The sequence below is a fragment of the Macrotis lagotis genome, chromosome X (assembly GCF_037893015.1).
Source record: "Macrotis lagotis isolate mMagLag1 chromosome X, bilby.v1.9.chrom.fasta, whole genome shotgun sequence".
Classification (NCBI taxonomy): domain Eukaryota; kingdom Metazoa; phylum Chordata; class Mammalia; order Peramelemorphia; family Peramelidae; genus Macrotis; species Macrotis lagotis.
Genome location: NC_133666.1, coordinates 424,127,176 through 424,271,354, shown reverse-complemented (window position 1 = coordinate 424,271,354; position 144,179 = coordinate 424,127,176). Strand labels below are relative to the sequence as shown.

Here is a 144,179-nt window from a genome sequence, read left to right as displayed (position 1 = left end):
GAGCATGCTCCTTACTTAAGTGAGTTTAGGTAAATAAGTCTTAAGTTCACCTCTTATGAGATAATTCAATATAGTAAAAATCTTATTGATTTGAAATACAAGATTTGACCCAACTTAATAAGTTAAAAACCATAGATTATTGAAAAGAAGTATACTTTTTTCAAATATCACAAATATTATAGACTATAAAATAAGTGAATGCCAATAAGTTATATTTGTTCTAAAAAGTTAAACATAGGTCTCTATTATATAATAGTGATTACTACTTGCAATTATATATCACTTAAAGTCATGCAAAAAATTTGCTTGTAAAGCAACACTGGAGAGAAAGCTGGGTTTTAGCAAATCACTTCCTTCTTTTATTGCTCCTGGGCAACTTTCTAAAACCTGTAAGTTGCAGAGACAGTACTGATCTACAATTGGAAAGGAAGTTCCTCTCTTGGGACTGCCTTAATACTGATAAAATGATAGATCCAATTAAAACAAAATACTGAATGACCCAGGTATAACATTATAATACTGTATATTATCCCCATTTTTCATGTGAAGAAATGGAAGCTCTGAAAATTAAATAAATTCCTTGCCCAACATAACACAAGTCAATTAATATCTAAGGTAAGTACATAAATCACTATACTAGCTCTTCTCAGCGGTAGTTCTAAGGACACATTTCAAACTTTTTACATAATAATAAATAATAATAATAAAAAGTCTCCCAGTGGATTCAGAATGGAGAGGTTGGATGTGACTAGAAAGAGCTTCACTAAAGAATTTTTAAAAATTGTTACTGATTTCTCAGGCATAGGGTGAACATTAGCAGAGTAATAGCCATAAAATGCTTTAGAGTCCTTGGTGTAATGCTACCTGCCTGAAATCCATCTTCCTCTGCTTAGTTTAATGAAATGCCTGACTGAAAGGCTAGTATTGTCATACATTTTATATGGTGTATTCATCCAACAAACATTCATTAAGAGAAGGTATGAATTATATCAAAATAATATGCATATTATTAAAGTATGCATAATATGCATAAATAAGCATAGCTAGGGGATGGAGAACTGGTCTTGGAGGCACAATGTTCAAATACAGTCTTTGATTGCCTTTGACTGTGACACCTGGAAAGTCAATTCATTGTTCTAGGCAAATGTTTCAATCTATATGTTTCAGAGAAGATACTAAAAAGCATTGATAGAGAGGGTTTCTGCTTTATTCCATACAACAATGAAATCAGAGGCCTATTCCCCTTTCTTTGTACATAAAATATACTAAATATTGTAAGGGGAAAAAATAATAAAACTCTTGTCTTTGTCCTTGAGCTTGAAGTTTGGTTGGGAAAATGAAAAGTATAAATATATATATATATATATATATATATATATATATATATATATATACACACACACACACACACACACACACACACACACATACATACATATAGGGATGCATTTATGTGCATGTATACATATATTTGGATTGTTTCAGTCATGTTCAATTTTCTGTGACCCTATTTGGGGTTTCCTTAGCAAAGATAATGGAGTAATTTGCTACTTCCTTTTCCTGCTCATTTTACAGATGAGGAACTGAGGCAGAGTGAAATGACTTACTTAGGGTCACACAGCTGGTAAGTGTCTTAGGCAGGATTTGAACTTAGCACTCCATCCACTGTACCACCTAGCTATACCATATAACTATATATTACAAAGTAGTATGTGATAAATGTTATAAGGTGATTCAGAGGTCATGTGGTTTAGGGCAAAGGTATCAAAAGAGGCAGTCATTTCACAATATTCCCTATCCTAGTCAGAACTAAATTATAATGTAATTGGGAAATGTTTCAAAATAAATAAAGACACAACAAAATAAAGATAATATTAATATGTACCTTTAATTGGACCACTGCTCTAATACTTCTAGAGTCACTTTAGGCAAATTGCTTAATCTCTCTAGGTCATTTTTTTTTTGTCTGTAAAATGACAATATGCATTACTTACCTCTGGGATAGTTCTGAGGAAAGCACTTGTAGTTAAATTTTTTTTTTATTGGCTTACAGTATTTGTTTAAGCTGAAGTTCTTTAGTGAAGGTTTGAGAAAGGTAGGATTTCTGTGATGGGAAGCACATTTTAAAAGCAACATTCAATAATCTGGAATGCATATAGAGGAGGGCAAATAACAAGATGAGGGGCCTGGAAGCCATATCATACATGAATTCATTGAAAGAATTGGAGGAAATTTAGTTTAGAGAAGAAACATATCTTCAAATATAGAAGAGGAATTCTCCTTGACTGAGCATTTAGCAAAATTCTTTGCACATAGTAAATTCTTCATTCATTCACTTTGTTTTGCTTGAGTTCAGAAAGCAGATGTAAAAGCATTTGGTGGAAATTGCATGGAGACAGAATTTTGCTTAATGTAAGGAAAATCTAATACATGGAATCCTCATTATCTAAATATTCATTTTCCAAGTCTCTGAAGTTAGAAGGTTGCATTTGTGATTGTGGCATTGGTACTCCCTCTTCTAGGACAGATTGGCTCATGTTCTGTAACTTACAGTCTTAGGGAGTTGCTTAGGACACTGTTGTTTCCCTACCAAGAGGGTGAAAAGGGAAGAAAAAAAGTTATCTTATTATGAAAATAATTCATTAATGAATTTACTCCTTATAAAATTTATTCCCATTCAAATAGCTCTCTTAGCCTAATACAAGCATATAACTTCCCTCATCTTTATCACCTTTGTTGGAAGCTGCTTCAGAAGAGAATGATTTGAATATCAAAAGAGTAAGAGATTGATGGATGACTTTAAGTGATATATAATTGCAAGAGATGCATGATTTTAAGTGATATATAATTGCAAATAGTAATCACTATTATATGGTTGAGACAAGTTGCAGAAGTGAAATGTAAAGTGTAATGTAAAGTGACACTAGAACACTAATGCATTGTTGATGGAGCTGTGAACAGATCCAACCTTTCTGGAGAGCAATTTGTAATTATGCCCAAGGGCAATAAAACTGTGCATACCTTTTGATCCAGCAATACTGCTACTTGTCTATACCCTGAAGAGATCATGAAAAAGGGTAAAAAAAAAAACCCATGTACAAAAATATTTATAGCAGCTCTATTTGTAGTGGCAAAAAATTGGAAATCAAAGAGATGTCCATCAACTAGGGAATGGCTGAACAAATTGTGGTATATATATATATGTGATTGAATACTATTGTTCTATTAGAAACCAAGAGAAATGAAATTTCAGAGAAGCCTGAAAAAACTTGCTTGGATTGATGCTGAATGAGATGAGCAGAATCAGAACATTGTTACACCCTACCAACAACATAGGGTGCTGATCAACCTTGATGGACTTGCTCACTCTATCAGTGCAATAGTCAGGGACAATTTTAGGGGATCTGTGATGGAGAATACCATCTGTATCCAGAGAATAACTGTGAAGTTAACAAGAACTAAATATTATTATCTTCAATTTTTTAAAAATAGTCATCTTTATGTATTACATAATTTTGCTTTTTCTCTAATAATTTTTTTCTTCCTTAAGAATATGTTTTTTTTTCTCTCAATGCTTTATTTTCTCTCTCAACACTTTCTTTTTTTTCTCTGAACACCTTCAATTTTGATATATGCATATCATGGAAACAAACAAAAAAGTTGCAGAGGTGAAATGTAAAGTGAAAGCTATATGCTGCTATCATTTTATTTTGTCAGAAAAAATATATCCCCACCAAATCAACATCTGATTCATTCTTTGCTCTGATAACCAGTTCATGGTTGCAGTTATAGTCTAACTGTTGTTAAATATAAGATAAAATATACAAATTTTTATTTCTCCTAATGGAGGGGGGGAGGTAATGTAACTGAATGAATCACTAATAAGTGGAAGAGTTTGTTCAAGGTTGGAACTACACTAATTAAATTATATGTTTCCATCAGAGTGGGGACACATTTCTAAATCTTACTCAACTGAAAGAAGTGACAGCAGTATTCCTTCAGGGAATATGACACTTGAAATATTCCTAGATTGTGGCCCCACCTAGAGGATACAAGGGGTGGTGGCTTCTTTGGAAATGCCGTTGTTGGAGATGATCTCTGTTACCAGTTTCTAATAAAGTATTCCTGGGAAGAAATGGAATAATTTGCTAGAACCTCAACAATTGGAATATCATTCCTTAGGTAAAGGATCTGAACTCCACTAGAGGGTCACTTTAGTTAAGAAAGGAGTTAAGAAGGGTGAAACCTTCCACATCTGAATAGGAGATGGAGTAAAGCTAATGAACTGGAAGGAACAATGATAAAGAAAACTAAAGCAAACTAACTATAAGCTCCTCTAAGCCAGTCTTGGACTATACAAGAAGCCTTTTAGAAGGCTTCAGAGCAGAGATGAGCTAGGGTAAGAGGAAGGTAGAGGCAGCCTGGACAAGCAAGCACCCAGTGCAAGGAAGCACTCATCATAAGACTGAGGGCCTGAAGCACAGCAGAAGATAGGGTCCAATTAGGTCACTCAACTGACAGGAGAAATTTCTGAAAGCTAGGACACCGACATCACAGCATGCAGAGCCAGATCAGGACCCTGGAAACTTTTGCCCAACCAAGCACCTGCAGCCTAGGCTCAGAAGGACATACCAATGCCCTGGCAATCAATACCCGAATCTCAGTAGGAAAAATGACCTGGGAATCAAGTTACCAGTAAAATTGAGAACATATGGTTGGGACCTAGGTGGATGGTGAGAGGAGTTGGGACAAGAGGTGGAGCCAACACTGGATTGAAGTCTATGAAAGAAGGATACAGGGATGAGATTGAGTCAAACCACAGGCAAACTGAACCTAAACCCAGGTATTCCTCCAGAAGGTCTAGCCTTAACTACTATATTCAGGATGAAGCAGAGCTTCTGTACATCATCCAAGAGTAAAAGATAGAAATTGATCTAAGCACAAAATCCTCACTCAGCAAATGAGGCTAATATGATTAAACAGAAGAAAATGCCAAGAAATACTATTGATTGGGAAAAAAAAAAGCAAACCCAGAAGAAAAGAGTCATTCTGTAACAAAAACACCTGGAATAAATAAATCAAAAGATGCAAAATGTAAGGTTAAATGAAATACAAAGTAGAATGGAAAGAAGGAAAATTAACAGCTTTGAATATAAAGTCACCAAATGAGGCAAAATCCTTGATCCAGCAATACCATTATTTGACTTTTAGTTCAAAAGGATCAAAGGGGGGTGGCTAGGTGGCGCAGTGGATAGAGCACTGGCTTTAGAGTCAGGAGTACCTGGGTTCAAATCTGGCCTCAGACACCTAATAATTACCTAGCTGTGTGGCCTTGGGCAAGCCACCTAACCCCATTGCCTTGAAAAAAAAAATCTAAAAAAAATAATAAAAAATAAAATAAAAAAGGATCAAAGAATGAGGGAAAGGATCAATATATATGAAAATATTTAAAGCAGTTCCATTTGTTGTAGCAGATAAGATGAATCTTAGAAATGCCTATCAATTGGGAATGGGTAGGGAAAATTATGTAAATGAATGTATTGAAATATTATAATGGTGTAAGAAATTAAGAAAAGCATAGTTTTAGAGAAGCTTGGATAGATTTGTATGAATTAGTGCAGAATGAAGTGAGCAGATCCATAACAATTTCTACTACACACACACACACACACACACACACACACACACACACACACACACACAGAGAGAGAGAGAGAGATAACTTAGGTTTAGATTTAAGAGCTCTAATAAATGCAATGATCAGTCTTGATGACAGTTGCATGATAAACATTTTTAACATAGAGATGATGGACTCAATGTATAAAATAAAATGTACATTTTCACATTTTTAATGCGGGAATTTGTTTTCCTTGATTTATGAGTTTTCCTTTCCTTTTTTAAATGGGGGTTAGAGGGGCTAATTTCACAGGTGCTTTCTAAATAAGAAAAGAAAGAAAAGAGAATCATTGAAGTAATTTTAAACTCATAGAAGGGGAAAGAGAGGCGAGAATAATGCACAAATGAGTAGCACAATTTTGAAAGCTACATTTTGAATTTATTGTATACATAGGTAAAACCATTGTTTCATAGTTTCATGTAAAATCCTCCTTTCTCTTCTATTTTGAACATGAAAAAAAAATTTTGGTAAATTCAAAATATTTAAAAACATGATTTAAAAAGAAAAGGGAAGAGTGTGTATCTCTGTAGAGGCATTTGTTTCTTTGGGTGTAATTGAACTACCCAGAGGTGGCTAAATTGAACAAAAAGTACAGCTCCTTGATTTGGTACCTTCCTGAATTACTATACTGTTTGATTATATGCTGAAATTACCTGCAGTATCAGGACTGAAAATGATCCAAACTGCAAATTCACACAGTCTGCAAATTTCACGTAAAGGTCTTTGGAGAGCTGGGCCACTGCTATCTTTATCTTTATACTTCTGGATCATTGAACATTCATATTCCCATAGAAAGAGAGAAATTTATGTGGACCAAGAAGCTTAGGAAATAAACTAAGCTAAAGAACCTAGGGATGAAGCATCTGAAAAATAGGGGTCATTCTGGACAACAGGGTCACTATATTGAGAAAATGAGCCTGGGTAGCAAATCTTCCCCAAGGAATTGATAGTTGCAGTGGGAATACTATACTGATTATAGAATTTTGGACTAGTAAATATTCCAATATTTTTGTAATTGCTTTGTTTTAAACTTTTTTAATTTAACTTTTTTACATTCCTGTTTATTCTCTTCCCATTAGGTTTTGTTTTTTTAATTTCTTTTTGGGATATCTTTTTTCTTAAGCTGTCTCTTCTGATTAAGGAACAAGTTGCTCTTTTTCTTTGAGGCAGCTAGGTGGCGCAGTGGATGGAGCACTAAACCTAGAGTCAGGAAGCCCTATTTTCAAATCAGTCTTCAGATACTTAATAGTTGTGACCATAGACAAAGCACTAATCTGTCTGCCTCAGTTTCCTCAATCTTAAAATAAATACTAATAACCCCTAACTATCAGCATTGTTTAATGAGGTATTATTTGTAAAGTGCTTAGTATAGTGCCTAACACTTAGTAGGCACTTAATATAGTTTAGTTCCTTCCTTCAATATCATCTTACTATGGTGAGTAGAACTCATTTATGGGTTGATTAGACCATATACATTATAAGAATGCCTATGCATACATGGTGGGAGTTTTGTTGACTTGAATATACACATGACAGGAGAATCTCCATCCAAATCCTTTTGCATTATCTTCTGCAATTTTGAGCATATACAGGAAAAATAACTCAGCACTCTTTAGGGAAAGCAATCTTAAATTTTTTTTATATAATCTCTCTGCTTAGTCTGAGCACATCCATCACCTCCACCATTATGTGGACAGAAAGGAACATGCCTCTTCTTTTGTGGGACCTATCTCTCAAGTGTTTGTAGGGTTTTTTTTAGAGATACATGTCATTTATGACTTGAGTAGTTTCACAAAAGTAGATTTTTATTGATCTGTTTTTCTTTTTATTGCTAAAATGTCCTGATGTTTACAGGCTTTAATGAAGTAGACTCAATTTGAAGATTTGAACTCCTTGACTTGCATGATATGTGGGGTTTTTTCCTGAATCAAGTGAGAGCACCATCTCTAATGATCACTTGGGTTTCATGGGAAGAGGGAGGAAAGAATCTCTCCATTACAGTTTTAAGTTATTTTATTTTCATCCATTTGTACATGCATATTTTCAAGTTACAAAATGCCCCTCCACCCTTCTTCCCACCCCTGTCCCCTTAGTAGGGAACAGTCAAGTTAGTATTTTACGTACATATTTTGTTAAACATATTTATAAATTAGTAATTTTTGGCATGAGGAGTTAGGATTAAAGGAAAGAGATACATAAAAGATATGTTTTATAAAGTGTTCATCAGATTCAGTAGGGGTGTTTTTTTCTGTGTGTTTTGTTTTGTTTTTCCTTCCTCTGGTTGGGGATAATATAGTCCAGTTGTCCAAACTCTCTGGACTGTTGAAAGGAGTTGAGTCCATCAAGGTTGTTTATCTCATAATGTTGCTGATGTGTACATTGTTCTCTTGACTCTACTCCCTTTGCTCAGCATCAGATCCCATAATTCATTCCATGCTTCTCTAGAGGCCAATCATTTATGGTTTCTTATAGAATAATATTTCTTATAGAATAATAATCCAAGGATTTCATGTACCATAACATGTTTAGCCATTCCCCAATTGGTGGATATCCCTTCAATTTCCGATTCTTTGCCACTACAAGAAGAGCTGCTATGAATATTTTGGAACATGTAAGACTTTTCCCATTTCTTACAATTTTTTCTGGATATAGTCCTAGAATTGGAATTGCTAGATCAACAGGTATGAACAATTTTAATGCTCTTTAGGCATAGTTCTATATTGCTCTTCAGAAAGGTTGGATCTGTTCACAACTCCACCAGCAATTCATCAATATTCCAATCCTCCTACAACCTCTCCAACATTGATCATCTCCCCTTTTTTCTCAATTGGGCTAATCTAATAGGTGTGAAAATGATACCTCATTGTTGTTTTAATGTTCATTTATCTAATCAAAAGTGATTTGGAGCATTTTTCATGTGATTATATATGTAGGTTTAATTTCCTTATTTGAAAACTGTCTGTTCATATCTTTTGACCATTTATCAATTGGGGAATGACTTGTGACATTATAAATTTGATGCAATTCTCTAATATTTTAGAAATGAGACCTTTATCAAAGCTCCTGGTTGTAGAGATTGTTTCCCAGCCTTCTGCTTTTCTTCTAATTTTGGCAGCAATGATTAGTGCAAAACCTTTTAAATTTAATGTAGTCAAAATCATTCATTTTGCAGTTCATAGGGTGCTCTAATTCTTGTTTGGTCATAAATTTATCCCTTTTCCATAGATCAGATAGAGTATTTTTTGGTTCATTAATTTATCTATGATATCACTCTTTTTGTCTTTATCCTGTACCCATTTTGACCCTATTTTGGTATAGGATGTGAGATGTGGATCTATACCTAGTTTTTGCCTTTCTATTTTCCAATTTTCCCAACAATTTTTGTCAAATAGTGAGTTCTTATCTCAGAGACTGATGTCTTTGGGTTTGTCAAATAGTAGATTGCTATAGTCATTTACTGTATTTTCTTCTGAACCTAATGCACTGATCTATTATTCTATTTCTTAACCAGTACTACGCAGTTTTGATGACTGCCACTTTATAGTATAGTTTTAGATGTGGTAGAGCTAGGCCACCTTCCTTTGCATATTTTCCCCTTGCTATTCTTGCTCTTTTGTTACTCCAGATGAATTTTGTTACATTTTTTTTTCTAGCTCAGTAAAGTATTTATTTTGTAGTTTGATTGGTATGGCACTGAATAAGAAATTTAATTTGGGTAGAATTGTCATTTTTATTATATTAGCTCAATCTAAACATGAACATTTGACATTGTTCCAATTATTTAGATCTGACTTTATTTGGGTGAGGAGAGCTTTATAAATGTGTTGTACAGTTTCTGAGTTTGTCTTGGGAGGTAGATTCCTAAGTATTTAATGTTGTCTTACAATTATTTTAAATGGAATTTCTCTGTCTCTTATTCTTAGGCTTTATTGTTCATATGTAGAAATATTGATGATTTATGTGGGTTTATTTTATAACCTGCTCCATTGCTGAATTTGTTAATTGTTTTAAGGAGTTTTTAAGTTGACATTCTCAGGTTCTCTAAGTATACCATCATATCACCTGCAAAGAGTGAAAGTTTTGCTTCCTCATTGCCAATTCTGATTCCTTCAATTTCTTTTCCTTCTCTTATTGCCATTGCTATAGTAGCATTTCCAATATTATATTGAGTAGTAATGGTGATAATGGGCATCCTTGTTTCACTGCTGAATTTATTGGAAATGCTCTGAGTTTATTCCCATTAATGGTTTTTAGATGGATACTGTTTATTTTAAGGAAAACTCCATTTATCCCTAAACTTTCCACTGTTTTTAATAGGAATGGATGCTGTATTTTATCAAAGGCTTTTTCAGCATCTATTGAGCTAACCAAAATCTGTTGGTTTTACTATTGATATGTTTAATTATGTTGAGTATTTTCCTAATGTTGAACTATCCTGGCCTGCCTGATATAAATCCAACCTGATCATGTTGCATTATCCCGATAATAACTTTCTGTAGTCTCATTGCTAAAATTTTATTTAAGATTTTTGCATCAATATTCATTAGGGAGATTGGTCTGTAATTTTGTCAGTTTTGCTTCTTCCTGGTTTAGGTATCAACACCATGTTGGTGTCATAAAAGGAGTTTGGCAGAACTCCTTCCTCTCCTATTTTTAAAAATAGTTTATGTAGAATAGGAATTAATTATTCCTTAAATGTTTGGTAGAATTCACTTGAAAATCCATCTGGACCTGGAGACTTTTTCATAGGGAGTTAATTGATGATTTCTTTAATTTCTTTTTCTGAAATGAGGTAATTTAAGTAATTTATTTCCTCTTCTGTTAATCTGAGCAGTTTGTATTTTTTTAAATATTCATTCATTTCACTCAAGTTGTCTAATTTATTGGTGTATAGTTTGGGAAAGTAGCTCCAAATTATCTAATTTCCTTCTCATTGGTAGTTAGTACACACTTTTCATTTTTGATTTATCTTTTTTTTAAAAAAATCAGATTAACCAGAGGTTTGTCTATTTTATTGGCTTTTTCATAAAACCAACTCTTAGTTTTACTTATGAAGTCAATGGTTTTCTTGCTTTCTATTTTATTAATCTATCCCTTGATTTTTAGAATTTCTCATTTGGTATTTAATTGAGGCTGTTTAATTTGTTCTTTTTTCTAGCTTTTTTAGTTTCATATCCAATTCATTGATCTCCTCTTTCTCTATTTTATTCATACAGGCATTTAGAGATATAAAGTTTCCCCTCAAAAATTGCCTTTGCTGCATCCCATAAATTTTGGTATGATGTCTCATTATTATCTTTTTCTTGGATATAATTATTGATTATTTCTATTATTTGCTGTTTGATCTACCCATTATTTAAGACAATGTTATTTAATTTCCAATTAGTTCTTGGTTTATCTTTCCTTGACCCTTTTTTACATGTAATTTTTACTGCATCATGGTCTGAAAAACGTGTGTTATTTCTGCCTTCCAGCATTTGATTTTAAGGGGGGGGGTTTTTGTGCCCTAGTACGTGGTAAGTTTTGGTGAAGGTGTCACTTACTGCTGAGAAAAAGGTATATTCTTTTCTATCCCCTTTAAGTTTTCTCCAAAGGTCTATCAAAAGGGGTGGCTAGGTGGCATAGTGGATATAGCACTGGCCTTGGAGTCAGAAGTACCTGGGTTCAAATCTGGTCTCAGACAATAATTACCTAGCTGTGTGGCCTTGGGCAAGCCACTTAACCCCATTTGCCTTGCAAAAACCTAAAAAAACAATAATAGAAAAAAAAAAACCCAAAGGTCTATCATATCTAAGTTTTCTAAGATTTCATTCACCTTCTTAACTTCCTTCTTGTTTATTTTGTTGTTAGATTTATCTAGTTCTGAGACAGGAATATTGAGGTCTCCCATTATTAAAGTTTTGCTGTCTATGTCTCCTTGTAATTCACTCAGCTTTCCCTCAAGGAATCTGGATGCTATACCACTAGGTGCATTCATGTTTAGTAATGATAAAACTTCATTACCAATGGTACCTTTTAAGAAGATGTAGTTTCCTTCCTTATTCCTTTTAATGGGATTGATTTTTGCTTTTACTTTGTCTGAGATTAGGATCACTACCCCAGATTTTTTTACTTATGCTGAGGCATAACATATTTTTCTTCAACCTTTTTGCTTCAAATAAAGAAACATATTGTAGGATTCTGGTTTTTATTCCATTCTGCTATCTGCTTCTGTTTTATGGGACAGTTCATGCCATTCATATTTACAGTTAGGATTACCAATTCTGTATTTCCCTCCATTGCTATCTTTCTCCACTTATATTTATTATGTCTTTCCTTTTCTCTTATTCCTCCTCACCAAAATTTTACTACCTTTCCCTTCTGGCTTTTCTTTTGGTAATTTAACTTTCAGTTTATTTTTACTTATACATTTCCTTCCCTTTTATCAATCCCTTCTTCCTTTTTCTTTTCCATTCCCTGCCCTCCCCTTCCCTGTAGATTAAGTTAGATTTTTAAACCCAAATGGGAATGTATCTTATTCCTCACTAGGCTAAATCTATTGAATAGAATTTACTCAGTATTCACATTCTCCCTTGTTTCCCTCTAAAATTATAAATCTTTGCGCCTCTTCCCTTGGTACTATTATTAATCAGCTACCATCAAACACAATTCGATTATTAGATTGCTTGATAAGCTCCTATTGTTATCAAGATATCACAGATTGTTTACTTGATTACTTGATTAGCAGCATTGACTCAAATTGCATCAAATTGTAATCACTTTTTACCTTACCCCCTTTCCAAGTATCTTTCAAGTATATAATCCTCTACAAGAGTCAAAGTATAATCCAAAACCATATCACTTTTTGAACTATTTGTGCCCCCCCAGGCCCATTTTCTTTTTTTTTAATTTAATGGGTTTTTTTAATTCTCATTTTGTACAAATGTTTTTTTACATTAATAAAATACCCCTCCCCTCATGAATATAGATAGACTTGCTTGGGAGAAAAAGTAAAGGGAAGAGAAAAAAATTAAAATTAAAAAAAATTGTAGTAATAATTGTAGGTATGGCCAGGTGGCGCAATGGAAGAAGCACCAGCCCTGGAGCCACGAGCACCCGAGTCCATATCCAGCCTCGTAAACCCAATAATCACCCAGCCATGTGACATGCAAGCCACCCAATCCCCACTGCCTTGCAAAAACCAAAAAGAAGAAAGAAAAAAAAAGACCCCAAATAAAATAAAATAGTAATAATAGTAGGGGTGGCTGGGTGGCAGACAGAGCATTGGCCCTTGAGCCAGGAGTACCTGGGTCCGAATCCGGCCTCAGACACCCAAAGATCATTCTGCTATGTGGCTCCAGGCAGGCCATCCAGCCCCACTTGCCCTGCACCTTCCCCAAATAATAATAACAAAAAATGTGATTCAGTCTTTGTTCCAACACCATCAACTCTGTTGTGCATGGATCACATTCTTTATGATAAGTCCATCACAAAAGTTACTTCCATATTTTTCCAACATTGCCATTGCTGATTGCAACTCCCTCCTTTCTTATTTCTCCACTATCGTGTATTATATTTTCTCTCTCCTTTCACTCTGACTCTGCTGTAGGGTTGTTGACTGGCTCAGCAGACAGATCCCTGGTCCTGGGGCCAAGAAGCCCTGAGCCCCCATACCACCCCTTAGGCCCAGAATCCACCTGGCCCTATGGTCCTGGGCAGGCCATCCAATCCCAGCCCCTTGCAAGAAGTTAAAAAGAAAATGTGTTATATCTGAACACTGTCCCCCCATGGTTCATCCTCTCCTCCTTTATTCACATCCCCACCCCTTCCCCCTGCTCCCCCCTCCTTCTTACTCCAGATGTCTATACCCCATTGAGTATATTTGCTGTTTCCTCTCCTAGCCATCTCTGATGAGAGCAAAGGTTCCCTCATTCCCCCTTGCCTCTCCGCTTCCATATCATTACAATAGCTCATTGTAATAAAAAAAATCTTATTATGTGAAATATCTTGGACTATTCTCCCTCTCCTTTTTCTTTCTCTCTTTTCATTTCCCATTTTTCTCTATTGACTCCATTTTTACACCATATTTTATCTTCAAATTCAGCTTTCTCCTGTGTTCCCTCTACCTGCTCTATTAACTGAGATGGTTCATATGAATATTATCAGTATCATTTTTCTATACATGCAGTTCATCCTCATTAAGTCCCTCATATTTCCCCCCTCTCCTCCAATCTCCATGCTTCACCTGAGTCCTGTATCTGAAGATCAAACCTTCTGTTCAGCTCTGGCCATTCCAAAAGGAACCTTTGAAATTCCCCTGGTTCATTGAAAGTCCATCTTTTTCCCTGGAAGAGGACATTCAGCCTTGCTGGGTAGTTCATTCTTGGCTGCATTCTAAGCTCTTTTGCCTTCCGGTATATTGTATTCTAAGCCCTACGAGCTTCCAATGTAGTTGCTGCTAAGTCCTGTGTGATCCTGACTGCAGCTCCACGATATTTGAACTGTGTCCTTCTGGCTGCTTGTAATATTTTCTCTTTGACTTGGGAGTTCTGGAACTTGGCTATAATATTCCTAGGGGTTGGTTTTTTGGGATCTCTTTCTCGGGGGAATCGGTGGATTCTCCCCATTTCTATTTTGCCCTCTGCTTCTAGAATATCAGGGCAATTTTCCTGTAGTAATTCTTTGAAAATGATGTCAAGGCTCTTTTCCTGATCATGACTTTCAGGTATTCCAATAATTTTCAAATTATCTTTCCTATGTCTGTTTTCCATATCAGTTGTTTTTTCAGTGAGATATTTCACATTTTCTTCTAATTTTTCATTTTTTTGGTTTTGAAGTATTGATTCCTGATTTCTGGTAAATTCATCAATCTCCCTGAATTCTATTCTTTGTCTGAAGGATTTACTCCTCAGAGAGTTTTATCTCTTTTTCCATCTGACCAATTTTGCTTTTTAAAGCATTCTTCTCCTCAAGAATTTTTTGAACTGTTTTATCCATTTGACCTAAGCTGTTTTTTGGCATGCCATTTTCTTCAGCATTTTTTTGGATTTCCTTGACTAAGCTGCTGACTTCATTTTCATGTTTTTCCTGCATCTCTCTCCTTTCTTTTCCCAGTTTTTCTTCCAACTCCCTCATTTGATTTTCAAAGTCTTTTTTGAGCTCTATCATAGCCTGAGCCCAATTTCTGTTTTTCTTGGAGTCTTTAGATGCAGGAGCTTATGCTTCCTCATCTTCAGACTGAGTATTTTGATACTTCTTGGGCTCATTTGCAAAATATTTCTCAATGGTCTTCCTCTTATTTCTTTGCTTGTTCATTTTCCCAGCCTAAGCCTGTTTTTTGGGGGTGCTTCCTGAGCTTTTGGGACACTCCCACAAGGGTCTCAGTGTGTGAGGCTCTGTCCTCCCTCCTGGTCTGTGAATGACCATAAGCGCCCCCCTCTGCCACTGGGCCAAGGTGGGGGGCCCTGTTGTTCTATTGGGGGGCCTAGACTGGGATCAGGATCTGAATGTTGTCAGAGCCCCAGAGTCCTGTTCTGGAGGCAGAGAACAGAGCTCCGCAGTCTCTCTCTCTTCACTCCCCTCCTTCAGCTCAATGGACTCATGCTCCGTGGGCTCCTGCTTACCAGCTCCGCCTGCTTCCGTTTCTGGATCTGGGCTGCCCAAAGACCAAGCTGCTGGCTGTGTGCCCTGAGGGCTGGGCTCCACATCCTTGCTCTGGCAGAAGTCCCCCGCTGTTCCCCCACTTTGTGCCGGTGCTCCCCAGGGTGCAGCTCAGGAGACTCCCCTGCTGCTGTGAGCCTCGGCTCCCAGCGCCCTGGGGCTGCCTCTGGGAGGCTGAAGTTCTTTGGCTCTGGTGGACCACCCCTCTGGCAGGCCACCCCTCTGACCCCAGGGAGCAGAGCCTTTCTGCTCTTTTCCAGGTTACCTTGAGTAGGAGAACTGCCTCACTGTGTCCCTTTGTGGGTTCTGTCTCTCAGAAGTTTAGTTAGAGTCCTTAGTTTATGAGTTTTTATCAGAGAGCTCCTAAGACTCGATCCCTTCATGTCACCATCTTGGCTCCGCCCCCCCCAGGCCGATTTTCTTTCACACTTTACCTCCCCTTCCCATCCAGGTCCTTAACTCCCTGTTAAATGAAGCACTGGATGATGATCTAATTAACTGTAAGTATTTTGAAGATCTCTAAATACTATGAGGCTCCACAGGTCTCTCTTTACAAATGATTGTAAGTAACAGAGCTATTGTTTCAGATCCTAGCAGCTTATGATGCCCTCATTAGACAAGGTGTTTAGCACCTTATGATTAAAGTAACTCATAGTATAATAAGACACTTAAGTTGAAATTAACACTCCTGCTTTTTTTTTTCTTTTTCCAAGGCTTTTTGTCTCAAACATAGTGATATGATCTTGGGCCTCTTCAAATGAGAGACAAGACCTAATTTTACCCCTATCCTTTAGGTTCATTCTCTTCAATTATATTCTACCTTCTAATTTTCTTTAGCAAAATAAAGATCTAAAGAATTAGAATTGCTAAATCTTCCCTTTTAGGGACCAATATTTGTTTAAAAACAATTTTGTTTTTTCAGTTCCTTTTTTCATTTATGTAACTCTTTAGTCATGCATTTGGTGGTTGAATTCTCTGGTCTTTTTGTCAGGAAGTTCTGGAAGTCCTGTATTTTATTGAGGTTCATCTTTTTCCTTTTGCAGGGTTGTATATTCTGGATTGTAATCCCAGGATTTTAGCTCTCCAAATTATGTTATTCCAGTTCTTCCAATCCTTCAATGTTGAGGCTGATAGGTCCTATGTTAGTCTGATTGTGTGCCCTTTGTATTTTAATTGTTTTCTTTTTGCTGTTTGCAATATTCTCTCTTTTATTTGAGGGTTCTGGAATCTGGCTAGTACAGCCCTTGTAGCTTTTATCCTGGGGTCTCTTTCTGGAGGGATTCTGTGGATTCTTTCAATTGTTATATTGTTATCTTGTTCTAGTAGGTTGGGGCAGTTTTCCCTTATAATTTCCTGCATGATGTTTTCCAGGTTCTTCTGCTGGTCCAGGCTTTCTAGTAGTCCAATGATTTGTAGATTGTCTTTTCTGGCTCTGTTTTCCAGGTCATTCATTTTCCCTAGGAAGTATGTTACATTTTCTTCAATTTTTTCAGCCTTTTTAATTGGTTTGATGGAATCTTATAGTCTTGTAGATTTATTAGTTTCTAACTGTTCAATTCTAATTTTTAGGATTTTATTTTCTTCAATTATCTTCTGTGTTTCCTTTTCCAGTTGATATTTTTTACTTTTAATGAATTTGATTTCTTTGGTCAACTTGTCACAATTTTCCTCTATGACTTTCATTTCTTTTTTCCATTTTTTCTTCCTCTCTTCTTTGGTTTTTAAATTAGTTTTTAAGCTCTTCGATGAGCTATTGTATTTGAGTCCAATTTATAGACTGTTTTGATACTTCTGTGAGTAATTTTTTGCTGCTTTCTTCTTTAGATATGGCATTGCTGTCATCTTTATCTATTAAGGATTTTTTCTATTGTGAGTGTTTTTTTAGCTTTTTTTTTGTTCATTTTTGTTGATGTAGTTCTGTTCCTGGGATATATGGAGTAGAGACCCAAGCTTTTATTTTGCTGGGACTGGGGTCTGATCCCTGGCTCATTGTTGGCAAAGATTTTGCCTATGCAGTCCAGACCTTGCCTTTGAAGAGGTTTATTTGCTCCTTTATGTCCAGATTCTGACTTAACAGAGGATTGTTCCCAACCCAGTCCTGTCTTTTTCCCCGGTGCTCTCAGGGTTCAGACTTTGGGGTTCGAGTCCTCTCTGCTGGCTTGCTATTTAGCTGCCGGGACCTCTGTTATCATTGAATATTGAGCTGTGGTAAGTGAAACATAGAGAAAATGCCCTTCTCTTTTAGTGGGAACATAAACTAAATAAACAAGGAAGACATTGCACATTTTCTTTTTATTTGGAATATTGATTTGGTTTAATGATAACAGAGGTCCCGGCAGCTAAATCCTGAAACAGTCCTGAAATAGGTAGAATAATAATAGCTCATATTAACATTGGTTTTAAAATATACAAAATGTTTTACTCAAAATTATGCAATGAAAAATAGTATAAGGAAGATGAAAACTTGTAGAGATAGCACACTATTTCTCCTCCTCTTCCTCCTATTAGGAAATATTAAAGTCAGAATTTGAACACAGGTTCCACCTCTGAAACTAGTGCTCCTTTCATTATGCCAGATTCTTATAAATATATCTTTATTTTTAGTGTGAAGCATACAAAATTCCATGCTCAGTTTTTTTTAGGTTAAATGAAATATAAAACATGGATGAAAATATGATGCTTTTGACATATATATGCATATGTATATTATCCTAAATTAGATTTTTCAACTCTCAAAACTGTTCAAAGGATATGTGCATGTATATAATTTTATATATTATATGTTCATAAATGTATTATGTATGTATGTATATATATATGTATAGTTATTGGGGGAGGGTTCTCATTAGGAATCTTACAAAATGTTTCCCTTTCTAATAAAACTTCAGTGTTCATGATTAAGATTTGATTTGGAATCTTTAAGACATTTCAACTTTATTGAAGGTTCTGTATCTCAAAAATAGGATATGTCCAAATATGGTATAAGCATGTCTTATAAAGATATTTAAATTGAGGTTATTAGGTCTTATTTTGAGATGTTATTCAAGTGTAATGGATTTGAGTATATTTCTGATAATAAACCTTGCTAAAAGTTAAAAATTCACTGATAGATGGATGGATAGGTAGATAGTAGGTAGAGAATTAGGTAGGTAGGAAGGTGAGTGGGTAGGTAGGGCAGGTACTTACTATGTCCTAGGGACAGCTGGAGATAAAAATACAAGACAGCAAAAATAATCTCAATGCTTATACATTCTAATGAAGGGGAGACAACATCTAAAAAAATAAAAGAGTGAGAAAGGGTGGAAGAGAAGTTAATGCTGTCTTCAGAGGAGGAAGGTTTTGGATAGTGATTCCAGGCATGAGGGAGGTGAAGCACTTCTAAGGTCCATTCTAAAAAATGGTCATTTGGGAGAGAGAATCACCAATTGGGAGAGGAAGACTTCAGGGTGAAAGGGTCTCCAGGTAACATTGAGTAAACAGAGCAAGAATAATAATATCAATATTCAGTAATTCAATGGATATTTAATGAATGCCTGCTATAAGCAGCACTGAAAGGAGTAAAGAAAAGTACAAAATAAAGTCATTATTCTATTTTCTTTTGCTTTCAGTTACCTCATTTAATGTTTATTGTTTTATCATTGTTTCATCTAGGATTCAAATCTGTACATCATTCTCATCATTCTCTTCCCAATTCCTTTATGGCTGAAGTTCACAAAGAGGTATCTCAGCTCAAAATCTAGTAATAATGCAAATAAACAATTAACAAAGCAAGCATTTATTAGTGATGAATATATATCAGGTTAGATCCCTGGGATACAAAAACATAAATGAAAGTCTCTGACCTCTCTACTCAGAGGTATTAGTACATTCTATCATATGAGAAATACATGTAGAATATAAACTGTTGAAAACAGTGTCATTTACATTTAAAACATAAGCAGCTGGAATTTAAGGAGAAAATCCTGCTTGAGATGACACTAAGATAGCTAGAGATGTATAATGATGTTAGGTTCTAAGTTCCCCTAAGTGACAATTGTGCTCCTGAATTGTCACAATCTGACAAGTGCTTAAAATGCAATGAAATAAAACTAAAAAGAAAAGAAACAAGAATGAGCATATTGCCTGAGGGAAGATTCTTACAGGGAACTGGAAATGTCTTTATATATTTTAGGTTTTAATTAGGAGTTATCTTTATTAAGCTTTAAACATTTCTGTCCTTTTTTTTTAAGGTTTTTTTTTTTTTGCAAGGCAAATGGGGTTAAGTGGATTGTCCAAGGCCACACAGCTAGGTAATTATTAAGTGTCTGAGGCTGGATTTGAACTCAGGTACTCCCTGACTCCAGGGCCAGTGCTCTATCCACTGCATCACCTAGCCACCCCGTCCTTATTCTTGTAACAACATTCATAATAACTGCTAGATGTTAGCACTAATTAGTAGAAGTGAATGGATTTCTGATTAAAATGCTGTGAACTGCCAATGTTGTTCTTTTAGGAATAAGGTTATAGACTGATAGCTGGGAAAGGAAATTTGCCCTGCCCTGGACACAGTGTTCAGATTTCTTTTTGAATTGAAAAAAAAATAAGGTCTTTAGTTGATAGAAAATACCTTGTGAGAGAAATGTATTGAATGAACATACAAATCTTGATCAGACAAGAAGGTGAGGGGGGACTAAAGAATTATACAAGATGAATTGGAGAGATCTTTAAGCTCATCTACCCCAACTCCCCTCATTTTTTAAATAAGAAACTAACACTTGGGAAAATTTTATATATATATATATACGTATATATATATGTACATATATATACGTATATATATATATATATATTAACACTGTGGACAAATTCATAATTCAAAGTGGCACAGATTAGCAAAGGATCTGTTTTACTTATGTACATCTCACAAATTTTTGTTTATTTTTATAGTCATAGAAATTGTGACTTCATGCTAACTCCATTTAAGTCTTCCCAAAAAGGAAATAAGCAAAGTGCTCAATGTATAAGATAAATCAGGTATGAGATAGGTATTTTATTACTACACACAAAAGAAATGTTGACCATGAAAGAACTACAATATGCATTGACAGAATAACTTAAAAACAGTATTCAATAAGCTAATTTATAACTGCTATTATAATCTGTTGGAAGGTTGAAATACTTCATCAGAATACAGAAAAATTTGTAGGACTGATGATTAGCTATTTTACATACTATCTCGGTTCTGTATTATTTCACTCAATATCCATATCTTCTGACATGCCAAGGCAGGGGTTTGGTCTCCATTTATAAGTACCTATCTTGAAGAAACTCCTCTTGCCATCAGTCAATTCACTCAATGGACCTAGGATTTCTGTATCTCTCAAGCTCAGAAGTTCTCCCTCAAACCTTGACACATCCACCTTGAACTAATGTTCATTTTCCTACCCTAACTCTAACCCTTACTCTACCTGCCATGAGTGAGGATTCACCATGATCCTGTGGTAAGGAAGGGCAAATCATGAAATTACATGATGTTAATTATAGGGTTGAAGGAAGAGAGTCTGTGGAGAACTGTTTTTCTTCTTAACTCATGTAGCACCTTTCCTCCATGCTGTTGTGAAAGGAGTAGGGAAGACCAGGGGATCACTCAGAGTATTCTGCATCATAGCAAAGTGATAAGTCTTTTCAACACTGAGTCACCACCACATGGCCTGAAGCATCCAAGTTTGTCATTATCAAAAGATCCAAGTACTGAGACACCATGTCTTTGCTATCCATGGAAATTTCCAGAACTGAGTACATGCACTTTGAGATGCCCCTTTGGGGTCAATTCATACTCCACTACAAATATAAGTAGAAGTATTATCCATTCTCTATTGCTATAGTCCACTAATTTTAAAAGGAAATTTGTTTTCTTAAAATGGAATGGTATCCTACTTTTCTAGTCTTAATCTTCAAAGAACAGAAAACACCTGATTGATAAACCAAAGAATAACTTTCTAATCCCAGAACAAAGAAGAGCAGAAGAAAACTCCAGACTTATTCCCTTATGCCACTTAATAGTCTACAATTTTTGATCAACATTAGTAAGTCTTATAATAGCCTTGAGAAACATGTGAGCAAGGTCCACTTTACTGTGAGAAAAATGAAGAATGAATGATTTAATTTATCCAAATTCACTGAAGTTCACAAAGGCAAAATCAGAATACATAAGGTAGGACTTGTAGCCTCTCTTTGAATCATGTTTTCTTTAGGGTATTTATTGCATTCCTCTTTATCAAACAAGAAATATTGGAGCTTTGTGTTTTTTTCCCAAGCAACCCAAAGTTTGTCTTTTAAAATAAATTGTTTTTTAAACTATTATGGCCAATCACTCCATTTATTTTTATTTGAAAAAGGTGGGGGGGATTGAGATAGATGACGATATATCCAAAGGCAAAGTCTAGGCATTAGTGAAGCCCCCAAAGTCATCTCTGATGTGACCAGGGTTTTCTCTTTGCCCTACAATAGGGGTTCATTTAATTTTCCCTAAAAGGCAACAAAGCTATCCCCCCAAGCCTTGATTGGTCCAAGGATCAAAGTTTAAATTTCAAATCCCTTGCCACAGCTTCCTTACAGCCTCTGGACATTTTTGATCTGGCTTTTTGTTCACCTTAAGGAATTAAAAAAAGATCCATCATATTTGGAGCACTTAAGACTTGGCAGAGGTCTCAAGATCACTGAAGTCACTATACCTGCTGACCATATTTTTTTTGATATAGAGGAAAGGTCTTGTCTGCTCAAACTAAGAGCCTTCAAATCCTTGTTGACTATCCTATCCATTTGATGACAAAGTAAACCTATTATTAACTGTTGAATCATCTATGAGGGCCTTATATGGTACCTTCATTGAACTGAGGTACCAGCCTGAGTCAGACCTACCTCTAACAAATCCCTAGTTATCACCAAAGTAATTGAATAACTAAAATATTATAATCTCGGTCCAAAAGCCCTTCTCCAATGCCTCACTGAGATGTGTAGATAACATTGGTTGTAAAACAGTGTGCTTCCCCAAGCTCAGACTCCCTGGATTCCTATAAGATTCAACCAACACATCTTTTCCAGAAGACCTTTTCTGGTCATATCACTTCTCCACCACCCCTCCCCTACACAGTCTGTAACATATTCTGCCACAAGTGTCATCACCTTTAAAAGAACCTCCCAATTACTATACTTTTATTTTGCATTTTCTGATTTACACAAGTCTCCCCTATTAGAGTGTAAGCTTTTTGAAGGTAAGGATTGCTTTTGCTTTCTTTTTGTACCTGCAGTGCCTAGAAGCAGTTTGTGGGTCAGATATTCAGGAACATATGAACTCCAGTCCAACCCAAGACATATACTATCTGTGTGACCTTGAACAAGTCACTTAACCTGCTTGCCTCAGTTTCCTCTGTAAAATGGAGATAGTAAGAGCACCTAATTTGCAAGACTGTAGTGAGGATCCAATGTGATAATATTTGTGAAAAGTCCTTTCACTGTGCCTGGCACCCAGATCTATAAGTGCTTATTCCCTTCTCAACACCTTTAGTGCTGGCACACAGTAGGTATGCTATAAATGCTTATTCTTTTCTCCTTCTTAGTTTAGTGCTGGCATACAGTAGGTACTCAATAATTGCTTGTTCCCTTCTCCTTCCCCTTAGTATAGTGTCTGGTGCTTAGTAAAATGTCTGGTGCTTAGTAAATCCTTAAATGTTTGTTGGTTAATTGGTAGATTTCAACCAATGTATTATGGGTCTGTTGTCCAAGAACCAGTCAAGCTCAGTGAAGAGGAGTTCATTACTGGAAAGTGAGGCAGCAAATCATTAATTTTGTTTTAGCAGTGAAAACTCACCATGCTCTGGAGGGGTTTGCACTGATGGAGAGCATAAACATACCCAAATGAAATCATGAATTTTTAAAAAATGTATTAGTAAGCATATTATAATTAGGAAGACCTCAACATTTCTGAAGCACCTATTGATTACAAACAATTTTGCTTAGAAAAGTAGAAAATTGAGCTTCCAGTTCAATAGGTTGGACAACACAGAGACAAAATGTAAGATGTGATGACCCTATCAGTCATAACTTGATTTAATGACACCAACTTCCTCATCTGGTGTCTACTCAGAGTTGGTGGAGTACAGCCTGGATAAACTCCGAGGCAAATTTGCTCCAACTCCCTCTCTCAGACATGAATAAGGTCTCTAAGAGCTTGTCCAGACGTAGTTCTCCATCAGAGTCCTAGGGAGACGTCTGAGGAATCAAGGGTGATTCTTTTTTTTTTTTTTGGTAAGGCAATGGGGTTAAGTGGCTTGCCCAAGGCCACACAGCTAGGTAATTATTAAGTGTCTGAGACCAGATTTGAACCAGGTACTCTTGACTCCAGGGCCAGTGCTTTATCCACTGGCACCTAGCTGCCCCTAGGGTGATTCTTTATTGCCATTCCCCTATCACCTTAAATAAAATTCCCTGGCCTTCCTCTTCCCATTAAGTACCTTTTAGTAAGGAGATATTTTTCAAGTTGGTATACTAAATTGATGTTAACACTTCCATCCCCTAAGCCTGTAACACATTCTCCCACAAGTCCAAGTCCAAGAGAAAGTGGATTCAAGCTTAGAGAATACATGAGGCAAAGAGGCAACTCCCCCCTCTTATTACTGGAAATCATTCCCCACTATTTGAGGGATACTCAGGAAACTCCCTTTAAGTATGATGAATCTGTGTCCAGCTGTCCTTGGCTTCAGATGTATACTCTGCTTTCCTTTGAGGCTAGAATTCCATTTAGGACAACAATGGAAAGGTGTGAGTTCCAGCATCTTCCAGACCCTTTGAAATTGGAGGCCTGGCTAAGGTAAAAACTGAGGCCTCTCCCTTCCCCAATCCCTCCTCATGATTCCTTCTCAAGGGCTAGAATAACATGTTTGCTCCAATTTCTGGAATTCCTCCCATTCCAGCTAACTTTCTGCTACCTCAAAATGGGATCTAGAGGGCGTAATAAAATTTTCCAATAGGAACAGATCTTGACTAATTTCATCAAATTGTTTTTCAAAGACTTTTCATAATCTTAAAATCTTTTGGACTGGTTGACTATGGTAATGTTAACACCTAGTGAAAGGATTGGAGATAAAATGGGTTGGGGGCGGGGTTTACCCTTCTTTTACACAAGGGATGAGGTACATAACATATTTCTCCAAAAATAAATCCTAGCATGATTTTTCAGGATGCTTGTAATATAAGTCCTACCCCCAAAATAAGCCCCAGTTAAGATCATCATCCAGATGGATGCATTTAGTATATCTACTGCAGCATACAGTGGATGTAATGAATTATAAAATAATATTAATATAGTTAAATATAAATAAATAATATTATTGATATTAATAGTTAAAATAAATTCTAATATAAATTATAATTAAGAATTTGTAAATACCCAAGAAGGTACCTTTGGAAAAGAGGTAAATGCCTTTGGAAACAGATGAACTCAAAACTTATTGCCAAATGATGAATCAGAGTATAGGAACAATGCATAAATAATATGTACACTTGATAATGAATGGACACAGTTGTGTTTAATATGAAAATTCATAATTTAATATATCAGTGTGTTTTAACTTAATGCACTTGTGTGAAAAAAAGAAATGTTTTACAAGTTTTGGTGCCTTCAATTTTTCATTGCTTTTGTGTGGACCATCATTCTTGACTGTCATTTTTCTTGCCATTCCTATCTTCAATTTACACTTGATTTAATGGTATATTTAAAGGGAATTTTGATCTCCAGCCAACATGAATGCAAAAAAGAAAGAACTATTCCATAAACTACAAGAAAAGAATCTTATGGTTTTCTGCAAAGAGAAGTATCTCCAAATGGTTTGAAATGGTGAGCAGAGTAGGATGACTCTGTCAACTGGTGGATGAGAGAAATGCTAAGAAGCACAAGTGTAAATCAGATCAGCAACCGTTATTTCCTGAGCTGGGAGACATCATCTATGAATGAAAGACAGAAGAACAAAAGCTTTGGCTTTTCACCAGGGGTAATTTTCAAGCATGTGTCCTTGCAAAGGTACCACAGTTAGAAATATCCCCAGAAAAATTCAAAGCATCACAATACTGGCTGGATGGCTTCCTTCAGTGATATGAACTGTCTCTAAGAAGGTCAACAACACTGTTCAAGCTAGAAGATACTGAAGTTATTAAATGTGCCTTGAATTCAAGTCCTTTACTGATGGCATCAACTTTTTCTAAATTCCAACTTTCCAAGACATTTGCTATGAATGAAACTATAGTATTTTGGGCCAAAAGATCTCAAATGACAATTGATCAGAGGGGTGTTACCTGTAGTCTAACAATTACCTGTTACCTGTATTCTAACAATTCATCTGGATGGAAAGAAAGTCCCACCTCTAACCATCACTAAAGGCAAAAAGATTGAATGTGTTTCAGGATTTTATGTTCTTTAAACTGAAAAAGCCTGGTGCACAGTCATAAGAAAGTGGGTCCAGGGGGCAGCTAGGTTGCTCAGTGGATAGAGCAGAGGCCCTGGAGTCAGGAGGACCTGAGTTCAAATCCAGCCTCAGACACTTAATAATTAGCTGTGTGACCTTGGGCAAGTCACTTAACCCCATTGCCTTAATAAAAATTTAAAAAAATGAAAAAATAAAAGAAAGTGGGTCCATTTAAGGCTGCTATTTACTTTTTGAGGTGGTCAGAGAGGTCTGCTAGTCTGGGATTCAGCTGGCACCATGCTAAAGACATGAAGAATATCCTTGGAGAAAGGATAGCTCAAATAATGATTCCACAGAGAATGATGACATATCTCCAGGTTCTTAATATTTCAATAAACAAGCCATTCAAGTCATTGATTTGTGCACGGAAAACAATGACTACAGTGAAAATAGAATGGAGAGAAATCAGCTTGGAAACTGTGAAACCTAATCTGAAGAGGTTGTGACTTGGGTGAAGAATTCATGGGATAAAATCACTGACAGTTGTATTGCCAAAGTACTATGAAGAGGCTATTTGGACAAGGAGAGATCATTTAAAGACATCCCTGTTGCTGGACATGAGAGATTGGGACCAGGAAATGGAAATGGAGTTGCAAGAAATTCGGGCCAGAATTCAGGGTTTGGAGAATTATGATGATATTCCAGAAGATGACATGACTGTATTTGAATAAATGTAGATTTTTTTACATGAATAAATGATGATTTTTTTACATAAATAAATTAATGTATATTGTTGTAAATGTTAGAAAGGGACTTTTGAATGTGAAAAGGAGAAGAGCATGGCAACAGTTTTGGCAGCTAGTGACTTTCTCCCTTTGAGTACCCTTGATAAGACTAAGGTTGCTAGGCAGTTCTTATCCTATTTCTTCCTTCCCCCCATCACATTTGCCCAGGATGGAAGAGATAGAGGCATGATTAAAGTATGAATCTTAAACACCAATCAAGAAATGGAGATACACAAGCCTAAAGTTAAATCATGCCTTATACCAAGCCATCTTTGAAAGTCAGCAGAAGAGAGCTCCAATCTTCAGTAAGAAATATACAAAAGCTGATTTTTTTTTTGCAAGGCAATGGATTTAAGTGGTTTGTCCAAGGCCACACAATTAGGTAATTATTAAGTGTCTGAGGTCAGATTTGAACTCAGGTACTCTTGACTCCAGGGCCGGCGCTCTATCCACTGTGCCACCTAGGCATCCCTAAAAGCTGATTTAATATGGATAATTCTATGTATCTGAAAAATTTTGCCAAATGGTGCTCCAGCACTTGCAACTCAGCATTATAGTCCTCAGAAATTTGAACTGTTTTTAGGCTATCCATTCATCTTCCCTCTTCTGATGCAGAGTGATGTTCTAAAAGAGATCTCAAGGTACTGCCACTGTGTTACATCAAAACCTTGTCACCTGTCACTACATCCTTGAATACATCAACTGCACTGAGGAAGGGTGGTGATAAAATTCTCCCTCTCTTCCTTACTCCCATACATTCTATCCCCAGTAAATCAACTGTCAAATTTTATGTTACACAGCTCATGAAGAGTCTAGAACATGACATTTTTTTTGACAAAGTTACAAACCTACCATAATTGGTGGCCTCAGAGGTTACACTCACTTCCAAAGCTGAGATTATACAATTTTGACAAGACATCATTAGAAAAAAAAGTCAAGTATTACCATATATCTTGATAATTGCAAAGTCCTGGCCCAGCTAAAAGGCAACAAAGTAAATAAAAGGGCTTTACCCTACAAGGGATCCCTATGATCTCCCGGACATCCTCCACAGGTATTAGGACTTGGGGTTAAACTCCTTTATCTTCAGATGGGAAGCTGACAGGACCTGGTCTTCACATACCCATGGTATAGAGGCAGTTGATGGAAAGGTACTTTGTAGCTCTGTGATCCTGGGCAAGTCACTTAACCCTTTTTTGTCTCAGTTTCTTTAAATGAAAGATGTAAAATAATACCTCGAAGTATTGTTGTAAGAATCCGAGATATTTGTAAGAGCACTTGACACAATGCGTGGCCCATAGTGTTGTCTAAAAATACTTATTCTCTCCTCCATTCTCCCCATGGTAAGAGGGTAAGAGAGAAAATCTGAAACAAAGAGAAATAAATTCCCATGGTTAGGGATTTTTAAGCAGACCACTTGTTGGGGATGCTATGGAAGAGAGTCATGATTGGGCTAAAATAGAATTAAAGACATGAGATAAAATTATTTCTATTCATAGGTTCAGTCAATAAGAGTTTTTTAAAGATTTAATTCAATTTCATTTTTATCTTTAAATTATCACCCTCTTTATGTCTCTCTTCCATTCACTGAAAGGTAAAAAAAAATTAAAACTATTTCCTATATATGCATATATATTGAGAGAGATGTACAAAACAGATTTCCACATTAACCACATTCCAAGAAAAAAAAAAGCACAGAAAAAAGAAATACAAGAAAATATGCTTCAATCTGTACTGAGTCCATTAGTTCTCTATATGCCTGTGGATAGCATGTAGCAATAAGAGTCCTTTGGAACTATAAGACTATTATATTTTTCAGAGCTGATAACCTTTACAATATTACCGTTATTTTGTAAAATGTTCTCCTGGTTCTGTTGGCTTCATTTTCTATCAGTTCATACTAATCTTGCAGGTTTTTCTGAAATCATCCCCTTCTTCATTGCTTATAGTAAAATAATATTCTATCACATTCATATACTATAACTTATTCAGCCATTCCTTAAGATGGACATTTTCTCTGTTTCCAATTCTTTGCTACCCCCAAAAGAGCTGCTATAAATGATGCTTATCTTTCATTCTTGTAGAAGACCATGACTTCAGGGGGAGATGATGTTATGATAAGCACATGAATTATATTTGAGTGAGGGGGTGCTGTGCCAAATCACCATTCTCAATATCCTCTCCAGAGTCATCTGGGTTCAGTGATCAGATATGAACCAGGATGACTGGAGATGGCTCTGGATGGGAGACAATCAGGGTTAAAAACTTGTCCAAGTACACAACTAGTAAGTGGCAAGTGCTGAGTCTGGATTCAAACTCCCATCCTCCTGATTCCAAAGTGAGAGTGGACTTGCTGTTTGCTAGCTCTGTGACCTTGGGCAAGTCACATAACCCTGATTGCTTGGCATTCAGCACCATCTCTAATTGTCTTGTCTATATATGCTCACTGTACTCAGATGATTCTGGAGGAGAAAGTAAGGTTGGTGATTGGTGACTGAACAGCATCCCCCTCACTCAAATCCAATTCATGTGCTTGTCATGGCATCACCACCTGAAGTCATAGTCTTCTACAAATATTTTTGTACAGATGGGACTTATCCTCTTTGATATCTTTGGAGGTCTAGCTCTGGGAGCTGTATCAAGGTCAAAGGGATATTCATTTTAATAGTTTTTGAATAGTTCTAAATTGTTTTCCAGAATGGTTAAAGTAATTCACAGCTCCACCAATAGTATGTTATTATACCTATTTCCTGACCTCCCCTCCAACATTTGTCATTTTCAATTTTTTGTCATCTTAGTCAATTTAATGGGTATGAGGTGGGATTTTATATTTATTTTAAACTTTTCATATGACCACTAATAGCTTTGATTCCTTCTCTGAAATGATCTATTCATATGTGTTGACTTACTCTTGAAAATTTCATTCAGTTCCCTATACTTTAGAAATGAGACCTTTATCAGAGAAACTTGCTGAAAAGATTTTTTAAAACAGTTTTCTAATTTTAACTACAATGGTTTTGCTTGTGCAAACTTTTTAAATCTTATATAATCAAAATTATCTATTTTTTTCCTTTGAACCTATCTTTTGTTTGGTCATGAACTCTTATACTAACAATAGATTTGACAGGATATTTTGTCCATGCACCATTATTTGCAGATTATATCACTCCTTATATCTAAATTATATATCCATTTTGATCTTATCTTGGTATATGGTTTGAGATGTGTGTCTATTCCTGTTTCTGCCAAACAAATTTACAGTTTTTTCCAGTAGTTTTTATTAAATAGTGAGTTCTTGTCCCAATAGCTGGGATCCTTGCATTTATCAGACATTAAATCACTGTGCTCATTTGCTTCCATATAATTTAACATCAGTGTTGAGCCAAGTGATTAAGATCTCTTCTAGATAGAAAAATTTATGACTCTCTATATATGCATACATACAAGTCCATATATATATATATATACACAAAACATGCAAATGAATATAGAGATTTGTAAGTTTGACATCAATTCCAATGAGAAAAGTTCAATTTTTAGGAGCTAGTGTAGTAAGTGAACCAAGATCAAAATAACTGAGATGAGAAAGGACACTGTAATTTAAGTTTTTATAAAAATACGAACCTATTGGGACAATATTTTTTCCTAGACTCTAGAAAATTTAAACAAAATAAAAACCCTTAGTTCCTTCAGTGTCCAATCACAGATCCTTCCTAATTCAGTTTCCTCTTTTCTCCTATAAAAGCTAATAAAAAAACCCCAAAAAACAAAAAACAAAAAAAAGCTAATCTCAGATTCAGGAAGACCTGTATTCAAGTACTACTGCTTTTGACACATAATAGATGTGTGACCATGAATGAATAATTTAACCTCTCAATGTTTTAAGAAATTCTCTAACAGTAGATATCTTAGATGAGTGCTAATATGCATCATCATTAGAGGGAGATTCCACACTAGGAATCATGATTCTGGACCTCTTACCTTCCTGCAACAACAACAAAATCTAAGTAATTTCTAAAGGACATATGACTTCATCCTAGGAAATAATGTGTTTTTCCACCAGTAAGTACATGTTAATTTAATTATTATTCTATATAAGTCAGGGGGAGGGGAGAGGGCAGAGAATATTACAATCTAAGGAAAAAAAGACATATGGAAAGTGAAAAAAGCCACCTAACATCATATGACATATATTGACTATTACATGAACTCTTCAAACAACAAGAGGATGAATACATAGGGTTTATTTTTGGAAAAGCAAATTTGGGAAATTAGCAGTGCTTTAAGATCATATCAGAGGGGTGGCTAGGTGCACAGTGGATAGAGTACTGGCCTTGGAGTCAGGAGTACCTGAGTTCAAATCCAGCCTCAGACACTTAATAATTACCTAGCCATGTAGCCTTGGGCAAGCCACTTAACCCCACTGCCTTGCAAAATCTAAAAAAAATCATATCAGAGTTCAAGAATTGACTTCTGGAATTATCAATTTCTTTGCCTAGAAAAGATGGTTAAAAAAGGCATTTGTCTGAAATCTTATAGATCTAAATAAGAGGGTTTTCAAGTGAGAAATGGGAAAGAGAAAGTCTAGGGCAGCTAGGTGGCACTGGCCCTGGAGTCAGGAGCACCTGAGTTCAAATCTGGCCTTAGACACTTATTACCTAGCTATGTGGCCTTGGGCAAGCCACTTAACCCCATTGTCCTGCAAAATCCTAAAAAAAAAAATGAAAGAGAAAGTCACCCAAATATAGACCTTATGCCAGAAACTAAAATATCACTGACATAGGAAGAGATTACATCAAGAAATGCAAGGGCCCTGAAGAGATCATGGAAAAAAGTAAAAACATCACTTGTCCAAAAATATTCATAGCAGTTCTGTTTGTGGTAGCAAAGAATTGGAAATTGAATCAATGTTCATCAATTGGAGAATGGCTGAACAAATTCTGATATATGTACATTATGGAACACTATTGTTCTTTAGAAACCAGGAGGAATGGGAATTCAGAGAAACCTGGAAGGATTTGTATGAACTGATGCTGAGAGAGCTGAGCAGAACCAGAAGAACATTGTACACCATAACAGCAACATGGGGGTGATGTTCAACCTTGATGAACTTGCTCATTCCATCAGTGCAACAATCAGGGACAATTTTAGGGTATTTGCAATGGACAATACCATCTGTATCTAGGGAAAGAATTGTGGAGTTTAAACAAAGACCAGAGACTATTACCTTTAAATAAAAAAAAGTTATCTTATTGTATAATTTTGCTAGCTCTTATATTTTATTTTTTCCTTAAGAATATGATTTCTCTCTCAACACATTCAATTTTGATCAATGTATAGCATGGAAACAATGTACAGACTATCAGACTGCCTTCTGTGGGGGGTGGGGGGAGGAAGGTGAGATTGGAGGAACATTGTAATATTAAAAATAATTTAAAAAAAAGAAATGCAGTGGGGGGGGGTTAAAGAAAGGGTTAGCTATAACTGCATGGCCTTAGATGTCTAAAAACAAATACACAAAGGATAACAGCAAAGTAAAGTAGGAGTCTGACCCCTTATATATAACTATAAATGGGTGAGATTAGTCTCATAGATGGAATATGACTCTGGAAGGGTACATTTGTTTAAAAAGAAACAGACCAGGTAAAAGCAGTTGTGGGAAGGAGCAGAAGGCAATGTCATAAGATGTCTTCTTATGAGGGAATCCAGATACATATAAATAGAAGCACAATGTAGAGCATCTGAATGAAGATCAACAAAGACAGAAATGAGGTTATTAAGCAAAGTATAAATGAGAGGTTATTAAGTATGATAAAAATTAAGCATAGTGTAAATGAGAGGTAATTTCAAAGGGAACACACTGGGATGGGGAGGGGGCAGAGAAAAGCATATTAAGGAAGGTAAAATTTGAGATAAGTCTTGAAAGAAACCAGGGAAGCCAAGAAGCAGAGATGAGGAAGGAGAGCATTCCAGGTATGAGAGCAGCCAGTGAAAAGACACACTGTCAAGAGATTGATTGTTGTATGTGAAGAAAAGCAAAAAGACCAGTGCTGAAGGATCACATGGTACTTGGAGAGAAATAAAGTATAAGAAGACTAGAAAGGTAGAAATTCCAGGGCCAAGTAGTAAGGGACTTTAAAAGCCAAAGAATTTCATATATGATTCTAGAAGTAATAAGAAAGCTACAGTTTATTGAAAAGGAGTAAATCCTAAATTGTAGGAAGATAGCTTTAGTAACTCATTAGAAGATGGCTAGGAGTGGGGAAAGACTTGAGCTAGAAGACTACTGCAGTAGTATCAATTGGAGTGATGAAAGCCTACACTAGGGCAGCAGCTCTGTGAATAGACAAAAGGAGACTAGCAGATGTGAAGTAGAAATGACATAATTTTGCAGAAAATTGGATGTGTGAGCAATCAAACATAGCACTAAGGTTTTGAGTCTGAGTAACTGGGAAGATGGTGGCAACCTCAATAATAATTGGGAAATTAGGAAGACTTTCTTTTTTTGGCCAGGGAAATGATTTCTGTTTAGAACATGTTGAGTTTGAGATGCCTATTAGATATCTAGTATGACATGCCTAGTAGGCAATTGGTGATTTGAGACTGGAGATCAGGAAAGAGATTAGGGATGGATAAACAGATCTGAGAATAATCTGCATAGAGATAAGAAACTCATGGGAATTTATGACTTCACCATATAATAGCCCTACTTTAAAAGGAGACAAAAAAGTCCAAGGAGAGAGCCTAGTTGGAAACACTAAGTTTGTGAAGATGACACACAGAGAAAGAGAGATGTCATGAAAATCTAGAAACTATTCAGAAGAAAAGAATTATCAACAATGTCAGAAAATGCAGAAGAGAAAGGTGAAAAGACCATTTTATTTATTTATTTATTTATTCAGCTAGGTAATTATTAAGTGTCTGAGACCAGATTTGAACCCAGGTACTCCTGACTCCAGGGCCAGTGCTTTATCCACTACGTCACCTAGCCGCCCCCCCCCCCCCGACTATTCCATTTAATAAAAAATCTTTGGTAAGCCTTGGTACACAGACTTGATAAAATAATGATGGGGAACTTCCGCTAGTTTCTCTCTCTCCTTCCTTTCTCTTCTTTACCTCCTCTTCTCTCTCCTTCTGTCTCTTCCTTCACTTCTCTTCCCCCTCCCTTCTCTCCCTATCTATTCCTCTCTCCCTTTCAAAAGTAGAGCCCCCCTCATAAATACATGACTTGCCTTAATAATTTTATTTTGGGGCGGCTAGGTGGCACAGTGGATAAAGCACCGGCCCTGGAGTCAGGAGTACCTGGGTTCAAATCCGGTCTCAGACACTTAATAATTATCTAGCTGTGTGGCCTTGGGCAAGCCACTTAACCCCATTTGCTTTGCAAAATCCTTAAAAAAAACTTCATTTTCCAAAAAGTAGAAAAATAAACAAGGGAAATATAGTCTAAATAAAAGTCTTACCAACTAGGAGAAACAGTTTGCTAGAGTTGAAATGAAGGAAATTTTGAGAGAAAGTGAACATTCCACTTAAAATTTGAGTTAAAAGAAAAAAGAGCAGTGTGTAGTGTATCACAAATTTTAGATTCTAGGAGAACATATTTTAAAACTTTCAGAGAAAAGTTAATTAGGATCCCATGGCCTAAATTTTTGATGATGCAAAAAGAAACAGTTTTGATGAGCACAAGAGGGAATGACTAAAAACATGATGTGGAAGCATAGAGACTCATCATCATACTGAGATTGCTGGAAGCAAGGACTGATAATGGTAAATGAATGTGTTGCATGGTCCAACAAGAAGTTTTAGGAATGCTAAAACTCAGACTGAAGTAAACTGCCAAGGGAAACTGAGGAAAATGAGAAAAAAGTGTTTTAAGTTTACTGATGAATATTGTTTTTAACCAGTTATTTCTTGATCTTATTCCCATCCTTCCACTCTAATCTTCTATTATATCCTTTCTTGTAAACAAATAGTTAAACAAAACAGACCTACTTAGATATTGCATTTGATAATGAATGCAATATGCCACAGTTATCCCTTCTCTACTCAGGAGGAAGTATATTTCATGAGCTGTTTTTAGAAAATAAGATTGAACATTATGATTAATCAGTACTTAAGTATCTTTCAACACTGTTGTCATCTCTATTATTGCAGTCATTGTGTATATATTATTCTGATTCTGTTTTTACTGGGTAAGGCTATATACAACTTTCTTCCCATCTATCAGTAACTCTTGGATGTCATATTTCATTTCTCCTGAGAAATTAAAGGGAACTTCCTTTAATTATTTGTCAACCAGTTCTGAATCATCTTCAAAAAAGCATTCATTTTTCCTTGTTGCAATTAGTGGCTAATGCAAATTGATATAATTGATTTGTGCATGAGGATATTTTGTGATTCCAGAGACTGGTAACAGAATGAAGAGGAAATGCCTGTTGTGTTGAGATTTTTGTGTTGAAGAGTTGAGATCTTGGATAGGAATTGAATGAAGTCAACACATTATTAAGAGATGAAAACTGCTTTAATGAGCTTAGCTTTTTAAATCAAGTCCTTGGAGTTAAATTGTAAACATCTACAAGGTGATTCAAGAACTAAGACTGTGCAATGACTAGCATTAAGTATACAATGATTTATTTCTGCTGCAGTTGAAAGACTATTCTGTTCAAAGTGTAGACTGATCTTCTTTCTATTGGAGAGATTAAAAGAATGCCTCTTTACAGTCCAGGTTGCTAGAAATATAAAGGTCTCCTAAAGGAAGCATTCAAGGTATCAGTGGGAGAGAAAAAAAGGTATTGGGGTGGGGGAATATGAGAAAGAGGAGGAAGGGAGCCATGCCTATTATCAGAATGATGAAGCATAGAAAAGGGTTCTATCAAAGAGAAAGGGAAGTTAAAGCAAAGCTGGACAATTAGATTTCACAGACAAATTTAAAGCTCTACCTGAATAGGAGAAAAGTAGATTTATTTGTATGTATTTGAAGAATGTATTTGCCAGGTTTCTTGAAAATATAATGAAAAGTTTTAAACTAAAAAGAATCAAGACAAGGGAAAGGCTACTCAAGTATAATAAGGCATTTTAACCATAGGGCAAGGGTATTTAACATTTTTTGTCTCAAGGACCTCATTACTAGTCTAGTAACTATATATATATACATATATATATATATATATATATATATATATAGTAATACACATAAAAGGAAATACAGGGGATTATAAAGGAAATTAGCTATGTTGAAATACAGTTATGAGAATATTTTTAAAAAGCATTCCCCGTCCCAGGTGAGGAATCCCTAACATGGAGAATAGCCACCAAGAAGGAAAATAAATAGTTGTTGAGATTGATTGGTTGGCTGTTGATCTTTGTTCTTGAAGAGGATCAAAATGACATCACTATTTTGAGTCAGGCTATGTCTAACTATGGCTGATCAAAGTAATACAACTCTACTATATGAACAATTGGAATGGAGATGTCTCTGAATTTGCACATCTCATGTTTGTTTTGAAGTACGAAAATTCTGCTTTGGTCAAACACTATAGCACCTTCTTTGAAACAGGTACCCTGTGCTGGGTGATCCTATGCTGGAGTCCTCCTTGGACTTCCATGTGAATGTTTTCCTTGTGTGAGTTGTCTGTAAAATAATCTTGTAAACCAATGCATTTTTGGCCACAATGTGGCCAGATCAGAGTTTGAATGGCTAGCAGTTCAGTTTGAGAAAGGATCTTAGTGTTTGGTACTTTATCTTGCCAGGTGATCTTCAGAATTTTTCTAGGACAATTCAAATGGAAGTGATTCAGTATGGTGCTGTTCCAAGGGCAGCTAGGTGGCACAGTGGCCTTGGAGTCAGGAGGATGGGAGTTTGAATGCTGTGTGACCTTAGGCAAGCCACTTAACCCTAATCATCTCACATCCAGGATCATCTCCAGTTGTCCTGATTCATATCTGATCATTGGACCCAGATGACCCTGGAGAAGAGAGTGAGGCTGGTGACTTAGTACAGCACTCCCTCACTCAAATCCATTTCACATGCTTGTCATGGAATCACCTCTCTGATGTCATGGTCCTCTTCAAGAAGGAAGGACAAACATCATCATGGTGCTGTTCTACTATCCAGATTTCTTAGGAACACAAGAATAAGTTCAGCCCAATGATTTATAGATCATAAGTTTGGTAGAAAGTCTAATCTTATGCCTCTTCTCTCCTATACTTTCCTTAAGAGTCGCCCAAACACAGAGCAAGCTCTGGAGATATCTGTCAATTTCATAATCTATGTGTACATCCTTGGAAGAAAATACTACCAATTTAAGTGAACTTAACCTTAGAATTAAAAATTTCTCCATTTGCTTTAAGCAATGGTTCCACAATTAGATGGTATGGTGCTGGATGGTGAACCTTTGCTTTTTTGGTACTGATTATTAGAGCAAATGTGCATAAATGGTATAGAATTAATTAATACTCTCTTGCAGTTCAGCTTCCAAGGCTGCAATTAGAGCACAATAATTTGTAAACAAAAAGTCATGTACCAACTGTCCTCCCACTTTGGTCTTGGTTTATAGGATTTTAAAGTTAATAATTTACAGTCATTGTGGTAGCCAACCTTGAAGTGATTTTCAAACTGATTGAAGGCATCTGAGAACACTGCTGAAAATATCATGCCAAAAAAGCCCAGAACCTTGTTTCACTCCATTGGTGAATGGGAAAGTGAGAGAACATTACCCATTACCTGGAAGCTATGCAAACATGCTACCATCAAACTGACATACTTGAACTTCTCTGGGCAACCAAATTTTGCCATAATTTTGCACAAGTCTTCACAACTGATAGTATTAATGGCTTTGATTAGATCAATGAACATTTTTATTAGACTTTCATTCTGTTCCTGGCATTTCTCTTGGGGTTGTTGAGCAGGAAACACTATCTCAACCATTCCTTGACTCTGTAAAATCACATTGGCTCTCAGGTAGATGACCATCTCATAGGTGAAGGAGCAGCCTTTTAAGGAGGACTCTAGCCAAAATCTTGCCAGAAATGTCTAAGTGAGAGACTCTATTGTGATTGCCATGGAGCATTTCCTTATATCCTTTACAGATATGTACAGTGGAGGCATGCTTGAACTCCTGTGGGTTAACCTGCTCTTGCCATATAACCTGAAAGATTTTGGTGAGCCTTGTAAATCTCAGCTGGAATAGAGTCAATAACAGATGCCTTGTGACAAGAAAGTAGCTTAAGGGCATTCAAAACTTCTTCATTTGGAAGATAGAGAGGGAGTGACTTTAACCTAAGGTATAAGGCCAATGGCTTCAGAATTGATTGATAATGGTCTGTTGAAAACAATATGAAAGTGTTCAGTCAATTTCTTAAGGATCATGAACTTATCATAATCTATATATCTCCATAAGTACTGAGTAGTTGAAATGCATGAGGTCTAGCTTATAAATTGCCTTCAGAGTATCATAAAATTGTTACTTTTGGTACAAACTGAATTTTATTTGCTCTCTTATTGAACTGAGAATTTTGCATCTCTCTAAGCTTCACTTGCTTTACTTTTGACAGTTAAATGCTGCTTTAAGACAGATGAACTATCCTCTGTCTGTGAAGTTCTTGTTTTTCATTTATCAGCTTCTGAATTTCCCCATCATTTTCATCAAAAAGTTTTGATGTTTGCATGTGTTCTGTTCCAGAAGAGTAATGGTGATATTGTGTAACAAATCTCTTAAAGCTGCTCCTTCTTTTCTGTTCCATTGTTGACAACCATGTATTGGCTCAACATTCCCTCCAAATTAGCAATGATCTGTTCATACCCAGAGGAGCACTCTGATCTGTTGACATTAAGTTTTCTGGTAGTATTCTTGCCTTGGGGACATTACTTTTGCTATTCGAATGCCAGTAGTTCACTTGGAAAAGATAAGTCTAAAATCAGTCCAACATACAGCATCACATATCACTTTTGTGACTCTCATAATTTGTCTGTCTCTTCTATTTACAATGATGTAGTCTATTAAATGCTGTGGAAGTGCATCCATGAAGTTTTATTATACTTAGGAAAACAGAAGTCAGTGTTGGTAATGAGGTCATGAGATACATAAATCTATAGTAATAAGTGACCATTGCTCTTTCTAATTCCATTCCTCCTAAGAACACTCAACCATTCTTAATCATCTATAACCAGTCTGGCATTAAAGTCACCCAGAATTAAAGGTTTGTCCTCTTTCAGCATATAATTGATGAGGGTCTCTAGATCTTCAAAACTTTTGCTTTGACCTCATCAGTATTCATATGGGAGTATGATGGTGGCATGGTGCTTTTCTGCAAGTAGCAATTGCATTATCATGAGTCTGTCATTCATCCTTTTGGGAGGCATTCAAATCTGACTAGATTAGTTTTGATTACAAAACTTAAACCAGCTTTGGGACATTCTCCATCATGTAGGATTATGAAACTAGTACATGAGGAAGTGCTGTGAATATAGTTTACCTAGATTTTTCCAAAGCTTTTTATAACATATCTCATGTTATTCTTGCAGAGAAGAAGAGGACCTGTGGATTAGATAATAATACAGATGAAGTCAGAGCCATTTGAATGGCTAGATTAAAAGAATAATTATAAATAGTTCAGTGTTAATACAGCAGATCTCCAGTGCATTATCCTAAAGATCTCTAAGGTCTTTGTTAATTAACATTTTTATTAATGTTTTTCATAAAGGCATAGAGAGTGAGCTCCCAAGATCAATAGGTGGCATGAAAGTGGGAAAGATAGCGAATATACTGAATGATGGAATCAGGTTTCAAAAGGATTGTGATAGGCTAGAACAATGGACTAAATCTAAAATGAAATTCAATATGGATAAATGTCACACATTTGAGTAAAAATATCAACTTCACAAGTATAAAATGGGGAGGTATGAATAGGAAATTGTTTTTAAAAAAAGATCTTTTAGTTTTAGTGTATTTCAAGCTCAATCCCTGAAAGCAGTTGATAAAGTAGCTAAAAATATCTTAATGCTACCTTGGTCTGCATTGAAAGGGATAAGGAGGTGATGGTTATACTTAATTCTTCCCTTATCAGATTTCAGCTGGAATTCTCTTATCAATCCAGGGCACCGTGGTTTAAGAACACTAATAAGCCAGAGTGTTCAGAGGAGGAATGCCAGAATTGTGGAAGTGTCAATTTCATTTTATATATGAAGATCACATGAAGGAACTGGGGCATATTTAGCTTGAAGTAAAGAAGGTTGGGAGTGGGAGGTGGATGGGATATGATAGTTGTCTTCAGATATTTGAAGGACTGTTTATTATATGGAAAAGTTAGCCCTAGAGAACAGAACTAGGAACAATGGAAGAAGTTGCAAAGAGGCAAACTTAGACTTGATACAGGAACAATTTTTCTAATAATTAGACCTTTCTGAAAGGGGAATGGGTTCCCTCTCCTTGGAGGTCTTCAAGTAGTGGGTGGATGACTACTTATTGGGTAGTTTGGTATGCCATCTTTGGTGTATGAAATGGACAAGATGACTGATGAGGTTCCTTCCAACTTTCAGAATCCTTGATTCTGTGATACTGACAATATTTCTTGCATTTGTCCCTTCATGCCACATTCACACTCAGTCCACCAATTCAGACCCCATTAGTTGTTGACTGTATTACTTTAATAGTCTTCCAATTGGTTTCTCTGCTTCCAGGTAGTTTACCCACATATTTATTCAATCTACCTTCTGAAATAATTTCCCTAAGTCAAAGATCTGACCATGGCATTTCCTATTAAAACCTTTCAATCACTCCCCTTGACTTCAGAAGAATACAAATTAATTAGTCTGGCATCTAAGGCCTCCACAGACTTTATTTCACACTCTTACTCTTCTTGTATCCTGTATGCCAATACAAGATCTTTGTAGAGACAAGAGGTACATGGATGTAAGACTGTATTTATTTTGTGACTTTTTCAATATATTGACCAGTTTTGCTTAAATCTCTTTTCTTTAAATATTTATGAGATTATTCTCTTTTGAGAAGGGGAAGAGATCTGGGAAAATCTGTGGTGATGTAAAAAATAAAAAGATATTAACATGAGAAGATAAGGAAAATCAGTAGGAAAAAAGACAAGTGGAAGAGTTTTGAAATATTTTCAATTTTTGCATACTTGGAAAAGTATACAAATATTTTCTGTCTGTACCCTACCCCTGGAACTCTCTTCCATTTTCTATTCTTACTTACCTCTCTGACTTTTTTAAAGTCTTAACTAAAATCCTACCTTCTACAGAAAGCCTTAACTTCTCTTAATTTCCTTTTGTCTATTTTCTTATATTTGCTTGGCCCAGTAATCAGGATTGAATGTTTCTCCAGATATTTAAAATTGTTGTTTTTTTAACTTCTACAAAGAGTCCTTTGTAATTGAATCATGTATTTTGTGAGCTTTGATAGACTGCTCTTTAAATACTTATCCAATTGTTGTATGGAATCTTTTAATATTGTAGTCTCTTGGCTAAATTATTTTCCCATAAATATCCATTAGGTATATTAGTGAATATTTTCTTTCCTATTATGTTTTATCTTGGTTTAGGGATTAAGATGATCTTTGAGGGGTGGCTAGGTGCCACAGTGGATAGAGCACCAGTCCTGGAGTCAGGAGTACCTGAGTTCAAATCTGGACTCAGACATTTAATAATTACCTAGCTGTGTGGCCTTGGGCAAGCCATTTAATCCCATTGTCTTACAACCCCCCCCCCAAAAAAAAGATGATCTTTGTGTCATAGGGGTCATAAGAATCCCTTTATTTCTTACTTTTGAAAATAACTTATGTATTTTTGGAATTGCTTGTCCTTTTGACTGTTTAATAGAATTTCCCTTGAAGTTCATTTGGCTTGTTCTTTTTTCCCTTTCTGATGGGAGTTCAATTATGGACTGTTCAGTCTCTTTTTTTCTGATATTGGAATATTTAAATAATCTATTTTTTTGTTCTGCTAATCTGGATAGATAATATTTTAAATAAATATTCATTTCATCTAAATAATTCATTTTATAGCCATATATTCAGTGACAATGTAGCAAAATACAAATAGTTTTGGATAAATTGTTGACTTTATTTCATCTTCAACTGATGTAAATTCTTTCATTTTTTAACATAATTTGGTTTTCTTTTAAAAATAGACTAGCTATTATCTATTTTATTAACTTAAACAAGTTTATAGTTTCATTATTTCATTTATTCAATCTTTTTTGTTTCAGGATTTTTATTTTGGTATTTGGTTGAGATTTTGTGTTTACTGTTTTTCTTGTTCTTTTAGCTGCATTTCCCAATTCATTGACATTCTCCTTTTTGAGTGAATACATTTGAAGATATAAATTCCACCCTATGGATTGCTTTAATTAAATCTAAAAAGTCGTTATTCAAGTACTGTCTCAGTGTCTTCATTTTTCTTGAATTTTTCTAATATTTCTAATGTATGCTTTGATGAAACAATTTTTTTTATACTTATACTATTTAGTTCCCAACTTTCAATCCTTTCTTTAAAATTTTTTTTGGGGGTGGCTAGGTGGTGCGGTGGATGGTGGCATGGTGGATAAAGCACCAGTCCTGGAGTCAGGAGTACCTGGGTTCAAATCCAGTCTCAGACACTTAATAATTACCTAGCTGTGTGGCCTTGGGGAAGCCACTTAACCCCATTTGCCTTGCAAAAAAACCCCCAACTTAAAAGTTTTTTTGAATATAATTTTTATTACATTGTGGCAAAGGATGTGATGAACACTTTTGCTTCTTTGAATTTATTAGGTTTTTAAGCGCCTATACATTGAAAATTTTTGTAAAGGTGCCATGCCCAACTCAAAAATGTTAATTCCTTTCTAAAACACTTTATTTATTGTCAGAGGTTGATCATATTGAATTTTTCTAATGTTCTATTTGACTTATTTATCATTTTTGTTAGATTTAGTGCCTTTAAGGATAATATAGATACCCTGTTTATTTTTTCTTTTTACCAAAATATCTGAAACAATTGCTTTGTGTTTTAAATTCACCTGTAGCATTATTTTCTTATTTTAACTCCTTTAATCTTTCAAGTGTGTTTCTTGTAAACAATACACTGATTGATTCTTTCTGATCCATTCTGCAATGCTTAAGTTTATCCCATTTGAGCTCATAGTTATGGTAGTTGGTTGTGTTTTACTTCCATTCTATCCACTTATACATTTTTCTCCTTGCCCTTTACTGCTATTTACAAAGAATAAGGTGGTGAAAGAGGAGTGATCTATTATATGAAGAAGCAATGTTTCTGCTCTGCTAATTTTCCCTTTGTTTTCCCCCATCACAATCTTTTTTTTTTATTTTTTTGCAAGGCAATAAGGTTGTGACTTATCCAAGGTCTCACAGCTAAGTAAGTATAAAGTGTCTGAGGCTGGATTTGAACTCAGTTTCTCCTGACTCCAGGGTTGGTGCTCTGTTGAGGGCTGGCTCCTGAGAGTGATTTACACCTATCTTTGATGACCTTTTCCATCAGAGATATGTACATATTCTTGCTCATTAAATGGATTTGTTGGCTCTCCAGAGAACTCTGACCCCGGGCAATCTGTGGCTCCAGAAAGGCTTTTCTGATAAGGAAGTCTGCAGATTCCCAAGGATAAATATTGTAAATTTACCCAGGAAATTGTGAAGTTGGGTCTCTTTTAACTGGTCATTCCTGAGATAAGTTTTTGTTATAAAAAATTTGAGTATCCAAGAATAAACCAGTAGAGTTGTATCATAACTTTGTGTGTATGTCTCTATTCGACTTGACTCTCAAGTCAATGCTTAGATTGCACACCAGAATTATCGCTGGTGAAAGTGCTCTATTCACTGTGCTATCTAGCTATTTCCCCCATCACAATCTTAAAATTATTTTTCTTTCCCTGTCTTCCCTTCTTGCTTTACTCTCAAACAATAAGCTCGTTTTGCTCATGACATTCCTCACTAATCCTACCCTCTTCTTTCCACACTAATTTCAATGTTTAATACTTTTCTATATCATATTCTGATGGGGGGGAGTCTAAAAATGTGTTCAGTCTTCCTTTATCCAGCTCACATGAAAGTAACGTTCCAAGAATGCCAATTGCCTTACTCCATGTTTGTATGCTCTTCATTTTATACATTATATAGGTTCTATTTCCTTTCTAGTTCTTTTTCCTCCACTTTCCATTAGCAGCTCTGCTTGGTTTGGACTCCACACATTATCAGGCCCCTCCCAAGATAAATATCACTTGAAATCTCATCATCCTGGTGACATACTCAGTATCTGATACTCAACACCTTAACTTCTCAATTGTGTCTCCCTTCTGATCAAAAGTTTTGAGCAGGGCTGTCCATTTATGCCACCTGCCTGTGGGTTTACCAAATTCTTTAGTAAAGAATCCAAGCTACCAAAGAGCTCTTACTAAAATGGCAAATAAAAATATATTTTCTATTGTTTCAATAAAACTTTCTTTTAGATTTTTCAAGGCAATGGGGTTAAGTGGCTTGCCCAAGGCCACGCGGCTAGGTAATTATTAAGTGTCTGAGGTCGGATTTGAACCCAGATACTCCTGACTCCAAGGCTGGTGCTCTATTCACTGTGCCACCTAGCTGCCCCAATAAAAACTTTAAAAAGGTTGGATAATCCTGATGGAGCACTAAATTCTCAAAGCTTCTCTTTGAAGGGTCCTGAAATTTTCAGAATTTTCTGGAAAACTCTCAACTTTCCATTATGAGTTCTGCTTGGTCTGGACATCATACCCATGAACCCATATAGTCATTCTATTTTTAACATGCCAGTGTCTTCACAAGCCTTCCTTGATTTTTCTCCCCCATTCCTGCCTGCAGTTCTCTGAATGTTTCTCTGGGTCAAATTAACTTGGAAGGAAAAAAGGCATCCATTGTGGTTCCTCCTTGAATTTCCTTATCAGCAACTAGGTAGAGTAACTTTTTCATTATTTTTTGGGGGGTATGGTTATGTGAAAGAATTGCATTATACTGCTTTTTCTCACTTTACCACCTCTCTAGTTCTTGATTTTGCACCTTTTGATAAATAATTGTTAAGGTCAAGTAGATTTTATTAGCTACTTGTTTTTAACAGAATTAAAATAGTTGAATCCCTGCTACTTTTTCTAGAAATTAATCTTTCATTTCCTCTTTATAGCATATACCCATCATATTGCTTCTGTTTCTCCCTCAATTAATATTAATCTAAAAGTTGTCTCCATGAGTTCTCATTACTCACATTCATGGATTTCCTCAAGAAAAAAAATAGGGAAAGTCAATATGTTAACTCTATTTGACAATATATTCAAAATCCTTACCTCTAGTTTTTTTTCAAGGCCACACAGCTAGGTAAATTATTAAGTGTCTGAGGTCAAATTTGAACTTAGGTCCTCCTAACTCCAGGGCCGGTGCTCTATCCACTGCACCACCTAGCTGCCCCCAAAGTCCTTACCTCTAAAAGGAAAGGATAGAATACATTTTATTATCTTTTCTTTGTAACTAGGCTTAATTATAATTAAAAAGCATTGAGTTTCAGCTTTTGTTATATTGCTTTCTATTTTATTGTCATTATTTATGGCTTTTCTCAGGTTTGCTTACTTCAATTTTCATTCATTCATGCCTTCCCATGTTTTTCAGGATTCTTTACATTCATGATTTCAAACAGTATAGAAATATAGCACTAAAAATTTTGAGAATCACTTTACATAGATTGTAATGTTTGATTTTCAAAACAACCCTCTAAAGTAAATATGGTTATCCTCATTTTACAGATGAGGACACACCAGTTAAGAGGTTGAATTACTTTGGTTAAGGATACATAGCTACAAAGTATCTGCGGCAGCATTTGATCTCTGGTCTCCCTAACTCCCAAGTATCCTCTCCGTTATGTTACACAATTCCTGAACAACTACTTTGTTTCCACTTTCTTGCTATTATAAAGTGTTGCTTTGAATACATTAGTACATATTGGGGAACTGGGGGCAGGGGATAAATCTCTGCACTTACCCTAACTACTGCTGGGATCTTGGGGTTGAAGAATATGGACAAGTCGGTCACTTTCTTCAAATACTTTCAAATTTATTTTTAGATCCATTCACATCAAGATTATTATTTTAAGGCATATGTTTTCATTAATTTAGAGGGTTTTGGGGGTATTTTCCCCCCCTCTTGCATCTTCTTTTAGATAAGTTCTCAGTGTTTTGTAAACATTATTAATTTAATCATAGTCTTCATCTATAGGCTACCTCTCATTTTTCAAGTTTTCTGAGTTTGTGCTATTCTTTTTCTCCCCCCCCCCCCCCACTTTTCAGCTCAGATACAAATGTAACTTAGAATCCTCCCACCCCTTATTTTCAATCTCACAAATGACATTCGAGGCACCTTTTCTTGAGAAGTGTCAATTTGCCAAATTCCTTTCCTTATTTTCCTCTTCTAGCCTATTTTGAAATCCATTTTCCCCATTCTTAAATTATGTTTTTTGCATACTTTCTCCATTTTATGCCTGCCATGTAAGATAGGGTTCTGTCAGACACAAATTTTGCTGATTTATCTATTTTATCTACTACTGAGACTTAGGATCTTGCCCACTCCCATCTTTCCCTTTCTGGTTGATTTTATTTTATTAAAGGGATTTTTGTCTGAAATCCTCACTCCCAGAAAAACTGCCAGTCACTGACTTGGGCTCTACTCCATGCCCTTAAATTCACCAAATGTACAGCCTCAACCTTGGATTACTTCCACCATCCACTACCTTTGTTCCTACACACATGCTGCTAAGCAAAGCTAGAAAAAAACATCATGAGACTATGCTGAATAGGTCCACTACAAATTTGTGTTGCATCATCTCAACTGGGTCCTCACTGAAGCAAAGTAATCATTTTACACTTTCCTAATTGTTTCACTGGAGCAGATAGGTGGTACAGTAGAAAGAGCACTGGGCTCAGAGCCAAAAATGGTCAGAGTTCAAAGCTAGCTTCAGACACTTACTAGCTGTGTAACCCTGGACAAGTCACTTAACCCCATTTTCTCATCTGTAAAATGAGCTGAAGGAAATGGCAAATCACACCAGTATCTTTGCCAAAAAGACCCCCACAGACTTTGTTTATAAGTTCACATAGAATCAGACAACTTAACAATGACTGAACAACAAATTGTTTCAATATCCCACTCACCAGTGATATTTTCAAATCTTTTCTATACCTCTCCCCTCCCATAGCTTTATTTTCACCTTTCTCATAGTACACTGAAAATACTAGACCATTTCTCACTGAAAATTTTTACAAAAGCCTTGCCTCTGTGTCTCATTTTTACACTGCTCTTTGTATATTGCCTCCCCATTAGATTGTGAGCTCCTTAAGAATAAGGTCTATTTGCCTACCTCACCTTCTTTGTATTCTCGGCTTACTATTGTAGCTGGCACACAGCAGGCTCTTTGTAAATGTTTGCTGACAGAGTACTACCTCTCAGTCAATATTTCTTTGCTAACCTATTTTAGACATTCTTTTTATCTTTTGTTTTTTAGGTTTTTACAAGGCAAATGGAGTTAAGTGGCTTGCCCAAGGCCACACAGCTAGGTAATTATTCAGTGTCTGAGACCGGACTTGAACACCCAGGTACTCTTGACTCCAGGGCCGGTGCTTTATCCACTACGCCACCTAGCCGCCCCTATTTTAGATATTCTTAAGGGTCCATATACTTCTTTCTGAGAAAGGGATAGAGTCCTGCTTGGAGATAGGGATTTCCTGAGATAGCAATTTTACATATATAAATCTTTTCCAAAATTCCTTGTGTACACTGACCCTTTGTGCCAAGTTTCCACAGTAGTAAAACTGACTTAACTTGATTTTTTTTTTGGTAAGGAATTCTTTTACTATCTACTAGGGATAGAAAGACCACTTTCCCTTTCAAACTCCAGAGGGTAACACGCTCTCACTCTCTCTTTCTCTCTCTCTCTCTCTCACACACACACACTCTTTGCTTCCTCTTCCCAATTGATCTTCACCTGCATAATCCTTCTCCCTACTTTGATTTTAATTTATAAGGGAATATTTTAATGTATACTGCCAATTTATTTTTTTATCCTTTTCTTCCCTTTTTTGTTCTCTTAAATTTCTATCCCAGATGTCATCTACTCCAGATGAGCTATTTAACTTCATAAACATAAATTTTTAAGTCTTGTCTTGCCCTCAAATCATGAGAAATGATTCATTGCTTAGTCTTTTGTTAACTATATTTAATTACTTTTCTTGCATTTTATCACATTTTAAACGTACATCAAATAGCTAATTGATCTTTACACTCTTTGGGAGGAACAATTTAGTTTTCCTTTCAATGAAAATCCTTGTTTTTCCCCATGTATGATTAGGATCAGTTTTACAAGATATTCTGAATGTATGCTAAATCCATTAACTTTGTGAAATATCAAATTCCTATCTCTTCTTGAAACTCTCTGAAAGCATTCATTTTTATTTTTCTACACAGCTGGGTACATGGTAGATACTTAATGAATGCTTGTTAGTTCTTGGTGACAATGAGTAGTCTTGGGCTATTCAAATTATTATTTGCTGAAGATTGAAGGTATTCCTTGTAACTTCCTGTAATATTTGTTGTTACATTTAACTTCCATAGTTTAACAACTTTATTCCTTGGTGATTATAACTTGGAATTTCTCTGTCAATCTGTGGATTCTATCAATCTTTGATCTACTGACAATACATGGGAGTAATTTGCTATATGCTACTCAGACTTCATTATTTTCTTTTACTGTCAAGAAGACCTAAAATCTTCAAATTACTTCATATGCTATCTACAGCTATCATTTTTGTACATTTTTGTCTGTTTATAGCACATAATTTTCCTTGGATCTCCTTTGTCTCTGTTGTACTAAGTTTTGCTTCACTTATTTTTTAGTTCCAAATCTGGCATTCCCACCTACCAAGCCAGCCCCCACCTTCAAAATTTCCTATTTTGATAACTAAATTGCCTTTCCTGGCTTATCTTTTTTTTAGGTTTTTTGGCAAGGCAAACGGGATTAAGTGGCTTGCCCAAGGCCACACAGCTAGGTAATTATTAAGTGTCTGAGACCGGATTTGAACCCAGGTACTCCTGACTCCAAGGCTGGTGCTTTATCCACTGTGGCACCTAGCTGCCCCGTGGCTTATCTTTTTTTTAGAGTTCTGAATTCTACCCAAATTTTTCACTTTTTCCCTTGATAATGTTTTTATTTTTTAAACAATTATGAAGTTGGTTGCTTTTGGTTCACTATTTTGGGTGGGGGTGAAGATCCAAGAGAAACTTGATTTTTTTCAACTGGTCAGGTGGTCTTCTATCACTGTATATTATTTATTCAATGATTTGTGTCTAGTTTTTCTCTAACATTTTTGATAGACCCATTCTGTCCCTTCTCATTAGTACTATGAAATGTTTAGCCCCTTCTTCCATGCACTGATACATGTTTCTTTTTGTATACAATAGGCCTGGGTTAGCTTCACTGGTTTGAGGGACGTCTGTTTCTTTGCTACATGGATATTCCCAGGAGGATCATAGCTTCCTTCCACCACCCCTTCCATCAGAAGGGAAGACCTACAGTACCTTCATATATCATATTACCATTGTGGTAATGGATTAATTCAAAACTCTTTCCTGGGGGGAGGGGGGACCAGGCTGGGTCAATGAGGTGGATAATAAACATTATCAAACCAATGCTTGAAATGGAAACCTGCTTTGTAGGTCAGTGAGAGGCAAGGAAGTGAATCCTATTAACTCAACTTTTTTTTTTCAGAAGACTATTTAGTGTGGAAGCATTTCCCATCTCTTATTTGTGACACAATTTTAATCACTCTATCCCTGGCATATGTGTTGTTTTTTGGAAGTGTCAGGGTTTGTGAATTTAGCCAAGAGTAACTCAGTTTACCATCTTGTAGATCACATACATGACAATGATATTTTCATAGGCCCTTATTTGATATATTTTAACCCCAGTTAAAGACACTATGATTCTTATTTATGGTCCAGAGATCCAAGAGCTTTGCTTTGATATCATCTGGGCTGGATGACATGGGCATGCCTGCCCATGTCCATGATGAACATCCAGCTTTCATTTGGCAATAACTTAGCAAACTTATGTTTCTATAATAAGGGTTCATAACCTTTTTGGTATTATGATCCCTTTCAGAGTCTTGTAGAGTCAGACTTCTCAGAAGGTTTTCAAATTTAAAACTAAAATACATAAGATTACAAAGGAAAATTATAATGAAATAGTTGTCTAAACATTTACAGACACATGAAAACACAAGTTCACAGGTCAAGAACTCCTCACCCAAAGCCCTCCATTTCTTGCCCAGGACTACATAATTCCTAAGCAATACTTTCTAGGTTTCTTCTTTCTTTGTTCCCCATCTAGTTGCACTTCTTTGGACTGCCCTGGGAACTTCATCAGAAAACTCATGATCCCAAGAGATATTGAATCAACCTTGTTTCTCACAACTCAACAGTACCCTCTATACCTTTGATCAGAGGCCTGGAAGGGCAGGACACAGAACTCCTCCCAAATCTCTGTAATAGAACAGCCCCACTACTGTCTGCAAGTTGGGCTACACAGCTTATTTCTCTTTTCTTCCTTCCTTTCCTTTCTTTCTTGGTTTTAGCTCCAAATGCCTCTGGTTCTTCAGGATTGGCCAACATTGAATCTCACTCAGACTAAGCCTACTTGTTCATTGTTTGGGTCCAGATCCATTTAGAATAAATATAAGAAACCTTTACTTCTGCTCTCATATTGATTTTTTTTGGACTATGCAAAAGAGGCTCTTCCAAATCTTTGAGAAACCTTGAGGATTTTACCCTCCAAGATTGATTTTTCTTTTTTTTTTGGAAGGGGTAATTCTTGATCTTGCTCATATCTCTTAATGACCGGGCGTCACCTCAATCAAACTGAAACCTGAGAAAGACCTAGCATTTAAGAAGTCAAGGTCTCCCACTGCATCCAGGGTCATCTCCAGTCCTGATTCCTATCTGGCCACTGATCCCAGATGGCTTTGGAGGTAAAAGTGAGGCTGGTGACTGCACAGCATTGTATCACTGAAATTCATTTTACTTGCTTGAATGTCATGGTCTTCTTCAAGAATCTGGATACAGATGGTATTCTCCATTGCAGACAGCTCAAAATTGTCCCTGATTGTTGCACTGATGGAATGAGCAAGTCCATCAAGGTTGATCATCGCCCCCATGTTGCTATTAGGGTGTACAGCTCTTTGATGTCATGGTCTTCTTCAAGAACAAAGGACAAACATCAATGCAGGTAATCCAGTTCTTTATTTTTCAGTTAGGTATTTTCCCATCCTTTCACCTGTCTAGTTTTCTTTTGTGTTGTGCTCCCCATGTACCAGTTAGAATGTGAGCTCTTTGAGGGCAGAAACTCTTTTTCATGTATATATCCCTAGGCGCTTAGCACAGAGCTTGGTAAACAATAAACCTTTATTGACTGACTTCTGGCAGTTGAATTTTTTCCAATGGGAATCACTGGAAATGGGTATTAGTGGTCAGATTTGACAAGTCCTAAGTAAGCACTCTATTATCTCTCCAGACACATACAATGGGAAGATAATGTATTTCCCATTAAGTTTAACATATGACTAAACTGATGTTCCCTGAGCTGAATCTTAGGTTTAATATTACAAACCCTTTCTTTTTGTATAATGGTTCATCATTGATTTCCTAGAGAAGTTGTTTTCTCATTAACAGATTTAGTTCTACATGGTGGAAAGCCTTCCTGTTCTTTATTACATCCTTTAAGATTCCTGAAATGAGGTCTCTTCAGATTTTTCTGCTCTCCTCTACCTTCCCCACTCCACCTTCCCCTGTCCACCTAAGAAAGAAAAGAAAAGAAAGAACAAAAAAACCCCCAGTCTTTTTCTTAACATAGTGAAGAAAACAAATTTCTAGATTGGTCATGTACATAAAAGTGTCATTCTACATTGTCAGGACTCTAGAATCATGGTTGATTATTGCACCTTGAAAGATTCAAGTCTTTCAAAGTTGTTCATTGTTAAAATGTTATTATGAAGGGTAAAAACGTCATTTGTATAAAAATATTCATAGCAGCCCTGTTTGTGGTGGCAAAAAATTGGAAATCAAGTAAATGTCCTTCAATTGGAGAATGGCTTAGCAAATTGTGGTATATGTATGTCATGGAACACTATTGTTCTATTAGAAACAAGGAGGGACGGGAATTCAGGGAAGCCTGGAGGGATTTGCATGAACTGATGCTGAGCGAGATGAGCAGAACCAGAAAAACACTGTACACCCTAACAGCAACATGGGGGCGATGATCAACCTTGATAGACTTGCTCATTCCATCAGTGCAACAATCAGGGACAATTTTGAGCTGTCTGCAATGGAGAATACCATCTGTATCTAGATAAAGAACCATGGAGATCGAACAAAGTTCAAGGACTATTCCCTTTAGAAAAAAAAAAGATATCTTATTGTCTGATCTTGTTATTTCTTATACTTTTTGTTTCTTCCTTAAGGATACAATTTCTCATCACACTCAATTTGGATCAATGTACAACATAGAAACAAAGTAAAGACTGATAAATTGCTTTCTGTGGGGGGGGGAGGGAAGTAAGATTGGGGGAAAATTGTAAAACTCAAAATAAATAAAATCTTTAATAAAAAATAAAATATTATGGGATAAGTGTTCTATCTAGTTCTGCTCATTTTACTGTGCATCAATTCATATAAGCCTTCCCAGATTGTTGCTCTGAAACCATCAACTTCATCATTTATAAGTGTTGGTATCTTTTAAGAGGGAAAAGGGGATAGTATATGAGTAATAGTTTTTCCTCTTTTATGTCTATTTTGGCAGTCCCTGGGGCTACTTGCTCAGATCTATTTATATGGAAGTTTCCATAAATTATTGATATGCTTCTCTTCTTCCTTATTCTCATTACTAGTCAACAGCCATAGTTTAATTGCTTCTTGCATTCTTACTGTTACATTTTCTGTTGGGTTTGAACCTCTTGGTACCCTTTGGAACATCAGTTTTTAGGACTAAACACAGCTACTGTTTATTCTTAAAATGGAGTTTTCTGAACTATAATTGAGAAGTAAAAACTTTTGATGGTCATTGCATTTTTATAGCTATTTCCTCTTCCTAGAATTGTAATTATTTTCAGAAAAGAATGGGGACATGGCCTACTCTTTCATATTTTAAGTTTTACTGCAACAAAGGAAACCATTCTTAGGAAATAAAAAGGGAAAACACTTACCCCAGCCTCCTATTAGCAATAAAAGATGAAGAAATTCAGGATGCATCTTCAGGAAATAAAAAATGAAATTACTTGTTTTCAGAGTTTTGCTATCCATTGTCATAGTAGGCTTATGAAGCAAATTTGTCCAAGCTCCTATATTGGACCTCCTGAATTGCAGAATTCTTAAAGAGCATAATTCCATTCTTCTTCAGATATGACCTATAGAATTTCATTGCAATTATCACTTTTGAAGAAAAGTCATTTGTTGTATGAATTTGACCCCTATAAAGATTAGGTAAAACATATGTTTTAAGCAAGATCTCAGTTACCATTATATCAAGTAAATTATTACAGAGAACAGGTAACTAACTACTATATATCAGCTTTATCATTTTTAACATTTGATATCTGTGAGCATCTAGAACTTTCAGAATATTTTTCTAAATGTAATTCTTTTATCCACTGCTTCCAAAATACTGAAATACTGTGATTAAACAGAAAAAAAACTTGGAAAATGTCAAATCTTCACCACATTTCAAGAACTGAACAACAATCTGAAAACTACATGTCAGGTCAGAATCAAAAGTTAGTAGTGAAATTTAGCAGCTTTATCTTATCTCTTGTTTTCCCACCCTGCTTAACTAGCAAGATACTAGCTTAGAGATTTTTAGATTCAGATACTCAGAAGTAAACTAAATCAAAACTAGCTAGAGTTCAAAGGATGATATTTACCTCTATTCTGCCTTTGGGCAGAAGTACTTCTGTTTCAATGAGGATAAGTCTGCTTTGGTTACCAATGATGTCAAGTTTTAAGACTAAAGAAGTATAGAAAACAAACCTGAGATTTATGCAGATACAAAATACAACAACTTTCATACTTTATGGCTTCATAAAATGATTGTTTTTTGGGGGGACAAGACTTGGAATTCAATTAAAGACAAACCTTCTATTTAGGATGATTCTAGCAGGAATTCTAGATTTGGCATGAGAACGTGTATTCAAATGTCAACTCAGTATTTTAATATTTCTGTGATTACAATCCTATGATCATATGAGTTGGGAATGACATTAGAGGCCATCTAGTTCAACTGTGATGTTATAGTTGAGGAAATGGGGTCCCAAAGGTGAAGTGAACTGCCCAAGATCAAATGGGCAGGAAGTTAGAAGATGGATTCTATGATTTGACATCATTTAGTCACTATTCAGCTTTTGAATGACTATAAGGGGGAAAATGCATTGATAAGGAAAGAGGATGTGTTGTCCTAATTGAGTCAGTTTTCATAAAGTTTAAAATATTATTAATACTCAAATTAGAGCATCCTACAATTAAGCAGTAAATGAACTGATAATGGACATACTATGTAAAATAATTTATAGTAAGAATTTTAGACTATGTATTTAAGCAGCAAATTGAACAACAAGGGTCAGTCACTTCTTGAGACAAACTAAGAATCAAATGACTATTCAAAGTTTTGGGGCACTAAGTTATTTACTCCCAATTTAAACTATTTGAAAATTTTAATTTATCAAATATAATATCAAGAAGTGGCACAAAGACACCAGAATTCTCAAATAATCACTGCAAAATCTAATAAAAGTCAAAAGCTGTATAAAGTCTTCAATTAAAAGCAAAAAAAGGCATTTCAGAAGTTATTTTGAAAGGCTTAAAAACCAGGATAATCATAGTCTTCAAGATGAAACCAGATAAGAGAAAACAGAAATATAGTAAAATCTTTACTTGGAAGGAAGGCAGATAAGCTACTAGACTATCAATACAGAGAAACTAAGACACAAAAGATCCTCCAGTACATCTTGAACACCCTGGTCTATATAAATCCCAAAGACATCCTATAAAAAAGATGCTTCAGTTAAACAAGTGCCTCACAACAGGACATACTTTCCTTCTTCAGTATTCACATGCTTAGCATTCCCATCCTTTTTCCCCCTCCAAACTCCCAGGAAAGACCCTGACATAGTTGGTTATTATCCCCATCTGATTAGATCTTCGTTATCATGTAACTTCTGCTTTGACCAGTGTAGCACTGTCCCCTGGGAATCACGGGTTGGTCTTTATTAGGTAATTCCCATGAAAAATTTCATGAGAACACTGATTTTGAGGTCTTAAACCTCATGGTTCTAGATCTATTAGTGATGAAATTTTGTTCAGCTTATTTCATGCCATTGGAATCATTTCCTCATTAAAAAGATTACCCAGGAGTGGTGAGATGAAAGTAAGATGTTCGTGAAAAACTTTGAAAACTATAAAGAACAGGAACATGTCATTATTATCCAGAGACCTGGGAAAGTTCATGGAATTGTGATCTAGAGCCACAAGGTTTATCAGAGATCATCTAGGACACTCTCTCTTCCCCACCATCTTACAGAGAAGGAAAACTGGTGTCCATGGATGTAAAGGCACATGTCCAAAGTTACTCAGCTAGAGTTTGTATCAGGATTTGAACTCAGGTCCTTTTGACTCCAAAGTTGATGCTCTTTCCCTTAGATTATCTCATGTTCTCAACAAAATCTTTGAAACATTAAGCTAGAACCACAGAAACAGATACAACTTTCATCAGATAATCTTCCTTTAAACTGTCTAGGTCTTCTCTCTCTCTTTGCAGAGAGTAAAACTTATGGAAATTGAAATGTAAATAAATCAAAAGGATGGTGGTGGGGAACTTCAATACAGAGAAAAGAGAACTGCTGAAATAAAAGAGAAAATGAGTGCACCTACCATTATAAAGAATACACAGGTAACTAGAGCAATCTATTTTTCCCCTTGTGACTTCTGAGATGTTAATAAAGATAAATCAGGATGTGGTTGTTTACTTTCTAGAAAAAGCTTCACTTTACAAAAGCGACCAATAGAAATGGAAGAATATTCCAACCCAGTCGTGGTTCTTTTTTTAAGTTAGTCAAATTTGCTTTCTTAGCAATTAAAATTTTTTTCTTCCCACTAAAAGCTACAGTCTTAGAGAAAGTAGGTGGATAGAAAAATAGTATTTCACATTCTATTTAAAGTGTTGAAGTAAGATACAGTGGTATCTGTGGTGTAAGAAAAAAAATCCTGAAATTAGTTACTGATTTTCTCTATGTCTTGAACCTGAGTCACTGGCATGCAAGAAATAAAATGGAGAGGAGTAGAGTGGGTGGGAGAAAAGTAGTGTTGTTCTAATTGAACAATTAAGGTTGTTCAGGAAAATTGCCCAAGAGAAAAAGTAAAAACATAATTTACAATATACATAACTGGTAAATGTAAACAAACAATATAAAGTATATCTAAAATATTTCAAATGCTCAAGAAATACTATCAATTTTCTGCTTTAAAGTCCAGACTCAACTAGGGAGTTATTTCTTAAAATTAATAACATCTCATATTTCTATAGAACTTAGTGGTTTGCCAATTGTCTTTCAAATCTGAAATATATATAAGTAGTAATACCCTGCCTACAATCACCAAGATAGTAAATTTAAGAACTGGGCTTTGGGGCAGCTAGGTGGTGCAGTGGATAGAAAACCAGCCCTGGAGTCAGGAGGACCCAAATTCAAATGTGGCCTCAAACACTTAATAACTGCCTAACTACCTTGGACAAGTTACTTAACCCCATTGCCTTAAATAAATAGAATTTTAAAAAATTAAAAAAAAAAAGAACTGGGCTAAAAACTAAATTTTCTGACCCCAAGTTTCTGTATTTTTTTTATTAGTCCATATTTGCTTCTGCACAGAAACTTAGTTTCTTTACATTTTGCAGTTTTCCTTTTAAAAATATAAAGTATAAATAAAAATAAGCTAAGTTTCCCACTCCACCCACAAAATACTATTCTGGTGCTAAATATTATAATCTTATTCCAAATAAATGAAAAAAAAATATCCATTTTAACAGGGAAAATAATACCAAATATCTGTTTTGTGATACCAAACAAAACCATGGTCTATTAAGATTTCAGGCAGAGGTTCTACATTAACTAAAACCATTCTGTATTTTTATTCATATATTTTGTGGTGTTCACATATTTTTTTTTTGTTTTTGTACAGCAAACATAACACTGTAGGCCATGAGAAGCTGCAGCACTATTGTTTAATAGCAGCAAGTTATATTTTATATCAGGATATCTGAATAATAAATAGTCTGTTTCTTTGGATGTGAATGTTTAAAATGAAGTACTGCTGCAGCTTCATAATGTGATTGCTATTTCACAGAGCTTATACACAAAAATATATATGCAATCTTTGTCTATATTTTATACAAATACAACAGTAGTTTGTGAATACATTTTAAGTACATATACATGATAAGCAATTTGATTTCCCATATCACAGGATAGCAATTTTAAATGCAAGAGACATATACAAATTCAGTCTGGAATGCAGGGTTTTGTTTTTTGTGTTTTTTTTTTCTATTTTGAATCAAAACTTTATCATTAGAATATTTTAGCATTCAAGTCCAAACACTTTTTTTTTAAAACTACCTCAATACAATATCAGCAATTCAACTTATGTTCAGGTACGACATCATCCATTTCCTAATGGTTTCCCAGTTTCTTTTAAATTCAAAGGGCTTCTAGTAATATACAGTATGTTCTTCACTCCACACTATATATAAAAAAGCCCATTATTCACCTCAACTAACAGTCATCTTATGAACAAAAGTTGGGCTTGTTCTGGTAAGGTTTGCATGTCCAAGATTTTCCTTTTGCAAGTGCATATGAATACATTGTGGTGTTGTAAAAGTTCGTTAATGACAAATTAAGTCACAGTATAAAAATATATCATACACCTATAGGTCTAACATAGTCCTTTTTCTATGGATAAAAATACATCTGAATGAGACAGGAAGGTTTGTAGCACCATGAGGAGTTGTTTCCCAAGTTACATTAGCAGCATGATCCAATAAGAACAATATTGCAGGAGTGTTTCTGAGAAGATAAACATTCATTCTGGTTCAACTGTACCACTGAAGCTTATACTGCAAAGTGTTTATATATGATTAGCAATAGTTCTGTGTCATTTCTAGGGCTAGATAAATGTTATCAAAAGACACTGCCTTCCAACATAGAGCATTGACAACCTTATTGCATAAGGGCCTTAAAAATCACTTAAATACATCTTTAACTATGTTGGTTTTATTCTGTCTTGTATATGGGTTGAGTGAGGATCTTCAGGATAAACCTACATAATGTTATGTAAGTCTATATAGGTAAATAAAAATCAACAGATTCTCTGTGGAGTAGGATGTGTAGAGAGATGGCTGCTGAAACAGAGTATGAGAAAAAAGACAAAGTTAATATAGGCATCTACTTATCATAGATTTATAATAATCTATCATAGCTAATTATGGATATTTAATATAATTGTTTAAAAGATCTCCTCCAAAGTCACTACATCATATGGTTTTCAGTAGGCTAGAAAAAACTTTAATGGCCTGGGGTATGGATGTATATATGTTTTAATGTACCCGGGGAAGACAGTGTGTTTTGAAACATGTAAATCTAGTTTTAAAAATTGTAAAACATCATGAAAAAACACACTGGATTCTGTGCAATATAGCAAATTGATAAGAAAACACTGTAAAATGTACCTGTTTAAAAGTAAGTCTACCATTTTTGTACACAAAGCAATATATGAAAGGCCTACATATATGTAATCTAATGGCACTTGAAACAAATAATAAAAGATTTTATAATAAAAAAGCATAACCTATAAGACAATTTCTTAAAAGGTTTAAGTTTTCTTTTTGAAAGTGCTATATCTTGTAATATGTGTAACATAGAGGTTGACCAAGCTTTATTTTTTTAAAATATTGGCCTATAATACAAGTATTGCTCACTAGACAAATGATCCTGAAAATATGTCCTCTTTAACATTCATTATTAGCTTAAAATAAAGCACTCAGCTCTGGCTCATGTTTCAGTCAGTATATGGTTTTTAAAAACCGCTACTGTCCAAATTAACACAATATATCACTATATTCCACAATTTTACTACTAATAAAGCACAAGCAACAAGTAGACAAAAAATATATAGTTTTTGAAAGAAACACTACTTGAAATTAAAGAGTTGCACAAAGAGTGGTGCATGATCAGCCAGGACATATAAAATATTATGTTTTTAAAATTTGAACTTGGTATTAGGGCTTTAAAAATGGAAATTTTAATAGTGGCCAATAGATAAAAAATATAATACTCATAATATACTAGTGTGCTAATATTGCTTACAGTATCAATCTGCTTCCATATAGGTATACTTCTGTGTTCAGTGACAGAAAGTGCAGTCATGAATAGAAGTTCTAACTGAATGAGGTTAAATATATTGTCTGAGGTTCAAACTTACAAATGAAATATTTTTATTAATTTCCATCACCAGTTCCATTCCTTTTTTAAAACCAAGCTAAGGCACTACCAGAAATATTAAGAATAATGATTCTGGTTAATGGAAAATGAAAACAGCATTGGCAATAAGTTACTTTTAATCAAATCTAATTGCAACAAACATCAACACAGGACAATATCTTTTTCCAGAATGTTAAGAGCCAATCTTGTGTCATTATCCTGGTCAGAATTCTGTACAGTTCAAATAAACTAATATGTATTTTCAGAGATGCTCTTCCAAAATTGGTTAATGACTACTATAGCCAATTTTAAAGTAATTAGGCTAGAGTCTCTCCTATTTTGAGGTATAATTTCAAGCCTATGGGATTGCAATAGGTGAAACTGGTGAATACGTGAAAATTAAGAATATACTCATTTAATACTGATGCCCCAATAGATGTTCTTCCATGTATCTGAACTACAGGTCTTCAAAATATGGGAAGAATTAGGGTTAATATCAAATATTGCCATACCCTACCTCCAAAAAAAGTCTAGTCAATTAATCCCGGTACTCCTTTTATATTAGGAAAAAAATTACAGCCTATAAAGGCCAATGTCTCAATTCATTAATTCATTTCTACTGTTTAAAAACAAATGCCAGAATAAAGCAGTGATTCCACATTTGCTATTTAATTTATAATTGCTATTTTAAAATATATATTTTCTATTTATTTGTGCTCTGGCACCATTTTTTCCCTTCTTAACATGGTGAGAACAGCAATATTGAATACATGAATCATTCAACTACAGTTTAAGATTAGCAATCTGTTTCATAGAAACTAAAGAAAGCAGGAAGCAGAGCTAAGCGTCCACTTTCAGAGCTGTCACCTAAACCAAATGCTTAGCGACAATCTGAGATGTCAAAAAAGGTTTTCCTCATTAACAATCTCATCTTAATGCCTTTGGAACAAATTTTTTTATATAAAAAAGTTTTTTTTAGTAATAAAATTTAAATATAAGTATAAAAAACTACACCTGTTATTGCTCCCAGGATAAACAAAAACAAGAGCAAGATAAAATAGTAGGAGCTATAACTCCTTAAATGGGTTCAATTTTGTTTGTGTGAAGTGCTATATATACAGTGAAACCCCCTATTTACATTATTATAATTTACATTTCCTCACAATTTACACCTCCTCTCCCTGCCCCAACTTTTAAAATATGTTATGTTGTTACTGTATTAGATTCAGTAATTTGCACAAATTTCTCAGAAATTCTTGGGGAAATACCCCCATCAATTAAATGAAACTAGTCCTGTAAAATAGAGGTTTAACATGTGCTATTTTGTTGAGTGCTTGGCACAAATTTTTTTTTTGCCTTTTTTTCTTCTTTTAAGAGATCCACAGTTCCTCTGACAATCCCATAAACCTTATAAGACTACCTATAGAATTGGTCTCCTGGGTGGATTTCTAAGCTAAGGATGAGGAAAGAGCTGTAATATTTTGTCCTTTGAAAAGGTACTCAGAATGGATAAAGATCATCTAATTCAATTAAAAAAGCACCTATGAGGTGGCAAGGCACTTGACTTGGTGACTGCAAAATTTTCTATGGTCATCAAAAATATGTTAACTAGGATTCGGCCTGTCCAACTTTAATTTGTCTTGTCACTTTCTGCCTATTTGTAATATTTTCTCCAACCTCATTTCCCAGAGAAGTGCAAAAGTGGGATTTTACTGTATATATGTTTAGCCATTTAAAACTTTGTATAATGCTTCAAAGATACTTGCCATGAACTTTCAATTCCTTATAAAAATGGCAAGAAAAAAATTAGTACTATGTAGAAAACATGCTTTTACTGTTGAATTGGGGGAGGACTGAGATTTTGGGGGGAGGTTGGTTTTTTGGTTTGCTTTTTTTTTTTAACTTTTGGCTCTTAAGACTGGGGAAGAATTAGAGTGTATTAAGTAAAAAGTGGTGTAAGCAATATGCTTTTACTTTACTCCTAAGAGTCCTGTTTTAAACCTTGGCAACAGGGGAAATTGTCCCTCACCAAGTTCCCAGGGTTAGCAGGTGTGATTATTATCTTATTGCTCGGGAGAATCACACCACACAAACTGAGAAGGTTCACTTGATTACAAATATACTTGACTTGCAAATCTATGCTGGCTCTCTGATTGTTGGCTAATTGACAGTCAATGTAAATTTTCTGGCTGGACTTGACCCACACTTTGGCTGTGAAAGGTGGAAAAGATTGATGAGGTCTATGGATTTGAACAGACTCTGAAGACTCCAATATGTCTTAATTTTAATACCACTAAGATGAAAGATAGGAAGTTAAGAATTAAATTGAAAGTTGAAAAATGATAGAATAATCTGTGGTACTAATTTGTTACTGAATACTTTTTTTCAAGGTCAATCATTATGTTCTTTCTACCAGTGACATGAAATAATATTATTCCATGTCAAAATGAAAATATTTATTGACTAGAAGAGCATTATTTCTTGAGAATACTGTTGCTTTGTGTTAAAGTGGCTGTTTTAAAAAATTCTTAATGTTTTAAAATAAAGACCACAAATATTTTATCCAGACAATAGCAAGTCTTCAAAACATACTGACCTGAAATTGTGATAACAAATAAAAACATTTTTTTAACAACAAAAATTTGGATTCTTAATTCATAGGAAATATTTAAATTATGTACCAAATCAAAGCTACTTAACAATTTAGGAAGTCTCCAGGTATCCCTCAAAATTTTATAAATTAACATTCAGTTGCAAATATTTTTTTACTGAGCCAAACATTAATGGATAGAGCCATTATTATGGGATAAAAATGAAAGGATTACTATCTGAAAATTTTTAGCAGGGGATATATGGAAGTTTGACAATAATGGCTTTCCTATATCAATTATTTTGCAAAGCATATCAATTGGCAGTGAAAAGACGATAAAACACTTTGAGACTTAACCAAGGTAAACATAATTGAACACAAACGGTTTCAGAGCTCATTAAAAAAGTTAGTTTCAATTTCTTACTGGCTTAATGAAATTGGTATTATACAAAGTAAGCAGAGATTTTTATAATGTCTTAATGTAGGCACTACATTAAAAATGGTCACCTAAGGCATTTCTACAAATAATTTTTTTTTAGTAAGACAGCTTTTATGTCCTATTGGAAAGCTTGGTGAAAGCGTGGTAAGGTGGTGGTTGTGCTTAGACTGCTTGTGAAGGCTGCTGACAAGGAGTGCAGAGAACCAAGGCCTATACTGTTTGCAGGATCTTGAGGATCCTGGGTCTGTGGTGGAAGCTGAGCCAAAGAAGAATGTGTCTCCTCTTGGGAATAGCTCAGTCCAAGATTTCCCACCGATACAGAAGGATTATAGGGTGGGCCATTTACAGGTATGAAATTGAACAACTGGGAAAAATCCAAAGATGATGTGTTTAGAGGTTCACTAATGGAAATGGAGCTTTTAGATAAGGATAGTTCCCCAGATCCATCATCTAGGGGTCCTACTTGAGGCTCCAAGCCTAATTTAGATGAAGATGCTTGAGAATCCTGGGATGAGGAAGGCATACCACTTTGTAACTCCATTAAGTAACTCTCAATTTCCCCTTTTAATGGCTGTTCTTTTTCAGGCATAGAAATTGCATATGAGGTAGAACTGAGTGGATATTTCAGAGATAGATGGTGGGAAGGGTGAACAGATTCCATATCAATTGGGCATGTCATTCCCAAAGGTAATGATGTGGTGACCATTTGGTGTGCTGGTCCAGAACTCTGCATGGACTGAATTTGTGTATTATAAAGGTTTAACTGCAAAGTGTTTGTAAATGGCTTTGATGTTAGTTCACTGGAAGGTAAAGACATCACTGGAAGCAGCTCGTCTTTTATAGGCACAGAAACGTTGCAGGTAAAGGGATCTAGAAGGTCCATTGGTTCTGTTTTGACCTTCAGAAGTTCTTGATTATGACTCTTTTTCATATGACGAGTTAAATGATCTTTCCGTCCAAATCTTTGTGCACAGTATTGACAAAGGAAGTCCTTTCTTCCAGTGTGCACGACCATATGTCTACGGACATCTTTGCGGGTATAGAAACGGCGATCACAATGTTCACACTGGTGCTTTTTTTCTTTCACCCCACCAGAAGACTTGCCTGCGTGAGTTTTGAGGTGCTCCAAAAGCACCCCTGTGCTTTCAAAAGTCTGCAAACATACCTTACAGGTAAGATCACCACTTGTTGCAGCATGCAAGGCCAAGTGACGTTTAAACCCAAGCTTGGTATTATAGTTCTTGCCACATTCTTCACACTTAAACGCCTCTTTGTTGGGGTTGTGTGTATGTAGGTGATTCTTTAGATGATCTTTTCGGTGAAACATTTTCTCACAATAATTACACTTGTGGGTTTTCTCAGGAGAATGAGTAGCCATATGCCTTTAAACACAGATATATTCTGTAAGTAATTATTTTGATTAAAAATTACATGTGCTCACTTTAAAAAAGGAAGCTAAAATCCTATGCTAAAGTTTCTTCCCAATAGAACCTTTTTAGCTTACAATATGATGCTACAAAGATAACTGAACATACCTAAGTTATAGCAAAATTTGAGTCATTTAAGTTGTCATTTTAATTTTTGCTGGCTTTTAGCCAGCATAGCAAGGGCAAATAGGTAAGACTGAACATACTCACGTAAATGTCCATAACCAAAAATTCTCAGTCCATACATTTTTCTTGTAGCAATTCCTTGTACAAATGGAAATTCTATTCTCATTAAGCTTTTTATTAAAAAGAACCCAAAGACATTAATATATAAAGTAATGCAATTTGGAATTCTAAAAACAATCCAAAATCTAATTTACTTAACATTTCCTCTCTCTGCAAATCAGCTGAAGAATGTGTACACAAATAAATACTTTTACAAGAGCCTAAAATGGCCAACATAATAGAAAATATAATCTGAAAGATAAAGAGAGTTTAATACCTTAGTAATTTGTACTTAGATACAAAGGCCTTGGTGCAGTCTTGTTGCGTGCACTTGTAGGGCCTCTCTCCTGTGTGAGAGTATGAATGAACCTTTAATTTCTCAACACTGTTAAAGGCCTTGTCACACAGTTGGCAAGGAAAGTTTTTTCTTGGTTTGGTTTCACCACGCTTACGTTTCCCTGAAGGGACTTTCTGGGTATCTCTTACTTCTGACAAATCACCAGGAATGACAGTGGCCATCGCAGCCTAAACCAGGCCTTCTTGTTGGACACTTGGGAACTGCCCAACTCCACTAAATGATTTAGCTTTAGATGGCTTCTCAAGTTTCATGTGGTCGTAAAAGAAAGCAAAAGGGGACTGGAAAAAAAAATAAGAAACAACTAGTTTGTAACTAAACTTAATTTATTTTTTTTTTAAAAAGTTTACTTGCTATGTGATGCTTCTGAATTTAAAAAAAAACCCATAAAACTTGATTCAGCTGGTCTAATGTAATATCTGTAGATTTCTTCATATTTGTTAAAATTATATTTAAATGCATTGCTCAGGATGAACAGTTCCACATATACCCTGAAACTCCACCTAACAAACTTTACATTTTGGGATGATAATAGTGTTTCAGGGAAATCATAGGAGATACCCACACAAAATTAATAAGAAGAGCTGTATTATGTCAGCTTCAATTTTCTTAAAAACATGGGAATAGGAGTACATATATCTGAATAAAAACAAACATTTCAGGAAAAAAATTCATGACTGCACTTTTCTTGGTGCTACTTAGTACTGTTGTCAACATTACTGTATAATATGAAAATAGTAAAATTAGGTGAAAATTTTCATGTATTATTTGGCACACTGGAAGAGGCTATTTACTTAATGGATTTTGAAGGCCTAAAAGAGTTAATGTACTCCCCCAAAATGAACAATTTACTCCTCTTACCAGTATTATCACACCCAATAGGCTTTCTGAGTTCAAGACTGGAAATGTCTTATCTTCGTAACAAGTCTGCATCTTGAAATGGTAAAATCTTGTGAAATTTAAATTAGGTCAGGATCATGGCTCCTTGTCATTATTTTGGAAGGATCAAAGACCTTGCTTGGGGCACAATGTCTGCGCAAGAATACCTAAAAAACAGTAAAACTGAACTACTCACTATATGAGGTGATTCAAACTGGCAAAAATGTTTGTGGGTCAGAGTAACTGAATTTATAACCTATACTGGGAAGATGTATATAATGTAAAGTATGTGGCTTTAAAAAACACCAAATTCCAACAAGGATCTTAAAAGAGCTTCATAAATATTAATCTTCAAGACATTCTTCAATGGAAGATAGAAAGAAAGCACTATAAAGTTTGGAAAAACCTAGTAATGAAAAGGTGAATGACTTGCCAATATCAAGTATTTAATAAATATGTAATTATAAATTATTGTCCTACAGTGTCCAAAAGACAATGTTTCTTCAATTCATTATTTTACAAAGAAATAACTTAACCTGGGAATCTTTTTTTTTTTTAGGTTTTTGCAAAGCAAATGGGGTTAAGTGGCTTTCCCAAGGCCACACAGCTAGGTAATTATTAAGTGTATGAGACAAGATTTGAACCCAGGTACTCCTGACTCCAGGGCCGGTGCTTTATCCACTGTGCCACCTAGCCACCCCTAACCTGGGAATCTTGAAAAAAAAAAAGGTCAATTTCTGGAATAAAAACTCAACACAACTCAATGCATGCATTGTGGCCTGTTTTGGATTTAATTTCCTTTTTTTCAAATTATTAAACAGAAAAAAACTTTAATGACACTATTGTTAATATCTCCTGGAATTATCTAGCTCATAGATCTATAGAATAGCTCAAAAGGAATTCACACACACACACACATCTAATCTAATCCCTTCATTTTACAGCTAAGGAAACTAAAGCTCAGTCTGTAATTATATTGTTTTTTTTCAGGACACAAATGGACCCAGAGATCACAGAGCTCTAAGTAGCAAAAATGATGTCATAGTGGCCTGCTCTTACTATATTTAGGCAACTAGATTGTAACAATATAAATAAAAGGTAGGACACAGAGCAATTCATCCAAATGTGTCACATAAATGTACACCAAAATTTTAATTTAATAATCCATTAGTATTCAGATAACTGGGCAGTGTTTTATACCATCTTTCTTTGAGTATACTATATACATATACATATATATACATATATATATGTGTATGTATGCATATATATATATATATATATATATATCAGGAATCAGTAGTACTGACATTGCTAGTTACTGACATGCTATATTTCTGTCCTCAAGATTTTCTTAGCTCTAAGGATCTTCAAAAATTTCTTCTCCTGTAATCATCCCTATTCCAGTAAGAGTTTCTACATATCCCTGAGAAATCTGTAAATTAATAACTTTGATTAGCTGTAACAGTTAGGTATGCCAGTGTATAATACTGCCAAGTATTTCTACCAAGTCAGAATCTCAAGGACATATTTCCCATCAGTAATATAATACTCTTGTGTACCTATAAACAAATAGCACTAAAAATGTCAAAAACTCATATTTGTCACTTCCCTAAGTTGCCACATATGACAGTCACAGGTTTTTAGAAATTGGCTATAGTTGTCAGATTATGTAACTTGACCAGAACAAATATAATTTTTGCATGGGATTAAGTAGAATGAACTTTGAGTTAGTGAAATGTACTAAAAAAAAAAATCAAAGGTGTAATTGTGAAAATATGTAGAAATATACACTTGATACTTTTAGACAATGGTTCACTTTTTGGTTTTAAGTGTTATTTCTTAAAAGAGTCAGATATTTTACTCCTGGATGTACATACTGAGCAATGAAGAATAATTTCAATACTGATGCTCAAATATTACAGTTTTCTAAGACCAGCTGAAAATATTTTATGAATAATAATGCCTATCTGTAGTTAACAGAATACCAAAATTCAAAGTATAATTTTTTTGGTGCTTTCATAACTGCAGGATAAACACAAGGTTTAATATCTAATAATAATTTCATATATTAAATAATAAATACATTAAACTAATGACATGTTAAGCTATATCTTAGATACATACATAAAAGAGAATTACAATGATTTTGCTCAATGCACACCTGATGATAGCTGGTAAAATCCTCAGATACTGATCTTAACCAGTCCCACTGACTCTTCTTGGAGGAGAGCAGAATCCAGTACTTCCCATTTTGGCTGATCTATAAAATAAAAAAAAAGAATGGACTATACAATAACGAAACCAGCATTTTTAATGACGAAAGAGAAAAGATAAGAAATATGTGATTGAGTTATAAGCACATGCTTAGATTTCATACACTACAGATTATTCATGCATTAATATCAAATATCTATATATCTATATACTCTTAATTCTAAGTGAATTTATCACAAATTGAGAAAAAACCAAGAGAAATCATTTTGATAATAGATAATTCATAATATGATTTAATAAAATTTCCCATTCTCAAATATTTGCTGAAAGTTTTTTAAAGTTAAATAAATAAACCACTTGGTTACTATAAATACTATTAAGAAATATTTTTAAAAATTAAGTTGAAAGAAAATTTGTAACCTGAGAATGAATATTAATCTTGCCCAGATTCAGAATAATTACTACTAGTGGATCTCAGTATTTTAAATTTAAAGTTAATTAATTTTCTAAAGGGAGAGCTGCTATTTCACTAGTAAAAAGAATGCCTCAGATGAGAATATTCCCTTGACTAATGGAGCTCACCTTCTCTGCAGTTTATAATCTCTGAATTGCCCAGATCCCTTCAAAGTTAACAAAGTGACACACAGGCACTATATGCCAGAGACAAGTGAATCTTATAATCTCATCTTCCTGTTTTCGAAGACAGCTCTCTAGACATTATACCACACTGTTCTTAATCAACATTCTATAGAACCATCAACAACAACAAATATGGTATATAAAAAAAGAACATGAAAATTTGTTCAGAATTAATTTTCAGAAATGTTTATGCATTAGAGTAATATCTGGAATGAAAAACTGGTCATTGGGGTGGTGGTGGGGTCTGACAGCACCAACATAGAACCTAACAAAAACTCAGGAGGATTCCACTTTAGGAAATACTGGTCTATTCATTGAAGAGTTGTATGGTAGAAAATAGTGGATTAGGAGTCATAGGAGCTGGATTCAAATCCTAGCTCTACTATCATCTATGTGACATTGGATATATTATCTCTCTGGTTATTCCTTTCTACTTTTATAAAAATGATAGCCTCTGTAGTTCCTTCTACTTCTTAATCTATTAAACCTATAAAAGCAATCATCTGAAGGTGAAAAAATTCAAACTAAATCCAAATGTGAGAATGTCAAATTCTCTCAGCATTAGTTTTCTCATTTCCAATATCCCCACTTTATTTCTCAGAATGGTCTTTATTTTAAAGATAAACAGGAACAAATTTTATTATTTCATTAAGTTAAACATGTTGGTTAAATGGGAAAGATAAACCACAATTTAAATTTTTATAGAATGTGATTAGAAAGTAATCTTATAGTAGCCCCCCTAAACAACCTATTAATACATTATGAATTTCCACAGACTAAAAACAAGTTTTTTTGGGGGGGAATCATTAAGAAAAAAAGATAAGCTTATGTTAGTAAATTTTATTTACAAGCTATGATAGAAATAGAAAAAAACATTTAGAAGAATCTGATGCAGCATGTGGCACAGGCACAGGTAAGCAAGCAGTGAATGTTTGAGACATTCAGAAATCAATATTGGAAAATAAAATTAGGTCAATGGAAATTAAAGATAACACACTATAATAAGATAAGAACTTATGACCAAGAAAAAATCCTTTAGCAAAACTGCTAACCACAAAACAAAAATACCTCCCCCCATCAAATTTTCAGATAATTCCTAATTCTAACATGTATAAGGCAATATTATTTAACAAAAGGATATTATCAAAGCATTGCATAAAAGGCATTACTAACAGCATATTAGAAAAAAGATACTGTATATATTATACTTCAAATGGAAGGTTCAGCCTGATTCAAAAACTTTAAAAAAGTTAAAAGAAATAAGTCTGCATTCTTTTGCAAAGCAAAGAGCATGCATATATATATAAGGTACCATATTACTGCAAATCAAACTTTTAGGACAATAAATTCAACCTTGCAAATACTTACTTGCCCAGGACAAATAGTGAGTTTTTAAAAGATGAATAAGTACATAAAACAAATGTTGTTTATTATGTAACTTATATAGCTTCAGTGAAGGTGGTTAGAGTAACAGAAAATTTTATGGGCCAGTAAACTTTGTGAATTTATTTGCAAGGCTAAAACAGTTCCCAAGTCCCTTTTTCTCTCCATCTGAATTGACAGGTAGCATCAACTAAGAATTTGGGATATTCAAATCTTCCTTTAAATAAGAAAGTATCAAGAATTTATTAGCATACTTAGAATTTTAAGTCTGCACATATCAGCTGGCAAAATTAGGAAGATTATGAAATCTGAAATCAAAGTCAATAATAAAGAAATCAATTTAATTCAATCTTTTCAATCAATGTAAGAACATCTATTAAATTCTGATTATGTACGTGCCAGGCACAGTGCTAACCATAGTTAAGAAAAAAATGAAAATGTTTGCCCTAAAGGAACTTACATTTTGCTGGGGGGGGTGATAAGTAAACAAGTAAATAAATACAAAAGGATAGAGAAAATATACTTCAAAATGGAATGAGTTCTAATAACTGGTGGGATAGGGAAAAAAAAGTGTGGAGAAGGTAGCATTTCAGCTGTAAGACTGTGTCCCTCTCCAATTTATAAAACTCTCTCAACTGGAAGAGAAACTATTCTCATTGAATAGACTATTTTCCAATGGTAAAACACTTTATATCTTAAAACACTATAGAAATGTGAGCTATTAATGGACTAAGTTCTCCTCATAGGGACTGGAGCTATGAGGAACTCTTTCTACCAATGCAGGTTACAGTCAAGTTCATCCCGTGCTTACTCTGGGTTGGACACTGTACCCTTGGGACCCTGTTGACAAAGAGCTCTCCTCTACCACTTTCTTGGCTACCTGGGAGCACTGAAGCAGTAAAAGAACTTGTCTAGCAGAATGATTGTGCCATTGTTGGGCTGAGGTGGTAACTGAACCCTGGTCAGTCCAACCTGCTGCTTCTCAACCTAGCTACAGATCTCAAATCCTGCATAATAATTTTTTAAAGTCCTATATGGTTTTTATTAAAGTCAGGACAATACAATTCTGCTAAAAAGTTTATGTCCTAAACTATAATAAATAGAAAATGATAATATAAGAATTATTATTATTATTTAAAAATTAAAGTCTATTTTTGAATTACTAATTGACTCGTTAAGGCATTTATAATCAATATATACATGTCATACCATCATTTATTTGATGTTATAGTCTTCTTCGATCATGAAGGACAACAATTATATAGAAAACTTGAAGAAAAAGAAACTTAGTTAGATCTAATTACTTTTTTATCCTGATATAACAAACATGAAAAATATGGATTGATTTATTTGCAATGAATTACAATTTTCAGGTGGAATCTCAGGACTTTGTTTTGTCAATTATTTTGTAGAATTTCTACATAGAAATACCATACAGAGAACAGGACCATTGTTGTTGTTGTTCAGTTGTTTTCAATTGTGGGTGACCCATTCTTTGTGATCCCATTTGGAGTTTTTCTTGGCAAAGACACTGGAGTGGTTTGTCATTTCCTTTTCTAGGTCACTTGCAAATGAGGGAACTGAGCCAAAGAGGTTAGGTGACGTGCCTAGGGTCATACAGTTAATAAAAGCTTGAAGCTAGATTTTAATTCAGGAAAATTAATCTTCCTTACCCTAGACCTGGCAACTCTATCCAATGTGCCACCTAGTTACCCCAGAGAACTGAAGTTCACTGTTTTTTAAAAAGTGATGAAGGTTCTTTGTCTTCATTAAAAAAAAATATAAAAGCAAACCATTGCAAGAGCAAAAGGTGCATGTGCCATACCATTTCAAATTGCTCCTATGAGGAGCCAACACTTCAGAATATGCTTCCAGTGTTTGCCAGCACCAAAATACAGGCTCATTTCTACTGTACAAGTTAATAATGGAGGTTAGTCATATACAGATATAAAAATTGAGGGAAATATTCCTCTCCCTATACACACACACACACACACACACACACACACACACACATACATATAATAAAGAAAATCTTCATCTTAGATTTTTTAAAAATTGAACAGTAACAAAATAAAATAAGTAATGTGTTACATTTAAGATTTACTAACATCTATTCTTATATTTAAAAAAGAATGTATGGTGTTTCAGTTATTTTTTTAATTTCCCAGTTCTAAGGTTCAATATCATTTATAAATTCCAATGAGACTTACCTGTATCCACTGTTCCTTAAAAGTTTAACAAAAGAAATGTACTTTTCTAATAGATTACTATTGGTCTCAGTTTAAGTCTCAATATCATGTCAATCACAAAAAATATCTTAATAAAACATTTAAATAAGAAAAAAAGCATTCATTTGAAACATTTGTGACTATATATATCAATATAAAATCATCTCTATACCCAAGTAATATAATGTAAATAAGATGGATTGGAAGAGAAAACTTACCGGGCTTGTAGTACGCTTCAATTTGCATGTTTATTAACAGGCAGCACACAGATTTGAAGGGTTTGGAAGAAACTACTCAGCTTGTGGATACAACAGATTATAGTAAAGCTATAGCATACTAATAAATTTTGGGTTTTTTTTCCCAATGAAATGTTTTTCACAGGTTCCAAAAAAATCTCAACATTTCTCAATATTTTTTTCCTTTTAATAGAAATCTAATTTGGATTACCAACACATTTCCTAACTGTGGGTAAAAGGTAAAAACCATTAAAATCATCATCTCTTATAGTCTTCCTCTTTAGGAATTCTTCCCCATATTCCCTCTGTCTCTCCATACCAAGGTGTAGTCCTGTTGCCTTCTGATACCAAGTAACCCTGAATTTCTCTAAACTTTTGAGTTTTATGCCTACCTGCTCAAAGTTTGGTTTAAAAAATATAACTATATATTGAATACAAATAAAATACTGTTCAGTGTAAAAACTATTTTTACCTGTCAATTATTTCCCTAATCCTATAAAGTTATTGAGTAGAAATAGCAAAAAGAAATACATGCTTATTTAAATATTACAAAAGCCTAAAAACAACTGACCACATATCACTCTGAATATGTTAAGTATCCATAATGGAAAATGTCCATGCTAGAGTATTTATTTACATTTAAAAGTCAGAATTAACGTAACCTATAGAAACAATGTGAGTTAGTAAATGTAATACTTAAGAGAAAGTTAGCTAGCCAAGATTCCTTTTCTTTGGGTTTCATCAATGATTTATTGGCTGTCTAAAAAACTGTTAACTCTCTGTACCTTACCTGACTCTGAGGGCTTATGAGTTTTTTTTAAGTCTTATAAATATAACTTATTATATTTAAATTATATTATAAATATAACTATTTTTATTTCAATAGATCTCACTTTAATGGCTGTTGTTGCAATTCACAACTATGAATACTTTTGACTTATAAAGAATGTTCTTTTAGTTATACAAGTTTTTCCTTATATGAGTCACTTGCCATAATGGAAGAAAAGCCTGTACTTTTTTCTTCAGATATAACATTCTTTTTTTGTTATAGAGCTATGTTTTTTTTTTTTGTCACTGTAGGGAATTCCAGGTGTAAAAATTCCTTTGTCCAATGAAGAACAGGATCTTCTGTAATGAAGTCTTACAGATTATGGGACTAAGGACTTTTCAGTTTTCTTCTGCCATTATGTTGTGCTGCCTTGCCATATACAATGTGAAATTACAAAAGGGGAAAAGGTGAAGCACAGACTTGTTACAGAAGCAACAATATTTAACAAAAACAATTTTTGTTGTATGAAAAATCTGTTTTTGTAAACAAATAGCAGATTTCAATTGTTTATAAAAATAAGAAAACAAGTGGCATGGCAAAGAATTGTGCAATATCTTATATGTTGCAGGAGTTTAATAAATACTTGCTGACTGGGGAACGATTTGAATTTATCTTGAGAAATACTCAGAAAATTCTCTATCTTAAGAATTAACAATCTTCTTGAAAATCCTTATAATTGGATTCAATATATTTGGGTCTTGCTACTTGATAGTTTGTTGGACAATGTTTAGAAATATCTAGGGAATTTAACAAATCCTAAAGGTATGTTGGACTGAGTAATCACTCTAGTCAGAAGATGTTGGATTAAAAAACTAGATGGTCTCTGATGTTCCTTCAAATGCTAACCCCATGATTTGATAATTTTTCGCAGTCTTCCTTAATGTTAGTACCTTCCCTCAGAATAATCTCCAGTTTATCCTATATCTATCTTGTTTGTCCATAGCCATTTATGTGTTGCCTCTTCCATTAGACTGTAAGTTCCTTGAGAGTGGGAACTGTGTTTTGTCTTTTTTTTGGTATCTATGGCACATAATTATCTTAATAAATATTGATGACCTGACTGGGTATCTGGTCTAGAGATGCAGATAAGAAGTCTATAAACTTCCCTCACAGAAATGAAGTGATTTTTGACAAAGCTAGTCAATGTTAAAGGCAAGATTAGAATCTCAGTCTCTTCTGATTCCAAGTTCAGGGACTAGTCTCATTATCTCAACTACACTACACTTCTTTGTGTGGCCAACTCTAAATGTTCATCAGATTTATTCTTATAAAGATAACATGGGTCAGAACAATCTACTCAACAAGAGCCTCTTCTGTTTCTCCAAGGGGGAAAAAAAAGTTGAACTATATATAGTAGTGGTTGCCAGAAGATTAACTTTGTGAGTGCTTAATGCGGAATATGACAATCTTTGATAGACTTAGCTCTTTCTCAACAATACAATGATCAATAATGGAAAATTCTATCCACATCCAGAGAAAGAACTATGGAGTCTGAAAGCAGGTCAAAGAATACTATTTTCACTTTTTTTTTGTGGTTTTCCCTTTTTGATCTGATTCTTCTTTTACAACATGACTAATGTGGAACTATGTTTAACATGACTGTACATGTATAACCTCTATCAGATTCCTTAGTGAATTAGAGGGGGGGGAGGAAGAGAGGAAGAAAAATTTGGAACTCAAAATATTATTAAAAATTAATGTTGAAAACATAGAACCTCTGTCATCCAACACACTCTTAAGGAAAAACAAATAGTTCCACTATTCCCATTATGTCTATCTTTTTAGTTATATATCTTGTCACCAGTAATTTTCAGATGCGGTATAATTAACAGTTTCACTAGTTGGCTCCCTCCCCAAAGCACAGGTTCAGGCTTGACACCAGCCCTACTTCTCCCATGTCTTTACTTCTCCCTTACAGTCCACCTCCACAAGAAAACAAATTCCCAAACATTAGATATAGAGAGTCCTCTCATAATATTCATTCTATTTCATCATTAAAGCAAAATTCTGGAATCATGGGTATTATGTTGTTGCTTCCCAAGTAAGGCAATCAAAGCTTTGGGTCCCATTTATATATTTTTTATAAAATAAATTTTAGCTATTTGTTTTTGTATCACTAATATTATGATTAACATTATGGAAATTTTGGCTTATCTTGGACAATTCTTGTTTCTTAAATCCTGATGTATTATAATTATTCCTATCCATTCCTCCATACAACCCTCCTATATTCTAGCATTCTTAGTTACTTTGTAAGAAATCTGGAGAATAAAAAATTAGCTATTTTCATCATTCTAAGAAATGACAGAAGGAAGTATTATTGTGTCATGAAAAATTGAGGAGGATATGAAATACTCAGAGAAACCTGTGAAGACATAAACAGATGATGAGGGAAGTGAATGAGAAGCAGGAAAACAATACTCACATTTACAATAATATAAAGAAAAAAACCTAAAAGTATCACAGCCCTGACCAATTCAGCAACTAAATGTAATTTCAGAAAACAAATAATTTACTGTGCCTCTCTACTCTTGGTGAGAAGTGATAGGCTAAAAGTGTACATTGTGGTAGACAGTGCCAGACACAGTCATTTCCCTTTGTCATTTATTACCAAAGAGGCAGTCACTGGGAAATGACAACACATTTTTTTTTTTTTTAAAAAAAGAGCATCATAAGTTTGTTTTAATGGCTGAGAGATCAAAGCCTCTTTAGGGCTTGAAGGGAAGGGAAGGTGACAAGCATTTAGCAGGCACCTGCTGTCTGCTTAGCTCTTTACAAACAGCATCTTATTTGATCCTCACAATAATATTGGGGGGTGGAAGGGTTGGTGCTTTTATTATCCCCATTTTACAAATGAGTAAACTGAGGTAGATAGAGATTATGTAACTTGCCCAGAGTCACACAGTTTTAAGTAAATATCTGAAGCTACATTTGAACTGGGTTTTCTTGACTCCAGATTCATCACTTTATACACTGTACCTGCACCTCTACACACAGAGAGTGGTACTTTATATTCATAATAAGGAGTAAGTTTCAAAAGGAAATTTAGAGGTTTGTGTCCTCGAAAATGTCCAAACCCCAGATCTATGATAAAATAAAATATCACACAAGTATAAAATGCAATATGGATCATTCAATAATTTGAACAAACTTTAACCTGCATCTGACAATAAAGACATTCAAGAATTAAATTATTAATGCTGCCAAGGAGATAAAGGAATACAAAAAGCCAAATATTCTCCGGGGGGGGGGGAATAAAACAAAGTTTATACTGTCACCTCCATTATTTGATCCCTGTTTAAATAGTTCATTGACAAATTCATTAATTCCACAAATATTATCATATCATACACTACTATGAATATGGCAACATGCCATCTGCTATACTAGATACAAAACACACAAAACTGTGAATGTGAGTTATTAAACTTAATTAAACTAGATTTATAAATAGAAAAATAAGAAAACAAAAGAAACAAAGAATTAGTTCTAAAGAATCCAATGAATTGAGAAGTGATATGATCTATAGGGAATAGAAAACTAATTTTGGAGTCAGGAAAACCTGGGGTCAAATGTGGGCTGACACACAGTACCTATATAATCATCAGAAAATTATTTAATCTTGTTATGCCCAGACAACTAAGACTATAAATTAAAGCAGAGTATAAATGGGGAAGGAATTTCCTTTACTCTTGAAATCACAGATCTCTGCAGACAACAACAAAAAGATACAAAGGAGAAGCATTACAGTATTTTTTTAAAGGACACTAGAAGGATCAGAGATAGCTTCATAAAGGGAAAAAAAGTGAGCTACAAAGCTTATATTTCCAATTTATAGATAAAGGAATTTAGGCTTAGATAGATCATTTGACTTTCCAAAGTTTAACTGGCTAGTATCAAATTCTTCTGTTTTAAGTGAATACATGGACTCAGCTCCTGAAGATTGCATAGGATGTATAGGTAAAGGGATACTATAAGCATAATAGCAATAGCTGAAGGGTATGAAAAGGAATGATTTTTTTCAGGAAAAATATGTATGAAAGGCATTGTAAAATAAGGGGGGAAAAGAGCCAACCTTCTAGACAGGAAGGCTCAGATTCAAGTTGTCTCTAAAACAGACTATGTGATTGTGTAAATCACTTAACCTCTTGGTACTTTAGAAAACTCTGAAGAAGAAGCCAACTTGCTCTGGCAGAAGGAATTTCTTCACCAGGGTATATTATAATAGTGAAATCACAAATTAAATTCTTACCTCTATAATTGTGAAATCACAAATTAAATTCTTACTTCTATCAAGATACATAAGGAGAAAATACACAAATATTTAGGAATAAGTACTCCCCCAATAAATGATAAATGATCAAAAGATATGAAGTAGAAATTTTCCAAAGAAATACCATCACTAATAAAAAATATTTCAAATAACAAATATAAGAAATAAAAATTTTAAAAATTCTGGGTTTTAACCTTAAAATCATTAGATTGGCAGGGATGACAAATAATGGGAATTCCCAATACTGGAGGGATTGGAAAGGAGAGGCTAACTCACTAGAACTAGAGATTAAATGAGTCCTCCTGGCAAGTCATTAAACTGTTCTCGGCATAAATACTCCTAAAAAAATTAAAAGACATCAAGAACTCATATGCCTAAAAATATTTATTGCCAAACTTTTTATTGTAGCAAGGAGCTGGAAACAAATTGGAGCCTCTTAGTTGGGAAAAGCTGAATAATATTTGGTTGTAGAAAAGATGAAAAAGAAGGATTAGGAGGAACCTGATGCAAAATGATGTGAGCAGAATCAGAACAATTTATTCAATTTATACAATGACCAATAAAGGAGAAATCAGAAAAACTTAAAAACTCTTATTAATGCAGTGAATCACTACAACTCTAGAAGACTATTAATGAACTGTGCTTTCCATCTCTCAGCAGGCAGATGCTAGACACTATAGAAATAGAAACAGATATACATTTTCAGACATTACCAACGTGTTAATTTATTTTGCTTTATTATAAGAGGGCATTTATTTTATAAAGGAGAGTTGAATGGATGTAGTGATGATATAAAAGGAAAATAAAATTTAAAAATATTATTAATGGGTAGAAAAAAGCAAAATGAAGTTTAAAAAAGGGACAATATTCAGAAAAGTCAATGTTGGAAATAGTAAAGAAGAATTTAATTTAAAAAGTGCCTGTTACGTGTGAGGGATAAAATGACAATAAAAAAAAGAAAGAAAAAAGCTTTGCTCTTAAAGAGCTCACCTCTAAAAGGGTAGGATGACATGCAAAGAATTATGTATGTTCAAGATACACCCAGAGTAAATCAGAGATAATCTCAAAAGAAAGGCACTTGCATTAAGGAAGACCAGAAAAAGCTTCTGGCAGAAGATATAATTTTGGCTAAGACTGGAAGGAAGCTGAAGAAATCAGGAGGCAGAAATGAGAAGGAAAAAAGGTTCCATAAATGCTAAACATCCAGTAAATATGCACAGTTAAGAAATGGAGTATCTTGTTGGAAGCAAGGAAGCCTTATAGATCATAGAAAATATGGAAAGAAGTAAGGTGTAAGACATTACTGTAAAAAGATAGGAAGGGGTCAGATTTTTATTGACCTATTGATATTTCGGAGTCGTTGAAATTTACTAAAATAGGGATGATACCCGCTTCACAAATTTGCATGTCATCCTCGAGCAGGGGCCATGCTAATCTTCTCTATATTGTTCCAATTTTAGTTTATGAGCTGCCAAAGCAAGCATGACACGCTCAGTCTTATGATTTATAAAGATAACATTGAGCTAAGTAGAGGACACACAGAATGAAGAGAAACTTAAGGTCAGGGAGGTCAACTAGAAGGCTATTCTAATAATCTATCTATGAAGTAATATGATCCTCCACCAAGGTAATGGTAATATCAGAAGACAAAAGGGATTATATATAAGAGATACTGTGAAAGTAGACTTTATAGGATTTGACAACATGAAGAATTGAGGATAACACCTAGCAGACTGGAAAGATGGTGGCACCAGACAGAAATAGAGAAATTGGGACAAAAGGAGGATTTTTTTTTGTTTTATTTGTTTTGAAAGGAAGATAATGATTTCATGTCTTAAGTTTAAGACATCTAGAGAATATCCAGTACAAGCTGTCATTGGACAGTTTATTAGGCCGTTAGAGATATGAGGTGAGAGGTTAGGACTAGATAAGTAAACCTTACAACTATCAGTATAGAGATAATAATTGAATCTATGAGAGTTTTTGTGCTAATCAAATGAAATAGTATATAGAGAGAAAAGGAATTATGACAGAGATTTGAGTAATATCCAGAATCAGTGGGTGTGGTCTGCATGAATATACAGGGAAAGAGTCTTAGGAGTTGACCGACTGCTAAGAGAACCAGGAAAGAGCAGGGTTCTTTAAAAAACCTGGAGAGAAGAGAATATCAAGGAAAGAAGAGAGGTAAAAGACTATGGATTGAGAAAAAGCTATTAGAGACAATTAAAGGATCATTAATAATAATTTCAGGGAAATAATGAAGCCAGAAGACAGACTTCAGATAGCTAAGGAAAGGAAGTGAAGGCACCAGCTATAGACAGCCTTCTAACAGGCTAACTCATAAAAGTGAATAAGTATGTATGAATCAAAAATATTTTTTTTCTAAGGATAAGGAAAGATGGGTATATTTGTAGGTGGTAAAGGAAATAAAGAGTAAATAGGAAGAGTTTGAAGATTAGTGAGAGTATTGAGGACTTGTGGAAATATAGAGGGATTGTCTTTTCAAGGAAAGGGTTACCTATTAATATGAGGCAAGTATAAAGGTTAGTTAGGGAAGGTATCTGAATATCATGAGGAAGGAAAATGGAGAAGCTTTCATGGAATAGCAATTAGGATAAAGAACAGCATTAGGGATCCCAAGGTAGAGGGAAATATAAAATGAAAAAGAGGACCAGGTAAAATAATTTCAGACTTCATGAACATGGAAATGTAACACTTGTGGGTGATGGCAAAAATCAAGGGATTAAGTGCCAAAGTGCCCTATCATGTTAAATTTTAGATAAACTTAAACAAACTTTATATGAAATTCATATATACTTTTTTCTACCCTTCATATATGAAAAGTGTTCATATTTGTCAAGTTCATAATAAACTCAGACAAAAACAGTGAAATTTCTTCTTTAGTTACTGGAAGCCTTTGGAAATGAATTAAGTTTGTAATAGGCAAAACAAACCTTTACTTGCCCCAAGGAAGGTGTGAGCCAGTATATTTTCAAAAACAGAACATAGGTCTTTTTTTTTTATTATCAACCAGAGAAATTATTTCATTTAAAGGAAGAAAAAAAAGGAGAAAAGTTGAATGATGTTAGGGTGGAAGAAAGGATAAGAAACTGGATATCTGGGGTGGCTAGGTGGCGCAGTGGATAGAGCACCAGCCCTGGAGTCAGGAGTACTCAGTTCAAATCTGGTCTCAGACACTTAATAATTACCTAGCTGTGTGGCCTTGGGCAAGCCACTTAACCCCATTTGCCTTGCAAAAAAAACACCCCAAAACAAAAAACAAAACCTAAAAAAAAAAAAACTGGACATCTTAGTTTTTCTTCCTTAGCTAGAACATTAGCTTTCATATTTTATCCCAGATGTTATAAATTTCTAGAATATCTGATATTCATTTTAGTCAAAGAGGAGAAAAAAGGGGGAAAACACATTCCAAAATAAATTATTTTTCAATTTTCCCCATTTGGGATTATCTGTAGGTTATCTTTCCCTTTTCAAGATGGACAATCTAAATTCTCATAAAGTGTCAGAAAACTTTAGATCATTATGTTGCAAATCAAAACTATTTCTGCTGGTTTAACAAAATAAAATCAATGCTGTGAACTAAGATTCAATTATACAAGTTTTTAAGAACCAAGAGAAAAGATGTGATTTATGCAGGTGAAGTACAAGATGCGAATTAAAGTAGTTACAACAGCAAGTTACTCTTGAAGTGAATGCAAACATATACAAATGTGCTAAAAACACTGCTACCTGTGTGCCAGAAGCTGAGGTTAAAAAAAAAAAATTCAAGAAATTACATAACCATCACCATCAAAAAACACGAAACACCCAGACTGTTAGCAGAGGATTTATTAAAAAAATGATCAAGAAAAAATTAGACATTAATTTAAAAGTACAAATTTCTAAATAATATAGTACAGAATGGGAAAAGATAATGGAAAAGATCAAAAAGGGAAAGTAAATGATCCTATACTTAAAATTATATTCCTCATTTTGATTTGTTCATTTATTTAAAAAAAGAAAATGTCTCAGATTCCACAGCAAAGTATTATCTGAATATACTAGAATGCTAGTAATGACCAAAATTACAATTATAAATATGATAAAGTATATGTAAATTTTATGTTCAAAATTTATTAACTAACAAGATAACCTACAGGGTAATTAGAAACAATTAACTGAGTAAAGTCACCTGAGGAAACTGAGGCAAAGACAGATTACATGATCTGCCCATGTCACAAAGCTAATGTCCAAGGCAGAACATTTATAAGCTGTCTAGGAAGAATAAGGAGCTATTACCTCTTCCATCTCATTGAAGTGCTGCTTAAGTGCTTCAAAAAATGCTACACACCCACACCCCCACATCCACAGGATACTTCCTCCCTCCCCCTACAATTTTGATCTAGATCTATGACTTCACTGATGTAGGGAATTCTTGCTTAGAAAACTTCCTTTACCAATGCAGAGCTACAACTTAGAGCTACTTTTAAACCATTTTGGTTATCTCTGCCCCAAGTTGCTCCCCTCTCCAGGCCATCCTCTATTCAGCTTCTGATCTTCCTAAAGCCCAGATTGATTATCTCACTCCCCTACTTAAATTCCAGTGTCGCTTTGTCACCACCAGGATCACTGCCAGTCTTAACTTTTGTATTGCCCCTGAACTTCTGTAACTCTGGAAGACAGTGACACTGATGACTTCACACAATCCTGCCTCACTCTAATCCACTTCATTCATAAGTTAAGACATCACCCCATGATACCATTAGTTCTCCTTGAAAATGAATAATGAATAACCACCACCTCCAGCATCAAATATAAAATCCATTAGTTTTGAAACTTTTTCATTACCTGGCCCCTTTATACCTTTTCAGGCTTCTTGAATTTTCCTTTCCTTCACATGTTGAACAATCTACAACTTCTAGTCTTCTTTTCTGTACATTGTTACTTGCTTGCCTCATGCCCGGAATTCACTCCTTCCCTCCCTTGTCACCTAAGTCTCCCAGCTTTCCCAGCTTCCTTAATTCTCAGTTTTTACAAGAACAATTTTCAGGTCTCCCTTAACATTAATGCCTACCTTCTGAGATTAACACCAACATATCTTAAATCTATCATTCTTTTACATAGTAGCTTACATTTGTCTCCCTCATTAGATTAAGCTCCTTGAGAGCAGACATTGGTTAATCTGACCTTTTAATTAACCTACTTTTTTAATGATAACAAATGGCTCTGATGATGTTGTTTTATATTTTTGAAGTCAGTAGGTACTCCTCCATCCCTACCTCCCTTTAAGCACTTCCCTTAATATTCTATATCTCCAGTTTTTCCAAATGATTTTATTTTATCAGTTTCTGAAAAGTATCCTGTTGGTAATTAGATTGATAAAGCATTAGAAGTGCCAATTAAATTTGGTGGTAGTATTGTTTTGGCATAACCCAGTAATGAGCACTATATATTTCTCCAACTATTTGCTCTTTTTTTCTTTAAGGACTACTTTGTAATTGAATCTATATAATTTTGGTAGATTGATTTCCCCCAGATATTTCCCTCAGATATGTATTTGTAGTCATTGGGAATGAGATTTTCTTATTATTGTTACCTGGATTTTGTTATTATGTAGAAATACAGTTGATTTTTGAGGGTATATTTTGCAATCTGCAACTCTGCTAGAGATCTTATTTTGATATTGTCTCCAGCAGATAGGGATAGCTTTTTCTTATTTCTCTTACTAGATTTTTCCAGAACTAAATCAAATAATAGTGAGGAAAGTGGGAGTTCTTCTATACCTCTAATTAATGGAAAAGGTTCTAGTCTATTCCTATGCATATAATGTCTTTGGTTTTAGATAGATGCTTTTTTTATAATATTCTAAAAAGTCTCTCTCTAGTCACATAACTTGTATTTTTTTTTAGCATAAATGTTTTACTTTGTAAAAGTTTCTTCTGGCTCTAGTGAGATAATCATGTGGTTTGGATAGTTTGATTTTTAATTTAATTATATTGATCAAATGATTTCTTGAATAAATCGTTGTAGTCTGACAGGACTTCCTTTAAAAAACTCAATCAATAGTTATTAATGATATTGACCTATTCATATCATTTAGTCTCTTAGCTCTCCCTAGATTAGGTATTGGGACCAGTGCTACCTCTATAAGATCCTAAAAGGTTCTTACTCATTTTTGAGAATGAGAATTTGTGAGGCTTATGTACAAATTATTCTTTAAAGTTTCATAGAATTCATCTGTGATCCATCAGGACCATAAGAGGTTTTTAGTTTTTCTTTCTCCCTTGAGTAGTTTCTTTTCACCTACTTCTATTTCATTTTCTGATAATGAATTAATAAAATCCCTATCTGATGGTATTCTGATAGTTTGGGAATTTTGTATTTTTAAAGATATTCCTCTATTTCCTTGGTGTTCTTAGCTTTGTTAGTTCATAAATATGTAAACTGGGTTCTGAAAAAAATTGTTTTTATTTCTTCTGGTTTTGTGATTTCACCATGCTCATTTGCTATTTTATTAACTTGTTTTGTGCCCTCTTCTTTTTAATCATATTTGCTAAAAATCTGTCAATTACTTTAAAAAAACCCAGCTTTATCATTTTATAGATTTTTTGTTTTCAGTTTAATTATTTCTCCTCTATGTTTATATCTTCTGCTTTGAGTAATTTTAGTTTGTTGGCTTTTTAGTATTTAAAAAATGCATAGTCAGTTCACTAACCTTAAATTTTTTTTTTGCTAATTATGTTTATAGGGATATGATTTTTTTCCCCTGAGGACTACTTTAGTTGCATCTCAGGTATGTTATTTCATTTTTATTATTCTCTTTCACATAATTATTATTTCATTTTAGTGTCCTTTGAATGTGGTCCTTGTAAAGGATGTATTTACTATTTCTGCCTTTTTATATTTGTTTGCAATGTCTTGTCCTAATACACGGTCAGTTTTTATAAAGGTTTCAAGTGGTGCTGAGAAAAGCAAATATTCTTTTATAGCATAATTTAGAAGATGTCATAAATCTTTTAGCTCTCTAGCCTCTCCAACAATTTGTTCAGTACTATATTACCTTTTTATCTTTTTTTTGTATTCAAAACTGAGAAAGGAACACTGAAATATCTTGTCATTATGTTATGATGTATTCTTGTAGCCTAGTTACTGTTTCCTTTCACAATTTGGATGCTAAGGCATTTGGAGCATATAAATTTAATGCTGATATTTTCTGTCTATAGACCTTCCAGGATAATGAAGGTTCCTTGCTTATCCCCTTTTATTTTTCAAATATTTATTTTTGCTTTGTTGGATAGCAAAATTGCTACTTTTTCACTTGACACACACAGTAATTCCTCTCAGTCATTCTATATATGTCTGTTTTTTAAATGTGTTTCTTATAAGCACCAGATTATTGGGTTTGGCTGAGTTATCCAATTTGCCATACTTTTTGATTTTATTGGATTGTTTAATTCACTCACATTTAAAATTATGAGAATTAGCTCTATATTTTCCTCCCTTTGTTGCTAAGTGTTTTTTTTTAAGTTTTGATTCTCCTTTCTCCTCCCTTTTCATAGTAAATACAGTACATCTTCAGTTACAATTCCCATTTGTAATCCTTTTTCCTTTGGAGTTTTGCTTTATGATTTCCTTTTCTTGATTTTATCTAGTTATTTAATTCTTCCCCTCTTTTTTTCCCCCTCTCAGTCAAGTAGACTCTTCCTACCCAACTTCCCTCCTTCATTTATACTGGTAATTAAGTTTTACATTTTTATTTCTTTGCTCCTTTCCAAAGAAAATTTCTCTTCCTTACTCTCTTCACAATTCATTCTTTTATCTGCCATTCTAGACCTGCATTCTCTGGTTCACAGCCTCTGTATTTATTTAGTCTCTCCCTAGCCTCTGAATTCCTCATAGAATCCAAAACTTCCACAGAGGCATTCTGGGCTTTCCACTCTAAGCAGCTTTTGTCAAAGCCTTGTGGAGCTTGCCCTTCACCCTCTTTTCCATTGTCCTCACTTCCTAGAAAAATATCAATTCCTGTAAGTGATAGTGAGGACAATATCCTATGGAAGAATCCCTCATTTCCATCCTTTAGTATGTAGCCCATCACTGTTGCCCTCCTCAGGTCACTTATTCTTATTGATCTGTTCCAATTGCTCCTAGCTCAGATTCTTTCAATCCAAGTACAGAATGAGTGGGTTCTCCAAGAATCAAATCCTCAAAGACAACAGCTAGCACAAGGTCTCCATCTACCTTCACATTTCCATTTAACCTTAGATGTATTTATTAGTGGCCTTCCCTCCCCACACTTTCCAATTCCTTCCCTTGTCTCCTCATCCATTTCTCTGAGGGTTCTCTAACTTCATGAAAGATGCAGTCAAGTTCTCCTCACTTCTGGTGATCAACTTGACCAGGATATATCTTGCACTCTCTTCTATTCTCCTCCCTATTCTTCTCTGAGGATGCTTCCATTTTGTACTTCTGCATCACAAAAATCATTGATTTATATGTAGGTAGAGAGTACTACAAGACTCAGTCTATAACTTCCCAGCTCTGCCTCTCTACTATCATCTTCATCTTACTTCTACCTTAATTCTATCTCTCTATTTACATATAGAAAGACGTCTCTGAATGGTCTCTGCTGTCCCTCTGTGACATCCTGTGATTGCCACTCTCGTTTACCCTCCTTCATTTCTGTTATCCACCTTATTCAAAAAAAGAAGTCAACCCTTCAGGTCTATTTATTTAATGAGCTTCAAAATCCTCTTTATTATTGAACATTCGATTCTTTCATTTATGTTTTATGGGTTTTTTTGTTTTTTTGTTTTTAGGATTTTACAAGGCAAATGGGGTTAAGTGGCTTGCCCAAGGCCACACAGCTAGGTAATTATTAAGTGTCTGAGACCGGATTTGAACCCAGGTACTCCTGACTCCAAGGCCAGTGCTTTATCCATTACACCACCTAGCTGCCCCTCATTTATGTTTAAATTCAGATTGTAGACCTTCCCACAAAGTAGCACACTTTGTATTGCATTTTGAGCTTCAGCATTCTTTTGAACACATTTTCCCTTTCCCTCATTATTTTTCTAGTGGGTATGAACCCGTTTTTATGTTACTAGAATTTCCTTTCTTTCCTAGTTAAAGGTTTTTCTCCTGGTTGATTCTTAACAAAATTTTCAAATTTAACCACTATGTGTCTTGGAGTTTGCAGTCCTGGGTTTTTTTTTTTGTTTGTTTGTTTGTTTCTGAAGGTGATCTACGGTTTCATTCCATTAGTGCTTTGTTTTTGGGGTTCACAAGCTATGGGAAGCTTCCTTCTATGATGGCATTAAGGGTTTTTAACTTGTAACACCATCTCTGTTTCCTATCTTCAAAAGCACTTTACATTTTTGTACATTTTCTTGCTTTTTGTTTCTCTTCTTCTACATGTCCTTTACTTCTGTGTATTTTTATTTACAATTTGCCCTCTTTTTACTTCCTTGGTGAGATTTGCCACTGCAGACTCAAATTTTTCTTCTCTATTGTTCAGGTCCAAAATTCTGTTCTCATAATTCTCAGTTCTCTTTTTGACATCCAGGAACAGCATGCTGTCCTAAAAACTGATGGAGTGCTCTGTTTCATCAACTGTTGAATCATATTCCTTTTTTTTTAAAGTACTTATTTATTCACAGACATATGAATTTCTTTACTATATTTAGGGGCCATATTTCCTTCTTCTGTTAGGTTTTTCTCTTTTTGGTTTATCTGCTTATGTTCAAGGTCTTTCAGTTTTCTTCCACTCAAGATCTTTGGTAATTTATTCTTTATCCTTCTGTTTCCCCCCTACTGCTAATATTCTCATTTCCTCCCTTCTGATGGTGGTTCTCTGGAAATTAGATTAAGTGTCTTGGGTTTGACAATTCATGGTTCATCAACCTAGACTGTTGTCCCAAATTACTATAAGGGGGTGGGGTGGAGCACAGACCTGCCCTCACCTTATGCTAGATTCTTTCCCTCAGGCTCACTGGAATGTCACAAAACATTCATCCTCTCCTCTTTCCTTGCATATACTGTAAACTACCCAGTTCCCCTCTCTTCCTCAGTTCTCTAGTCCATGATAGAGTCATGTTACTTTTTGCTTTTTTAAGTCAATATGCAGCCTATAGCAGTTTATTTCTATTTGAGTTTGATCACTGTCCTACATCAAGGAGAAAGTTGAAATTGCTTCATTTCTGGTGCACAGTTTCTATTCTGGAAAGGTTCCAATGATCATGAATATATGAAAAGATATCTAGTCCTCCATCTTGTTTGGTCTATAATACAGAAACAAGGCATAATTTTTAAAGTAATTTTAAAATTACTATTTTCAGGGTTACCTTGACTCTTCATATTTTCCCAATTTTCTTATACTTTATTTTCCCTCATGTACCTTAATGGTGCAACAATATTGACCGTCTTGCTTGTTCCTGCCAACTCCAAGCTTTTTCACTGTCTGCTTCCCATGCTAGATTCATTCTCCCCTCTTATCTCTGCCTCCATATTCAGCTAAAAATCTAACTTCTCTAAGAAACCCTGTTCTAGTTCCCCTTAATGTTAGTGCCTTCCCTCTCCAATTTATCCTTTATATATCTATTTTCATGTTTTCTCTTCCTACTCATTCACTGCCATCTCTCAAAAAGAAAAAAATAGACATCAATATTAATAATTTATAAGTCCCATTCAAGACATGTTAAAGATGCATATATGAGGTTCTAAATCACATTCTTAACCATTAAAATACAAAGGAAGTCAGATTAACTCATCTGTTACTTTATGGCCTAGTATATCACACTTCCTATCTAAATGTTCTACTATGAATACAACTTAATAAGCTAGAGAAACTGAGTAAATTCTGGGAAAAACATCCATTGACCACAGTAGAATTCTTAAAGAAAAATCATAGATTAAGTTGTATTTATTTGTATAATTACTTTGGTTTACAGTGTTAAACTAAAAAAAAAGGATGAGAAAACATGGCAAGAGTCATCAGTAAATAATTTTTAAATGAATTCAGGTTTTAGACCTGAGTCATTGTCGGACAGCAATGTGAACTTTCTGGAACTATGCTTCTTTCCTAACCTAGAATTAGGAAAGTAAATATGCTGTCATTATACAGCTCACAGTAGTAGTAAAAACAATTCCATCCTTCTAAACCATCTTTTTTATACTTTCTAATGAAAGAAAAATAGAAAGGTGGGAGGAAACAGAGGAGGGATGACTGTCTTATTCATTCTTATTTCCCAAGACCCTACTCCTAAGAGCAGTGATCCAAATCTGCACAGAATAAGATTTTGGAATGCTATAGACAAAACTAGGATTCCTCACCATGACCAAAATGAAACATTTAAATCATGCAATTTTTTGTTCCCACTTATAGCTACATATGTATTATATATATTATTTATGCATATATTCTTTTTCATGGTCTCTATACTTTGAAATGGAAACCAGGTAGGATTAATAAGAAATCTTTTTTCAGTTCAAACTCCATATCACTTGCAAATTGCCTACACATAATAAATTTTTGCCTCAAAGCAAAGTTAGCATCAACTGGGATAGTTCTTAACTAATTCTAGCAGAAATTTGAGCCTCCATTCCTAAAATCTAAGGAATGGAGATTTTGCCCCATCTTTAAAAATAGGGAAAAGAAAAGCCTTTGGATTAACATTTATTTAAGGGATAGTCGACAATGTCTTCAAGGAGCATATCTTAGAGGCAAAGTTAAAAATATTAATGGTATTTTCAGGAAAATCAGTACACATGCTAATCTTTAAAACTATCACTAGCATTTTGAAAAAAAGAAACCATCAACAATAAAAATGGAATATGATAATGAAGTCTATACATAAAGATATTCAGTGATGCCAAGATATACAAAATACCAAGTACTTAGATTGGAGAACCAGTATTTACACAGTACAGAGCAATGAAAAAAACCCCAAAATACCAAAAAACAAACTATCAGCCCCATATTAGTGCAAAAGGGAGGAAGAGAAAATACCTTCAGAAGCCACCAAAAGAAGGCAGCAGGAAACTCTCCTGTTTGATTCCCTGCAACCCATCTGACTGGAACCCAGCAGGGTCCCAATCAAGACAACAGAAATTGTTAATATCCTGCTGCCCAACTGGAATATGATGCCACAGAAGAGCACTTACTCCTCAGATTTGTTCAATTATCTCTATGTGGATAACTGGAATTGACTATATCAAAGAGAACTGCCAACTCTCCTACGTTTCTGGGGGGGTTCACTAGGAATCAAGAGATTCCTGGCTTCCAGGCATTGTTTTGTTTTTTTCCCTGGGATACCAGAAAGCAGCTGTGTGTAGCCACTGTGCCACCTTGTGTCCATTCCTGGTATTTATATCACAAAGACAGGAGGAGAGGAGGGGAGGGGAGGGGAGGGGAGAGGGAGAAGTGGGGTGTTTTGAGGGAGGGAAGGAAAGTGATGCTCCAAAACAGTACCAGCTCTTCTTCAGTCCACAACTCTGAGATAGTCATCTTTAATGAAAACATACTAGACAAAACAAACATGAATCAATGAATCCATGATTTTTGAAATGCCTAAATGAGTCACTCTTTTTCTCATTCTATACAATTCATGTTATCGTCTTTTCACAAATTCTGTGGAAAACTAATATACAAATATAATGTCATTACAATGCAAAGTTCTATATGAAACTACTTCTTCCAACAGTGCTTTGTTGAGCTAATAAAAGTAATCCTATATAACCAGTACTTTAGTCTCTGTCCAAGGAAGCCTTTAAAAAGAACTTGGGGGAACTGGTACTGTAGGTAGGAAAATGAGAACTGAACTAAGTTTTTATCTTAACAAATTGCATTGTCCTTCAAATCTTATTCTTCCACATGAGATCAAAATCCTAAATGACTCAGGATCTAGGAAGAAAGGGACATTAAATGTATGTCCATGATACCTCTCTGTCTCATTGGGTTCAAAGGCCTTCTTTTTATTTACTAAAGTACCATACAAAGGCTGTCTATTATTTTATCTTTAGATTTTTGTAATATCTGTTTTAGCAAAACAATCTGGTTATCCCTATAGCTATTATATTGGATTGGAATGTTATCTGTATGTAAATGGAACCCAGATACCATCATATGCCACACCCTATTTCCCAAGTTCCTGGGAGGGTTAAAAAAAAGAAAACATATGGAATGTCTTAATAAGCAAAAAATTAACCTGATCATATTTCCTTCCTTTAACACTTTCTCTAACTCCCTTTAAAAGTTCCTTGTGGTTTTCACTCTACCTTTTTATATATCTTAATTTAAATAGCTTAGGCACCTCTTAGACTACCAAGCTTATCAGCTCTACCCATCAAAAGTTAGTTGTTTTATAAAAAAAGTTCTATCACAAAAAAAATCTAATTTCCTTCCCCCTATTCTTCTGCTCCTTTTATTCCTTACTCCTCAAGTGGAGTTCAAAATATGATCAAGTTGTATGATGAGTAGCAACAAAAGAGAATCAGAAATAAAGAAAGTCATGAACTCTTTACCTATGTGGGCTATTAAATAAAAACTTATCAAGTATGTGGAAAGAATGACTGTCAAGCATGCTTAAAAACCCATTCTTACAGGGCTGAAGCTGTTCACAACCTTCAAAAGTTTCTTTTAAAAAAGAAATATTGCTAAATTTAGAAAGGGAAAATGGTTATCCATATGCATGCGTATTTTATCTGTGTGTATCTCTCAAATATCAGAAAGCTAAATAGTTAATTTGCTAAATATAGTTTAAAATTGACTTTAGGTTTATTATAAACCAAGATTATGTTCCTTTTCATTTTATTTTCTTTGATCAACAAGCCTAATTCTAATAATAAATTGATTAATTTTGAAAAGGTTTAATACTTTAGGGAGCTAGGATGTTATTTAGTCTGCAAGAGTAGTTTTAATTCCTAAGATACCAATTAATAAATGTTACCTTGTTGATATGTTACAATTAATTTCCTACTTTAAAAATCCTTTTTTGCATGAACCTGAAGGTAAGAATACAATTAAATTTTTATTATATAAAAATTAAATTTAAAAACAAAATTGGAAGGCAGAATAGAAAAGTATTGAATATGAAGGAAGAATCTGGTCGCAGAAGATTCTTGACAGCATCATTCTCGGTCACTTCACCTTTAAGCACTTCCATTTTAATCACCCAAAGAACAAGCATTTGCCAAGTGCCTTTGAGCCAAGAACTGTGCAGAACAAAATAAATTTGAACTACACATGTGGGTTGTAATTATTATTAAAAGAATAGCAGCTTGGATTATTTTTCAGAATAAATATTCATCAAACCAGAACCCACTAATTCCAAATTTATTTGAATAATTTAGAAAGAATGATCCTTACCTCAGATACTTACTATAGTATGTGACCCTGGTCAAGTCTCACCAAGACATTAAGTACCTCTATTTTTCTCAATTTCCTAAACCATAAAATGGGAATAAAAATAGTGCCTACTACTCAGGACTGCTATGAGAATCAGATGAGATAATGTTTGTAAAGCACTTTACAAACCTTCAAATGCTCTATAAATGTTAGCTATTTCTTTTCCAGCATCCCTTGGGGCTGCCTACAATTCTACCTCTAACAGTTACCTCATCTGAACCTAACCATCCTTTCCCCCTCACAAACTTTTCAATAGAGGCCTAAAGATCCAAGGAAAATAATAAACCTCTCTGAAGGGGCAGCTAGGTGGGTAGATGGTTCAGTGGATAGAGTGCCAGGCCTGGAGTCAGGAAGACCTGAGTTCAAATCCAGTCTCAGATACTAGCTATGTGTCCCTGAGGAACCTGTTTGCCTCAGTTTCGTCATCTGTAAAATGAACTGGAGAAGGAAATGGCAAACCAATCCAGTATCTTTGCTAAGAAAACCCCAAATAAGGTCACAAACTGTCTGGCAAGACTGAACAACAAACTCATTTCTTAAGGATTAACAAATCTGCATCCTTCATATCATCCCCATTTCTATGATTTTTGAACCTCAGCTGTTACTGCTCAAATGCCACTCTCTCTCTCTCTCTCTCTCTCTCCTTCCTTCCCTCAAATGCTCTCATCAACTATTCCCTAATTCCAATTCCCCACAATCCAACCCAATATGACCCTGAAATTACCTAGCCTTTCCACACCACTCTCTGGAATTCCTGCTCCAGAGGTAACAAAACTAGCTCTCACCTTTTCCCTTTTCAGGACAAGCATCTTTTGCACTCATACCCTCCTGATGCCAGAGCCTAGCTTGGTTTGCACTTTGACATACACTTCCTCCACTCCCACAAAGAGGGAGAGAGGATTTCTCCTACTCACCATGGCCACTTCTGAGCTCTATTCTTCCACTTACCTACCTCTCAGGTTTACTCACTGTACATCTTCTTCCCCATCCAGATTTTGGCAGCTGCTCTTTATCAGTCTCCAAGGAAACCCTCCTTTCCTCAACGATTTCAGGGCCTGGTTCACAGTCTCTCTTCTCTCCTACTCCTGCCCTTTTATTAGGGAGTTTCAACATGGAGTGAGAATTCCTCAAAAGACTTAAATTCACAGTTCCTCAATATAGCAATTTTTCTTAACCTACTCTACCATACCACTTTTGCTCTGCACAGATGGTCATACCCTCTTCACCCACAAGTGGTTCTCTTCCTAGTTTGTGAACTCTGAAATTCCTTATCTAATCACAATCTGTGGTCATCCTATCATTCTCTCTACATCTACATGACAACCCCCCCCCCCCACACACACACCCTGTTCTTTATCTTCAACTTGACCTCCAATCCTTTCACCTCCTTGGTTCTTTACCAGGTCATCAACTCTACAGAGGCTACACTACCCTTGCTTTCTGACCTTGATGAACAGGTTCAACATACACCATTCTCTTTAATGAATTTCCTTCTCCCTGTATCTTCCTAATTCAGTCTTGGATTATTCTCATCATTCTAGCAATATTAAAAGCACCTACCTCACAAGATTGTTGTGAGGATCACATAAGATGATTTCAGCATAGCACCTGACTGACAGTAGGTGCCCAATAAATACTCATTCCTTCCCTTCTCTCTACCTGAAGTCTTTGCTCCTAACTCCTCCCTTACTGCTTTCTATTGAATGGAGTTGGAGAAAGCCACTTCACATGAAGAAACAAGGCAAACCCCTCTACAGGCACAAGCAGACCCATTCAATTCAACCTTCTTCAGTAGATTGCCTCCTATCATCCCTACTCTCTCATTACTCTGCAATCTCTGTGTATTAACTGCTTCCCTTCTATCTACACACATGCCTATGTTCCTTTCACTCCACCCTTAAAAAGCCCTCACTTGTTCTATCCATTTCCTATAATCCTACAGACAACCCAAAATGTCTGTCTGACTCTATAAATGTCTATTTAAATATGAATGTTCCCCCATTTTGTGGCTAAATTATTTGAGAAGATTCTCTACAACCAGTGTACCCTTCCTTTTCTCGAATTCTCTTCTTAACTTTCTGTAGTCTGGTTTCAACAGAAACCAATAATAGCCATTCTCCACAGTCCTCATCCTTCCCAACTTTCCCATTGAATTAGACAAAGATTTTCACTCTCTCCTTCTAGATTCTGCTGCTATTCTGAATTTCAGTAATGAAGACCTCTTGTTTCTTTCCTCCTTTCTCCCTGTCTGACCATTCCTCAGTCTCTTTAGCTCATCATCCTTAACACAACCACATATACAAACATACCTAAAGGTATCCTATGATTCCTTCTCTCCTCTCTTCTATATGATCTCATCAGTTTTAATATTCATCTTTACATGGATGATTCCCAGGTTTATATAGACATTTTTCTCTCTCTTGAGCTCTAGACCTGCATCGTCAATTACCTTTCTGACATTTCAAAATGTCTGAAGGCATCTCAGACCCAATATATTAACACAATTCTTTATTTTTACTCTTAAATTCCTTGTCCTATTTCCAAATTTTCCCATTTCTGTCCTGAGAACCATCATCATTCCATTCTCCTGGATATATAACACAACTCCTTATTGTTGCTCACTTCACATTCTAACTCTATCGACAACTGCTGTTGTGCCTAACTTCACAACATCTATTGCATATTTATGTTCCCTTCTCTCTACTTCCACCTACTACTCTCTTCATTTCAGAATCTCATTATTTCTCATCTAGGCTACTTGGTTCTCCCTGTCCCAAGTCTTATACCATTCCATTCCTTCTTCTATACTTTAGTAGTATCAACTCAAATAGAAATAGGTCCCTACAGGTCACCATATGCTGACTCTGAAAACCACCAGTTAACATTATCTATGCATTATATTTATTCATTTTGTTAAACATTTCTCAATTATAATTTAATCTGTTTTGTGGATTTCTATTATTTCTAAGAGCACAAACCCACAAACCACAGACACTAAGCATTTCACAATTTGGCCCAAACAATCTGTACAGGTTAATTGTACTCAATCTCACCTTCTTCCTTTTTCACATGTGACACTCCATTTCTGCTTTAGCACCCATTATGCTGTATCTTTGAAATGCCCTTCTTCAGATTAGAAATTGACGGTATGTCCATCCACTGGGGGATAGCTAAATAGGCTGTGATACATGAATACCATGAAATATTATTGTTCTGTAAGAAACCATGAATGGTCAGAGTAGAGAATTATGGAAAGAATTGCAAGAACTGATGCTGAGCAAAGGGAACAGAACCAGTACAATATTGTACACTTTGGCAACAACATTGAAAGTTGGTCAACTTTGATGGATGCAGCTCCTCTCCGCAGATCAGAGAGCTAGAACAACACTGAGAGACCTTATAGATGATGCTATACACATTCAGAGGAACAAAAACAAAACAGAACAGAACAAAGAAGAAAACCTACAATATCTGAATGAATCACTTTTTAAAAACTTTCTCTTGTGTTTTTCTTTCCTATCTCATGGTTTTCTTCCTTTTCCCTTAGTCCTAATTCCTCATACTGAAAATGACTAATCTGTAAACATGTTAGACACAAATGTATAAATACAATGTTCATCAGACTGTTCACCATTGGGGAGGTAAAGGGAGGGTGGAATTAAATTATGTAACTTAAATATGTATATGCACATGGATGAATGTCAAAAAACTTTCATAACATGTAACTAGAAAAATAAAATAAAATATCAATTTTGAAAAAAAGAAATGCCCTTCTTCACACTTCATCTCCTTGTCTATTTTTTTAAAATATATTTTTATTTATTTCTTTTTCCAACAACATGCAATTGTAGTTTTCACCAATTTTTTTTGTAAGGTTTTGAGTTTTACATTTTTCACCCTTCCTGACAGAAAGCAATCTAACACATTATCTATGCTTGTAAAAAATGAAATATCCACCCCCCACTCCAGCCTATAACCTTCAGTTTCCTCCACTGTAAAATGGGGCTAATACTAGCTCACTCCCATGCTGGGTTGCTGTAAGGATACATTTCCAGAAGTGCTCACTCAGCACTGTGCCTTGGTTCTACAGAAATGCTTCTTCCCTTCCCGTCTCTGTCTCTAGTTTTCTTTAAGACTCATTTTAAGTGCTGGCTTATACTTGGGATCATTCCTAGATACCGCAGTTGCTAAAATCTCTTATCTTGTTTATCTACCTATACATGTAAATATATAAATATCTATTCAGATACACTTTCATTTTTGGAGATTTTTTTTTTTAATCATATTGAATTTTAATATGTCTCTCTGCAACTTCTGGCCCACTGCTCCTAGTTCTGTCCTGTAGGTGCAAGCAGAACTAACCCAAACTCTCTTCCAGGTGATAGATTTTTAAAAAATATTTGAGGAAAGAAGAGAGGCTGAAGATTAGGGAAAAAAAAATCTTTTCTGATGTGTGTCTGATGAAGAGCTATAGCCAGGAAAGGCAGGAAATGTAAATATTAGTGGTCAAGGGATAAGAAAAGTTTTCAAAAGAATAATTATAAACTACAGCCAACCACATAAGAGAGTCCTTCAAATCACTAATATATTCTACAAGAATGAAGAACAAACAACAACAATAAGAATGCAAATCAAAACAGTTCTGAGGTTTCATATCATACCCAGCTCAGAGAAGATGACAAAGATGAAAATGATCAATGTTGGAGGGATTAAGGGAAGATAGACAAGCTATTATTGGCAGTGGATCTATGAAATAGTCCAACTATTCTAGAAAGTAATTTGAAATTGTGCTAATAAGGTGACTATGTCTACTAATCTCAGGGATTTCACTACTAGAATATATATACATCAAAATATGGAACGGACCACCTTTAGGCAGTAAAGAGATGGAAACAATGTAAATGCTAGTCACCGATAAAGGGCTTAACAAATTATGAGATATTAATGTATTAGAATAATACTGTATAATGAGAAATCTTAAATATAAAGAATCCAGAGAGACATAGGGGAAAATATATGAACTGATGTCAATTATATCAGCAGAATCAGGAAAATAATATATGCCTATAGGATGTTAACAAAAAAATAAATCTTAATTTTGTGTAATTATAATAACCAAATTAGTCCTCAGTGATGAGTTGAGAAAATATAGCTCTGCCAAGCTTTGCAGTGGTGGTCTTAAGAGTAGAATTATATAATATTTAATATTCTGTCAGATACAATTTATGTATTGATTTTGCTGAATTTTTACCTGTCTTAAAATCCTTGTTACAATGGATGACTTGCTGTGAAGTAGAAGTGAGGATATTACTTGGCAATAAACATAACATGTAATAAGTTGTTTTTTTTAAATAAAATAAAATACTTTGGATAAAAGCTTTTTCTCCTCTTCTCCTGGCCTCCTGTGCCTTTTCTTATCCTGTCAAACATCTTTAGTTCCTTCAACTACCACAACCTCAAAGCCTCAACATCCAGATTACTCTCCTCTAAGATATTCTCCAGCTTGTCCATGATTTTCTAAATTGTAGCACCCAGAACTAAACAAAAGACACCAGATCTCATCTTTCAAAAGTGGAGTATGGAAGATTACTATCTTTTATGTTCTAGGCACCATATTTCCTCTTAAACTAATATTGCAAAAGCTATTTTTGCTGTCACATTGCAAAACTGACCTAGACTGTGAGTGTAGCTAACTAAAAACTCCAGATCTTTTTGTTTGCTTTCCTTTAGCACACATCAAAAGAGAGAGAAACATGAATAGTAGGTAAGTCTGAAAATTTGCTAAGCTACAAAGGGACTCTGCATTCAGTTAATCAATTACCAATATAAATCAATCTTTTGATGGGAAACAATCAGTGCAAATTCCCAGTCAAAGGAGTCTTGTTCAAGAAATGAGCAAGGAGGCCAGTCATTGGACCAAAAAGTATGTGTGCTGAGAGAGGAAAAAGGTAGTAGAGGGTATAAGAAGACTGGAAAGATAGGAGAGAACAAATTAGAAAGGACTTTGAAATGCCTGATAATGACAGGAAGTCACTGGAGTTGACTGAGGAGGAAGGAGTATGGAACATAATCAGACCTGGCTTCAGGAAGAACACTGTCAGTGAAGGATGACCTGGACTTGGGGGAGGCTTGAAGCAGGCAGATCAAGAAGGCTATTGTAATTGCCCAGGCACAAGATGAGGGTTTGGACTGGGTGGTGACAGTTTCAAGAGAGAAAGGGAGAGAGTGAAAAAATCAAGGGTAATACCTAGGTTGCTAACTTGGGTGACTAGGAAAAGAATTAACAAGAAGAACTTAAGAAGAAGGGAGGCTTTCAGGAAAAATAAGAGTTCAGTTTGAGACATGGTGAAGTTAGGATGTGAAACATGCGTGAAGAAAAGACAGTAGCAAAAGGCATCTGGGTAATGTGAGATGAGGAGGAGGGGACAAGAGTGAGTCATCAGAAAAAGGTCTCAAGTTTTTCATTAAAATATGAACCAAGTTTCTCAGCTGAGAGACTAGGGAGAAGAGGAGACTTGAGAGATTTGAGGAGGGATTAAAAAGGTTTGGACAAGCTTCTGTGGCAAGAAGTATAGCAAATTAATTAGGGAGATATAAAAGAGCTGCCTTGTCAGTGGTGAATGTCCAGCTGATGCTATATAATGAATTTATATAATGAAATATAATGAATGCAGTTTTATGATTTTCTCCAGCTTTACCTAGTGGCAGTTTTGTAGATGCAAAGAGAGTGAGGGTTAGATTGATACAAGAATAAAACTTGGTGGGGTAAGATCTGTGATAAGATATGATCAAGAACATGGGACTCAGGAGAAGAAAAAGTATAGAACTGAAGGGGTCAAAGTGAGGAAGAAAGGAGAGTGTAGCTGGTGCAGAGTGATGACCTGAGAAAAGTGAAGTATCAAGGGATAAGAGGTCACCATGTAGACAAAGAACAAGATTTAGGGCTGTAGGACAAAGGGACAGGCAGAATGACAATGAATTGTGATAGAGAAAGGAATTTCAGAGTCCATGAACACAGAAGTGGGGATCTGTGGGCTATGAAAAGATCAAAGGTATGACCATGTCCAGGTGGGTGGAGTACAGGAATAATTCATGGGACATGAATAAGTTGAGCAATGACAGATATGCAGTGAATGATCTCAAAGGAGGAGAGATTACTGAATGATGGGGGTAGTAGGAGAATTTAGAAAGTGAAAAGGTTATCCCAACTCCTCTCAATCAGTGAGTTGGGGAGGGGGAGAATGAGTGAAAATAAAGCCAGTGATGGAAAAAGTGGCCAGGGAGGATGTATCATCAGAAAGAAGTCAGATCTCAGTGAGAACCAGAAGACGGAAGGAGTGGAAAAGGAAAAGATAAAAATAACAGTAAATTTTCTTCCCAGGGCAATAGGCATCCTAGAGAACAAAATACCTGGGGTGGTAAGAGTGAGAGACAAGTGAAGGTGTTGAGTTGAAAGCAACATAGAAGCAAAGAGAAAGGATAAGACAGCTGAAAATGGCAGATACACAAAGCATCTATTTTACCTACTTTTACACAGTTTTATTTGGATGCAATTAGTGAACTATTTATACTTTTAGGAATCAAACTATTTTTGCTTATTCTCTCAAGTTATTGTTATGTTTAATTCAGTTCAAACAACAAATGTTTACTACACATGATGCGCTGGACTAGGTACCAGGGATACAAAAATGAAATAAGATATATCCTCTGCACTCTAATCCTTGCAGATTAGGACAAATTATAAAGCTATATCATAACTTCTATTACAGCTAAATGCATAGAAGAGATCCAAATAGGAGGTATGTGAGATATGAGAGGGCTCTACAACCTCAATAAATCCCTTAAATGACACCAATTCTCTTCTCCTGCGTTCCTGGCAGGCATGAGTGAATATTGCTATTACTACACATTGGTGCATTCCAAGGCCAACTAATTCTGTTTGGGCAAGTGAATGAGGAAGGAGGAAGGAGGTGTGGAGCAGGAAATTCTGCCATGTCACTACAAAGCTTCCATAAAATACCTCCAGCCAGCTACCTGCCTACAGAAAATCAGTGCTTAATAAAGTTTTAAAGCTGTCAAACGGTGCTAAGACTACTTATATCTTTAAAGAGAGGTAGGAGTTTTTCTTCTACTATATATGGGGCATTCCCAATTGGATTTTTTTTCACCACCTAAAGCAAAACATGGCAATTCAAAATTTTATTAACCAACAAAATTCTCTGTAAAATATAAATAATTGCCATAGCCTTGGATTTCAAGAATTTAAAAAAAAACAAATGTACAAACTTTTATTTTTTCCATTTCCTTCCCCTCAAGTCCTTTCTTATTTTTGCTTCTCAATTAAAGAAAGATCTCATTAGCCATTTTTGAAGAGAAAAAATTGGAAATAAAATATAAGCCAGCACCTGGAAGGGGAGGGGAGGCAATGCACACTATTGCTCCTTTACTCCAGCAAGTTCTTCCTCCTCTTTGCTATGGTTTTATGGAAGGAGCACTGGGCTAAAACTTAGATTTGATACTTTACTATCACCAACTGTCTTTGAGCAATTATCTTTTGGGTCTCAGTTCACACATCTGACAAATCAGAGGATTGCACATGACCAATATCCTGTTCTCAAATTCCAAGATACTAAAATTCAACTTCCCTTAAGTATTTTTTTCTTTTGAACTCATCCAGAAGCTTTCAATCCTATCTTCTAGTTTAATGCTCAATTAAATGCCCTCCAACTCTTTTGCATCTTTCTCCACATCTTTCTTTTAGGTAGAGAGGTGAACTCCCTTTTCCCCACTGTGTTAAAGACTTTTTTCCTAACAACTTTATACCATCTCTTCCTTAGATTCCCTGTATTTAATCTGTGCCACTATCATGGTAGCAATAATTTATCAAACATTTGAAAATTTATTTTTGTGTAGATACAAAGGTAATGAAGACATAGTCTCTGCCTTCAATCTGCTCAAGTGATTAAACATAAGAACTATTTTGTCATAGCGAGTTTAGCATAAAATTATAGTAACCTCAAACAAAATAATTTTGTGACTTTAACTACTACACAACTCTGAGACAAGAACCAAGAAGGTAAATAATTGGAAATTTGCAGAATAGCATCTATCTCAGTGTAGGCCCTCATTATCTTATACCTGGACTATAGTTGAAGTGCCTACCAGAAGTTTCTCCTCTCTACAAATCATCCTCCATTGAGCTGTGGAAGTGATCTGGGTCTGACCATTTCACTCCTCTATTCAATCAATCTCAGTGACTTTTTATTACCCACAGGATTAATATATCTACCTGGCAATCAAAGACCTTCAAAATCTAGCCCAACCTTTCCAGTCTTCTTCCACCTTAGTCTCCTCTTCAATGCTCTTTGAACCAATGACAATGGTCTCCTTGCTACTGCTGGAACAAATTTTTACTGGCATCCTCCATGTATGGAAAACTTTCTTTTCCATCTTGACCTCCTGGATTCCTTGGCTTCCCTTCAATTTCCAACTAAAATCCTACCTTCTACAGGAACCCTTTCCTGATCCCCTGAAATACAAGTGCCTTCCCTCTCTTGATCATTTCCAGTTATTTGCAACTGGTCAATCTGAAATTGTGAGTTCTCCAAGAGCTGGGGTTGTCTTTTACCTTTCTTTGTAACCCCAGTGTGTAGCACACTGAAAAGTCCATAGAAGGACTTAATAAATATTAATTGACTGACTGAATAGTGGAGTGATGAGAAGAAAAGGGATTCAATAGTAAAAGAGGAATTCAGGGTCAAAATCATGATTAGCTAGGGAGACAGAGAAGCGAGAGCTGGAAGGGACCTTGTCTAGTCCAACACATGACAGAAGAATACTCTCTTCTACAACATTAACAACAAGATGCCATCCAAGTCTCTGTTCAAACAAAAAACTTCAGAGTAATGAAATGGAACATGAGGAAAGAATCAAGAGGCCAGATTAGGGAGAGGGTAAAGAGTATATTTTGAAATGCAAGAGAATGGGATGGGAGGATAGTTAGAGAAAACCAGAGTTTGAGAACTTAGAGACGGAACAATTTTAAGGAGTGGTGAACTCCTTCATGGGCTGGAGAAAGCAAGAAAGTAATTCTGTGGAAAAGACTTGGACATCTGTGTCTGAATTTGTCCTATGACTCTGTGCCACATGGGCAAGTCGCTTAACCTCTCTGAACCTTCTATAAAATGGAGAAAATAATATCTATGCTACCTACCTCATAGAGTTCAGTAACAATCAAATTAAATAATATATGAAATACTTTATAAACATTAAAATGTTCTCCAAATATTAGTTAATCTTATAATAAGCAAAATGAAGATATTCATGAGAGTTGAGGCAGAGGTCCTGCAAGTCAGAGGTGTTAGAAAGGTTAACATAAATATCAAAGTCATGGAGGATAAAAACTGGAATCTGATAGGAAGACTAAATCAGGTGGCAAAATCATTGAGGAAGGTAAGAAAGAATGCCCAGATACTTTGAAGAGATTCAGAATTTTAAGACACTGAAAATATCATGACCTATTCTGTCAAGTCTAAATTACCAAGATATTTGGAATCAAATTCAGCCCTACGTGTGGTCATTACTAAGGGAAAATGAAGGCAACCAGCCCCAGAATGGTTGAATGCTGGTATTCAATAATGCCGGTATCCTATTGCTAAGTTAAGAAAAATATGGCACCACTGCCATCTACTTGACATTCAGGGAATGGAATCAGACCCTACCCTACTTGACCAGGCTACAAGACACTATTCAAGTCAAGGGCATCATAGATAACTAAACTATAATTCCCTTTCTTTGACTCCATCCTTACTGAACACCCTCCCTATGGAAGGAATATTACCTCTTCCAAATCTGTAACTTCGCAATTTATTTTCTCCTCCTCTACTCACTTGTAAAAATAGGTTTTTCAGTTTTGAAAAGATGCAGTCTTCTTACTCTGTATCACGCACCTTCATATATTTCAGTGTGAAGTAAGACCTTTAACCCAACCCAGATCTCATCATTTGTCTGGAGTTATAAGGTTCTTTTTGTGATTTTCTTCCTCTCATTTCCCTCCATGTACAGATCCCTTTCCCTACCTACCATAGACTTATCCTTCCCTATTAGATCACATTCATATATACTTCTTGGAGCCACATACTCCCTTCTACCTCACTGCCACCACACACCCACCTATTATTTATGGAGTGCTTTAAAGTTTGCAAAGCACTTTATATATGTTAACTCATTAACACGTAAACTGAACTGGCAATGAACTTTGGGTATTTGTGGCAGGGAAGAGGGATTTAGTATCCTCCCATTCCACAATAGATTCTGTTCTATAAATTAATTGGGTTCCTACATACCAACTTCTCCCCAGTTCCCTTTACCTCTCTAAGAAACCTCTTTTTGTCCCAGTATGGAACTGCTAACATACTTGTTTTAGATTTAATACAAATAAAGTAATTAGGAACAGTGTCCTGGGTAGAATAAGAATAATGAAAATCAATAGATCTCAGAATCCAGGGCCATCTCAATTGTCCCGATTCACATCTGGCCATTGGACCCAGATGGCTCTGGATAAAAAAATGAAGCTGGTGATTTAGCACAGCTCACCCCTCACTCAAATCCAATTCATGTGCTTGTCATGGCATTACTTCCCTGATGTTGTGGTCCTCTTCAAGAAAGAAAAACAAAACATCAATATAGAGTTGGCACTTAACAAGTGCTTTTTAGTCAATTGATTATTGAGGGTATATTCACTAGCAAGAACTTAAAAAGAAGAGGGATTTGGGGGTGATAGCTCCACAAGAAGTGTCTAAAATGACAATGTCAAGTAAGAAGAATGCTATCTTTTTTTCTCCAAACCCTTAAGAGAAAAGTATAAGAAAAAGTGAGCTCACTTTTGAATAGAATAAGAAATATGGTATCCTTCAGGGAAAGTCAGATTTCACTTAATAAAAGACATGGAAGAATATGAAGAAAGACCACTTATATACCAAAATGTTAATAGCAACATTTTTTTCTGGTAGCAAAATATTGTAAACAAGATAGATATTTGCCCAGGGCGAAATAGCTGGGAGGAAGAAGACAATAATGTATGCATATAATGGAACTTATATGATAAAAAACATGAAGGAGGAATTCAGAAAAGCTAGGAAAGACTTTTAGGAACTGATTCAGAATGAAGTAAGCAAAAAATGCACAATAAATGAATGAAAAGATTGCTACAAAGTAGACCTTAGTAACTGAAAAACCAATGAAGGCAGATGAATTTGCAAATATTGTCAAATGCTTAGATTTTTTGGTTAACCCCCCCCAACTTCCCAAGACAATACTATAAATATATAAGGCATCAATACATTTATCTTAATAGCAATAAAAATTTAAGCCAAAAATGTTTGTTTTTCATAATTGTATAGTTCCCTCTCTCTCTCTACTTAAAAAAGGGAAGGTGTTTATCATCTTTACTTAGGAATGAGGCCAGGCATATCAACTAATATTATTTTATATATGTGTGTGTGTTTGTTTTATTTTCATTTACATTATTGTAATAGTATAATAGTATTCTTCTATGTCTACTTTCTTTACTCGTCAACTGTTAATACAAATCTTATTATATTTTGTCCAGTGATCTAATCCTGTCAGGATTTTTGGGTATCCAAACTTTGTCAGCTCTACCTGCAAACTTGATTGGACTATGTCTTTATCAATATCAGTGATAAAACTATTAATCTGCATTGAGCAAAGCATGAATCCATCCCCTTCCAAAGGACAATAACTAAAAACTACTCTTTGGGTTGAACTATTCAATCAGATCAAAAACTATGTTATAGAATCACTCCCAACTTTCTAATTTTTTTTTCCATGTGCTTTGTAAAAGCAAGATAAACTGTAACAACTACAAACATTAACTGTGAAGAAAGGAAATGAAGTTAGTCTGGCATAACTTTTTTTAAATGAATTTTATTGGTCATAAATTCAAAGATTCAGGGCTAGGAGGATCTTTTAACTATTTGGATCAATAGCCCAAAGAGATTCAGAAAACATATAGTTCAATGTCATCATTTTATAGATGAAGAAATCAAGGTTGAGAGTAAGTGACTTACTGGGTGTTGCACAGTAAAATGGCAGAGCCATGATCCAAACCCATTTTTTCATGATGATAAATCTAGGTTCTCTTCCATGTACCAGGAACAGGACTGTACCATACTATCTTTCAGTATGAAACTAGTGAAACTTTAGGTACCAATGAGGCCTCTTCCATTAATTTCTACATCACAGTAATTTCTGAAAATACTCCCCTTCTCCCAAATTAAATGTCCCTTAAAGAAAAAGTTAAGCAAAACCCCACAATGCAGAAGCTCTGTTAGATAATACAACATTCTGCCCAACTAGTCCCTGTCTCCCTGGCAAGAGGGAGAACACTATTTTCTAGATCCTTTAGTCACATACCTATGGTTGTTATTAACAACCCCTTTTCTAGATGGGCATCCAATTATTAACCTTAGCCATCCCTTTAATTTTAGGTTCTAGGATTCAGTCAGAAATTAAAGTTAACTTTTTTTTAAATCAAGACATTTGTTCATCATTAGTCCTCTAACACCTCTCCTGTTCCTCTATGGTTTGGCAATAATACCCACCAGTTCATTGTAGTACTTTGAAATATAGTTTATCTGGACCTAGTGACCTGAAGAACTAGATATTCTCTTAGTATCTCCTTCCTTATTAAGACTGATGAAGTGATGTCTTGGGTAACTTGGTAAAATATGGAGTTAAGGGCACAGATAACTGTGTTAATTAGCCTTAGCCAGAAGGAAAAATATCACAGAAACAGAAAGGAGGAAAGAACAGATGAAGACAGAGAGGCTTTGAGGTTGAGATCGGAGAAGCCCAGATAGTCTCAATCATTGAAGTAAATTGTAAGATGGGTCATCTCCTCAGAACTGAAATGCGATCTGAGGAGAGAAGGTCTAGAATAGGTCCTGTCCAAAGTAGGACAGGAGTCAATAAGTAATACATAAAAAGATTGCTAACTAGCAGGGAAGCATAAATCTATCATAAATATCATTCCATATATCCAGCAACCTCCCCTCTCTTTCTACTTACAATTATAGGTAAAAATGCTGAAAAAGGAGTATCCAAAAAGTCAAAAGAGAGATCATAAAATGCTTGCAATTAAACACATATTTTTGTTTACAGGTAGGCACCTCAAGTTCATACTAACAATTAAGGAGCTCACATCTTTATGGAACTTTGTATACATGACTTTCCTTACATCAACCCTATGATGCAGGCAATATAAGTAATATGCCCATTATATAGATATGTTAATAGAGACTCAATAAAATGAAGTGATTTGTGCAGAATCACAAAGTTCCTAAGTAGAACAAAGAAAATTTAAATTCTTAATCTATTTACTTTGAACTTGGATGCAATTCTAGAAAAACATTTTCCCCCAATCTTTAACAAAGTTGAACAGAATTATAAACTTGCTAAGTCTGTCAAAAGTTAAGCAAAGTCACCAAAAAATGACAATTGATAGTCAAAGAAAAGACAGAAAAACAATAAAATGTATAAAGAAAAATTTAAAAGAAATATGGATCCGCTTGGTATAGTGGCAAAATGGCCAATGTATCTCAATTATTCCTATATAATATCAACTGACAATCCTGAGCTCCCAAGAAAAGTTTAAATATGTCCTGTTCTACAAAGGTAAGAAAATTACTTATTTTTTTTTCATGAAAAATAATTAAAATAAATTTTGGCAGCTGAAAGACTAAAACCAGTTATATGGAAAATTCACTTGGTGAAACATCTCCCTGCTTAATGATGCTAAAGAAATGAGGAACCATTGGATATTATGTATAGTAGAAATGTTGCCCGTTCAATATTTACTTAGTGTATCTTATCTGAATTTGCCAGATGTGTCTTTGGAGAAGATCATAAGCTCTTTAGAGACAGAGACTATATTTAGCTACGACACTTTAAACCCACAGTCAAATATAATGCCATATACCTTGTGGGTGCTTAATGGCAAAGAGGTTGAAATTAAGATTGAATTACATACTCGTTTATGATCTTTAAAGTAAACATTTGTGTGTTAAGGTATGTATGTATATTATCTATATGGAAAATACACTCTTGAAAATACACCAGTAAATTTACATATTATATCCTAGTAAAGTTCTAAATTTTGTTGATATTTGTAGTTTACATGGCTTTCTTAAAAGACATGCAATGTATAAAGTTCATTCAATGCAGAAGTCATTTCTTGAGAATAAATTCAGTACACCATAATAAAACTCAAACAAACACAATAATGTGTTCTTATTGTACCAAAACTGGAATGATTTCTTAATGTATTAAGGACAAGGTGTGATGTCACCCTGAAAAAAAGATAGATGTAGACTGAACTAATAAGACTATGTTGGTAGGCACTGTGGCCTGTTTCTTGTGATATTTATCCTTGGAAAGATGATAGCTATATTTATACAGCACTTTATAATTTACAAAAACTTTTCTCAAAGTCTTTGATAGATAATATGGAGCCTTTATTGCAATCTATCCATGTCTTTCAACCTGAATGGCTCATTCATATCCTTTCATAAATATCCATAGTGTGAGTCCATACACATGTGCTGAGAGCCATGCATTAGTTTGCTTAACATTAAGTAAATGCAAATGCAATGTCCATCAGTTATTCCTTGCTCTGATTACATGACCAGCCCGTATTCTTTTCTGGTCATATAGCTTCCAGATGAGATACCTTACGTAGCTTTCTTAAGTCTTAATTGGTAATGCATTGCACCCTGTTCAAACTCTCTGTTCTGCTAGATATTACCCTTTAGTAGACCTTCAGTTTTAATGCTTCAAAGTAAGATCTATCGTTATTCCTATTGGAAATCTGAACTTAAGTTTTCTGATTCTAAGTCCACGGTTCTCTCCATTATACCTTAGTTCAGCATTCTGTAATGTAGAAAGCACAATGGAATGAGGACCAGAAGACAAAACTAATCCTTGCTGTTCTTGAATTAGCTGTGTGCCTTTGGGTAAGTCAAAGATCTCAGCTCAGTTTTCTCGGCTACAAAAGAAGAGGATTAGATCATCACCTCTAAAATCCCTTCCATTTCAGACACCTAATGAGTCTCCAACAGTCTACATAAAAAGCACTGCTTATTCTTAAGCATTTATTAGGGTTAAAAAAAGCCATATGAGTTCTGAAGTGTTGAGGTAGCTTCAAAGCAGGAGGAAACAAGGGTTTCCAATAAGGAAGGAGGAGCAGGAATTCCAATGTAGTGGCTGAGGACAGCTCTTTTGGAGAAACTGTCCTTGAGTGCTTGAGATGTTCTGGGGAAGTGTTGCAACAAAGACCTCTAAAGTAGGAGACAAAAGCTATGCCTCTTTATGTTTCCCATTCCCTTCCTTTCTCTTCTCTTCTTTCTCTCTCTGTCTCTCTCTTTTCCTGGGTTTTGACCGTTTTAACTTCCTTGTCCTTGATAAGAACCCCAAGGAAGAAATCATTATTTTAACAAATATATGGAAAAGAGCAAAGTTTCTAGCCTGGGATCCTGAACTTGTTTAAAGCATTTTGATAAATGCATTTCAATATAATTGGTTTCCTTTATGTACTATATTTTATACATTAAAAAACATTGATTACTCTGAGAAGGGAGCCAGAAACATTAATCAGAAAGGCCAGAGATCTCTGATCTGAAAGACGGTTAAGAACAAAAAAGGTTAGGGGGCACAGTGTATGGAGCACTGGCCCTGGAGCCAGGAGGACCTGAGTTCAAATCCATTCTCAGACCTATAATAATACCTAGCTGTGTGACTTTGGGCAAGTCAGTTGACACCATAGCCTTGAAAAAACTAAAAAAACAAAAACAAAAACCCAAACAAAAGGGTTAGAAATTCCTGCTCTTCGGGAGGACCTGAGTTCAAATCCAGCCTCAGACACTTAATACTTACTTAGCTATGTGACCTTAAGCATGTCACTTAACCCTATTGCCTTGCAAAATAAAAAAAAGGAAAAAAGAAAAGAAACTGAGTGAACAACAAATCATGACACGGAAAAAAAAGAATTGTTACTTATTAATATAAAACTAATAATTCCAGAAACAAAAGTGCTGTGTAGCTCAAAAGTTAGCAACACACTAGAAACTTGGGGATTTAGAATTATAATCAGAGAATCAATGAACGTTACTTCCAGAGATCTAATAAACCCCACCATATCATTTGAGGATGTAGAAATTGAGGTCCAAAGGGATTAAATGACCTATCTGAAGTTACACAGCTAATAAATTCCAAGTCAACAATTCATCCTGTGACCTTAAAAGTCTGACCTCATAACAAACCTCTTAACTAGTTATTTCTCAGAACCACCTTATATAACTCTGAATGTGCCTTGCAAGTACTCTTAAGTTATAATGCTTCCATGCTGATCAAGGCTGTTTAAATAATAAAATACAACCTTTTCTATACAAGCCAAATTATGCTTAGAGGGAGGAAGGGGGAAAATGTACCAAACTGGCCATCTATGGAGAGATAAGATAAAACCTCTAGAATCCAGAGTTTGCTAAACTCAAATTCATTATAAATCAGACAACACCCAACTAAGTATCATGCATGCCCCTTCAACTCTTGTGGGAAGCAAGAATATCAATAGCAATTCTAAGTTAAATGTTTGGCATTTAGAATTAATCAGACTTACTAAGCAGTAATATTAAAAATCCTTAATCTTCATTTACATTACCACATTTCTAAGATTAAGAATTTAGAAAGTAATTGCTCACCTATTCTAAAATTACAATATTTTGCTTTTCTTAAATTAAGAAAATTACATTAAAAACTATTTCCACCTTAAAAACTAAACGTTTTCAATCTTTCCTCTAAAAAGCTCTTAATCCAATTGTGTATTTCAATATAGTTACAATTCCTTACAACTTTCAAAAATTAGTGGCATTCTCTATTACTTGAACATTTAAATACCTTTACTTCTGAAAAATTTTAATGAAATAGATATAATAGCAGATTTTTAAATTTATTTCCTACAGTTTCATTTCTTATAAATCAAGGGAACAGAATCATCCCAATTTAACAGAGAGGAAACAACAACAGTGTCAGAATTCTAAAATAAAAAAAAAACTATTACTCTCCTCATATTACTTCTGCTTTGACCTCACAGGTTTATTATGAGGAAAAAAAAAGAGGTGCTTTCAAAAATACTTAGAAAATTACTGTACTGTCCTATACAAAAAAAATCATCATCTGTCAAGGAATTATCTTAATACTCTAAGAAAGAATATTAAAGAGGGAGTTTTGATTAATAAACATTAGTAAAAGGCTCTCACATTCAAATAACCAATATACTTAGATTTCCTTAAAAACAGAAACAACCTTTTTTAACTAGGAGAAAATCTATCTATCTATCTATCTATCTATCTATCTATCTATCTATCTATCTATCTATCTGCAAACTTTCTATCAAAAAAAAATTCAAGTCATAATAGTTCCCACCTTTAGAGAAAGGAAATTTTGTTTTCCTTTTAACAAACTTCAAAGATGACCTAAAGGCAAACTGATTTAGGGGAATGAGAGACATATCTAAGAACTATCTTTAAAAAATGCTTTATGTTTTCTAAATGTAAAAGAATTTAATTCTGAGCTTTTTCACTTTGAATAATATAGCATCAAACACTAAAGCAAAGGAAATCTAAATTCATTTTCATTTTTTTTAAATACCAATCTCTTCAGGCAATAATTTGGAGTAGTATAGTTTGATAATATAGTACTAAAAAATCAGCGCAACACAGTATTGCCATAGACAGGTATTGCCATACACAGGGTGGCAGCACTGAGAATGAAACACATACAAGTACAGCCAAAGCACAGCAAATCACACAAATGACTGTACACAGATATAAAACTGAATATGCAATAACATCTTAAGAGTCTAAGGGGTACCTGGTGCCAATTAAAAATAGCTCCTTTATATTCATACATAATTCTGGCTTTTAGATAAGCCATCTAAAGAATGTATAAAATTGCAGTTTAGTAATAACACATTTAGTTAGAAACTCAATTAACAACTCTGATTCATGAATAAACTTATAAAGTCTGCCTTGCACCCTCCCTCCTTTTCTTCTACACTGGCTGAACATAATTCAAGGCCCCCATCAGGTGATCACCTGATTCATATCCCATATTTTAAAAGCAATGTCATTCTTATCATGTGTTAGGATGACAACAAAAATTATCCTTTAAAAATATTTTCATTGTGAACCTCAAGTTAATAACCTCTTCCATAATATGATATTTGGAAATAATTGTTTTATTAAAGGAAAACAGTTATTCTTAAAACAAATACAATTTTAAAAGAAATTGCTTGGATTTGTCTATGTTATACTCAGAGACTAAGCTATTACTAATTTTAAATGATTATTAAAAACATTACCTCTGACATTTCTGAAATATATGTTTTATAAAGTTATTTAAATATCCTGAACATGAATTTTAAATAAGTTAACATATTACAAAGCATTTTTATATAAAAAACAATTCCCACCTATTTCTCACCTCTTTTAATTAATAGCAAAAAATTCAGAATATTTCAAACACTGACAAATTTGATCATGCTGATGAAAACTGCAATTGAAAACTATTTGCTTATATATTAACTGATATTTAAAATATATTATCATCAACTACCTTTTAATATTTGCAAGGCCTTTCTTCCTTCTTTCTAAATATTACTGCTTTTATAAACTTCAGGGAATAAAAAAATAAGATTCAAAGAAAAATAATTTATTTAATTTATTTTTCTTTTTTTTCAAGCAAATGATCATGCTGTCCAGCTGAAATTTAAAACTCAATTCTTCCCTTCAATTTCTATTACTTGTTAAAAATATATTATAAATTAGACCAAAAACCAATTTATCTTATTACATTCACATTCACCTATGCTAGGCTAATCTTACTAATAAAATGGCAAAATTTTCCAAAAGTATAATGAAATAAATTTAATTAAGCTAAACCTGACCTGCACATTCTTTATGTATATACACAAATAACTCTGAAGAAAAAAGATAAAACACTTTGGGCATCACAGGGTGATAGGTTCTTACACTAACATTGGCAAGCTGCTTCTTTTTACCTCCACCAATTTATAACTGCTGGGACAGCTCCCAGTACACTGATACAATTTACTTTCCTATTTTATTCTATAGACTAATTCTAATTAAATATGAAATCCCATAAATTTCCAGAATTGGGTTTTTTCCCCTCTTAAATATTTTAAATGTCTCAGGAAGCCTAAAAACATGGATAAACTGAGAAAAATATTTAAATGAATCAAGCTAAAGCATGCATAAAAATTAATTTCTTGGAAAAGTACTAGGAAACATTGTATTTTAAAAGTTTAGGATAATCAAATTCAACATGACAATATTGATTATGATCGGGAGTACTGTTCTTAGCCATCTTTATTCACAAGCTAACATCAGGAAAAACCGGTCTTATCTAAATTAGGGAACAGTCTTGCCAGATCAAAGTACTTTACTTCATAGAAATATATAATTTCTCAATTTATTTATAAAGAAATACTTATTTATAAATTAAACTAAAATGGTATATATATATATATAAAGGCACAGTCTTATTCCACAAAATATTTTGATTTCTTTTTCTAAAGCTGATTATAAATTAATTCATGACATATCTTTCTATCAGAATGTATTCAGAAGCAATTGTTCTCTATCTGTAATTCCACTTTTAAGACACTAAAGAAAGAAGTTAAGTAACTGAGAAAGTTCAAAAGATTTATATTAAATTGTCACCTATTTTTATCAGCCACATTTTGAGCTACCCAAAGTTCAATGGATCAAGTTTACTGAAAGTTTCCTAAGAATACTGAAAAAAAATTGTTTAAATCATCTTCCAGTGAACTAAAAGAATTTTATCAACATCTATATTTGATATTAAGTAAGGGCAGTTAATTCCCCTTTTTCTAACTTTTTATTTTAGAATCTCCTTAAATTTTAATCAAAACGAATAATTGTGCCTTTTTTTAAACAGAAATTGATTAAATAGCTATAGACCAAAGGATGTCAACTTTATATGGCAACTCTTTCCTTCAGTCATTTAATACCTTTACCTATAATCAGAGACTGACTACTAGTCAATCCTAAATAATCAATAAAATATGTAATTTAAATAGCATGTAAAATATAAGTAAAATATTTCTGATTAAAATATGCACCTCTAAGGATTGAAGAAATTAACCAGATACAGAATCCTGATTGACAGTGATTAAAAGCAAAGATTTGTTAGATTCCATTTCCCCTTTAATTAAACAGCCTCTCTACCTCTCAAAATATCTTCCAGTAAAATAAAAAATTTCTAATAGTAGACACTAAAAAAACTATATTCTTCTTTAAGTAAGAAATAGTTTAATGATTAAGATGAAGCAGTAATTCTTTTAATTCACAGCATACTCCTCTATACAGAGAATGCACTCTGGAAATGAGTGGCCACTATCACATCTTTCAGATTATATTAGGTCTGAAAGAAATGGTCAAATTTGTCCCAGAGAGTCCAGAAGATAAGCTGCTTCTGGTTAAAGAGGTCTGTCCTGTTTTCATTCATCTAAAAAAGCTAATTTTGGACTATTAGATGAACAGTAGCTAATTTTTAAAAATTTGCTATTGTCAATAGTTTCTGATAATGAAAAAAATAAAACTACACCTCTGTCAAAATTTCACATAATCCTATATTTAAAAATAACATAGAACACATTTTCTTTTTTAAAAGAAATTGAACTCAATAATTACTATAAATGATTCTCAAAATGTAACTTCTTTTAATATGATTAGGGGAAAAAATAGCCTTCTTTAAGAAAGGTACTTAGAAGGTCATGTTTAAAAAGCAGACTCTATGATATCCATGGCAAAAGACATTTAAGTTCCCCCTCCTCCTGGCCATTTATTTTCCGTAGATTTAGACATTTGACTTTGTAGCTACTGGTCCTGCATTTGCATAGGTCAAATTTTAAACTCACCATAATTATTATTTTATTCCAAAATCCTTATCTACCTATGAGCTTCTCATCTATTTTGTGGCATTTTAGCCCTCAGTTATGGTCATGCATGCATACATTTTTATTGGTTAAAATTTTGGTCTTAAAAATGGAATAAAAAAATTTTATTTGCTTTTTTGACACTCTCTAATTTTCAGAAATACTCGTTCTTCAAGATCAAGAAAAATATTAACTTAGAAAATGTAATACAAGGAATAGGGAAATGTTTCAGGCAAAACTGCTTATCCTGTTAACCTAAGATATAATTGCATAAGTTCGCTCACTCAATGTGCAAGTATGCACACACATTTCTTAGGTAGTCATCTCAAATTCCCAACACACACTGTGGTTAGTTTTAATACCATGATCCTGCAGTAACTCTGTTTACAAGATATCCAGGGACTATTTAAATACTAACAATTTAAATGTATTCTGAGAAGAGCCCCATCCTCTGTGAATAGTATCACACCACTTCAATTTTTTTAAGTGACATAACATTCCCTCTCTCCTAAGAAAGTTTCATAATGCATCATAAGCTTAAAAACAGTGAAAGAGCCCCCTTTCCAACTCAACAACATATAGAGAAGTAGAAAACAAAAACACCAAAAGTGCTTTTGGTGGTTCCATACCACCATATTCTTGCCAACATTACCCTGTAAAGAAGAAGCAGTGACAGGTGTACACATTGAGTAAAAATGCAAAATACTGGGCAGCAGGCCAATCTATTTAAAAGGAAAATTTCAAATATGGGACTATAACAAATTCTTCTAAGTCTCCATATATGCATGCTTCTCATGGAATCAATCACTGATAACTAAACAACAGTAATTGTATGGAAAACTGTTATAATTTGAAAATTTTGGTATAGATTCAAATCAATTAAAAAATTTACTTCCTTTGATGACAAATTTAATTTACAAATGAACTTTATGTCAGTCTGTCATAAATTTAAAATATTGATGAACTGTGTTCAGGCTTGAAGAATCTGTGACAAGCATTTGAAAATGATTGTGTGTAATAATGATACATTTTTGAAAGGCAAAATTTTTACCAGCAATATGGTTTCTTAGTCCAACACATGAAAGAAATTCTATATGAGAACTATAAAATCATGCTTGGCTTACAGCTCATCAATACAGATGTACCTTACCATCATATTTAACTTATTTGTAAATACTTTTCTAAGGCTACCTAAACATTTACTAATTGGTTAAATATGGTGCCTACTCTTTTAATTTCTGTTTGCCTTAAAATTTTAAGGAATCTAAATGCTCACTTTTTGTTCAGACCTGAATACCAATTGTTATTCTGAAAAAGTGTTCAAATATTTTATCCAAGATACTTAAAACATAAAAATGTTCCAAAGGAGAATTTATAGTCCTGTTGTCTTTTACCTTTTCTCTAACTTACACTCTGATGAACAGATTCATTTGTTCTAGACTTCTGAAAGTCTTCTTTTGCTCAAAGAACTTAACTTAAGAATCTAAGATATTATCAGTACAAAGAGAAAAGTTTTAGATTTCACCAGATTCAATACATGTAGAGACCAATTAGAAACACTACAATAGGCTAAGCAATGCAAATGAAGCCATACAAGTGAAATCACCCACTTTATTAACCTACACATTTAAAGAGTGCTTCATTTACTGAATGAAAAAGCAATAAAACATATTAAAGCCTCTAAGTTGACACTATCACTTTGATTACACAGCTAGAACTTCAAAGATAGCTTAGCTATATGATAAAATATCTGTCTTTTAAAGTGTGTGATAAAAGATACATTTTCAAGAAACAGTTTAATCCTTATCTTTTGCAGAAAACTTAATGAACCAAAATATCTATTGTAGCAATCATGATTCCATGTAATGTTCAAAAGGTAGACTTTGATTTAAAAAAAATTGTAAAATCAATAGTCTGAAAATTTTTTGACTAAAGTTAAAGCTGATATCAATAATAATAAATTCACTATCTTAATTGACTGAAATTTATCTGCAGAGCTTAAAACACTTTAAAAAATCTATTTTGAGAATTTTATCAATAATAGCTCTTCAATTTTTCTTTCAAAATAGAAGAACTGAATTCTTAATAGAACTCTCACTAACTTGAATTGGCGAGATTAAATACATTCTAAATAATCTCAGTAAAAGCATTCTCAAACTTAATTGGGGGGGGGGGGATAAGATTTGTTTTATACAACATCCCCAGAACATCTGAAGAAGTAGCTAAAGAAAATCAGCAGGCTTTTTTAATAGCAACTAGGGGAGAGGGATGCCCAACAGGTAATATTTCTGGTATACATAGAAAAAGCTTTAAAAAAATACACTAAAATTCAAATTAGATACCATGTTATGTTCTATCAAAAGAGAACTCCCCTAGGAATTACTAATTCCATACTAGCACCCACTGGTAGTATTTTCTAATTCAGACAGTAGCTATTTGTGTGAAACACACCCTCCAACTCTGACTATTTGGGGAGTAGGGGTAAAAGAAAATCATAATACTATTGATTTTATTTAAATTGATAAAAAACTAATGACAACAAAGTTTCCAAGTAACCTGAACAACTCAATGACCTAACTTATGCTGTAGGAAATGCTTTTCATGAGATTTTAGAGAAAACTGATTTCTTAGTGTCACTTTCTGCTTACTGAAGCACGGTTTCCTTTTTTTCAAAACATAGAATGCATTTCTGCCTATTCTTAGGCAATGATAACTTTGTCTTTTACTGAAGAAAAGGAATATGAAAACTGAGGTCCACCAAGGCTTTAGTGATAACATTCTCTGAAAGTAGAGACATTTATTAAAATTCAACTTCAATTTTTCATATTATTAAATTCCTTTCTCAGTATTTACTTGAGAGTAGATAAATGTGGTTTAATTTTTTTAAAATTCTAACTGCTTCCAAAATCAGAAACCACAAATTGATATTCAACTAACTTAATGTAGTGTAGTTATAGATATTTTAGAGAAATGGCAAAGATAAGAGATGAGTTGTGAACACAGGTTAACTTATAATAGACTACAGAAAGCATCATGTTTATACAGCAAGAAAGGTGATTTGCAAAGGAAGCCCCAAAACAGCTCTCTTATCAAAGAAAAGAACCACTCAGTATTTAAGTAATTCATTATTTAATATAAAAGAAAAATTAGGGTTTCTCTCAAAAACATGCATACACCTGTGGAAAATGCAGGGCGAGTAATTTCTTATAGATTGTACATACTTTCAAACAGATCATCACTAACACATTACAGATTTTTAAACTAATGGAAAACAAACCCTTGAGGGCAGATGATATAACTCACAATAGGTAAACATTCAGCAGTTAATAAGACAAATTATACCAAAAGATGCAATCTGATTGTTCTTAAGATTTTAAAAACATTTCAAAATGCTCAGAGCCATAGAAGAGGTATGGATGGCACAACCTTTCCAGAGTGAGTGTGTGTGTGTGTGTATATATGTATATATATATATATATTATATACATGTAAACCTATATCCACAGTTCATACAGTTCATACATACTTTCACAGGAATGGCCATTTCTCAAATGTTCAAGTCTCTTCCCCTGCACCCCAACCAAAAACCAAACTTGTTTACAAAATCCAACAAGAAGTCCACAATGCATCATAAGCCAAAGTGACTAATCTACATTTTAAAGTTTTTATAAAATGGCTATAAAATCCCATTAGGGACCCACAGAGTCCTTTGATCTCATGGCATGAGATTCATAACTTTAAATTGTGCTATGCTATTATGATACTATACACCTTAAAGTCTTTCCATTTCTCCACAATTCCTTCCAAAATCAGTTTCCAAAGCAAAGCAATCTCACACAAAAAGTTCCTGTGAGGACTTGTTACACAAAAGGAATGCTTGGATGCAAACAAATCTACACATTTATCCCCTCTTATGAAGTTTTGTCCTCCATCTCGTTCCATTTCTCCCAAAGCTGAAGGTACTTCTGTAATATAAAGAAAAGACATCCCCCCCCATCATCACCCCCCCCCCATCCTCCCCCCCCCCAGCACCTTTGCCTTCTTAGGTACAGAGACAGCTTCTGCATAGGTGATGATAACTATAAGAAAAAGAGAAACTGTCTCTTTAACATGCCCTGTTCTGTCCCTGATCCCACGTGGAACCAACATCAGCAGCACTTTCCCATTAACTTCAATGTGATGCAAGAGGCATCATCCTTTTATATACATAAAACGAGAAAACCTCAGCTTATATTCTTTACTTACGAGCAACAGGTGAAACAAAGGTGTCAGGAAAAGAGAAACCGAAAAACTCCTCAGCCCTCCTCAAAAGGTGTCCTGAGCTTACTCTCTGTCCTCCCTGTGCAACATCACCTCTAGCCCTGACTACTATAGAGTTCAGTTTAAATAAAGGAGGGAGCCACTAACAAAACCTGAAACGTAAAGGCAACGAAAATACAATTTACAGGCGGAAAGGTTTATTCTTTTCATCACACGTACCCACTGGACGAAGAAAAGTGACATTATAAAGACATCCCTCCTTTTACTCCCCAAACTCACGCAAAGATCACGAAAAGGGAGTTATAAAATAGCAAATGCAGCATTTATCTTATCTCAGATCAGTCCACATTACCAATAAGTTTAGCAGTTTCTGCACTACCACCTCCCCCCTCCCTCTCCCTCCTTCTCTTGCATCGGATTTTCACGTTTTCTCATTGTCGGTTGTGAGTTATAAAAGGCTTTTGCCCTTCGAAAGTTTTAAAAAAATAAATAAATATTAACTCCTTGGTCCCTGCAAAGTCAAAATGGACCTGAGGGGAAACGCGGTGGATCCTTTTACCTTTAGCGAGAAAAGGGGGAGCATCCCGGGTTTTTAGGCATTTTTTGTGATTTTTTAAAAATTTTTATTTGGTTATATGCCTGAGTTCTCCCTCCATTTTGGTTGTTTATGATACTGACAACAAGCTGTCCCTGCTCTCTGCAGATCTCCTGCTTTCATTTAGCACCCCCCTCCCCCTACCCCCCAAAGCAACCCCCCCCTCCGGGGCTCCCACCTCCCCCCCGGCCGACACAGCACCCCGACCCCGACTCTCCTACCTGGGGAAAGGGGAAAAACAAATTCATTTCTCTGGAAAGAAAAACCTCTGGTGAAAAAGGGGCAAAGTTACCCCAAGTCACTCAAAGTGCCCCCCAAATATTGCCGACCGCGGGTTTCCGCCGGGGCCCATGGGAAGCGACTTTCCCCGGGGATGTTTTGGTGGAAAATGCGGAGTGTTTACTCTCAAAACTGAATTTATATTAATTTTTCCCTGATTTTTCGGGTCTCTAATGTCTTCCGCTCTCGCTGCTGCCGCTGCTGCTGCTGTCACAATATTCACAGCACCAGAGAAGAGGAGGAGGAGAGGAGGAGGAGGAGGAGGAGGAGAGGAGGAGGAGGAGGAGGAGGCGAAGAAAAAAACTTTTCAAACTTTCCGAACACTTCAGAAAAGGGGGAAAAAAAAGTTTCTTTTTTTTTTTTCCCACCGACTTCACCTTTTGGTCCCCGGGACGCGTCGCCTCCGGCCCCGGCAGCAGCGGGAGCTGGGGCTCTTCGCTGCCCTTTCCAATGATCGGATTGGGTTTGATTTTTTTCATTTTATTTTGCTCTCTCTGGGGTCCCGAGCAGGGGCTGCGAGGAGCACAAACTTTCCTCCTCCTCCTCCTCCTCCTCCTCCTGCTCCTCCTGCTCCTCCTGCTGCTGCTGCTGCTGCGGCGGCTGCTCCTGCTCCGGCGGCGGCTGCTGCTGCTGCTCCTCTGCCCCCTCGGCTCGTCCCATAATTTAAAGAACCCTGATATTTCCCCGCTCAACGCCTCTCCGCCCGCCCCGGACCCCGGGAGAACTCACCGCGGGGCTTTAACATCCTCCCTCCGGCCCGTCCGCCGCCTTTACACCGCCCGCCGAATTTCTAATAATTTTTTTCTCATATTTCGGGCTGGACGCGGCGGGCCTGGAAATTGTTTCCTTTCGCCTCTTTCCAGCAGCCATTGTAGTGTATGCGCTGCCCCTGCAGCCCAACTTGCAGCAGCCGCAGCCGCAGCCGACGTCGCGCCCACCGCCGCCGCCGCCGCCGCCGCCGCCGCCAGCGCCGCCGCCGCCGCCGCCGCCGCCACCACCGCCGCCGCCGCCGCCGCCGCCACCGCCTCCCCCGGCCCGCTCGGGCCGCCGCCTCCCTGATGGCCCGCCCCTCTCCGACCTCCCCCCCCCCCCTTCGCGCCCGCCCTCCTTCCCCCCACCTTCCCCTTCATCCTCCCTCCTCCCCTCCGAGCCATCATCGCCACCCTCCACCGCCGGGCCCGGCCATTGGGCGCCGCTGCCGGCCTCGGATCCAAGTCGCTCCGGCCGGTTGGTGAGCCTGGACGTCAATCATGCAGCTGGCGTTAAGGGGCGGGCGCAGAGCCGGGGTTGGGGGAGAGTGGGGGAGGGGGAAATAGAAAGGGAGGCGGATACCCCGCGGGGTTCTCCCCCCCCCTCCTCGCCGCCTCCCTTACTCCCGCCTCCTCGCGAGCTGGGGGTGGGGATGGGCTGGCCGCATCGAAGCCTCGCAGCGGCCGATTCGTTTGTCAGTCAGCGGAAGGCGAGACCTTATTGGACGAAGCGGCCACGGGGGGGAGCAGGGGCAGCGAGTTAGGCTGCGTGCTACATAAGGCGCCGCTGCGTGAGCCATTGACGTGTTGGGAGCTGCGGGCGGCCTGGATGCTGGGGTGTCCGCGCTGAGAGGTGAGTGGGCTCCGTCCTTCCTCGGGGCCAGCGGGGGCTGGGACGGCCCCGGCCGGCGCCCCGCCGCCTCCTCGCGCTCCGCGGAGTTAGGGGAGGCGGCCTCACCCCGGGGCCGGGCGCTGTTGCCGCCGGAGCGGGCCCCCCTTCACGTGTCACCGCCGAAGGCCCCTGTAACGCGGCCCGGGGGGAGCGTCACCCACTCCCGAGGGACACGCCGCTGCCCCCCGCGCGCGAGCGCGAGCCCCGCCGAGCCCTGCCCCCCGCGCCCGAACAGGGGTGCCGTGCCTCGATTTTGTTTTTCAGGCTTGGGTCCTCGGGGAGACTCGAACCCCGCAGCGGTCGGGGCCGGGGGAGGAGCGGCCATGCCCCTCCGATAGGCCCAAGCGAGCAGCTGTTGGGGGAGCTGCCGGGTAGGTCTCCGAAGCAGCTGCCAGCTGCGCCCCCCGTCCCTGCCCTCAGCGTGCCCTTGCCGGCTCCTCGGTGTGCCAGAGCACAGACACCCCCCCGAAAGTGGACCAGGCCCCTCAGTGCCTTTGCCAGTTACCATCCTTTGTATTCCTTCTTCCACCTGACCACTTCCTGATTCAAAGTGGACTTTGATTGCAACTCCACTTATTTTTATTGGAAGATACATTGTATTTGTGGTATAGTAACTTTGGGAAACCGAGAGTCTAAATCCTGAAGATGAAAAGGAGAGAACCTTACTAATGATAAACCATGTCTTCCTCACAATCTTAGGAATAGACCCTGAAATCAATCCTTGAAGTTGCCTGTTTTCAAGTCACTTTAGCCACTTGAATTCCAGTAGGCCTAACCGAAAACAGTGTATTTATTTACCAGAGGTAAGTACAATGGATAGAATGACTAGGGGGAAAAAATCATTTCACAGCACATTGCCTTTCCTTGTGCAAGAAAAAAATAAGACCTTTAAAAATGTACTTAGGAAGGAAAGCAACTTCTAGTTGTTACTTAACAGTTATCATCGCTAATGACTATTGACTTATACTTTATGTCTGTGGTATCAAACGCTTTAAGAACCAGGATCCCCAAGGGCCACACATTAACTTATTTTTAGTGTTAGATTTATTTTACTACATTTTTATTCATTTTAAATATTTCCCAATGACATTTCAGGCAGCATTTTTTAACATCATTAGAATATCATCATCTGTGTTTTCTAAATGTTGAAAACAAATTATTATACTTTTTTAAGTAACTCCATTGAAGCTGAAGGAACTAAACTTTTCCTTAACTCTTTGGGAGATGATCATAAGTGAAATAATTCTTCAGACTTTTCCTTTGCCCACATAAGAAATTTAGCCTGGGTACCTCTTTACTCTTATACAGTCTTTTTTTTTTAGGTTTTTTGCAAGGCAAATGGGGTTAAGTGGCTTGCCCAAGGCCACACAGCTAGGTAATTATTAAGTGTCTGAATCCGGATTTGAATCCAGGTACTCCTGACTCCAAGGCTGGTGCTTTATCCACTATGCCACCTAGCCACCCCTTATACAGTCTTAATATATCCACCCCCAAGAATCAATTTTGTCTTCTCCCCCTCCCACCCTTCCAAAATCCTGGTCATGCCATTTGTCAAAGCAAATGCAAGTGTTTCTCTTCTGTGATATGAACACAGTTAACATATGACTATCATCTGAACTTAGTAGGTTATACTGCCATCTTTAATGAATTTATTTCAATTTTCCTTTACTTAGTATTTGATAAGAATAGAAAACAGCAAAGAACATATTAAACTTTCTGAAAGGTTTCTGAAAAAAAATCTAAGAATTTAATCAAGGGAGAAACTTAATTCCCCCCCAAAATGCTATGTTGGGAGAATTTAGAACTTCTCTGTAAGAATAAGGCTTGGACTTGTAATTTCATGGAAAAACAAAACTACTTCATCAGTGCAAGTTATCAACTTCCCTACAAATTCCAGCTTGCCAGTTGCCTAGTGCATCAAGAGATTAAGGGCTTTGCCCAAGATCATAGCCATTAAGTGTCAGAAGCAGCATCAGTGAAGGAATCCACAGGATACTCTCCATTTATACTCACTTGTTCTGAGGCAAGTATATCAGAGAGTGTTGCACTTAGGAGTCAGGATGACCTGATTGCAAATTCTGCCTTTGAACTTTAATAGATAGATGTGAACATGAGCAAGTTATTTTAGATTTTTTAAACCTCAATTTTCTCATCTATGAAACAGAATCAATACCTGTCTCATGGGTTATTGTGAGGCTCAAATGAGAACATATAAAGAACTTTTCAGCTCTTAAGTGTTGGCTAATAGGCCTTGGTATCATTCCCTCAAAAGCCTTTTATCTAAGGACAGCATCAGTTAACTAATATGATTTGTAATGAAGTGGGAATTATTGAACATTGTATTTTTGAAAATAGACAATGACTGGCTCACATCCCTTTTTCCATTCAGTTCTTTTAACTTTTTAAACTACAGAGAGCATTAATCTATATCACTAAGGTCACATAACAACTCTTAACATTCTGTATCATTCTTTGATCCTTCTTGCCTCTCCCCCCACCATTTACATACACATTTGAATTGAACTTAATTGGATTTTAACTAATTCAGACTTGATTAAACAAGAGAACTACATTTAAATAGTTAATGACTTAATATGAACTAATCAGTTTATACATACATACATACACTATACATATATAAAACTATTTATAGTTAGATATACTATATATACTTGCTTGTAACTAAAGCATACATATCGAGATAAAAATATGCACACACACTTATGTGTATATTTGAACACTCTGTCTACTTCTAAAAGTACCCTGTCAGCAACTAAGGGTGGAGAAAACATGTAAAGTACCTATTTCTAATTGTGAGACTTAATTGAAGTTCATAATAACCATCATGTTTTTCAGAGTAATATAATCTTAAATATTTTAGGCAATAGTGGTGCTAATAGGCTTTAAAGAACTATATAAATAACCTTCTTTCTAACTTTTAGCAGCAGCAGTAAGAAGATTAGGATGCCTGTTGTTACGAAGAGACTTAGAGATCCTGATGTAAATCCTTGTTTGTCGGTAGGAGGCTTTATTTTGTTTAACTTTTATAGAATTTGAGTTGGAAGAATAAGTCCTAATTTTGCAACTTACAATTTCTGTATTTTTATAATTATTGAATAAACTTTTTAAAAATTCTCAGCCATTGTATTCTTATTTCATGGAATATTTTAAATATTCACAACTTAGCCAATCAAAATATTTATTTGGCACCCTTTTATTTTCTTAATTTTGTATAATGTATTCACTTATACATTAAACCATTTTATTGTCACCTTAGATATGCATATATAATAGTGGAAAAATCTTTATACCAAATGTATATGGAGAAAGGTGGAAGGTGTGGCATTTTAAAAACTGGCACTGGAATTTTAGGTTTTTTTTTCTATTTCCCAATTCAGTGCTGTCCTTGAGGCCTAACAGTAGAGGGATATATAGAACTGACTTCTTCAAGCTAAAGTACTTTTGAAAAGGTATAGCATAAACAAAATATAATGTTGTATTACAAAGTTTTTATTGACATTTGTTGGATATGACCAATAACACTCGTGGCTTTACCTCCCCCCCACCCCCCTTTAGCAATGCAGTCATCTGAAATTTGTGCCAATGAAAACTTTTATCACTCAGATCTGTATGTATTTTCTCATATATATGTATATTCACTTTTAAAAATTAGTAGTATGTAAATTTAGCGTCTTTCATGTATTAAAATAGTTCCTAATAACTTTGTTTAATTAAAAGAGTATTTTTTTTTTTCAGTTTTTGCAAGGCAATGGGGTTAAGTGGCTTGCCCAAGGCCACCGTAATTAAGTGTCTGAGGCTGGATTTGAACTCAGGTACTCCCGACTCCAGAGCCAGTGCTCTATCCAGTGCTCTATCCACTGTGCCACCTAGCCACCCCTAAAAGAGTATGCTTGAAAAGAACGTGTATTCTTATGCTTATGAAAGCAGATAATCATACTACTCATATTCTACAGTTGACTAACTGACATTCACATATTTCACTTTGATGTTTGGAGTTATCCAATCTAGTCAATCAGAAGATTTAATTCAGTAAGTGGTAGTTTTACACCTTGAAATTGACATAACTTTTTTTTCCTGACTTATATTTGAAGTAGAGTTTAATATCTTTTTCTAAAATTGTTTGCTTCACATATGGTACTTACCAGTCTGATGGAAATAGACCTAAAGACACATTGGTGAATTAGGTGTAATCAGGCTTTCTTGAAGTTAATTTGGCTTATGGATCATCTATATCCTGGTTTTATCTCTTAGGTCTGCCTGGGTTAGAATTTCCTAACCCCCTACATTATAGAGTGTCAGGACTCTGGGGGAGAAAGGAAGTGTGAAGCTAAATTCTTTTCTCAGATACATTGATTTGAAAAACCTTTAAACTGAAATTTTGTCCATGAGTGTTCTGAAATGGCTTCCAAAATGGACTAGTTTTATCTTTCCATCATTAAATATTGCATGTTTTGCATGTTAAAGGAATCAGATGCTTCTACCAGATGTATGGATGAAAATAATTATGACAGGGAAATGTGTACCACTTGCTTCTTGAAGTACAGAAATTGCAGGAAATTTTGGGTAAGTAGAATTAAACCAAATTATATTGAAATGGTCATTTAAGCATTAAATTAGCTATGGCCCAAACACCAATTTGAAAAGTGAGATGTTGGATATCACAACCCAAGTCTGCTGTAAATTTTGTGACTTTCAAAGCAAAGAGCCCAGAAAGTTTACAGATGCTTAGCAGCTATTTTCAACTTTCCCATTTCCATTTCTGGCAAAGAAGTATAATATGTTAATTTGTTTCTCCTATTTAATACTAACTTTGTTGTGTCACATTAAGGAACATCTCATACTCATAGACATGTTTTTCTGAAACATAGCCTTACCATAAAACTCTAGAACCTTTATAAAGTAGCTGACTTCTTCTTGAGGCTTCCTTCTTAAACTTAAGGGAAAAACCTCTACTCTTTCCTTCCATTCCCTACCTACTCCTCCCCACCCCTACCATTGATAATTATCAACTTCGTTTGACAATTTTTTTTTCTTCTTGAAGGGTGCATTTTTTTTCCTGGCTCGTTATTTTTTGTTTTGTTATAATCTTGACCTTTGAAACTTGGATATGTTTTTTATGTTTGCCTTTGGGGAAAATTGTTGTTTGTTTGTATTTTAAGTAGTGGAGTAAAGTTAAAATAAATATAAAATTAACTTTGATTTTTGTTTGCTTATATTTAGAATGCCATTATGGTAGAAAGACGACGAACTGGAGTTAAACCACATATGCCCACTGCTGCAGAAAGAGAAAAAATCTTGGGAGCAATGGGAAAGATGCCCTATTAAAGATTATATGCAATAATATTGTTTCTTTGACTTGATATTTTGGAGAAGATCTTTAAAAATATATTTAAGGAATTTTGATTTTTAAATCAACATATTTCCACAAAATTTCTCTTTCTTTTTCTCCCCATCCCCACCCAGGCACCATCTCCACTATAGTGCCTTCCCTTAATTTTTTTTTTCCTTTTAATTAATACAGTCCTGGTACAATTGCAACTTACGTTACAGAGTTAGAGATAAGTACTTTTAACTATTTCTAGTTCCTACAAATTTGTTAGAATGAAAATAAATTGGTTAATGTTTCAAAGGATAATATTATTCCTAGTAACATGGAATTACATATGTACTTATAAATGCAGTATTTTGCATTTATGCAGTGATTTATAGTTTTCATTTTGATCCTCTCAGACCCTTTGAGGTTTGTGATAATGAGTATTAAATATTCTATTTTGCACATTAGAAAGCAAATTAGAGAACTGGAAAGATGTTGGAGCTAATTCTAACCTTGATCATTTGATGTTCAATCTATTCCCCCATGCAGCATCTGAAAATAATCTCAATCTGACTTGGAAAGAGACCTCACAGACTGCCTAATTGAATTTGAAAATCCACAAGAATCACTTCAACAATTCATCATCTTGTCCTATTATTAATAAAATAATACAGATAACATTATCACCACAGTCTCCGGTATGACAGTTACTTTTAGCTTTCCTGTTGTGATGCATTTTTTCAAGCAAAACCACACTGAAAGAAGTTTGGTGCACAGCTCTTCTACGTGTTGTTTTTATATATATATACTGTTGGCATTGTAGGTAGGATGGAGAAATTAACGGCTTTTCTCCTTCAGTCCCACCCCATCAGCTAACTGGGTTTAACACATTCTTTTCCCACCTTCAATAATCTCTTGAGCCTTAGTTAAGAAAATTCTTAAAACAAGGATACCCGAGAGAAAACAAGTGAGATGGTGTAGTTACATGACTGATTTAAATTCCACCCTGCTCTAATATTACTGCTACTGAGTAGCAAGAGTAAATGGTTTTTTTTTTTTCTTTCTCTTCTTTTCCCCCTGCCATTTTATAGATGGATTATCATGTTAGGTGTTTTAAGACCCTAAGGGTTTGAAACATAGCTTTGTAATTAGAGACCAGGCATCAATCCTAAATCTAAAATGTTTTTTAAAAGGAGGGGGGAATAAACATTTATATAGTGCTTACAATTTACAATTCACCATGCTTATTTAAGCCTCACAACAATTCATCGAGGTTTGATGTTCTAATTTCACAGTTGAGAAAATTGAGGCAAAAAAAAACAGGTTAAAGTAACTTGCATAGGATCATATAGCTAATAAGTGTCAAGAGACTAGACTTAAATTTCATTTTTCACTCCAGGCCCAGCTTTTATCCACTGTCCCATAGCTGCTTCTAAAGAGTTTGGTTATGCTATGACAAGTCAGCTACAGTCTCTTAAATAATTCATAGATGACAGTGATTCACCATATACTGGTTGTACCATGTATTACAGACTTGGCATCATAGATCTAGAGCTTCCAGAACATCAGAGGCCATGTAGTCCAACAGATGGAGAAATAAAGAAATTAGATGATTTGTCCAAAGTCAGATCACACCAAAGATAGGATTTTAGCTATTAACTTTTTTGCAGTAAGATCTCCCTAACTCATTCCATGGGAATGCTAATAATATCCTAGCTTCATACCCTTAGCTGCTTCACAAATGCTGCTTACCCCCCACTGATTAATCTTTCCTGCTCTGGTTGCATTTTGTAGGTCTAAGGAAGTAGAGTACTAGTCTCTGTGATTTCCAAGTCTATAGGAAATTCATCATAAGCTATTATCTAGTGGATATCTGGCAAAGTTTTGGTATTGCTTCCTAGTATTCGGTGTTGAGATAAGTGGTAAATATAAACTAATTGGAACTACAAAGCCTTCTTTGATTTGCCATCCCATCTGAATTCAGCAAAAAACTTGCCTAGCTAGCTCTATTTTGAACATTAGTACTGCATTTGGTGGATGAGCCAAGTTGCAGTTAGCTCATGTTTCTAGGCTATGTACTGAGCTAAGTTCCACAAGGATAGTCACTGTCTTGAGTGAAAGGTAACTTCTAGAACTCAGAATTAAATTACAGTCTCACTATAACATTTAGATAGCACTTTAAGATGAACAAAGGGCTTTTCTCAAAATGAGACTGAGGTAGATAATTTTTACAGATGAAGAAACAGTTATTAAGTAAGGTACTTTCTACTACAACATGTATATTGTAATACTATTTTGCACTAGGTAGGACTCAGTTTTTTTTCCCCTGAATTTGAACCCATCAAGTTTAGCAAATCTTGGAAGGGGAGGCTGTATTCCAACCACGAATAAACAGCCATGATGGTGTGTTTGGGGGGCTAGGAGTGGGGTGGGGTGGGAAGGAAATTCAAGAGTGAACTTACATCTGGTTTCATCAAATGTTTGTTTCACTCAAGTAAATGTGTACTTTGTGATTTTTCTAAAACTAAAAATGCATTTTCATCAGAAATATTTCTCAGTGATGAATGGAACTCTGCCAAAATTCAGACCATCTTACATGGCATAAGTTAAAAAAAAAACAAAGAACACTATTAATAATTTCTGTAATATAGTGTAATCATGTTATTTTGATCTGAGCAATTCAAAGCTCCCTATTATATTTGAATAAAGATGCATTGTTGCGGAAATTATGAACTTCATCTGGAAGCAGTATTTCCTAGGTTTTGTTTGGTTATTATATTTATAGAAATTAAGATAGTTCTGGAAATAATCTTAGTTAAATATACATTTATATAAACTCTTGTTTCCATTTCAATCATAAATATTTAAAAATATTTCTTAGAGGTCTTGCAATTTTAACATCACATCTTTTATTATGGCAGTTATACAGTTCTGGCAAAACTCTCCCCTATAAGTAGATTTCCTACAAAATACATTTAATGAGGAAATGACTAAAATATTATTGATGTTTTGAGTCACTGTAAATACTCCCAAACTTCAAAAAAACACCCCAAAAGCTAAGTCTCAACATAGCATACCCTAATTCCTAAATTAGGATAAAATTGCTAATCCTTCAGGACTTTTACCATTTCTTCACTCTTGCTTTCCATTCAGAACCCAGTGTCTTTGTGCTGCCATCAGTCTAATAATACATCTTCACTCATAGACTTCTGGGCAGGTCCTATATCCTATGAGTTTAACTTGTTTGGGGTAAGAAAATTATGTGCAGTATACTAGTGGAAGTGTTACCTATATGATGTTTGCCCTTCATAATTATACAAAATCCAAGTTTTGTGAAGTTGGTTGTATCATTATTATTCTCATATTACAAATAAAATAACTGAGGCTCTAGTGATTTGAATGTGTCATAAAATAAATACCAGAGCAAGAATTTGTTCCAAGGTCTGATCCAAGTATAGTTCTAGTTCTAATACAATAGGAGATGGAACTTCAACCCAAAGTGTAGGTGAGAATTTCAGGAACCAAAACAAGGAAGGTTAGGGAGAAGACTCTTTAAATCAAAAGAGGAATGAACTATCTTATAAAATAGTGGGTTCTCCATTCAGTTCTTCAGATAGTCTTGTTGCCATAGTCTGATATATCAAAATGTGGGATGGTTTGGATTAAAGAGCCACTGTGGTGTCTTCCCACAGAAATTCTGTGAGAGTGGGAAATAGTTTGAGTTGGGCCTTTTGGCAACTCTGAGATACTGCTATATAGCCTACTACTTCATTTACTTATCTGATATTCTCTGTGTATTCTTATTTCCTGTGTTTAGAGTAAACTTAGACAAGCTAAAATACTTAAAAAAATTTTTTCTGCAAACTTATTTCACCTCCAATTAAGTTTTAAAGAAAGATGAGAAGAAATGCCTACCCTTTTCCTTATGTTTCAAATGACTTTCTGACTGATATATGAGGAGAGGAATGCTAGATTTTATTTTAAATAAAAATCAAAATTCTCAGAGTATTGTTTTGAAGAACCTTTGTAGTTTCATAGCACTCTTAAGAGAGTCAGTTCTGTGGATTGCTTGTTGACACTGCAGTGTAGGGGCTCTGATGGTTCTTTCAGTTATACTTGACTTTTTGGTTTGACAACTGGATGGTGCTATTGTGCAGTGGAAGTCTGAAATCCCAACAAATACAGACTACCTATCATCTGCTTGAAAGGATCTTTCAAATTATATTAGAATGAAAAATCTATCAGCCTGTAAAAACATTCACTAACCTATCTACTGATTGATTGTCTCTCCTCAGTCCCTTCTGTTTCCCATATCAACTAATTTGCACAAAGATGCACTGCTGCCATTCATAGAGTTCTATCAGTAAAGATCTATAGAAAAAAACTAAAGAATGAGGTGAATTTTAAAGTTGCATATTCTTAAGGTTAGAAGAGAAAAGGAATGGAACCAAGAAAATGGAGTAGGCAGTGAGAAACAAGGGAATGTTGGCACAAAAAAAAAGAAGGTAATAACCTAATCCTAGGCAATTCATAGCAGGATATGAGTCTTTCTTTTAAAGACCTATGCATGTTTATAGTAATTATAATTTGCATATTTATAGAACTAATCTCTGCCTCTAGTAATGAAGGAATTTCAAAGCTCATTCCCAATGAAAATAAAGGTGTGTCAAAATCCAAAATTCTTAATGTAAAGTATATATATATATATATATATATATATAGATAGATAGATAGATAGATAGATAGATAGTAATCAATTTGTATAGGTCTCTAGAGAAATGCATAAAGGCAATAGTGGATAGTCAATAGAACCTGAATTCAAGTTCTTCCAGTGACACAAACTAGTTTTGTGACTCCAGGTAAGTCGCAACAATTCAGTGCTCTTGGAAAATTTAATACTGACCTACAATGGTAGAGTTTTCTTATTTGAAAGTACCCTGTAGCAACAAAATCTCAATTCCACAACCTATTTTTATATGCACATAATTCACATATGCATTTATATATACAATATTATTGATATATATTTATGTATATATGGGTGTACTCAAAAATATTAACACAGATATGCATATATGCATGCACTCGTACTTTTTTCCTAGATCTATGATTTTATTGTTTTCGGGAACTCCATTACTAATGTAAATAAGAAATTCTTATAACCTTAGGGAGTTGCCCAAAGATATGACAAAGTTATGCCTTGCCTAAACTAAGGTCATGCCACCAATGTCTGCCATAAGCAGAACTTAAACCCAAATCTTTTTGACTTCAAGACCTTCTCTATCCACTATTAAACAATGCTTCTCTCTCTCTCTCTCTCTCTCTCTCTCTCTCTCTCTCTCTCTCTCTCTCTCTCTCTCTCTCTCTCTCTCTCTCTCTCTCTCTCCCTCCACAAATTGTATACGTACTACATGGATATGCAACTTTTAAATTGCTTTTGTACACATTTTAAAAATATATGTAGTACTTCTAGGGGCAGCTAGGTGGCGAAGCAGATAGAGCACCAACCCTAGAGTCAAGATGGACCTGAGTTCAAATGCGACTTCGAACACTTAATAATTACATAGATGTGTGACCTTGGGCAATTCACTTAACTCCATCATCTTAAATAAATAAAATTAGGAAAAAATAAAAAAATGTAGTGCTTCTGTATAAACCCAGTGATAGTAAATGAGAATCACAACTAATTCTGAATTATTTCTGGTACTAGGAAAAAAACTCAATTAATTCAAACACTCCTACTACCAATTTTCAAAAAATTTCCCTCTTAAAAATGCTAATAGGTAGCCAAATTGACTTATTTCCATTTCAATCTATTTATATTCTTTCACTTTCAAAATCTTATTGTATTCTTTCCACCAAAAGTATTGTCTTCTCTATATCTCTCTCTCTGGACCTTTTCCTCCATCCAATAGGAAAGTAAGGCTAATGATGTTGTACATCCCTCTCTCACTTAAGTCCAATTCACTTGCATGCTGTGGCATCACCTCCCTGATGTTGTAGTACTCTTCAAGATCCGTGGACAAATGATAAACAATCCAAAAAGCATTTATTGAGTGTTTACTATTGTGCTAAGTGCTGAGCAAATAGAGAAAGGCAAAAACGGTCCCCATTCTCAAGGAACTCACATTCCAGAGTGTTAGATAACATAAAAATAACTTGGTTACATACAAGATATATACAGAGAAAATGAAAGGTAATCTGACTGGAAGGCTTTCTTCTTTTAGTGAGGAGACTTTGAATAAATAACTTTTAGCACCCATATAGCTCAACAGCAGCAGCTCTTGACATTTATTTATATTGGATCCTAGTTTGCAAAGCTCTTTAAACATCTCCTCATTAAACCCTGTGAGTTTAGTACCATTATCATCCCCATTTTTCAGAAGGAGAAACCAAAGCTCAGAGGTTGTTCTAAAGTTCAAATGACAGGGTGTATAATGCACTTTGCAAATCTTAAAGGTTACATCAGTTTAAGCTACTATTAGCTCTTATCCTCTAACATTACTTTCAGATCCTCTAGACTTGTATATAACAGAAGAAAAATGAGTAAAAACAGAACTAGGGGAAGGGTAGAACATATGAAATACAAAACTAGAAATCTCCTAATTCTTAATTTCTGAGGTCCTTTTTTAAAAAATATTGATAAAACTGTATTTCAATTTTGTAATCCTATGTATTTTCTTTCATATATTTAAGATCCTTATTCTGAGGAGTCAATAAACTGTGCTAGACAGTCAAATGGATGCACAGCATGCACAAAAGGTTAAGAACCCCTGTTCTAGATCATTTAAAGTCCTTCACCACAGTTTAGGAATCACTACTCTGTATAGGAGATTTTTCTCTTCATGGAAATGAAGTACATTTAAAAAAAGAATTAAAAAATGTGGCACAGATAAGTGAAATCTATTCCTCATGAATTAACCTTCATCACCATTTCTTAGTCCAGAATGATATTCTCAAATCAAGCCCCTATCCTCGTTCAAAAGGTAGCTCAAGTATCACCTTCTCTGTAAAACCTGCCCAGGCTAATTCTACCTTGCACTAGTCACTGTTTATTCTAGTAACCCTTCACTCCCACCTACAGGATTCTCTTCTGCCTACCTACTACTTTTAAGGCTTAATAGTAATGTGCATAACCCTAAAGTTGTTTGTGTGCATGATTATATGTCTGTATCTATTACGTATCTTGGTATTGTATTTATAGGTTTGTCTTTGTCATCTTCCCCCATTAAAATAAAAAGGTCTTCTAACTTTCAAAGTCTTCCATTTTCCTTGTACTTTGCATTCACTTCTCTGTCTCCTCAAACTTTTTGTAGCACTCTGCCTGACCTTCATCTTCATATTTGTTTTTTTCTCCCTTACATCATAGTTATCTGAGTACATAGGGTAGCATAATGTTCAAAGTTAGAAGGAAATTTAGATATCATTTACTCTAACTTTTTTATTTTATACTTGAAGAAACTGAGATGCAGAGAAATTAAGTAACTTGTAGAAGGAAGTGAATAGTCAAGGTGGAGTTTGAATTAAGGTCCTCTTACACAATCTCCTACAGAATAGTTCATGCTTAATAAATGTTGAGTTGAACTGAATCAATGGCTGCTATAGTACTCTGTATACAGGGACTGTCCGTATCCAAATTCCTTTATCCCTCCCAAAAAGCTGACTGACTGAAACAGTGTAACTTCCTCACCTTCTTTACTTTTGTAGGACTTTGAATATTAAAAAAATAAAAACAAAAAAGACAATCCAATAGATCACCTCTTCTCTATTCACAAACAGCAACAAATATAAATTAGGGACCTACTATATATAGGTCACTGTGGTAGGCACTGGAATTCAATAACCCACCCTCCAAAGAAGAGTTTTCACGAGAGGTGGCATTATTAAGTGTGAGGCAATGGGGAGGATGAGAAAAACAAGAGGCCCAGATGAAAAACAAAATGGATAACTTCTTCCTGAATAATTAAAATGATTGTGTCCTTTTGGTATCTGAAATGTTTCCTCTTAATACAGGCAACTTTAATCGTTTGGAACTTTGGGGGGGGGTTGGTTTGTTGATTTGTTTGTTTTTGATTTAGGATACATTCTTGGTAGCCTAGATTTCGTCTCATCTTTATGTTTCTTGCATTTTAGATTTATACGTCACCTTGTATAACAGCATTCCAATCCCTTGACAACTTCTGTATATAATTTCCACTTTTAAAGGATGTCTTTCACACCCCTAATAAACTACTGTTCTGTACCACTTAGAAAAACAAAACAATCAAAAGAAAAGTTAATTCTGCTGTAATCAGGCTAAGTGACCTGTTCTTTAGATGTCAGAGTTGTGTTGTACCTCTCTAGAAAGTTTCACATGCCTATTTTTCTTTTAGTTCTGTCTATAAAGTCCATCTTCTCTATGAAATTCCCCCCCCCCCCCGGAAGAGGTGCCAGGCTCAAACTCATATCCAGTTTAGTTCGTTATAGTTCTCCATAGAACACGCAAGAAATGGAAAAACCTTGACTAACTTCTACCAACATGTTTCTTTCCCTTCTTTTAAAAAAAAAACTGGTTTACAAACTTGTCTAAAGGGGAAACCATGACTTTATATTATTCTATCTGCCCTTTTCCTCATTTTATTATTTTTTTTTTTTAGCCAAAATGCTTTGATGGTGAACTCTGCTTCTATCAGGAGGCTATTTAGCTTTTTCTTTATCCTAGACTAAATTCTCTCTCACTTCCTGACATAGAATCCACATATTCTACAAGCCACATTGAAAACTGAATTCCCATCTCTTCTTTCTCCCATCTCATTTCTCCAACAAGTCTTAGAATCAGTAAAATTGATCTTCAATGAGGAGGCTAAAATGCTTTTTAAAAAAATTGCCCATTTCACAATGTTTTAAAATCCTCATCCAATAGCAATTATTTCATGGTTTCTTCCAAGAAACAAGGCACAGTCTATCACATGTAGCTCCCATTCTTTGGACAGAAGAGAGGAGATAATGACATTCTCATCTTCTTGGCTTTAGTTTCTCTTTCTTTTTCTTTTAAATTAATTTTCTTATTAGCATATGAAATAAAACAAGTATTTCCATAATACAACATAATTGAGAAGAAACATTTAGTTAAATTAATTAGTTTTTAAAAATTTAATGGCAAGACATATTCTTAATCCTGTTTCATATCACCATAGATACAAAAGGGCCCACACTAAGTAAAAGACTTGCAAGACCAAGGCAACAGAAGTGAGAGAAGAACACACTTCCCTAGAGTGGTGTCTCCTCTGGAATGTCTCTCTGGCTCTTCTTACTTTCTTTCAAAGTTGTTGATGTCATCTGTTGACTTAGAGAAGTCATCTGACGTCATGTTGCTTTATCTATGGCTATACAAAGCTGGAGACCTCTACTGGATTATTTTTTTCTTCTCTTCTAACATCTGTTGGTGTCTGATCTGAGATGTTGTGGGATGGGTCTACATTTTTGCCACATTCCAGTTCTCTGCTGAATTATAGCTGCTCTGAAACTCCTTCATTTAACTCATAGCCCAAAGGGCTATTCCAGCTCTTTTGAGACTTTGACAATTAGAGAAATATTTAGATATTAAGTTTGTGTACATGTTCTGTCCCCATCTCCTGCTCTTGGAATTCAATCTACTTTTTGAATTAAATTGAGAAAATTTCCTTAACTTTTATTATACCAGTCATAGTATGACTAAATCACTCATAAGAGCTTCTTTTAGAAACACTAGAAGAGGGGAGGCTAGGTGGCATAGTGGATAAAGCACCGGCCTTGGAGTCAGGAGTACCTGGGTTCAAATCCGGTCTCAGACACTAAATAATTACCTACCTGTGGGCAAGCCTCTTAACCCCATTTGCCTTGCAAAAACCTAAAAAAAAAAAGACTAGAAGAGGGGCAGCTAGGTGGCATAGTGGATAAAGCACGGACTCTGTAGTCAGGAGTACCTGGGTTCAAATCCGGTCTCAGACACTTAATAATTACCTAGCTGTGTGTGTGTGTGTGTGTGTGTGTGGCCTTAGGCAAGCCACTTAAACCCGTTTGCCTTGCAAAAACCTAAAAAAAAATAGAAAGACTAGAAGATATCTAAAGGAGTTTGGTGATCTAAATCGACTTTCACCCTGGTAATAAAATTGTTGCCCCATCTACTTAAAACTTAATATAGGAAGGAGTAGTTAACAGCCTTTACACATAGAACTTACACTCTTTGAGGGCAGAGACTTTTGTTTTTGTTTCTTTCTTTCTTTGTATCCTCAGTATTTAGCACAGTGTCTGACACCTAAGTCAACATTTAATGTTTCATCTTGGGTTGCACCTTGATATCTTTTGTTCTTTAGTACACATGATTACATTCCTTCTATGATTTCTAGCAAACATAGAAGAGGCTGGTGTTATTCAGATTTCCTTTCTTTTACATATGAAAGTCTTTCTTCTGGTCCCTTGAAGAATTTGTATACCACTGGAGTTGTTAAATTTAACTACTTTGTGTCTTAGAGTTTGCAGCTTAGGGTTGTTTATTTTCTAGAGGCATGTGGATTCTTTCGGTTTGTACTTTATTTTTTATGTTCAAAAGCTTTCAGCAGTTTATCCTGTATTATTTTTTATATTATGACATTCAGGGGGTTTTGGTGATGTTCTTTTGGAAGAATTATATATTTTCATCAAGATATGTATAGAGATTAGATTTTCTTTTAACATGATCACTTTTTGTTTCTCACTTAAATTTTCCTTTATTGAAACTTTTTGAATTTTTAATCAGTAGTTTTCTTTTGTAATTCTTTAGTAAGATTTGCTCCTATGAATAAATTTTTCTATTTTGCTCATTATTTCTGCTATGTTAGTCATGAATTCTATTTCATACTTCTTATTTTTCTCTTAACTATTTAGGTAACTTCTGATGTGTTTACATGTTCTCTTAGGAATCCACAGGATCCTCTAACTACTCAAGTGTTGATTAATTTTCCTTTTTTTATTATTTATTCAGAGATGTTTGGAATTGTTTAGCTGATCAAGAGACCATATTCTCTACCTTTATTTAAATATTCTCTGATGATTTATCTGCATGTGTTTAGAATCTTTAAATGAGTTTTCTTCATTCTGAGATCTTTGCTGATTTCATTCCTTTTTCCTTTTATTGTTCTATCATTCACTTTCTGACTCTTTCCCTTTTGATGGAAATTTCCCAGGGGATGGAGCTTTAAACTGTTTCATTCTCTTCCTTTGCTGGAAAATTTACTTTTCCCCTGGTCATATGGAGATTTTTTAAAAAGTTCATAATAACTTCTATACTCTTTTGAAATTCCTTCTCATTCTTGAAAACCAAGAAAAAAGCCCTTTTAAAAATAATTTAAAAAACAGGAACATTTGGGGGGGCAATGTAAGGAAAAATAAAATGAGGTGAAAGGGGGTGAATTTTGTGTGTTTGAGGGCACTGAAAACCTAAGAGAGATGCAAAGAGATTCCAAATATTGGTTTCACTTCGAAATTTTTTTTCTAGAGTTTGACCCTATTGGTTAGAAATGGAAGCAAGAGAAAATATAAAGGTCAACTCTAGTAAATAATTTCCAGAATAATGTCCTTTCCTTTAATATCATTGATGTTTTAAAGAGAATAGAGAAAGTACTTCAAAGTCCTTCTTCCATCCCCATGGTGAATACCTTTTCTCTTAGCAATCCTTTATTTCCCACTGTCCAAGGAGATATTCCTCCTTGCTACCCTGCATCCTAGTTGATTTTCTAATAAAGTTTCTTAGCATTTACTACTATTTAATATTTATTAATACTTTGTATTTACTAGTATGCTAGTATTTGAATAGTGAAAGAAAAGATCATTTGAAACTATAAAAATGACGAAAAACTTGAGGTTGCTGAAGTGATGTGGCTAAAACCAAAGGACTTTGACTAAGGATTTAGAGCTTTTCTATGTCCTGAATGTGGGGCAACAAAAACAATAATCTGAAAAGCTAGAGAGGTGAATAAATACAGTTTATATATCTATATAAATCAATATTATACAAATATCCTCTATGAATAAAGTTTAAACCTAAAGTAAGAGTAGCTATATAACCATTACTGAAGAATAAGTAGGTGAGTAGTACTATTTTCATACTTAGGAGAAAGAGACTTTGATCTTATTTTTCTTTATTCTTAACTTAAATATAAAAAAAGAGCATTTCCATACATACAACCCAATACAAAAGAGGATTCTCTAATAAAACTGTAAATCATTCTTGCATACCATTTGCTTTTTAAAAAGTTCACAATAAATTCTATACTCTTTTGAAATTCCTTCCCACTCTCTTGAAAACCAAGATACAGAAAGAAAAAAAATCTTTTAACAAATAAGCAGTCAAGCAAAATGAACCCACAATAGCCATGTTCAAAAATATATGACTCTTTCTGCATTTTGTGTCCATCAGTTCTTTGTCAAGTTGTAGAAAATAGGCTTTATCATATGGAAAATGATTGTTCATTATGTTAATCAGGGTTCTTAAGTCTCTCAAAATTGCTTTTTACAGTTTCTGTCCTTGATAAAATTGTTTTTCTGCTACTACTCAATTCACTCTATACCACGGCATACTTCCTAGAACTCTCTGAAATTATCTCTATCATTTGTTATAGCGCAAGAATATTCCTAGAGTTATATTCCTATATTTCACTTGTTCAACTATTTTCTGTTATCTAAGAGGTAATCTAAGATATCCCCTTAGATTCAAATTCTTTGATTTCCTTTCCCCTTACTTCCTTTTTTTCTTTCTACTTTTCAAGACCAGGAAGTTTGTTTTCTTTGCAATTATTCCCTCTTTTTATTTTCTTCTGTTTTAATAGCTTGTCTTCCCACCCACACTTATTTTTCTGTTGAGTATGATATATTTCTATGTATTCTCTGTGTTCATGTGTACATATGTGTGTTCAATCCCTTTTTGTTCAATTTTGATAAGAATGAGGTTCTTCTGTTGTTCACTCCCCCCAAATTCTTCCTCTTTGTATACATTTCTCCTGCACAGGAATCACAAGAACTAGCACATTCCACCCTCTTCTTCCTCTTTTCTAAACTGTATTCCTTTTACTCCTCCTCCTCTTGACCTACTTCAAATCCTCAAAACAGAACTTATTCACCCCTAGGGCCTCTATGTTTTCTTCTTTTACTCTTTTTGAAAATGTTTTGAAGACACTAAAGTTCTAAAATGCACATTTTTATATCTTCTTTTAAAAGGGAAGCATTGCATCATCATACAAAGCTTCTAATTATTCAAATAAATTTACTTTTTTTTCAGTTCCTCTAGATTTCTGTGTTTTTATTTCAAAGTTCTTGCTTAGTTCTGGTCTTTTCTTCAGAAGTCAAAAATTTTTTAACCACCTACTATGTGCCAGGCACCATTCTAAGCATTGGGGGGCACAAACCCCCCCAACAGTAGTCCTTACTCTCAAGGAGCTCATAGTCTGACAGAAAAGATAAAATGCAAACAATTATGTATAAACAAGTTACATGAGACTGGGGGATGGGGAATAGCTGGTAAAAAAATTCAGGGAGTCAGGAATTTTAGTGTTTTGTGGGAAGAACAGCAAGGAGGTCAGTGTCAGTGAATTGCCAAGAATGTGGAAGGAAATAAAATGTAAGAAGACTGGAAAGAAGGAAGGTGTCAGATTATGAAGGATTTATATTTGATCCTGTAGGTAACAGGGAACTGATGGAGAGCATGTCATGAAAAGCTTGAAAATCTATGAAAGGTCCATTTTACACTGTAGGATTACACTCAGTTTTGAAGGGTAAATTGTTCTTGGTTATAAGCCTATGATCTTTCCTTTTTAATTGTAACTGCTGTGTTATATGAATCAGACTGTGATCCTTTGGTAGTTACTTCTTTTTGGATGCTGGCAGTATTTTCATTTAGACAAGGGAGCTTTGAATTTTGCCTATGATATTCTTGAGACTTTTCTTTTTTGAGTTCCTTTTCAGATGTAAGTGGTATATATTTTTTTATCTTTACTTTCCTCTCTGGGCAGTTATTATTTGATTTTTTAAAAAATATCAGGTCCAGACTCTCCAATCCCACCTCTGCCCATAATTGTTCCATGTCATATTTTCAAGATAAGTTGTTTCCTATATCTATTTTACATTTTCCACAATTTTTAAAATCTTTTTATTTAGTTCATTCTCTTTCTGCCTCACGGAGTCAAGGATTTTTGTTTGGTATATCCCAATTTTCACAAATTCCATTTTGCAGAAAAATTTACCACTTTCTCTTTTGAACTATTGATTCTCTTCCCAAGTCTTTTCTTCAGAGTTTTTATTTTATTTTTATCTTTTAAAAATTTTCTTCTAGAATTCAGGGAATCCTGGAGGGATTTGCATGAACTGATACTGAGTGAGATGAGCAGAACCAGAAAAACATTGTATACCCAAACAGCAACATGGGGGTGATGATCAACCCTTGATGGACTTGCTCATTCCATTAGTGCAACAATCAGGGACAATTTAGGGCTGTCTGCCATAGAGAATACCATCTTTATCCAGAGAAAGAACTATGGAATTTAAACAAAGACCAAGGACTATTACCTTTAATTCAGAAAAAAAAAATAACCTGATATCTTATTGTCTGATCTTGCTATCTTTTATACTTTATGTTTCTTCCTTAAGGATATGATTTTCTCTGTCATCACATTCAATTTGGATCAATGTATACTATGGAAACAATGTAAAGAATGGCAAATTGACTTCTGTGGGGGGTGGGGGGAGGGAAATAAGATTAGGGGGAAAATTGTAAAACTCAAAATAAATAAAATCTTAAAAAAAAGACAATGGAATTTGCTTTTAGGGATCAACAATACAAGTATATACTCATAGTTGGACTGGGATCAGAAAAACCTTCACGAAGAAGGTTGAACTGTATCTTAAAGAAGGAGAGGGGCTCCATGACATGGATTTAAGTCTGTTCCAAACACATGAGACAGCCAAAACAAGGCACAAAAAGGGGAGGTAGTGTTATGTGGAGGAACAGCGAGAAGGCCAATTTGGTTTTTTTATTGTATTATTATTTTGTTTTAGGGATTTTTTTGCAAGGCAAATAGGGTTAAGTGGCTTGCCCAAGGCCACACAGCTAGGTAATTATTAAGTGTCTGAGAACGGATTTGAACCCAGGTACTCCTGACTCCAGGGTTGGTACTTTATCTACTGCACCACCTAGCGGCCCCAAAGGGGAATTATTTTTAAAAGTTATTGAGGTATCAATTTTAAAACAAATCAGTCAGCCAAATTTTCTATTGGTGTTACCTGATATCATGGACCAGTCTGCTGTTGTTTCGTTCTACTTTTCAGTAGTACTTATTCCCTATGTGATTTTAAATTTAAATCACTTAACTTTTCTTTGGATTCTGTTTTTACAGAAGGTTGGACTAATAGGGTTCAGTGAATAGAGAGTACACTGAACAGGAAGAACTGAGTTCAAATCCACACCCCAACATATATTATCTGTGTGATCCTGGGCAAGTCATAAAATAGGAATATTAATAGCATCTACCACTCAGAATTGTTTTAAGAATCAAATGAGATAATATTTGTAGAGTGCTTTGCAAATATAAGTATTCTATAAATTCTAGTTATTATAATTGTCATAAGCATCATAATTATCATTAGAATTCCCTTCAGGAAACTTCTAGTTCTAAATCTGATTCTATTCTCTATGGTGCTCTAGGGTGTTCAATAAGTGTAACTAGATAGTACAATGGATAGAGCACCAGGTCTTGAGTCAGACCTGAGTTCAAATCTGGTTTCAGTCACTTATTAGCTGTGTGACAAATCACTTAACTCTATTTGCCTCAGTTTCCTCATTTATTGGAAAAAGAAATAGCAAATCATTCCAGTATTGCTGTTGAGAAAACTCCAAATGGAGTCATGAATTGCGGGACACAACTGAAAAAAATGACTGAAAACCAACAAAGTGACAATATGTTTTAATAACTCTTAAATAAAACTTATAAATGAAATTGTTACTTACAATTTCAAGCAATAGAGGAAATGATGACAACTTCTTATTTTGAGTCTATAGCATATAGTAAGACTACTATATTCTATTTCCCATATCTTTATACTAACACCAAAACCAGTTTAGCAAGGAGGAAAGAGGGGATGCAGAGATGAGTCTATTGTACTCTCTATAACCATCACTTCTAACAACTATTCATAACATAACAACTTCATTCATTTATTTCTACCATCTACTTAAGTGATGACTTTAGGTAGGTAATTTCAAGATTCTATGAGTCACCTATCTAGCCAAACTAGATTTTTTTCCCTCCTCTTCTTTGGGATGGTGCTTAAAACTACAAGAACTTTTCTCTATTTTTAGATATGCCCTCTTAGGTAAAATAAAGCAATTGTGGGCATTACAGCTTTCCTAGGAGTCCATTGTAGCCTTGGAATACAGATCAGAGAGATTAGATAGATGAACTCAAGCAGGGGTATTTCACAATAACATACACTACTAAGAAATCAGGAACAAAGTCATTGTCATAGATATGACATGTAGAACACACAGTTTTTACTCATATCTAACTCACAATGTCAAGAAGCTCTTATTAAGCATCTATTTGCTAGCCACTATCTAAGTGACAATGTTAGACAAAAACAGAACAGCCTCTGCCTTTGAGAATCATACAGTCTCTTGAGGAAATGATATATAGAAATATGTATATATAACAATAGAAGTGGAAAATATACATAAAAATATAAGCAACAAAGTAATTTCAGGGAGGAGACATAAGCAGGTGGTGAGAACAAGAAAGGCTTCATCAAATAGTGGTGCTTGTACTAAATTTTGAAGGAAATTGGGAATTCTAAGAGGTGGGGAAGAAATATATTCTAAGAATAAGGGATAGCCTGCACAAAAGCACAGGGATATAGGTTGAATATCCTTCAAGAGGATCACTTTGGTGAGCTCATAGAGTGGGTGAAGAAGAGTTATGTATAAGTCTGACAACCAAGTTGGAACCAGGCTATAAAGTAATCTGCATGACAAAAAGAGTTCATTCTTGGTACAATATAGAGTCCCTTGAGCTTCTTTTTCTTTTTTTTTTGTGCAAGGCAAATAGGGCTTAGTGGCTTGCCCAAGACCACACAGCTAGGTAATTATTAAATGTATGAGGTCAGATTTGAACTCAGGTACTCCTGACTCCAGGGCTGGTGCTCTATCCACTGAGCTACTTAACTGCCCCTCCTTTGAGCTTCTTGAACAAGGGAGTGACAAATGTGCTTTAGGAGAATCACTTCATTGTATGACCTTGGGCAAGTCACTTAACCCCACTAAGGAATATCACATCAGCATTTTCCAGGGGATGAGTTGGACAGGTTAGAATCCAGGAGCAAGAAAGTCAATCAGTAAGCTATCTATTGGGTGTATAGTCTAGTGTATATGGTCTAGCTATGAGAGGTGATAAAAGTTAACACTTAGAAGATGGTCAAAGGAAGAGAGAGAAAAAGGTATGTTTGCAGGAAATGTTGTGGAGCTACAATCAACAAGATTTGGCACTTGATTAAATACATGGCATTGAGGAAGAGGGAGAAATTGAAGATGATTCCAAGATGAGATCCTGGGTGACTGAAAGGATGATGTTGCCCTTGAAAGAAATAGAAAGTTCAGAAGAGTGACTACAGGTTTTGGTAGGGAACTTTTTAAAAAAAATTATTTGAGGCAATGGGGTTAAGTGACTTTTCCAAGGTCACACAGCTAGGGAATTATTACGTGTCTGAGGTCACATTTGAATTCAAATCCTCCTGTCTCCAGAGCCAGTAGTCTATCTACTATCTACCTTGCTGCCCCTTGCTGGGGGGAGGCTTTTAAAATTGTTTTATACCTTTTGGGTTGAGATGCCACTTTGGATTTGGAGTCAAGAAACCTTGGTTCAAATCCTGATTCTGCCACTTAATAAGTATATGACCCAGGGGAAGTTATTTAACTCCTGTGGGCTTTAGTTTCTTTAATTGTAAAATGAAAAGGTTGTGCTCATGTTTTCTAAGGTCCCTTTCAGTTCATGATTCTCTTTAGTATTGTTTCTAATTTGGAGGAATTTTTTAGCAATTTTTTCCCCTGGTTTTCTTTAATAGATTCCTATCTCTCTTCCACCCCCACCCCCCAAGTAATGGGTTGGTTTTTCTTGGATAATTCTCAAAACAGAAAAAAAAATGAAGTTATATGTTTTGTGGGAAGAAGCAAAATCAAGAAAAGAAGAGGATCAGAGAATGGGAGGAAGGCAGTGCCTGGGGCATAGGAGGAGTTACTGAACTTTAATTCATATCTAAACATTTTTATGGAGTAGCTGTTTAAGCTTGTTGACTTAAAATCTTCACTGTGCTAAGAGATTCAATTGCTCTATTTTGTAGAACTGAGGAGAGGGATGATGGAGTCATATACATATATTTGTATGTATATACACATTATATATATAAAACAAATATAATTTATAAATATAAATATAAACATGTTATACAAACATATATTCCCATAAAAGCACATTATATATTTATTATCTATATATCTACCTTTTCTTGCATTAGAAAAAACATTAAAAATAAGAAACATTTGATTCAGTTTTAGAGTATTATTTGCTCAATTGGTCAACTAATGTCCTTTTATTTTTTAAAATATTATTTTCTTCTTTAAATATAACTCTATAGGGGTTTATCATGTCCATATATATTTTGGTAGCTAAATACTCCTATTTTCCTGGTAAAAATTTGCTTGATAAAATTCCTTACAGGAGTCTTTGAAGATCTCTAGCTGAATGAGTACAGTAAG

General features: G+C 35.1%; 2 protein-coding genes and 1 non-coding gene across 9 annotated transcripts; 1 reads left to right on the top strand and 2 right to left on the bottom strand.

Annotated features, from left to right (window-relative positions):
* Positions 1 to 56,733: 56,733 nt before the first annotated feature.
* Positions 56,734 to 119,335, bottom strand: PLAG1 (PLAG1 zinc finger). Of its 5 annotated transcripts, XM_074205908.1 has the most exons (5): positions 119,143 to 119,335; positions 67,181 to 67,279; positions 64,999 to 65,183; positions 64,060 to 64,418; positions 56,734 to 63,512 (listed from the first exon to the last, which is right to left on the bottom strand). In XM_074205908.1, exons 4-5 carry the CDS (start codon positions 64,299 to 64,301, stop codon positions 62,249 to 62,251), a joined length of 1,506 nt encoding a protein of 501 aa, XP_074062009.1. In that variant the 5' UTR covers positions 64,302 to 64,418; positions 64,999 to 65,183; positions 67,181 to 67,279; positions 119,143 to 119,335; the 3' UTR covers positions 56,734 to 62,248. The 5 variants fall into 5 exon arrangements, with proteins under 5 accessions (XP_074062009.1, XP_074062011.1, XP_074062007.1 ...); XM_074205910.1 differs by lacking the exon at positions 64,060 to 64,418; XM_074205906.1 differs by lacking the exon at positions 64,999 to 65,183.
* Positions 78,197 to 78,304, bottom strand: LOC141503673 (U6 spliceosomal RNA). The gene has a single exon (XR_012473009.1). It is a non-coding gene; the product is annotated as a U6 spliceosomal RNA (small nuclear RNA).
* Positions 119,336 to 119,912: 577 nt separating the features above from the next.
* Positions 119,913 to 125,486, top strand: CHCHD7 (coiled-coil-helix-coiled-coil-helix domain containing 7). Of its 3 annotated transcripts, none has more exons than XM_074200708.1 (6): positions 119,920 to 120,015; positions 120,319 to 120,425; positions 120,754 to 120,857; positions 123,000 to 123,072; positions 124,540 to 124,638; positions 125,296 to 125,486. In XM_074200708.1, the coding sequence occupies exons 4-6, from the start codon at positions 123,019 to 123,021 to the stop codon at positions 125,398 to 125,400; spliced, it is 258 nt and encodes an 85-aa protein (XP_074056809.1). In that variant the 5' UTR covers positions 119,920 to 120,015; positions 120,319 to 120,425; positions 120,754 to 120,857; positions 123,000 to 123,018; the 3' UTR covers positions 125,401 to 125,486. The 3 variants fall into 3 exon arrangements, with proteins under 3 accessions (XP_074056808.1, XP_074056809.1, XP_074056807.1); XM_074200706.1 differs by having other exon boundaries at positions 119,922 to 120,015; positions 122,997 to 123,072; XM_074200707.1 differs by lacking the exon at positions 120,319 to 120,425 and having other exon boundaries at positions 119,913 to 120,015; positions 122,997 to 123,072.
* The last annotated feature ends 18,693 nt before the right edge of the window (positions 125,487 to 144,179 follow it).

Bases quoted from the DNA above. Each gene is read 5' to 3' on its own strand.
- PLAG1 (XM_074205908.1), bottom strand. From the start codon at position 64,301: ATGGCCACTGTCATTCCTGGTGATTTGTCAGAAGTAAGAGATACCCAG. The intron at 63,513-64,059 runs GTATTAAACTCT...CTGTGTTTAAAG, and splicing joins TCTAAGTACAAATTACTAAG to GCATATGGCTACTCATTCTC.
- CHCHD7 (XM_074200707.1), top strand. From the start codon at position 123,019: ATGCCTGTTGTTACGAAGAGACTTAGAGATCCTGATGTAAATCCTTGT. The intron at 123,073-124,539 runs GTAGGAGGCTTT...TGCATGTTAAAG, and splicing joins ATGTAAATCCTTGTTTGTCG to GAATCAGATGCTTCTACCAG. The intron at 124,639-125,295 runs GTAAGTAGAATT...GCTTATATTTAG, and splicing joins GAAATTGCAGGAAATTTTGG to AATGCCATTATGGTAGAAAG.